Here is a 144,179-nt window from a genome sequence, read left to right as displayed (position 1 = left end):
AAGGACATTGGGGACTTTCATGTAGCATCTGGACACATTGCAAAAAGTAGGAAAGCCAGTGTTCGGGGACCAAATGTAATGATATTTAATTAGCTAACACAACAAGGAAAATGGAACCCAGTTATCTTTACAGGGATTCTCCACTGGGGTAAATTCATGTTGTTTGTGGTTTCACCCATAAAATATGGATTTCCTAAAATGTGAAACAGCAAATCCAGTAAAGTAACACAGACTTCTTCATACAAGGCTGAAAAAGTCAGGGCAGGTTTGTGAAAGTGCCTAGATATGCAAGAAATGAATGTTGTTTGCACCTACAGCAGTGGGGTGTTTTTTTTGTTGTTTTTTTGTTGTTTTTTTTTTCTCCCCGCTTTTAAGTAACTCCAATTAACATCTCCAGACAGTATGGCAGCAGAACTTACATTTCCTAGTCATTATAATTCTACACAAAGGTGAAGTAATAAGAGAGGAAAAAAGTTACTCTTTTTTTTAAATATAAAATGCTGTGTATTTTTGAACTACTGGCAGAGTATCCAGTCATGAGACATTCTCCTCCTCCATCCCTCACAGAAAGCATTGTGAGGGGCCAAAAAGCTGTTACAAAGATACAGATAGGGAATCCCCAGCAGTACTAGGGACAGAACAAACTGCTCTATAGCATCATCCATGTATTTATTGTTTCAGGGGCAGATGGAGTACAGCCAGAGTACATCCAGAAATCAAACAGCTTGGATCTGAAAGTGCAAAATCTACTTCCGGTCAGTGTACTGCAGTGAGACACTGTGTCCAAACACACTCTTGACTCTTTGGGTGCAGAACCTTGGAAGGCCAAGCCAAGAGCTTTCAAAGGGTATTATTTGATACAATGATAAGATTTGCCGTTCTTCCAGTTTATAAGCTGAAATTTTCGTGTGGAAGGGCCAAGGAGGAGAGAGTACAAAGCGGTAAGAGAGACATGAGGAGAGGAGCACTGCTCATTATCAAGTGTGGATATTAAGTGATGTATATATGAAGATCTATGCTGCATCTAAGAGCAAATAGCATTACTAATCCTTATAGAACAAAACTGGATGCCCTTTTCCAGACAGAAATGTCTTTGTGAGTGAAAGCTGTGCATCATTAAGAACTCAGTGAAAACATGGAAGAAAACTTAGCATTTGTCACTGATACTTAGTAATTATGGATAAAAACATACTAGTGTAGAGCAAAGAGGGTTAGGCCAATTCTGCTAGGCCTTTGGATGTTTGGGGGAAGGGTTGTTAATTCTTAACTCTGGCTGTGCTGTAGATTTAACATGAAATCCTCCATTATCTTACAGTAACATTGAGTAATATACATCATAAATATGTATTGCACACTACTGTCCTTAGATTTTTTTTTTTTGGGGGGGGGGGGGGGGGGGCAGGGGGGATTGGTATTTTTAGTTTGCTTTTTAAAGGTGATTTAATTGTAGCAGTGCTGAGACCAGATCCCAGATATGGAAGGTACACAGATTAGAGTCTGTATTTTCCTTTATTCTATTTTTTAACTCCTGGTCCCAGACACACACCACATTACTAGAGTCCAGCAAGTTCCTGTGTGTCACCTGAACTACAGTAACTGATTGCTACTCAACTGATGCTCAGTAATCTATTACACAAAGGAACTGGCATGCAAGTTTTGAGTATATAATGAACTACTTCACGGTATGTTCCAGAACGGCTGTTGTTTCTTCTCTTGATTTTCTGAAAAAAATGTTATTGAGAAAATATCTTTTAAGATGTGCATGTCTGACTATAGAAAGGGCAAATATTTTGATAAATATTAATATTATGACTTTTTAATAGTTTGTGATAGCCTAAAGAGAGAAACATGCACCAGAGCTAGTTGAAATTAAGAAATCCAAAATCAGGCTTTTGCTATTAGGAGCTGAAATTTGTGAATTCTTAATCATTAGACTTAGGAGCCTTCAAATTCCTGAATTTATTTTTCATCTTCATAAAAAAACCATAACTATAACCTTGGATTTTTATGACTTGAACCTTGCAGTTATTTATGGCTGTACTGCAGATCTCATTAATACTTCACTGAAAGTCAAACAGACAAATGCACAGAGTCACATTATTACAGTGGTCTGTTCACTTATTTCCAGTGCAAGCCTGTGTACTACAAACACTGCAGGAACAGGAGACTGATAAAACTGAGTAAGTTGAAAGTTCTACACAAACCTGCATGCCCAAAATCTGATGAAGATCATTTTGGGTGCAAATGCACCAAAACTTAGCTGAAGTTACAAAGCTGATCCATTGCCTGGAAAGCTTCAGTTCTAAGGCTCATTTCCATTGCTAGCTGTTAAGTGTGGGATATGAATCAGGTGATCTTCCATTTGCAAGAAGAACAGAGTTGGAGTTGCCAACTCCAAAATCTCTGCAGACAGCTAATTTCATTATTCAGATAGTAGTGTTACTCTGTTCACTACTTCTGTAGAGAGCATTTCAGATTTGAGTGTTTCATACATCCCTCTTCCCATCATCAGCCTCACAAAACTCTGTCCATCTCTAAAAAGGCCCTTATCTTCCAATATTGTAAATGTAACTGAAGCCAGTAATTTGCCTCACCAAGGAAATAGTCATGTTCCTAACCCCCTTATGGAGACAGAGTGCATACTCCACCTGCAAATATGGCTTGCATTTTTTCTACAGGGTGTCTAAGCTTAGAGATATTATCTATGGTCAACATTTATGTTGACTGGATCTAAACATTGCCTGTGCTGATGACAGGTGTATTCACCAGTAAATAGCAGGTATGTTAGATGACTTGTTGGGTAGTGCCTGCATGCATCTGCTGATGTGCCAGTGTCTTGGGAGAGCGCCCCATTCGCACCAGCAGTAGAGACTTTCCACCTCAATTTTATTCTACATATGCATCATTTGGATTTAAGTCAGCACGGATATTCCAGGAGCACTACCCATAGCCTTTCAGGTCAAAGTCAGAATGAAGGAAGATAATTTCTGAGTATACGTCCTCAGATATACTGCATTCACTACCAGCCTTCAATGTCATGTAGACCTGTCTGCACATGCTTCCAGATACCAACTTTGAAAGTTGGTATCAATCAATGAAAAACCCACCCAAAAACAGTCAATACTTGAGCAGCAGTTCCAAACCTGAAGTCATATTATTTTTCCTCCTTTTTTTTTTCTCTCCTTTTCTGATATGACATCTCTAAGTTGAAAGGAAAAAAAATACAAATTGTTGCTGTGGTAAATGTAAATCAAGTCTGAGACCCAGCCACCTAATCATCCATTAGGATATCAAAAAACAGATTCTTCTTTTAATTTAATAGTGTTCTCAAAGAGAACCCAAGAAAATGCTAAGCATTACTCATGGTGGAACTACAAAACAAGAGCTTTCAACTCATGACTCATCCAATAAAAGTGAAAGCAGTTCATAAGCAGAATCTGAAGAGTTTCAAAGCACAAGATGAATTTACCTTTAAAAACCCCATTTCAGTAAGGAGAAGATCAGTTACAGGAAACACAGAACAGTGCTTACAGATAGGGAATGAAAATAAGGAATCACTGTGCTTTCTACAACAAATTTCTCACCAACTTTCTCCAGGCTGCACAGCAACTTATTTAATCTGCACCTCTGAAGTGATGGTTTATCCAATTATTTTATATTCCTCAATGCCCAAGTGACAGAATAAATTTGCAATGAAACAACTAGAAATTCATGCATGGCATTGTTACTTCTTTTACTTACAGCCCTTGAACCTCACAACTTGATTTAAAAGATCTGATCATGTTATTTCAAGAATTAAACTGAGTTCATATCCCTGAAAGTAAAATGCTTACTGCACAAAAAAACCCTATGAGAGGATTGACTACTGCCAAGAGATGTCTAAAAGTGAAATTGAACAATGGATTACTATTGGAAAGATAGATCAGGAACTTTATTCTTCTAATCTTCTAAAGGTTCTATGAAATGCAGAAAAGTCAAAACTGAGGAAGCCATTTTCAGAGGATGAGGCACTTGTTTCCAGGAAGGCACTATGACCCAAAACCAAGTAAATTTCAAAAAGGAACATTGTTATAGATAATACAAGTTATCAGGGCTTAAGTTAATTAAAATAGTTTTAAATTAAGTAAAATGTAATGACAGTTGCTGTCTGTCTTGCTTCCACTGCTTTAGACATCACTGAATGTCTGGATTCTGAACCTAACTGAAGAAAAACCTATTGCATGATAATAGGGACCTTAGCTGAGAAACTAGAGGCAGTGTTGGGATGGGGAAGTGAATAGATGCACACACACTATATATAACATTATATATAATATATATTATAATAATATTGGATGCATTAAAGCACCCAGCCATCTTACCACTGAGTTTGGTGGTGAAATGGACCCAAAATATGTTGTACGTTTTAGAAGTTAAGATTAACTGGAACTTTTCTAAAAATTACATCGACAAAACACAAATTTCCGCAAGTAATTATCAGGTCATATACCTATAAAAGTCAAAATAAGATATTTTATTACCTGCTCATCTTGTTTATGGAATAGAGCCAATATTAGTCAGCACAAGTGGTTGCTTCCAAGCAGGAATGCTTCAATCAGTAAGGGAGGTAATTAAAATGAGGGAAATCCAAAACAGTTACAGCTACCAATCATGTCATCTAAATTGTACTATTTTATTCATTAAAAATAAAGCATTGAAACAAAGATGGCATATTTTATGCAAGTTCTTGATTACCTTTCTGCGGAGGGAGCGTGTAATTTACAAGAAAGAGGACTTAAAGCTTTAAGTGCCTCTGACTTAATTCAGCATGCTGTATTGATGGTCCCATTTAGATGATTCCATTTTAGGCCCCTCTAACGCATTAAAGGCATGACTTACTCACATCCATTTGGCTAATGATCCCCTACTGCTCTAAAGTAAATGACAGCTATTTACAGTAAATTATTCAATTAGATGGAGGGAAGTGCAGTATTCATTTTATATTGTTTGACATGGCAAAACAGAAGTGTGCAAGAAGGCAGGTGGGGCATTTTAATCTTTCAGAATCAATTGTTTAATCCACAACAAAAGACCAAATATACTCCACAATACTTGTCAGCATCAGGTTTTTATTGTAAACATTCTAGGAGACACTGAAATGTTGCAAATCTAGATAATATGATTCTACCCACTTCTGAAATAAGTCATCATAGAAACAATACAAAGAATGCTAGTAGCCACTATCTTATAGAACTGCTTGATTTTAGGCATAATTTAATACACAAACCAATTTTTCCCACATGCCTGTAGGTATTTAAGGCCTAAATTTATATTTTAAGAAGGATTTTAGGTACAAGCAAGCCAGAATCACACTTATTTGTAATGGGATTTGTACTACAAAGTGCTTCCTCACTTTTAAAACAGGCCTGACTCTCCCAAGACATTTGGGCTCTGGGGTATTTCTTCTTCATGTAATCTAAGAAATGACAGCTTTTTCACTCTCATAAATTAAAGGGAAAGATGCAGAAAAACAGCAAATAAAGTACAAGCAAGAGATAATAATTTGTGGCCAGAAAAAGGCCTAGAAAAAAAGAGAGGGAGAATGACCACACTGCATTAACTCACAAATAGCCTTAGACAAATTCAAAGATCTTTTTCTCCATATTTCTGTTCTTTTCCAGTCACTGAAGGACACACATTCACACACAAGCTTGTTCACAAATAGGTTACAATCCCTGCTGTATGTATATATGCTGACTGCAGTCTCTGGCCACCAAACCTGGAGGAGAGGCAGAAGCTATGGTCCTGATTGCCCCCCGTCAAATAAAGGAGGAACTCTCATAACTATAGCTGTGGATAAGAGAAAAAAAAAAAAAAGCTACACACAAAGCTGTGGGCAGGAATGTTAGCTATCTTGAGAGTGCCAGTGACCGTGCTTTACACGGTTGCCAGGATTTGGAAGATTTAATACAGAGGGAAAGAAGTAACAGGCAACGTGTTCTCACTGGTGAGCTCTCTTTCCAGAGCATCTCCCTTTTGTGAGCTGGAGCATGCGGAAGAAGTATGAGGCACCCCACGCTTTATTCTGACTAACTTGCCAATGCATTTAATTTTCTGTAGGCATAGGGCCCAGTTCAGCAGGCACAGCGCTTGCTCATTTTAGTGGGAGTTACACTCATCTGTGCCAGCAACAGATGCCCGCCCCCCCCCCCCCCAAAAAAAAGAAAAAAGAAAACTGTATCTTCTTTATTCAAAGGATGCATGTGAAAAGCTACAGACTGGACTGTTTTAATTTCTGTTTCACCTTTTTTAAAGCTTCTAGAACAGTGGAACACTTCCCACTTGTAGCAGGTATTTACTCACTTTTGCTCACCAGTGTGAGTAATGATTCCAGACTGTTTGTTCATATCGAGGGTGTTAACCAAAAGACTGGCTTAGTGCAATAAGACTTAGACTACTATGAATTTACCTGACATTTTGTGGCTACAAATCCCAAAGTGCCAATCAAATCATTCAAACCTCCTGTTCATACAGCTCCTAAGTTCCTCAGAAAAGGTTTGCATTTCAGTGTCTCTAAAGTCTGCTTTCTGTAATTTGATACTTCCTGCTTATTCTGTTAGCTCTGTTCTTATTTTTTGAAGGATTTGTCTTGTGCCTGAGCTCTACCCAAACCGAATACATCAGCCAAATTTTGCCCTATATTCTGAGTGGCTCCAGGCTGTCATGGATGCTATGTCAGTTTTCACCAGGCAGAAGTTTCTTCATTATGTGCAGAAACTCGAAAATACTGTCAATTTGAAATACCTTCTAAAGGATGTAATAATACAAATAATACTACTAACAATACAAGACCTTGACAAGCAGTACTCCAGTCCTTCAGCCTGTAAAGTAACTATTTCTGCTTTCACCTCCACCTCTTCAGGCAATGTCTTCATTGTTCTCCCTCCTGCTCTCAGACAAAACATATCTGCTGACATTCCCTCTGGCTTTCTGAGAGAAATTCTTCAAATATGAAATGATCCTCTGAAGTATTCTACACTTACTTTCTGCTGAAAAATTATCTGCCTGAAAGGCAATGAAGTTAAAGCAGATTGTAACCCAATGCTTCACCTAGTAACAAGTTCATAATGATGAAAAAACTTGTAGCATTGCATGTGAATTTAGTTCCACATTTCTGAGAAATTAATTCACTAAAATAAAGTTGACTGCTCTTCACCAGATTGCTAACATTTTTGTTTCTCTAGTTTTGAAATCCCCTAGATAGCCAAACAGGAAAGCTCAGAGCAACCTTCAAACTACATTGCCAGTGAAACAGCTATACATAGTAGCTAAGCTGAGAAGTACTGAGAATGCAGTATTGAGAGTGTACAAAATAGTACATATGTTTTTGATTACTTGCTCAGAACAGCCTGCTTGGAGTTATAGAAACTAGAAGACACTGGAGTGGAGGAGGCAGGCGGCGTCAGTGTTGCACTTCAGTGTTTCCCAATGTCTTTACTGTACTACAGCCCATGTAGCAGGGAGGAGTGGGCTTGGGCACCAAGGTGCTGCAGCGCCCAGAGCTGAGAGTGAAGGTGCTGTCCCCTGTGAGGATGGCTCAGGGGGCTGGTTACACCAGCAATGCCATGGCTGCAAAGTTGGCCCAAGAACATGGCCAATGCTATTGCCAATAAATGCAAAAACACTATTTGAAGTAATTACTTGGCTTAGGATGATTTACATGACATCATCTCTGCTCTAATGGTATGGGGAGGAATTCTGAGGTTCAGGGACTAACTGCAGCTGTGTCCTCTTCTCACTTTACTGCAAATCCCTGCTGTCCAGAGCAAGAGAAAGCTTTGGGACAGCTGTCCCTAACCCTGTCATGCATAAGTTTCTCTAAAACAGGAGTGTTAACTGCTCCAAATGGACTTGATTCACAAGTAGTATTTACAAAGCACTCTAGCGTCCCTCTTGAGAGGCAGAACACAGTAAAATTATACCAAAATACAGTACAATTTTCTTCCACCTTAGGCAGGTGCACTACGTTCTCATTCATTTTACAATTAACAGACATTAAGGATCAGGCACACACATTAGCTAGAAAATAGCAAGATGATTACTTAGCCTAACCCTGCTCACTCAGCATCAGGCTTTGCTCTTTTTTTTTTTTTTCTTTTTTTTTTCCTCCGCTTCCCCTCAAAACCCTTGACACTTTTTTTAAGCTATGGTAATAAGTAAAGGAACAGGGAACACTTCTGTGTGAGCTCAGTGTGCTGACCTATAATGGGCCCTCTCCCTAATGCTGTAATTCATACAAGTTTAGATAAAAAGTACATAAGAAATGTTTTTAATAGAACCAGAGTAGAACCATTCCCTGAGGTTTTACAGGTCTCCCACAATGTCAGAAGCTAATACATCCCTGTAGGAATGGCCAGTGATTTTTACATTTTCTTTCTCAGCAACCAGTCCTAAAGTCCGAAAAATGCTTTCTGAAGTCCTAATATTTAGGAGCTAGAAATGGAAAGAGAGAAACAGGACATTGAAACACACAAAGAATGTGAAAAAAGAAATGAAAGAAACTTGCTGCAGGGAGGCAGACAGTTACATGGAAAATGACTGATTTGGTCTAGAAAAAACACAGCAAAAGACCCAATATGTAAAAAATTCTTCTTGCACCCTGTGCTTCTAGCTTAGCACTTCAACCAGTGATGTAGACAGTAAGTCTCAATCTAATATGAGGCATTGCTTCAGCAATGGGAACACACTTCAGACACAGTAGTGTATATATAATTTTAATCTACACATGCTTCAACTAAATAAGACTGACACTATAATTAGGCTCTTTATAATTACAGTATCTTTAAAATGACAAAACAGCTTCTTTTTAACTTAATGATTTACTCTAAAAGTGCTTGAAATCTCAAGGATATTCAAGAACTAAATTACAAAATCTGGCACAAGACTCATACATGCAAATGTAAGAATAATCCTTCTGGAATTCGAATTCTCTCTGCCAATTTCACCACAATATACCACAAATAACAATCTCCAAAGCATTTCTGTGATCGCTACATATTAATTCCTGCTTTTTCCTTTAAAGGAAACCTACTGATTGATTGATTTTGTAACTTGCATCCTAGTGCTGGTCCCAGCAGAAAAAATACAGGGGACGTAAAGGTACAAAGGTTCCTATCTTATAAGGAAGGTTACTGGCAAATTGCTTTCTAGTTCAAAAATCAACCAAAGCACAAAGAAACATTTATTCCAAAAACCATCTACAGGTAAGGCTCTGTTGAACAGTGTTATGCGTGCGAGTACTCCAAACTGGCAGCTTCCAAACCGTTGTCAGCTTGGCACAGATCATGTGGGTCCTCAGTTTATGTGAGAAGCAAGATTAAATGACAAGGTGCTTTAGTCAGTGGATCTCTAGTAATTGAAGGAAAGACATGCAACTCATTGTACTTTGACAGTGCTGTGTAGCATGGCCATACTCTAGCATTTCTACAGAAATCTAGCTCTAACTAGGTGCCTATCTAATTTTTACTGATGGCCTAGCATTTTCTCAGCATAGGAACCAACATCACAATTTTATTAAATTGTTTTCTTAATTCAGGCTTAACAGGAAGCTAGGTACCCTTAGTTAGGGTACCCCAAGTACCCTTGCCCTTGTTAGCATGGCTACTTTCAGAAAGTATGTTGTCCTTGTAGTACCTGAGAGAGTACTCTTCCTGTTTAGAAGGAAATTAGCTGCCAGCTTCACCAGAACTGATGAGCTGCCATTTAAAGTGATTCATAACAAAGAAAGAAATTGAAATCCACTTCAGTGTTAATGACTGTGGGCAAAAGAAAAATATCCCCAGACTTCCCCGAGGCAAAAGTATTTGAAGGTAGTCAGGGTAACAAAGGAGGCTGAGGGAGGCTACGAGAGGTATTTGGAGGAATCAGGGATGCGGGACAGTGGGGAAGGGAAATTGATGAGTAAAAGGAAGCAGGATGGAAAGTTGTTCTGATGAGTGGTCAGGAAAGTCTGGCTAAGCACTGCCAAGAGGAAGTTGTTGTGGCACAAGAGCTGAGAGAGGTGGACATTACTCACCGCTGTTGTAGTAAGGGCTTGCAGTTCAGGGGTTGGTGGCCAGAAGCAGCATGCACTTGGAGTTCAAGAGTAGACCAAGGTGAATCCTCTGCTGACCTCACAGCCTACTTTGCAAGACAGAGCAGGCTCTGTGGCTAGCTACTTTCTGGTTCAACAGTTTGTCTCCCACACTGTTCCTCTTCCTGTGACCTCTTCCAGTTATCAAGCTGACATCTCAGTGCTGTAAGGGATCCAGGAACAACAGTGCCCATCTAGTGCGTACCCAGACCCGCAGCAGCCATAATAGGTGCTACTATGCTGCCCTGCAGCCAAGCACCAGGAGCTGGAAGCTGCAGAGTGGCTTCCCATGTGTCACAGGGAGTCCTGCCCAATCTGTGGACTCAAAGCTATGTTTTCAAAGGATATACCTACCCTGTCTGCTGAGTCCATGAAAATATGAAATTAGATCAGGGCAGTGTATGTGCTCAGGCTTTTCTTTGTTCATAGGTGGATTCCTATGAGCACCTTACAGAGAAGGCAAGAGGGGAAAAAATGGCACATGACACATACCTAAAGAAATCTTACTCAGCTGTACTTTGGCAAAAAGCCTAGGCAGCAACAAGATTTTCCCTTTAGCTAGCAAACATATCCCATTTCCCTTTTCTCAGGGCCCACATCCGTATACTCAAATACAGTTTTGGTATCAGCATTTAAAGGTTTCATATGGCTACCATTTCTGAGGAAACCACTTCCTCAGTGTAGACACACTTAGTGTATTTTCTCATTTTCATTTTGTTCTTAAGTTGGCAAAGTGCGTGTAGAGCAGGGAAAGAGGGGGGAAGAGAGTGCAAGGGATAGAAATAAACCTAGAAAAAAAAAAGTCACAGAGATAAGTGTTTCTTAAGATCAAATATGCAAAAATCTCTGTGGAGTTAATTTTTAAGCTCATTTTCTGTCTCTTAACACAGCTATCTCAACTGATTTGATCTTTCCTTGGGATTTTCTGTAAAAATTATTTATGTAAACATTGTCTATACAGGGACTGAAGTAGCAAGATGACCACTTTCAGAACCAGTGTTTGCCTAGGTGGAGCTTACTGCTTTCTGGAGGAGCAAAGTGCACTGGAGCCAAGAGCAATTTTGCTTGTCTGCGCTGTCTGGGATATGACACAAGCATCATGGTGGCATTAGAAAATTCTGAGCACTTACATAAGGAAGTGTAGTCTCTAGCACAATGGGATCACAGAGGATAGAAAAAAAAGTGGTAGCAGCAAAGGTAATTAAACAGCTTAGAATAAAGCAAAAATAAAGTCTGTTCCAATAGGCAAAGAGTAATTCTGTAATCCAGTATAATGTAAACTCTTCAGATTTTGAGATACAAAAAACGCTATTAAATATTTTGGTTCTTTAAGAAAAATATAGCTCCAGTCTTCAGCCTGCCTGGTACCCGAGGTTACAATCTATGATAAATGGGCCTATGTCTACTTTAACAATTCACAGTTCAAAGCATTAAACTGATCCTGACGAAGATACAAGCCTAAGAAATACAGGAGCATCTACTCCACTGCAGAGACTGATGCAAAACCTTGCAATTGCTTGCTCTGTCACACCATAATGGACATATTTGAAATAATGCCTTCAACAGATCACCTGGCCAATAAACAAATGAGTCTGCAAAGAAGAGAGAAAAAAAGAAAAGTCCATTCTTTTAAAACAAGTGAATGCATTCAAACTCCCTTGCACTCAATCTGAATAGCCATGCTTAAACCCCCTATGCAGTATGTGTTTGGCAATATAGTTCCTTTATATGAAGAAAGTTGAGATTTGCAAATTACTCAGATCTTGATCTTTTAGAACAAGTTGACCTATGTTTAATTCTTCCTGAGCTTGCCTTTTTGAATAGGTGTGCTTTGCCAAATGCAGTGCCTGGGAAAGCCAAGCCTGGAAGATTGCTCTGTATGAGCTCTATTTTTTTTTCTCTTCGCTCCGAAGTATTGAAGATACATGGGATATGGACAGGAGTTGAGGTTTTCATTGTGTATGTCATAGTTCAATTATGGTCAAATACATGGTATAATGGGTAATTTTTTTTCCAACTTCCAATTGCTCCTTGCTGACAACTGCAGAGGTGCCTATAGGTATATTTTCTGCTTTTTTCATTACTGTGACTCCAACTGTCTTCTGAAGAGAGTTAAAGAGCAACAGACCATTTGATTACAGTGAACAACTTTTCAAATGCTTTTTCTCCAAAGAAAAGTAGATCTCAGGAAGCAGATCTTGAAAAAAAAATCTTTCAAGAAACAAAGATTTGTTTTTCAAAGAAAAGAAAATGGCCAAAAGCATCAGAAATCTTATCAAAATTTGATAAACACTGCTCTTCTGTGTCAAGTATATGGCTTCCAGCATAACACAAAACACATATCTGACATCTGAAGTGGAAATGTCTTTTCTGAAGCCAAATCTAATGTTATAATGTAGATCCATTAAGAACATAATCCATGTCAAAAGAACAACTCCTGCTTTACTGAAGGACAGCATGGATGCCAGCAACAGATCACAGTCAAGGGGCAGTACCAGTTTACCACCTGAAAATATGTCTCATTCTTCTTGCCATAGTGAGCTATAATCTAGGAAGACTGTAAAATGGCCTAGATTTATTAGTGTAAATTTCCAGCTATCATATTTTCTCTGACATGTTTACAGTCCATCTTAACGAAACTGGCAAACTGGAATTTAACATGTGTGATAAAATGTGTCATCTCCAGAGAAATAAAGGATCTCTGGGCATAACTTTCGTATACATAAAACTTTTTTTTTTAATTTTGTAAATGATGGGGATTGTTTTTTCCTATATACTATACTGTTACCTTGCTGCACAGAGCCTGTAAGCAAAAAAGAGAAGCTGCTTCACTGTAGTATCAGTGCACAGACTGAAACTATTATCATTTAGAGTTCTCTTCAGGACAGAAATAATATTAACAGTTAACTAAAGACCATCAGCACCAGCTGAAAAATAAGTCATTTTTATTGTCACTGTACCCTAGATTACATGATGAGTAAATTTGAAAATTTCCAAAATGTGTTAAAATTTCATATAAAGCAGAAGAATATTTAGCTGCTCTCCCTAAAATACATACAGGTGTTCAATTTGCTTTTTCATAGTACAGTAGCACAATTTAGCACTTAGACATGGCATTTATCTTTCTGCCTTTCAGGTTATCCTAACAGACAAACTCACTTTATGTTATGAGCCAGTTTTTCCAAGGCAACTGTACGGCTGTGTTGTGTGTATTTCTACCCACCGTAGGCCTGCATAGTGGAGCACAAGAGAGGAGTAATACCATAGTCCAGCTTGCTTTAGCTTTATATAGATATGTTAAATCTCTGTACTACACTGAGCACAGTCATACATCTGTAAAACAAAACAAAACAACCCACAGACCCCTCAAAACATGCCCAGGAGACCTGCGTATCCCACATGCTAGTTTCAATAGCCAGTACAGAGACTAACTAGGAAAGGAAGAGGTACCATGCAGCCCTCGCACCAGCGTGGCAGTTTTCCAAACAAGTAGTTCTCCTTGGACACTGTCTGTACAAGCTTTACAGTCTCAGCCATTTACTCAATAATTACATATTCAATAATTGGCTTGGAATAAAATATAGTTTTCATACATACAAGACTCTGCTTACTTATTTTACAGTTATTCTGAACACTACCTATTACTTTGGGTACTGTTGGAATATCAGATAACATTAAACCAAAGCCAAGGCCAGTGGTTGATAATATAATGCTAAAAAGGTCCTCAATTCCTTTTACCTTAGCTGAAACAAAGATTGAAGTTGAACTCATAAATTTTTTAGAAGAGAAGGGGCCAATTCAGTGCTTTTAAAGAACTATGTAACCTCAAAATAATGGTCAGGTCTGTAATGTAACTAAGACAAATAATATCATATTCTGGGGGTTGACATACTAGGCATGTTTTGGGAAACAGGAACTTAGATACGTCTAGCTAGAAAACAGCTCCAGAAGACCAGCATTTAATTGCTAGACGCTTTTTTTCTTTCTCTCTTTTTTTAATAAATACAAGAAACATTCTGCTGGAAACTCTATTCTCTTTGGTTCTTCTTTTTTTTTTTTTTTCTTCTTCTTCCCTAAACTGGAAACTGCTGAAGCCCTTCAAACACAGACAGATAGAGTACCCAAAGTTGGAACAAAATCCCTTTGCCTGAACAGTCTTCCTCTGCCATTGGATAATTACTGCGTCCCAGGCCAAAGGAGATCCTCAATTAATTTGTAAATATCTGTTCTAGAATTAAAATAATAGGAAGCCTGGAAGCTATACCATAGCAAACTATTCCTAGCTGTAGGAACTAGTCCAGTTTCTGCGGCCTGAATTATTACAGCTCTCCTTACCTCCATTCAGCTTTCTTCTCACCTTCCAAAAGAACATAGGGAGCTTTATGCTGACATGCTATTTGGTAGCCTTATTGACCCCTAATCCAGCAAGTTGACGCTAACAACACCTTTTGAAAAATTCACTATTTGACATCCAACCTCCAAATACTTCGTAATAATATGCAGATACACAATGAAGAAACTTTACAGAAGGGAGGGCTATCATTCTAAGTGGCACAGAAGGTTGTGTAATGTAGTCATGAAACGTAAGCAGAATCAAGCTCAATAGCACTTTTTTTTCTAGTATAACTAATATATCATTTATGAAGGTTTGCTGCAAATTCCTACATAGACATCTTTTGTTTTAAAGAAAAAGCACCCTGATCAGCTGTTGCTTGATTTGTTTTTATCTTTGGTTTCGTGGTAAATGCAAATACAGAAGCATAACAACTCTCAAGCTCAAATCCCTCTCACAGACCAGCGTCCAAATAGTTCCTTCTGTATACCAATTTATTTCACAAGATTGCAGTTCTCTTTCTATAAAGTCTTTAAGCCCTGAAAAGGAAATGTTTTCTTCTTCTTTTATTTTTCTCTCTCTCCTGCCCACCAAGTCCTTTAAGTACATATCTAATAGCAAGAGGATGCCGACTTTAGTATTATGGAAAAACAGTACTCTTTTTCAAGCTCAAAAAGAAATGAGGAGCAATAAGAAAAATAGCATACCTATCTTATGTAGCATAAGGAAAAACTACAAATTCAAACACACTTTAACTTGCACTGCTTAATGTGCAGAAATATCGAGGTTTCAATCCTGCCAGGACCCCAGTCCAGCAAAGTACTTAAGGAGGCTGATAGAAACCAAAATTAAAAATCCAACATGTTTAAAACTTGACATGTGCTTAAATGCTCTGCTACATCAAGGCCAGCAACCTCAGCACTTACAGTGAAGCTGCTGTGAATCTTCAGTGAAATGAGTTGCATTGTCCTTGCTCTGCTTGCCTTTAGCTCTCAAACCTTACCTCAGTTCAGAGTTTGAGCTGCCCGAGGTTTGATTCCATACAGCTCCTGTTTCTCCATCACAATGCACAGAATAAAAATGGATTCTAAATGATCTTAAGATCATTGATCTTAAGGACATGAAAGAGAAGCCAAGTAAACACTCTTTTTTTTCTCTCTCTCTCTCTCATTGTGAACCACACTGAAAAGAACACAACCCCACATACATTTGCTTAGACTCTAAGCCTTTACCATGCCTTTTATACCTTGTGAACAACAGTTACACAGCACATCTCCCTTACGTGCCAATCGGAACCAGCTGTTCCAAATATTTCATTAGTTAAGTGACCTACTTTTCCGCATAGAAGTGATTTTTCTGGTTAGAACACTGATTTTGATTCTGTCGCTGGTTCTTGCATGGCAAATGAGTCACTCGCTTATGCTCTGATTCAGCAAAATACATGCTCAGTCAGGAGATTAGAGAAGTATATGCTGAAGATCTAGTCATGTTCTTTGTTAAATAAAGGGCTGCTTTGGTGAACTAGAGTCTTATGTACCTCTATACAAAAGAAAGGTGGGGGAGTTGTAAAACAATAAAGTGCTATTCTGTTCCACTAACCTTTCTGTCCTGCGGTTAACTGTGAACCGTGGGCGGGGGGAATAAGTAATTGGATAGTTGGATAGGGCATTTGTATTTAGCACAGTGGAATAGATTTCAATACAGGTATCTCAGTGTTATGTGGTCAGTTTTCAGAAAGAGTGTATGCATTAGATTTATTAGTGCTTAGTTCAGAGGTATATCCATGAATACATGGTTTTCTATGTAAAAAACATGAAATAAACATCTGAAATTTTGTATCTCTTGAAGTGCTAACAAATAATCAGCAGTGCATTATCTAGCAGGTGACATATTTACTGTTCCTGAGCAGATGCAAAAGTCTGTGTTCCCCTGATTGCGTCAGCATGGTTAAGATTTTGATGTGATATCACATTGACATGTTCCTCATTATTTTTTGCTTTTTACTGTTTCTTCATCTTCTAGTAGCCATAACAAATCTAATTCCTGGTTGTCAAATCTGGCAAGTATATGGAACACATTCAAAAACGTGTGTTTTCCTCACTGGATGGGAACTCACCAGGTTCAAAAAATTTATAGCTCTGAGAAAAACTTTTAGTCTATTTTATCCTCCATTGTGTGAACATAACTCTCAATTAAAGGCCATTACAGTAGATTGAATAACTTTAAAAATGTGAAAAGATGGCCAAAAGCATTTTTAAACAAATTAAATATACAGAGATTGTAGTTGGGAATGTATTTCAAATTACAGAACATGAGACATAGAAATATGTTGCACATACTTCCACTGCTTTTGTGCTAAAAATACCATGTATAACTACCAAGTCTTTAGATGTATCAAAATAAAAATAGTAAAAATCACATAGCTGAAGGCAACTGACAGTCTTAAGAATGATGGATTTATATCTATATTGTCAAAAACTGCTGGAAAATACAGCAGACAAGTTTGGGACACTTGGGAATAAGAATTTGTGCACAGGACAATGATAACACAACTCAAACTGTCAGATAAAGTCAGTTTATTTTTTAGAAAAAAAAAAAGGAATGAAATATGGGATGGGAAATTCAGGCTGCTTTTGGTAATATGCTGTCTCATTCTTTACCTGTAGCCCAAAAAATCTCTTTGGACATTTTGTCCTTTTCCCTAACAAAGATACATGTGCCACGTGTCTGTCATGAGGCAGTCTCTGAGGGGACAGTATTCTAATACATGAACGAAACGTCACAAGCCCGATGACTCACAAGCACCTGCCTGTGCATTATTCAGAATTTTGATCCCCTGAAATACTGTACGATGAGGGAATTACTTACACAGACTTGCATTATTTGAACATCACAAAAATGAAATTCACACTTTCAGTAGGAAACTATGTTATGAGGAAAAGAAGTACAGAAGTTTAAGACTGTCTCCTCTCCTTATTAAAAAATATATATATATTTTGGAGCCTATTAACACATGCAACATCCCAGTTTTGTTGCTTATGTGCTAACTTTGATTATCACTTGCATGGTTAATCGAGGTTTTAGCTCTGTCATGTATACAGTTGCTCTGACACTTTAGAAATGCATGAAGTACAGTAGCTTAGTACTTCCTGGGAGCTTTACAGTCACTGCATGTGCATAGAACAGCATGATTAGGTGCCATGAAATCCATGATTGGCCTCTGTTAATTGTGTATTTGTCTATTCACCAGCAAATGTCTTCTTTCATATGTCTTCTTTCATATCACTAGGAAACACAGATACTACAAATGAGTTGCTGAGTTTACACTGCACCAGTTGGTAGTGCAGCGCTCACAGAACTGCATCCCATGCTCGCATCCCCGTGAAATGGTAAGGTCTCTCTGCTATTGCAAACATGGTTTCCTAAGTGAATCCACTGACTCCTAGTGAGTACAAGCACTTTCATGATTAAATGTTTGTAGGATCATCAAATAATATTTCAGTATTGCAGCATGAAAACACAATTTGCATTTGATCTAATTATACTATTGCCTGTGATTTCTGGTAGCACATTTAAAACACTTTAAAGACTGTATTTTATGTTGTATAGTAGAGCTATAATAAAATAACTTGCATAGCATTAGGTCTAGTAGATTTTATAGCAGTATCTTAGTGTCTTCTTTGGGAATACATTTATCTTTATGTTATAAACACAGACTACAGAATACCGGTGTAGATTCCCTCTTTGAGGGCTAGAAATATTTTGATCAGCAATTACAAAATTATGAAGGAGTCCTATCAGCCAAGCGGACTTGCCTTAGGTTAGGTCAGCTGCTCAGTACTCAGTTTTACTGATGTCCTTTTCCAAGATTTGTCACTGTTTCATTATTTCAGAAGAGTATAAACATAAATATTTCTCCAAAGTTCTTTAATTGTCTTTCATTTCTCCATAAACATTTCTCCAAAGTTCTTTAATTGCTTGCTTGTATTTTAGTTTATTTTTGTACTGGTTTTGAGGCATTTGCACAGCATATTGCACATAGCAATCATGGAACTGTGAATTATAACCATGACTTAGTGTTGCTTCCAAGAAGTTTAAGCTTCAGCAAAGCTAGTCCTTTGTCTAAAAGAAAGGTAATACCACTTCTTTTTCAGCAGAAATCATAAGGAAAAAGTAGGAGGCAGAGGGGAGCTTTGTTCCTCTCATACACTGTATTCTTGTATACATGGAGAGACAGGAATAAATTATATTAGTAGTGACCTGGATGTTTCTGTACTCCCTGGTACTGCTGTCTGGATAAGCAAGCCAGCCACTAAAAGTGATGCACCAGCCACTCTCATGCTAAGTTTATTGAGCATAAAACTTCCAAAAGGAAGTTAACGGACTAACGGACCTCTTAAACACCCAAGATATTATTAAAAGGAGCATACATTTCTATGGAAGTAAATCATCCTTCAGTCACAGTTAAAAACAGATTTTTACTATGCAGCATTTTTCGTTGTTTTATCAATATTTTATCTATTATAGCCCATTCACTGATTTTTTAAATAAACTTATTAACAAAGCATTTCTAGTTTAACCATTTTTCACATAAACATAAATGTAATCAATGGTATAACTGAATTTGCAGAGCAGTTCATTTGAATCTCACATCTCAAAAGAGCACTAAAGCAACTATAAAATAAAAGCTTTAAATTGTGTTCAGTTTTTTTCTTCTTAATATTAAAAGGACATAGAGTACTAATGCACCGTTAACAGTGCCATCAAGGCAAAATATTTTGTTAACTATTATGATTTCTTTTGCTAGTTCCTGTGAGTTACATTTAATTTCTTATAGTGGAAGCCACGTAAAACAACATGTGTGGTTTTCAGAAGAGAGAGCCCTCGGCAGTATTGCTGATGAGGGAAGGGACTACAGTCTCTTCACCAAACAAGCTGAGCACTCAGCAAAGCCATGGAATAGGCAAAGGCAAACCTAAATAGATAATTAAAATGTTTCAGACATGGACATGCAGACTGAATATGAGACAGGCAAGTCATGAACTCCAAAAGGCTTAGAAGGAGGAAAGAGGACTTCCTGTATTAGATTAGTAATCTTGTAATGACCAACAAATCAACACAGCTATGCAAATCTCAGCTCAGAAGGAAAAAGCACCAAAAAATTTGACAGACTGGCTCTAGAAGAGTAGAAAGCTGTCTAACTAACAAGGTTTTAGTGTAGTTTTTCCCTACAGCTTTTGGCAAACTAGAGATTGGCATAACTCTTCAACATCTCTAGTTAATTCACTGGCAAAAAGCTAAAGAATTCATAAATCTCTTGTGCAAAGTTATATTAAAATTGCATCTATTTTTGCAGCAGATCTTATACATCCAAATCCATCTGTAAATATCCCTCAGATTCCACAGCACCAAAACCACTAAGAACCCAGTATCTCAGAGACTATGCAATGACGAAATCTGTCTCTTCCACCTTGCAATGTGTCATATGCAGGTTGTACATTGCCTGAAAAAATAAATAGAAAACTCATGACATCCAGGCAAGATAGGGATTTATTCCCATTTTGCTTTCAGGTGCCACATATTTGTGTTTAAACTCTGCAAATTCTAGAAGGCCAAAGAACAACTCCGAACAAACAAAAAACCAACACAGCACAATTTTTACTTGAAAAGCCTACCTGCTGTTTTTTTTGTTTGTTTGTTTTTAAACAGTTCTTGTAGGAAGTGGTCTCATTGCACATCTGCTTTAACATACATGTTTGAGACAATGGTCTAGTTAGAATCAGACAATGTCCTTCCACACTCGTGCATGCTATTCTCACATGTGCTTCAGACTAAAATACAATTTAGGCATGTCGTTAACTTCTTTTGGAACAATTCATGTGATATCTAGCTTCTCATACGTATCTATCCATCAGTTAAAAAATAACTGAACTAAAGTCTCCACTGGAAAGGCGTTACAGTATTTTCTCCTCAGAAACTCAGGAAAATTTGGCTCCATACAAACTAATCACAGAAACCCCAATACATTTTGGTGCACTCACCACATCGCACTACGTGATGTGCCACAGCTATTTCCCCTTTCTGGGTAAGGGCATAATTGTGGTATCTCAGGTATTTTATTTAGCATTGGGAAAGCATGGCTTTTTAAAAGGGGAAAATGATAGCCTGTACTGTGATTGGAAACTACTACTAGCATTACGTAAGTGCAAAAGTGAACAAAACTTGGCCCCAGTTTGAGGCCATTACATTCCATAGTAATCAAAGTTTAAGAATTCTTTGTCACAAATACACTTTTCCTTTCACTGGGAAAAAAAAAAAAAAGTGAAATAGTTTAGTCTCAATCATTCAAAGAGATGGAAACAAAATGCAAGATTCTTCTCTATGAAGACCCTGGTCTGTGTCCTTTGTGCTTTCTCAGGGCAGCTGATCCTTACTGAGAAGAAAGTAGGGAAAAATGCATTGAGCTGAAATTCTTTTAGAAAGCAGCCAGGTCAGAGAGAGGCAGGTATTGTTTTAGGGAGAGCTGGACCAAATACAGAGTTTGTTTGGATTTTAAGATATGATCTCATATCCATTGTTAGGCACTTGGTTTATGGAGTCAAATCTATAATAAGTAATAAACAGATTAATTTGGCACAGAAGTTTGCTCTTCATTATTTCTCCAACATCTAGAGTTACAGCTGCTTATTTAGTATATTTAATAGCTACTAAAGCCTGTGAGTTAATACAGCAGAACACTTAGTACAGTGAAGGATCAATTTCAGCCTTCAAGTAACCTTATTTCCTCTTTAGCATCCTCATCTCATTTTCTTCAGACCAATTACCTGTATGTCTGTTCCCTCAGTGTTAGTTTGGAGGAGCCGGAGCAGGTGGGCTGACAGAGAGAACAACTAGTAGTTTAAACTGAAAAAAAAAAGCTCTAGACTACTTGAATATATTTTTAACAGAAAAAAACTTCAGGCTGTGTGAAAAACTCTTTACATATTTCCTTTTGTAAGATTTTTCTCCCCCAGATAGTTCACTGTTCTTATTATTCATTGAAAGTAATGAGTTCTAGCTCTTTAGTGTCTACCTTCCTTCCTTCTCTGCTTTCTGATACACTACACTTGCTTTCAAAAGGAATTGGGAATTTTGAGCTTTTTCCATACTCAGTGTATGCTGGCTGTTACAGAGTCCTTTCATTAGGAGATTACATAAATGGGTACTTGAAGCAATAATGGTGCAAAACAATATTTGAAGGAACAATTTATTCAGGCGATAAGAATTGCCTCATTTATTTTCCATGGAAATAGATCTGATTAATTTAATGTTTCTATTTTCAAAGCCCATTAGGCTGTAGTATGCCTTTGGCAAATGGTAGATGAATTTGCAGTGCTAAACAATGTTTTTGGTTTGTTGTTAATACATTTTTATTTACTATTATGTTGTGACATAGCTTTTTGTGCTCGGGTTTTGACAATGACAAAAAAATGAGCTGAAAATAGAAACAAATAAGAAGATCAACACAAATAGTTTCATATCCCTAACTATGAACAAAAGATGCTAGAGAAGAAAAAAGGAAAAGAAAAGAAAGGAGAGGAGAGGAGGGGAGGGGAGAGGAGAGGAGAGGAAAAAGGAAAGAAAAGGGAAAAGGAAAAGGAAAAGGAAAATGAAAGGAGAAAAGAGAAGAGGAGAGGAGAGGAGAGGAGAGGAGAGGAGAGGAGAGGAGAGGAGAGGAGAGGAGAGGAGAGGAGAGGAGAGGAGAGGAGAAGAGAAGAGAAGAGAAGAGAAGAGAAGAGAAGAGAAGAGAAGAGAAGAGAAGAGAAGAGAAGAGAAGAGAAGAAGGAGGAAGGAAGGAAAGAAGGAAGGAAGGGGTGAGAATGTCGGGAGATGTATCTGTAGGAGCAAATATTTTCTTCCATCTCTAAAACAGTTTTCTTTCTAATAATTTCTATAGACAGTTGAATTAGGCTCCTTTTTACAAATTCCTCTATTCTGTCTAACAACGTTTTAAGAACATAAACATTTCTTAGCACCTAGAGGACATCCTTCTGCCTTTGGACAAAAAAACTACAACCAGCTACGATCAGCTTGGTATCATAATAAAGGTGGTAGGTAGTTTTCCACTCATCATCGTGAAGAATGTATGGAAAATCCAGATCCACTAGAAATTTAATATTCATATTGAGAGAAGAGTGACATATATCTTCCCTCCTCCTTACATAGAGGTGACAAGTTCATAACTGAAACGAAATAGCATCAGTGCTGCAGGTGTTTTGTACTTTATTTTGAACAAGTAACACTAACACGTTGGCAAAGGGCTCCATAGTAGTTCTGGCAACTTATAGTGTATCCTGTCTTTGCTTTCACATCTGCGCAAAACAATCACTATGACACTCAAACCAAAACAAAGAACCTATTTTTGTCATATTACAGCTCTTCAACACCAATACACTTATAGCAGCTACAACCTACTGTTATATCAGCTTGAACCAGTACATAGTACACAATCCTATTTCATTGTTGACCTTTCTGCAATGTGCATCAGGTCTCATAGATTATTTTGCAAGTAATTATGTAAATTCTTACTTTTGCAGGAGTGGAATAAATGCAATATGAGAGAGTCTTAGCAGTATACAGTTACTCTGGAGATCTTGATAAAAGCTTTACGCTTTTTTAATTGCCAGATGATGGAAGCTTGGGCAGTGTTTAAGGGACAGGGAAGGAAAGGAAAAATAGTTTGGGAGGCCTAGAGAAAGGAAATAGGAGAGAGGATAGATTTATAAATTCAGAAAAAGAGTAACAATCCCAAAGTATTTATTATGGAATTTACAGAATCTGCTGTCGGACTGAAAACAGTGCAAGGTCTCACGGGTGTGGGCTGTATTAATCCCAGAAACACTTGGCAAGCATTCCAGTCATGTGGCCGTTGAGAGCACAGCTCTCACAGTCCATCTGTATCTGTGAGGAATTTTTTTAAAAAAATATATCTTAGACCTGAACAAAAATTACAAAGGGTCCTCCATTTTCTAAAGCATAGCAAATAAATCTATAAATGTGAATCAGAATACAAATTTGCATCCTTAATTGCTGTAAAATCACAATTGAAGTTTCTAAGTGCACATGAAGATTCACATGAATAGTATATAATCACAACCACTGTCAGTGGTCTGCCGTTGAAAGATCAACAGGTTCAGGAGATTGAGAATTTTCCCTCCAGATTCTATGTTTCAGAGCTGTTTATTTGCTCCTACATTTGCGGACATCAGCAAAGCAGCAGTGATAGATCAGTGAGCCATTTACCAGGAAATATATTTAAAATTTATTCCAGTCTAAGAGACAATATTAATTTCAAGATTATATTTTTGATTAAATAAGCAGTAGTTTACATTTCTTGGCCAAACCACCCAATGTTGACTGTCCAAAAGTTTTTTATTATGTGGTAACTCATTCCTCAGCAGTCCTACTCCTGTGTAGGAGATTTCTGTAGGAAAGGCACAAGAAAATATTCCCCTGAAAACCCGTTCCCAGAGACCTTCTGAGCTTATCAGCAGAAAGCTAACTCACCAGTGCAAGGTAGTAGAGAAACACAGGCTGTGCTTGTCAGCACTAAACAGAAGTGAAAGGGGAGCATAAATAAATGCAACAGAAGCTGCAACAGAGAAAAGCTATCCTGCTAGCAGGCAAGTCAATGGCAAAACTACCAACAACAAGCAGAGGAGTGTTGGACCCTACGTGAGCAAGCAAAAGCTCAGTGTGTTAATCTTACTTTCTCCATGGCTTCCTATGCAGCTTTCTAACAAAGAGAAATTCACAGTGTATTCCTTATATTGTGTATCCCTTATCTTACTACTGGTAACACAAGAAACTTCACTGCCGTCAGCCTTTGTGCTGTTACTCTGATCATGTTTCTATACAACTGGTAAATAGAAAAGAGAAAAATCTTACATAACATTCTTCATTCCAGACACTTAAATCTCCAGCTTCAAAACCATTTCATGCACTTCCAGTCACATAAAACAAAACACTTTCACCTACAAGAAAAACGAAGAAGGTAAAAAAAGGCAATGTTTTCTACTGACCCATTTAACAAATGAAACACTTTCTGCTTGGTGTAAAGTGACAGCTAGCTTATTAGAATTGACAGTGATCCTCCCTAGAGAATTTCAGTGAGCAAATAATACAGGTGAAGGTCAAAGTAGCAAAGGAATTAAATGAAGAGAGGAAGGAAACTGCTCTATCCTAAAGACAGAAATTAGCTAACAAAAACTATTCCTAATGCAATTCTCATTGCTTGGAAATACAGCACTTGCAAAAATTTCTATTGCTCTAGAAATGCCTCCAAGACACTTGGGAACTATGGATATGAATCTGAAGATTTTTAGAGCTGGCTTCTTTTTGTGCACAAGCTCAATGCACTGCAATCCTAATGCAACTTGCACTTGCAGTAAGGACTCCCACGAATGCTGTTTTGTGCCACTGCTTGACTTGCATAAAGTCAAAGGCGATGCATCTAATATTCTTACTTATGAATCATACATCTGTTAGCCATATATGCAAAGGAAAAGTAATATGGCATAATCCACTTTTTTTAAAGTAAGTAATAGAATAAAAGCTGTACGTGCTCAGTGAGTTTTAACTACCCTATAAGACATGCACAGCTGGGGACCGTGCAGCTGGGGACAGCTCTCTTATTTGTTGAATGCTGTCGTCTAACTGCCCTCAGCAGACCTTGAACTCCCCAAAAGAATTAAAGGTTTGGCTAAGAGGTGATTGGTTTTGGCCAAGGTTTGTTTGGCACTCATACTTTTGTCTGTTTGCTGCTGCCAGTTTGCTGCAGTTAACTAACTCGGGCAGAATTCCTGGCATCCAGGCGCTGTCCCAGGCACGCTGTGCAGGAAACACCCCCAGGGCCCTTGTGAGGCTTCTCACAGCTCAGCACCACAGCTCAGTTCTCCCAGGAACACTACGCACAAAAAAAAAAAAAAAAAATGGAGTTTGTGGGGAGATTCAGGTACTGGATTTCCTCGGAATGTCAGAGAAGGGAAAACTTGAAAAGCAACCAGGAAGTTGTAGAGCCTGTGGTACCCACAGGGTCCAATTTGTGTTCCTTTTCGTGTTTATTCAGATAAAATTAAAGCAGTGAAAACAAACTTTTTTATTAAGCCTGACTCCATCACTTTTAGAAGGGCAGAATATCGGCATACATACTATGTACTATGTACTAGCACGCATAATCAAGATGAGGATGTAGATGTTCATGTATATGTGCCTGACCTTCTTAGGCAGCCTGGCATGGGCAATACAGAGCAACTCACACCACTCACTGTCTTTTGGCAGATAAATGCAGAGTGCTACAAAGGAGCTACATTATCCTTGTGTGTCATAAATGTGTCATCAAAATAAGAATCAGGAACCCAACTTTCTGAGTCCTCGAGACCATTCCTCCCAATTTGAGTTGGTTTGCCAGATTATTCCTCTTTAGATCAGCAGCACCACTATACTATGCAGAAAAAGTTCGATACAAAAGTATCTGGATTTCAAATGTACACTCAAAAATATGCACATAAGGAAGATGAACAGTTTGGCTTAGCCATCATGTTTTAGAGAGTCCCAAATAATCTCATCTCATCTACTCCAGTTTCAGTCTTGACACTCTGAATAATATACTGAGCTCATGTAGATCTCTATTGAAAACTTTGAGAATAGATATGTGGAATGAAACACATTACTTGGCTCTAAACAATTTATATGAAATACTGAAAAAGAAAGTGATTTGAGTACTATTCACACTTCAGTCTAAATATTTAAACAAACATGCTGAGGTAGAAATGAACTAATAAGAGGCTGCAACCTCTTTAAAAATTTTTGAACATTTTGAACACGAGATCTGCAGATCTCGCTTTCCTTCTGCCAGGTACCACTGCGAGACGCATCTGCTCTGGCAGAGCTTTGACTGCCAGGTCGGTGCATCCCAGAACTACTTCTTTCCACTCTGACATCTGCAGTTAGCATCTTTCATCAGACCATCCACCTCATGCTTCCTTCCCATCCCATGGGCCTCTCCTGACCGTTAAAGTCCAGAAAACACAGAGAGGACAGTATAGAAATATCTGAAACACTTTGTAGGTAAATACATCCACTTAGGAGTCCATTTAGAATTAATTACTTTTACCAAGGGTTTTCAGAGTCTCCCAGCTATCAGGAGGAGAGCATAGATGCTCACTAGCTACTTTTTCTTTTCAGATAGCAGTTGCCACAATGGCCTATCAAGGACCTTTATGCAGAAGTACACAAACCTTCCTACACTTCAAGGTATTTCCAGATTCCTGCCACTAGGTTCCACTTATTTTGTGGCTCATTTAGACCAGACAGACACCTGCAGAGATGACTGAAGAATTGAGTTAATTGGGCCTTGTGCGCAGGAGGCTAAAGAAAGTTGGCACGGAATCACTCACACTACTCTAGCTGATTACACCACTAGTAAACCTTGCTCTCCAAGACCACATTTGCTTTCAAGGCCCAAGAAATATATGTTTCCTCTCGTATTAATTGAGGCAGCATGAAGAATGGTACTCAGCTCTTGCAAAAAGAAAGAACTCTCTACAGCTGTGTAATCGTGTATGTGCTGCTCAAGCAACTTTTTTTCAACTCCATTTTATTTCCTCTTTCATCACCAGGACTATCTGCCAGAAATGACACATTAAGTATTTGGCATTCCAAAATCCCAAAAAGGTGAATGGAGAAAAAACATCGGAACATCTGTACACAGAGAGAAGGCTGTAAGGAGAGTAAGAGACATGTAGGTAAACTTCGGAAAAAATGCATAAGCCAAAACCAGACTGCCAATAAATACTAATATCTCTTTATTAGAGATTGCACATCTTAATCCCATTTCCATTAAAGCTTTAATGCACATTTTACCTCATACAACACTGAAGGAGTTCTAAAGACATCTCAAAAAGTAAAAGGATGTATAAAAGAAAAAACAACATTTTTTATTTCCTCTTTAACAAAACGAAGGAAACAAGCTTATAGAGATAGCAAGGTATTAAAAATGTGTGATTTGTTTCACAGTGTTCCAAAGTATTTCATTTTGGTGTTCTCCTACAGGTGCAACACAATTCCAACATCCAATACAGTGCACAGGTTTCTTGATCAGTTTTTCAGTAAAAAAAAATACACTAAACTGGCAGAGGACTAGATATACAGCATGAGCTTGCAAAGAGTTCTCATGTGAATATTATGCTCATGCCTCTGCCAGTTCCAGTGGGACTGGTCACACATACTTACCCATGCACCTAAATCTTCAAAATATCAGATTCCAGATGTATTTATTTCTATCCAAAGTATTTTATTTGTATTGTGAAAATTAAAATAGATTTAATCTAATTGAAGCATCTATCAGCCTTGACTCTAAACCACATGCTTTGTTTTCTCAAAGGGAAGAAAAAAAGCAGTCAATAAAAAGTTTTTCATGAAAATAGCCCCATCTTAGGAGGAAACTGATACAAATGTCTTCATACTGCCAACAAACTTCCACACTCCATCTGTATGTAAACATTTTAAACATCAACCAACAAATATATATATATATATAATTACAGCTTGTTTCAATCAGCCTGTAGAAACTGCCACATGTACAATTGAGAAAGGATATCTACCCTAGGAATAGCTTTCCCTTTCCAAGAGGGAGTATTTGCATCAAGGTAAGCAAGTTTTAGAGATTCAGAAATTCAGAAATAAGTACCTAGGAGCTGAGCTATATTCACTTTCCACTGGTGTCAGAGATTTTACATAAGAAGAGAAAGTTTACATAAGACGAACATATGGTTTAAAATAATGATATAGAAAGATAAAATACAGAAACGTGTCTTGAACAACAAAAGAAGGAAGTATTCTGAAAGAATACATTATCAAATATACATTCAATGTCCTTATTTATATTGAAAGCATACTAAAATTCCAGTACTAAATGCATTGATAGAAAAAATAGGTGAACTGTCTAAACATTATATTTAACAGACCCATTGCTGTTATGTAGTGTGGCTATAGGTTGAATCTCAAAGATTCTGAAGATTATGCACAAATATTAGCACAGCATAATAATTACCATTTGTCCCCATCTTCTTTCTGTATATAACAACAAAACCTTTTTTTTTCTGCTTTTTCAACTCAAGCAGCCAATTACCTGCTCTGCTTTGCAAGCTCCCATGCAAGCTCACCAGGAAATGGATAATGTGCCATGCAGCACAGTGGGGAAAACTCTGATGCAGAATAATCCTGAACTTACTCAAGAAAGTCTCTCCGCTGCATTCTCAGACTGAGCTATGTGTTAACCGTATTTATTCACCACTGAAAGACTATACAGTTATAACCCTGGCAAATACTGTGCATTTAAATAATTCTACTTCTGCGTAGCCACACAAAAGGGGTTTTATTCTTTTACCACAGCTGTACACAAAAGACTAGAGTGCCATTTCAAATCAAAACTCCTGAAGTTACTACTTACCCGCTTGTGACTATATATTCAGCAAACCCGAGGAGCTGAAAAGATTTCGCTGTGGAAGACAAAAGTTACAAGAAAAGCAGACAAAGCTAATAAAAATGAAGGGAAAGTAGCGTAAATCCTTTCTTCATTCATCTGCTTAAAAATTCCTGAAGACTAAGAAGGACCTTAAAGAAAGTGCTCTCAGCAAAGGCTACATCCTCTTGTCAGTCAAACGCTGCATAGTTTCAGCTAGGCATCCGTCCAAAAAGACATGGAATTATTCTATTTTTGTCTCCCAATGCAACTGGAAACATTTTTACAGATTTGTGGTCAGGACTTCAAATTTTATAGTGGTCAGCTAGTAGAGGAATATAATTAAAGACTCTGTTAAACATAAGACTGTCCACAAAGAAAAAACTGAATACATTTGGAGATAAATAACAATTCTATTACATTACAGTGTGATATAGAAGCACAAACCAAAATTCAGTGAGGCTAGAAATCCAGATGTGATTTACTGGAGAAAAAATGAAAAAAAAAGGAAAGAAATGTAAAAGACTTTTTAAAAACAGCAATGGTGCAATAAGCAGTGGGACAATGGCATATTTTCAACAAATATGGGCGTATTTTTTTCAGATAAAATAAATTGGATAAAACGTTTTCAATGATTTTACAGAGAAAGCCAAACAGTTGTTTTACCACCCATGTGATGTCTGGTATGTTACTGTTTTTATTCAACACAGGTGTTTCCTTTAGAAGTACCACTGACTTAGAAACTAAACCTTCTAAACCGCTGACTTTGTGAAGTATGGAAATATTTTGGAAATTGTATATTTCACTTCTGTTGCATTTAACTTGTACTCTTGTTGCATTTAATTCGTACTCCTACTTCACAAGTAAGAGAGCATAGTTTTTCCTCTGTACACTCTGGCAGCTGACACTGAATGTACAGTGTCTTTATTAATCCCTTGAGTGCTCAAAATCAAGACTTTCCTCACTAGGGAAACATTTTATATCCAGTTCAATTCCCCAGTACTCTGTCAGCATGTTGTGGGTTGAACTTTTGTCCCTGCCACATTCTCCTCTCTGCTCTCTAACTTCCTCACTGACTGCCGCTTTCTCCCTTGCTTGTTTTCCTGGTTGTGCCGGTCCTCTTTTGATTTCCTCCATTGCTGCCCTTTTGCACTGTACATTGATAACTCTTTTTATTCTTCTTCATAACTTTATGAAGTCCCGTCTTTTATGGATTACCGAGTTAGCGTCCTACCCTGATGGTCAGTCTCAGAGGTTTTGCCAGCCACTGCTATTTGCTGGGCTGCGTTCCAAGCTACTTCTTTAGCGCAGAATGCTCTTTCCTCTATTAGTGCATTGATTAAGCTGGTCCTGACTGTCATCATCCCTTAGGTCAGGCCCTTCAACCAGATGCACCAGAAGATATTAGTCAACTGCAATAGTAAATCAGATGGTTGTGAGGAACAAACGGTGCCTTTTTTAACCAAGAAGAAAAGAAGCACTGCCTGTCCCCTTCTTCCCCTTTTCTCCATACTTCCATGCTGCTTTTCGCTCTCTCATGTTTCAAGTTTCCTTACAGTGTGAATGCCTTGGGGAAGGAAATAACTCTTGCTACATTTTAAAGATAGTCTCTAGTATAATGGGATCCAGTCTTTTTAGGCTACTAGGCATTATTGCAAAGCAAGTGAGAAATGTTATTTCTTGAACATCTTTCTACTTATTATTATCCTCCTCAAATCAAAGCTCTTATGAGATAGAGCCTCAGTTGAATGAAGAAACTCATTTTAATTTTAGGCGTGGAATGGAGAAAGAAAGTGTGTAGCTGAATGCACCATAGTCCTGCACACATATGAAAAAGACAACAGGCTATTAAAGCTTCAGAAGGGGAAGAAGAGGTCGGGCACTCAGATGCCTGTCCTTCTGAAACACCCTAGGCATGGCACCATGCATGTTTCCCTAAGCGGACACGCTAGGATCCCATTCTCACTTTTGTTAAGAGTGAGCCGAGAAAATGTGAAGGAGGAGCATAATTGGGGGTGGCTAGGAAGGGATGCAGAAGGGCAAATGGTCTCCCTAAATACCAAGTTGTCACTCTGCTTAGATTACATTTGGGGAGACAGGGGTAAGAATAAGGTCAGCATTACCTTTATTCAACTATTTAACCCTTTTATTTCTGATTTAAGAGTTGAATTTCTCCATATAACCCTCAGTTAAAAGGATCTCTGGTACTCTATCACCCCAAGATCTTGCAATAAATAGAGAAGCATTTTATCTTACCTACTACAACAGGGGTTCCCAGGAAACCATAATCTTTTCTCCAAAATCATTTTTCACACAGTTTCTGAATAAGAATAGGTTCATGCCCTTCCAGGCCCACCAGGTTGCCTCTTTCTCCCCTGCATGATGTCTACTGATGGGCTATTCCTTTTAATCTTGTACTGAGGAGCTGTTTCAGTTCAACCTTAAGTACAACCTCTCCCACAGTAAAACAGGCTGTTTTTCCACGTGACCCTTCCCAGCAGACACCCCCAAAGCTCAGCAGCCCTTCTGGGAGCGCGGTGCAGGGAAGAGCCTTGTCCCAGCACCAGCCATTGCCCCGGGGGGCGGACGTGCTGGTGAGAGGACAGCACCTTCGGAGCCCGGCCAGCAGCGGTTACTTTATTTTTCTTGTGCTTGCCAAAATACAGTGCCACTTCTAAAAAGATGAACAGTGCTTTCAGGATGAACAAAATACTATCATTTAGGGAGTTTGTCATTTACCAAAAGACCTATATATATATGTATGCACTCAGTGTAGCTCCCAAGTAATAAAAGGCTCAGGGTGACATAATCTGGAAACCAAAGGTCTTAAACCCTATTTTCTTCACAAAAGTGAATATCATGCCAGCCCTGCTAATTCCACTGAAATGGCACTCTGTGCCTTCTCTCTGCAGTGGACAATCCAAAACAGCAGGCACTGCAACTGTGACTAAATTATAGTTCAGTAAAGCACCATCTCCAGCATCTAACTTCCAAAATTTGGTAAAATAGTCAAGGCTTCGCACATACGCCATTTTTAATGTCCAGTTAATAACTGATTTCTTGCTGGCTGCATAAAATTTCTTGCTGGCTTGTTACACAAGCATAACACTGACTCTTGAAATGGAGATTCTTTATAGCACCTTTTGCTTAAATATCTTATTTTAAAATTGCTTGGTCTCTAACATGCATCCATTTTAAGGAGCTCCTGAGAAACAAAAAAAAAAAAAAAAAAAAACAACCCTCTGGATTAAGATTACTATTCCATTATTGCTCAGAATGTATTATCTTTCCTGAGATTCCAGGCTGCTTATCATTTTTGACAACACATTTAATTGCTGTTGCAACCCTCACAGCTTTTTCATAGGTGTTGTCAAGATTACTTTTATTAAAATAATATATATGCTGAGGTTAATGAAAATCGGGAAAAAAATCCATGGAGAGTTTGCCACGAACTGCTCTGCTTAATGAGTTCATAAGAAACTGATTCCCCCGTCCCGCTCCTTGATTAGCAGAGACCAGGAGGAACAGGGAAGGTGAGCACAGAGCTCCCACTCCATCCAGGACACTTGCCCATGCGACTCCCAGGCTCACCCTCACACGAAGTGCTTGGGATTCAGCCCCTTCTCCTTATTCTTCTCAGCCAGACAATCAATCAAGTGGCATATCAAAGCTCATGTTAAGTCAAATGCTGCTTTGATATCACCATGGACATAACCTAGGATCACCAGGGCTTTAGTAAAGAGAAGATTTGTTTGTACCAAGAAATGCATTCATTTTTTATTTTAGAAAAAACTAAATGATACCACATGTGGAAATCTAATGTTTCTAGCAGTAAATGCACTCAGACCCACTATGATTTTTTTAAAAGCAGACTAGTGTCCACTTTAAATGAATCCCACATATAATTAAACAAATCAATATCTACTGAACAAAATTTTTTTCTTTTCAGCTAGCAACCCTCACTTAGTACTAAACCATATCTCTGCAAACTGTTCATCTAGTAAATTATAGTCTTTCATACAGGCCATCTCAGTTTGTTTTCTTGTGTAGTTGCAATCCTCAAACTTTGCACACAGTTTCATGCAGTTTTCGTAGTAAATTTTCTTACAGTAACACTTCTATAGCATGTAACTTTTTCACTACAAATTCCTCCTCCATTTTAAATTCTGTTTCCTTGAACCTTTTCTTTCTTTCCGTGTAGTTAAAATAGACAGATCAGTCACCTTTCTTAAGCTAGGCTGGGCTGCACAAAGAATTAAGACATTGCTTTGGCAGCCAGTTAGCTGTAACTTTCGGCTTCTCTTCGAGTTCAGTTACTTGGTTCTTTCCTGTGCTCTCCCTTTCTGTTCTGGGATCAGATCACTGCTATGCACTGCATTTTATTTGAAGAACCAGTCATCTGCATAGGTGACCCTACTCTGTGTGGTGAACACACACCCAAACCCATTGAAGACAAAAACTGCAAATTCCAGTCTCTTATAAACAGTTAGGAGATTAACAGGGCTTAGTCTCCTATAGAAGTACATGCTATGTTTATTATACCTCCTGCAGCAGGAGGTTCTTGTACCTTCTGCAGCAGTTAATGTTGTTTCTTTAATATAGCCCAGATTACATCTACTATGGCCTCCTTGCTTCTTGCCAGCAGATCCCACAAGTCCATCCCGGCATCACAGTGACTTGGCAGTTTCTGAGAAAAAGAAGAGCTAATTCCTCACATTCCTCTTAGTATGAAGCTACCTGAAACAGTGGGTTTCACTCCACTGTTGATTTTGCTAAAACTTGTGTGAATTTAGTATCTGCAAGATACCAGGATTTTACAGTCTTTGCTAGTGATGTAGCACTTGGGCCTCTCTTGCCTTTGGGGAGTGACCTTAGCAATATAACGACAAGGCTTGGGGACAAAAAATCCTGCTCCATTTTGGAAGCAGTGAATATATTGACATAATAAAGTATGTCTGGCTGAAACTTTCTGCCAGCTTTCTGTTGTGTTATATACTGCTCATGCAAAACAAGAAAAACAAACAGAAAACAACAAAAAAATGCAGTAAGCTATGAATTAGTAAGAAAAAATAACACAATAATTGGAAAACAAAGTGAAAGAAAAAATCCCTTTTGAGGTCTCAGTATTTCAACTCTTGAGCAAAGGCAGAGACAGAAAATGGAAGTCATATAGCCAACAAGAAAAATAGTAGTCACAGACTCATGGGCAATGTGGTTGAACAGCCGCTTCATATTGTGTGCAGACATGTTGTTTTCCCTTGGTCCTGTCTGCAAACATGAGAGTTGTTCTTGCTTCACATTTTCAGTTCATTTAGTGGGAATAGTGGGAACTTTTTTTAAAAAAATTAAAGTTGTCAAACATAAATCAGCTTGGATAGGAATAATTAGAGCAAGCCAAAGAATAAAGACATGGGAACAAATTGAAATATACAGCAGCTTTTCTGTATGTGAGGTAGAAAAACTCAGATGCAGGGGATGCAGGAGATTCTTGCTCTCTTCTGCTCTCTCTCCATCTGCATTTTTTCTAGTAAAGAGACAGCATTGTAGCTGTCTGTCTAATACAAATTTGCTCATGCTTTTTTTGTGACTGTAGTGATGCCTCAAAGCCTTTTCTATTAGTCTGGCCCATTATAAACCTTCTTTAGCTTATAACAGTTCAGATACTTTCTGCTTTAAGGATAAAAGAGCTCTTCACTCCTGACACACTGCAGTGATTCTGTGATTACAGGGAGGATAGTTGAAATGTGATACTGGGAGGAGAGGTGTAATTATGTCTATATTTGAATGGAACTATTCTAAGAGCCTTTATTAAGGCAGAATTTTATGGCTGCTATAGGCCTTTGGGGTCAAGCAATTCATTAGGAAATAATTAGGACCTGAAAATGGTGTCATTGTCTTTTGGATGCTTGGCAAATTTCACCACCTCCCCAGGAATTTGGTTTAAATTGTTCTTATTGTAAGTTCTCAGGCTGGTCAGTATGGGTTGGCATCTACCCCAGCACTCCCTAGTACTTCTCGTGGTCCCCCCAGTATGCTTTCTCTCCTGTGTACTCAATGTGGTTGCATCCTACATCTTTCACACAGCAAAAACTTTCTCATTTTCCTGTGCCTGTATTTCCCTTTTTTTCCCCTCCTTTCTCTCATTTCATCCAACTCTTATCATAAATCTGCAATTTATTTTAAGTAAAGTCCCAATTCTGTTAAGATTAGGGCACATTTCTTGCTCTGTGCAGCTCATAGCGAGAACAGGCCTCCCAAAAACTGGAAGGAAGAATAAGCAGAATAATCTTCCCTCTTTCAGTTTAGCATTTGGATTTTAGCCTTTTCCAATTTGCCTTTTCTTATTTTTGATATACCCTCATTTATGTATGTTCTCAATCCTGGTTTAGCCTTGCTCTGTTCTATCCCCAAAACAACAGGACTAAGGTAAAGCGTATGTGGGAATCTTGCAGGATGGCAGCTTTACCTTGCTCTTCACCTCCCGATGTGGTGAAGGCATTAGCTTCCTTTCTTCTTTTCTCTGTTCTGCACGCACTCATTCCTGCAGCTTAATAATGGAAAGCGTGCTGGACAAGCACTGGAGAAAGTCACCAGTGTCAGAGGAAAACCAGCCCTTCACTTCCTCAGTGCTGTTCTTAAGAGAGCCTGACCTACACTATTAGCACTGCATAGGAGGCCAGGTTTCTGCATGCTCTCCCGGCCTATAAAAGCACTCTAGCCCAAAGAAAGGAGTTTAACAGGGGGTTGTGCCAAAATACTTGAAGTCAGATTTTCCAAAGAATCTTCCCATTTTGTCATCTGTTTATGTCTGCAGCACTCAGCCTGGATTCTCCCTTCTCAGTGAGACCTGGTGGGCGCAGAGTTTGTCTGGGAATCCAAGAGCAATCAATCAGTTTTGAAAATCTTTTCCTTAGGAAATACCATCAGTTGTACTTAAGCAGAACCCCTTTGTCCCAAAGGGATGGACTTCCCAAGACACTTTTCAGATCGGAATTTGGTCTTAAAGTGTCCAGGTCTCTTCAGGGCACAGGGCAGATGCTGCAAGAGAGCCTCTTTCATGTCCTGGTGAGGGGAGTGCCACGAGTCTCGAGGCTCTTCTGGCGGGACTTCTGTGAGCCTGAGCTACAATTGCTCACGATCCCCTAGCAGTGCACCCAAAGTGGACCAGAGAGATGCTGCAGGAATCACCTAGCCTCTACGGAGGGCGGTTGTAATGCAGCAGTTGATTGTAGTGGAGCTCAGTAACCACAGCCAATCACGCAGGAGTGCCAAAGCCCCTGGAATCCTTCCACAAAAGAAAGAGAGAAAGAAAAAGAGAGAGAGAGAGAAAGAGAGGAACAGAGAAAGAGAGAAAGGAAGAAGTCGCCTCTACATTTAAATGTCCGCCATCAGAAGACAAAATTAATGCTTTATCTTCCACCCCCACTCCATCTCTCTCTCCCCACTCCCCTCCACAAAAAAAAAAAAAAAAAAAAAAGCTGAATGACCGACCTGTTCATCTGCAGAAACATATGGACTGCATAGGGAGTAACATGTTGAAAATACTGCAGCTATGGATCGTTCTATTTAAGCCCTAGAGACAGAGACGCCACAGAAAATCAAGTGTTGATCAAGAATCGCTAGCCTGTTAACTCAGGAGAAACCATAAGTATGCAGCTTTTGAAAACAACTGATTTTCAATTACACTCCTTCAGTGAACTCCCTATAAAATATGATCCTTTAGAAGTCAAAATTAGAGAATAAGTTCCATAACCTAGTTATTGCAGGGATGTCCAGGCAGGAGGAGGCCTGTGACGGCAGCAAGACAGAGATATACGGTCTCAAGAAAACAACACTGGAACTTTTCCATGCCTCTCTCTAGCAAGACAGCCTCACAGAAAGCAGTTAGCAAAGCTGGAATGCACATCTGCTGCAGAAAATTCAGAGCCAGCAGTCTTATACCACATGGGCCTAATAGTACTGTCTTAAAACTTGCATTTTTAGGACTGATCATCAGTCTTCTGCAAATGACTAACAGGAAAAAAAACACTGTTAAACAGCCAAATATTCCAGCAGACACATTCTTTGAAATCCAGTAGCAAGCCACAGAAACTTTCAGATTATTATGCCAAAGTATCATGGATTATTTTACTAAATTTTACTCCAGGTTACTAAGGATCATAATAAGCATTGTTTCCTCTTTGAAGGACAAGAAGAAAACATTGTAATAAATTGTTAATGATATTAAACAAACAAACGTTCAATAGAAGGATAAGAAATGAACTATTCTGTGACATTTCATGGTCAAGTAACATCTGTACCTTGTTCTTGGTGTATTTCAAATATTACGGCAGCTCTTAGCAGTGATCACCACCAGAAGAAAACCAGACATCTAAAATGGATGTCAGTTGAGTTAATTAATCTAAATATTACTATAAACTTGCATTTTTTACTAGTACAGTGCTAAGAGGACATTATTAGAGATAGGAGGCCTCATGTGCAGGGACACCAAGCTACTCAAGCTTTTTTCTTACTTGCTATCATGTATTTAAAACACTGTCTTGACCTGTACGCTTATATTCTGTATACAAGATTTTGCCTTACTCAGTGCGCAGTGTCGGTGTTACCCTGTGAACTGTATTCTGTAACTCCTCAGACCTCCTGGACTGCATGTTTCTCACACCCTGTGGCATCACACACCATTTTCTTCTTGGATTTTCTTTGGTGCTCATCACTATCATAATTCAAGCCTAGCACAAATCCACCCCACCTGTGCCTCTCTGCCACAAGTGGATGTCAGCAATCATATCACTAGGAGGTTTCTGAAGATTTCATTGCTTCCACTGAAGTTTGCATTGGGCTTTTAAGCACGGGAGGGTGGCAAGGTTTGACTTCAACTTCATTCTGTAGTGTAGATTCTGTTTTTTTTTTTTTTTTCCCTTGCTACAAAGTTTCCTCCAGAACTGTAGGCAGAATTGCCAGTTTGCTCATCAGCATTATCAGCAGGCTTCAGCATTAGCTCTCATCCAGCACTGTTTATTTCTCCAAATATTTTTTTTTATTTGAAAGGTGATTTCAGCTTTATGGACACAGCTGTCCTCCCCCTCAGGACATTCTGCACCCCAGTTCCTCTGTCTGTTTAGCACTAAACATGCTACTAGTAATAGTTAAACCTTAATAGCAGCAGGAGTACTATACTTTGAGATACCTACCTTTCTGAAGAGGTGGTACAGTTCCTTGATTTCCATAGGTCCGCAGGGAAAATACTTCATAGGTTAAAGTTATTTATTAGTATGCAGTGGTTTTTGGAATCAGCTCTGTGTTGATGTATTCTGTTTTCCTGTACTCATCTGTGACATTTATTAGGAAGCATCATCAGGTCTGAGCCAGCAAGCCTGAAGATGTACTTCACTTTAGAGATATGTTCAAGTCCATTGCTTTTCAGCAAAGCACTTCAGCATGCATTAATTTGATGCCTGTGGCACTGGAGCATGCACTTAACTACTTTTTGGAATTATATCTACAATTTCTAGGTAAGTAAGGGACAGCTACGAAACGCAGTTGTTCCAGTTCATTTACACGAGGTACTCATTTTTGCAAATGCCTACCTGGGAAAACAGGTCAGGTAAACAGCACGGGCAGCGCTGCCCCTGTGGTGCTGCTCTCGTCTTCAGGGGTGTTCACTGTAATAATCGTCTCTGCATCACTCAGAATTCAATGAATAATTCAGTGGAGTTTCATTACTCCACCAGTTGTTTTGTTTACTGGAATATCATCCTTGTGGTTCAATGTCTGTCTGGCTTCAGGCATAAAACCTGTGGAAAATGCAGCAGTTCACAGTGGCCAGAGAGGATCTTTTCCTTGGTGTCAGAGTCCTATAAACTAATGGTACTTTTGATTTTCCATTTGAAAGTCAACCAACCTAAGAAATGCAACATAAACTAATCAATACTTGATTCCTTTACTTGACTCCTTTACAGGACAGGGTAAAGCACAGTAAACTCAGGAAGTTCTTCCTATTGGATTACCTCGAATTGGAATTTGGGGAAGCCAATTTGGGGAGGCGACTTAGAGCAATTTAAGCTGATCTGTTTGTAATACCATTCAGGGTAAACCCTGTGAGCTCTGCTGTCAAAATGCAAAGTAAAGTTTAGCTGTACTGTAAAGTGTCTGCCAGTATCCCCACACACAAATACTGATGTAACATGAAACACAGCAGGGTTTTCACTAGCACAGAAATACTGGTGAAGGGGTGAAAACAGGTTACCAAATATTTTGACCGGAACAGCTGCATGAATAAAAATCTGAAGGCTGTGGTTATTCTGCATGATAGCAGTGCCTCTAGGCCCATTAACTTACCTTTCACTTTTTATTTCAAAAGAATTATTAGTAGCAGACTGCTTCATGGTTAAGAGTACGAGGTCATGTAGAGCATAAACTTACTCCTGAACTGCTTTGAGTTAAAAACTGGAAGCACCATCTTCATTTAGATCACTAGCTCTACAAATAATAGCTTTTTTTTTCCTCCCGATTAGCTGCAAAACTAATCAAAATTTAAGTATTTCAATTTTTTTCAACCACTGCTCTTCAGAAGGAGAACAAAATTAGTTTCAACTCGAATGGCAGTTGATGTTTTGTGTAAAAACAACAGAAAATTACTCTAAATGACTGACTCGTACATCTTGATAACTGAGTTCCACCCGTAGACTTTCTATGTCTCCTATGCCCTCTAGCTTCTAGAAGATGTATTTACTAACTGCTCCTTTTCTTAATTTGAATATATCTATATAACTTTAATTTGTAAGCAGTAACAAAAAGTAATGAAAGCAGAAAAGTAAAATACCTTCCCCTCTTTTCTTCCAATACACAGTTTTTACCTGAAACTGAAACAAAGACATGAAAATGTTATTCTGAATTCTCATTTAGTTTAAAGGCACTTTACATTTCTGTGACAATATAAATGGGTTTTAAAGGCACATCAATTTAGGGTCCTCTGTGACTGCTGTTAAGTGTCTGTAGCATACTTGAGAAATGCCACCTGAATTACACGAATGGGATATATCTATCTTGAGAGAAAAGTGAGATGTAAGACATATAGTCTATTATTTCTTAGTCTGATGTAATTACAAAGGGCACTACAGTTAAGGAAGGTCATTAGATGGTATACAGCAAAAAGCACCTACTTAAATAATAATGTTTGCTGGTCAGTGTGTTGGAGGCTGCACTGTGTCCATTGGGTTTAAAGCCTGATTGAAGGAGAGTAAAACCTGGGTGGAGGGAAATGTCCATGAAGAAGATAAGCTTGGTGTCCAGATATGCAGGCAACAACTTCGTATGTTAAACAAATGTGTAACTTTACCAATAATGTGGTATGAAAATTGGGCTGTGCTTAAAATATACGAAAAATACTTTGGCAATATTTGAAAAATGTTTCCAATAATTTGGTATTTACCTGATTATGTGTAGGCCTTGCATGCTTTTCTTTCAAAGTCTTCGATTCCAGCATTTGTGGGTAGGATTTTTTTTTCTTTTTCCATTAATTTTCTTCATTATATTAAAATAACAAATTGTCACAAATTTTTATAACTATTTTAACACTTACCTTTAATTATAAAAGAGTAAAGAAGGAATTTCTAGCCTAAGAGGAGATGATCTTAGAGAGACTCTGGTTGTGAAATATTTGTGTATGTGCACACACAAATATCCATTGCAGCATTATATAATTAAGTCTTTCTTGGAGAACTGATTTGCTGAGAAGCATTTCGAAACTACTAGGAATTCTTCCATAGATAAAATTTACATATCCACCGGAAAATCACTGCGCTGGTACTGCACTGGTCAATGCTTCCCATGATACACTTGCTTCACTTTGCTTCAAATTCTTTTACGATAACAGGCTATTCCTACCTACTACTAATAATAACAATGATTTTTTTTCAATTCAAATATGGTTATATTATGAGCTGAAAATGAAATTATAATCTATCTGTGGAACTATTTTAGGAATACGTGCTAATTAGCATAATTGGCTCGCTGCACAACAGGAGACGGCGGAAACCTATAATAGCGTTTCAAACATGTCAGCAGAATAATGGGCAAATGAATATGGCTTAGGTAATTGCTTTGGACTTTCAAAGTGTTTGCAAAGCTACTACGAAGCTTTAGAGACTCTAAAGAGCCATAGGATGAAAGTTCTGTCATGGAGCAGAAATGGCCTGAGAGCAAGACAAGAAATAAGACTTTCTGGTCTTCCGTACAGCGAAGTGTTGCTTACGACACGATTAGCGATGTGCAAGAAAGCTGGAGAGGAAGGCGGCAGAGGTCAGTGGGACCCACGGGCTGGGGACAGACGGGGTCCGGCCTGAGGGAGGGGTGCAGAGGAGGCACCTCCTGGCCCGTGCATTTACAAAAACTGTTCAGTGTTTAAAGTCCTCATTTCTTCCCCTCCTTCTCTGTTTGAATCCAAGGCAGTTCCCTCTTTCTACTTAAATTTGGTGTCAATCCTGGCAGCAGTTATGCAAGAGCGTTGCCCCTGTTTCTACCATACGTGATTCTCGCCGAGGGATGACTGTACTCCTTGCGACGTGCTTTGCTCATAGAAGATTGACTTGCAAACCCTCAAGGAGCAATGGGGAAATCAAATGAATTTCTTGTGTGCATGATATATACTGTAGTTCATGGATATCGAGTAGATGAATGCAATGCCAGATTGCCTCATGTGCTAATGTGACAGGGTACTATTAGGAAAAGACATTGAAAAGAAGAAATATGACATAACAGCAGTAAATAGAAAAGTGGCCTAGAACCAGTGTAATCACCTCTGTGGAAAACTAATCTGAGTGTAATGAAGTAATAAGTAGGACTGAAGAGTGTTTGCTCACATATTACAGAGAAAAAGGCTGCCAGAGGGATGCATTCAGATTTGTAAATGCCACATTTGCCTTTGTGGAAGTGAAACTAATAAATTAGCAGGGATCACACCTCAACCCCAGCCAAAGGAGTAATGGGTGCATAGCACAAAGTGTGATAAAGCCAAGAACAGAAATAAAAAAGAAACATTGCAATGGTTCTTACTACTCCTGGGACGGTTCAGAAAGCTCCTACAGAAGCTATTGCGATGCTTGGCATAAATTACTTCCTGAGATTCTTTGGACACGTTCTGCAAAAGAGGAGAAATGTAAAAGGTATAAGGAGCATGCAAAGCAACAGTTCTGTGCAGAGCTCAGGAAGGATGTTATATATTTTAGAACAGTAAAAGGACAGAAGATATATGTGCCTCATGTCCCCCTTCCAGCACCATCAGCAGCATGCACCTGGCTATCCAAAGGAATAAATGTGACCAGCTAGGACAGAAATTGTCAGCGCTCAACACTGCTGAAATCAGTCTTAAAATGCCCAAATCCATCTATAACAGGAATACTCCTTTTCAGCAATAGCTCAATACATCCATATAGAAAGGAAAATAGAAATCCACAGTCCTAAATTACCCAGAAGGGTTTAGAAACTATCCAACATTCAATCTGCTAATTATACATGACAATGCTGGATTAGATAACCAATACTAAAATTTACTGCTGCCTGCTAAAAGTTGCTTTTGGCAGTGCTCAGTGTCAGAAGCAATAGCATTAGCTCTGCTCTTTTCTTACACGGCAGATGATGGAAGCTTTCAGGAAGATGAATTAAATTCCACTAGCAGAAGAGGCAAAAAGGAATCAAACCAGCAGAAGAGCAGCACAGTGAAAATCCGCTTAGGTCGCTTCAAAATGATGCTCTATCACTACCGACCACAGTGTCCTGGTTCACGATCCTGAACCAAAGCATCATTTGGATCTAGGAGCAGGAGGCCATTTGTGCCCTAGAAGAAGTGCACGGGTGAAGTGCTCTCACCCCTCTGTTCAGACTGGTGGCAGGCACAGGGCCCTGCTGTTAGCTCCTCTGCGGCACCTCTGTCTCCAGCCTCCGCACCCGCCTGCCGCGCAGAAGCGGGGCAGGCACGGGAGTGTTTTGGCGGACGAGGGTCCCTGCACACCCCTACGGTGCCTCTGCGGTGGCCACAAGGTGGTGCCTTTTACTGCCTGTCCCTGGGAAGGGGCCGGCCCGCGGGACAGCGGAGGACAGGGCTAAATCCATCACCTTCCCTGCGCCCGCGTGATCCTGCTGCTCGTGTCTGTGCTGGAAAACAAAACCGCTACGAAATCACAGGCAAAATAAGAGCCCCCGGACTCTGCAGGGGCATGAAGAGAGTCAACAGGAAGTTACCTTCACGTATTTGTTTCTCCGAAATTTCTTACCCCTTTGCCTTTGCTCACTAAGTTCTCTTCCCAAAACCTTCAACTTAAAAAAAAAAAAAAAAAAAAAAAAACCACAAAATTGAAGAAAATTCAGACCGACAACACATAAAAATATTAGAAACAAAATATAGGCATGACTAATACAACTTTAATCAAGATTGCAAACACATATATGACTATTCTGTATTATCTTGGCTGCTGCTAGCAAATACTGAATAACTTGTGTTTAAAATTCTCACACATACAGCATTAGCATTTTATTTTCTATCACTTAATATGTTTAGCATAGCAATGAAATTAAAGTAGGAAGGTAAGTACATTGGAAACTTTCCATATCACATGCTAATTCTCAGATTTTTTTCCTGAAGTTCAGGGGGTTTTGTTTGTTTGTTTGTTTGTTTTAGGAACTAACAAATTTGGGAAATTTTATTAAGAATAGGACTTTGAAAAATGGAAGCAATTTCTCAATTTCTTCCAGTTGTTCACAAAGTCAGACAAAACAATCAACAGCTTCTTATGGGTTTTGAATTCCTTTTGCCATATCCACAACTTTAATGTTAAAAAAAGGCTGTCTACCTCTAACTTTGTCTTCTTCGAGTAATAACCTGCTATTCCCTAAAGCTCTGAGCAACTGAGTTTTGCTGTAAAGGATCTTTATGTCTTCGCATCACAGAAAAAGACAGAAGAGTCCTCACTAAATTCCCCCTTGCCCTTACTTCTGTAGTGCTATGACTCTCTGTGGACCTGGAACTTATTTGATGCAGTGCCATGCTGATAGGGAAGTTACTATAGGAGAAGATTTTGAGATATGAAAGGAAATATTTCTCACCAAGAAGAAAAAACAAAGTACTAAAAGTTTGATAATTTTTTTCTCCAAAAAGGTCACTAAAAGAACCAATACCCAAAGGTACTAGAATCTCCATTTTCTGTACTGAAATACTTTCTGACATAGAGAGCTTATTAATGAGCAGGATGAATCTTGGCAGAAGTTGCTACCACCTGGAAGCTCCCTTGTCAAGAACTCCTACAGGACTAGAAGACCTCTTTGACTCTTTCTGCTTGCACGCAGGAGCTGTAGGCTCTTAATTTTGCAGTTGGCACAGAATATTAGTCTGAGGAAATCCTTGTGACTAATTGAAAATTTTCATAAGTTTGTTAAACTGTATAGAAGGCTTGATAGTTTTAGAAGAAAAGAAGACTCTAGTTGCTATAGAAGTACATGAAAGAGCCTCACATGCCTCATCAAATGATGACTGTAAATAGGAACAACAAGCTGCTTAGTTTTAGATATTAAGGAGCAAAAAAGCCTTGGCTGGCTTCTTACTGCACAAACCATTTCATATATGTACTCCTCCCAAAACGCATGCAGGCGTTTTAACTGCAAGCAGATTAAGCTGTTACCTGGTGCAGTTGGGAACAAGAGTGCCCACACCTGGAGACTCTGCAGTGACAGGGCATCAGCGAGGTGAGCGTTCCTGCCTGACTTGGACGTGACCCACAGCGCGTGCAGAGGAAAATAAATAGACACCTGGAACCTAGGGAGAAATACTTCCTGCCTCCAAATTTCACTACTGGACTTTCTGCAGGCAGAGCAAATCCCAAATGCAGAGCAGTGACTCACCATACTAGTAACACCATGCCAAGCTATTGCCAATTTCAGATAGTTCCAAGAAAAATGGGAAGCAGCACTAGACTATATCTGGCAACAAAATTTGAAGCTGAGAGAAGATCCCCTTATCTTTATGCATTTAGAAATTGAAATTTCTTAAAAATTGTGTTATTTTCCTGCAAGCTCTGCTTTGTGCACTGACTTACCAGGGTTGAGACGCTCCCAAAGGTGTAAAATCATAGCCACAAGTGAACAAGTGGGAAGTATCATCAGGGGACCGTGTTACTGCTATGGCTACGTCTGCTTGACTGGACTTCTCTTCCCGCTATTACACCTGCAGCAAAGACAGACAGAAATATCATGAGAGCCTTAACCTCTACTTTGCACAGTAAGGTGATCTTCATCTGAACTGATGAAGCAGGTCCAGCTGTGGAACACAACCCACATCCAAACAAATATCTGACTCAGCTCCTAAACTGAAAAAGCAGCAGCTTTGAGGAGGAAGTTGGCAACACCACTTAGAAAGCCATGGATTTGTTCCAGCTACCCTCTTCTCCACTCACTCTAATCATTTAGTCCTGATCCCCAAATAGAATCTGTCTCATGAAAAGAAAAATGGACTTTGCTGTAGCTCCTTTTTCTTTCCCATTCACCTTTTCAAATGTAGAAACACCACAACCCACCTCCCCACATTGCTAAACACCTTAGGCTGTTTCATCTTGTGTATATCACCTGTTAAGGCCTTTCGTCTTTACCTGTATGTAAGGCAGCTTGTCTCCCCCAGTTTACTGAATGGAGCCGCAGCTTTTTTTTTTTTTTTTCTTATTTTTCTAGTCAAAGTCTACCATGGTGGTATCTGTGATTTACAACTCTGAGCTATTCATTTATAAAAAGGAGGCAGCTAGTGTTTTTCCTGTTCTGAATTTCTAACTTAAATGATAGAGTTTGTAGGTAATAAGGCTCTAGCAGACCTATACGCCATCTGAAATGGAATGAGGCTAGATTAGCATCAAGTGTTTTAGTAAGAGTGTTCAAATGAAAAGTCAGTTTCTCAGCCCAAGTGTATCTAAAATACTTTTTTAATGTCTGCTTAAATTCACAAGTGATACAATAGTGACTTTTGTTTTTTTTAAACATACTTTACAATCAGGTTAGGTGTTTTACATCAAGGCACAGCACACCATATTATACACCTATGCCTTGCCAGGCAGCAATTTAGTACAATCCCCGAGTTTTGGCAGTAATGCCAGAATAAATAGCATGAATCACATATTTGCTACGAGATAAATAAATAATAGATGCTGTCACATTTTATTTGAAATAGAATTGCATATAAAAAGAATATACAATAATTTAACTTGAATAACTATAATCTCTTTTACTGTACATTAACAGAAGAATTTTCCTTTGTATTAAACAAAACATTTTCAATATTAGGATGCAAAATTAATCTTCTTTTTGGCTGTCTTGATTTATGGAGAAGAGTTTCATTTGTTAGAAATGAAAGTTGGATTTTCAGTTTCATGACAATCTGAAAGACACAAATCCAGAGTTACAGGAATGTTGATAATGAATGCTATGGATAAAAATGAATAAATATTTTCAAATTGTTCTGCTTAGTTAGGACCCTGTGAAGCTAGTTATTTCAATGGTACATCTATGAAAGCTCTTTTTCACAGATTAAGCAAGCTAGATTTTTAGCACTTTATTGTTAATTGCCTAGTTTTTAATGAGATGGTCACCATAAGCCTGCAACTCAGCCAGCAGAACTAAAACACTACCAACTCTAAAGACTGCAGACTCTATGCGTATTATTGCAACATATTTACCAGCTTCACCTTAGCATTCAGCTGTTCAGATTTGAGTGCTTCTTCTTCGCCTGCCAAAGGCCTTGGAGCCCACGTTGGTTGGCACAAAGTTGTTCTTGCCGACTCCCCCCGAGCGGCTCAGGAAGTCGGCCAGGCGGTGGGTTACGCAGGTGGCCGTGTTGCATGCCCTCTTCTGGGCCGTCACGCTGCTTCAGAAGGAAAACAAGTTAGGTCCCAAATACCTCTACTGAATGCAGGAGAACTTCAGTAAGGACTGTAGGCTGGGAAAGATTGTTCTGTAAGAGTAAGCAGGCTTACTGTGCGGTGGGCTTTGCCAGCCTCAGCCTGCCCAGCTCACAAGCTCTGTTTTTTGTTTGTGTTTTATCCCTCTCTCCCCTTCTTCCCCATCAGTTTAGGAAAGGTAGCTGAGCCCTCTTTCTTGAGCAATTAGACTGAAGTCTTAAATCAGCTAGGCCTTCAGCAACCCAAGCTGTACCCTGCCACCAACAAGAAGGTATGGCTGACAGTGGTGCCAAGGATGTCCAGCTCCAAGGCTCTAACCCATGCCCCCTTCCTCTGGGGTTTAGATCTTTGCTTTCCTCCAGCAGCAGGGCAAGCACCAACAGCTGGGTTTGACATATCAGGTCAGGACCTGAGTCCCATAATAGCAGCACTTTAGCACACAGGTTCTGTGCCTATAGCTCAGGTGTAACTATTTTGTTAGATGGGGGACTCCATGACATATGTGTTCATACTATCCCTGCTTGACAGGGTTTTCTACTAAAGATTTTTCTTGGGTGGTAGGGTGGAAGGATTTGGTTTAAACGCACATTAGAGAACATCATAGCCATTTTGGAACAGGCCTCTGATTACAAGAGACGTGCTGCAAAAGAACAGTAAAGTAATAATCTCAAGGAACAGCAATGAAAGTGCCATTTCTAGATACAAGCTAATACATTACACAAGTATTACAAGAAAAGTTTTCTCCCCCAAGCTCTGGTTTACCCATGTGGTATTTTAAAGATATTTGGACCTAGAATGTACTAGTATAAAGACCTGTCATAGAATGAGAATGAAAAAAAAAAAAATAGTTACTAAATTCTTACCTGGAGGTGTTCAGTACTCAGTTTTGAATAGGATTATATTTCAAGATTTTTTTGAACTGAGCCTCTTCCAATTCCTTTGCTTCTCAAAAGCTCTGCTAACAGCGTTATATGCTTGCCCAATTACACCAATGCATATGAATGCATGTATGCATATGAATGCATGTATGCATATGAATGCATGTATGCATCTACATACAGTTTTAAATTCTTTGTACTTTATTGCCTATTGCAGCTATTCTCGAGTTACTGGTATTGCACTGTCTCTCTGTAGCTTTAAGACAACTTGTAAAGTTTTCTAGCCTTATCTAGAAATCTCATGATCTAGAGCAAGTAATTAAAACAAAGAGATCTAATCCTTATAGAAAAATAGGTTTATTGAGTAAGTGCATGGGCAGGTATGAAAGAAAAGTCTACTTGTACATTTAGTAGCCAGAAATGAAAAGCCTCATCTAGTTTTTTGTTTGTTTAAATGAATGTCTAAGAAAAATCATTTGAGATCTCAAGGCAATGCTGTTCATTCTTATTTATTTTCCCCCTAGTCTGATAGGCATGTTTTCTACTCTGGCTTCCTAACATTTGGTCCACCTCAAACATTCTCTGTCGAAACCAGAACCAAAAGAAAATAGCAAAGTTAACAATCAAAGTTAGATCCACATGCATCGAGTTAAAAAAGGGGAGAGGGCAGAATTAAGGGTGTCTAGTTGTCTCCCAGGGGCTCCCCATAGTTTGCATAGCGGTCATGGTCCAGGTCACTCAGCACACTCCGTTTCTTTCCAGGAGTTCCAGCCCCGACGTCAGTGCGAGGGTAAGTTTGCAATTTGTGCAATTCTTGAGACAGTTTGCCCAGCACACAAGTACTCAGACTGGCACAGCGCTTGGAAATGGGTCTATCCAGGCTGCAGGGGGAAAGAAAACATGCCCAAAAGAATAGTCTCAAACATGCATGATCATGCATTTCTTCCCTAGACGATTAACTACAGTTAGGAGACAAACAAAACTGAAAGAAAATAACCCCTCCACATCACATTCCATGCAAGGAAGGTCCATACAAATGCAGTCTGAAGGAATACACTGTTTTTCCATCAATTCAATAAGACTTCCATTCCAAAAGCAGGTTAATTAGCTTTTCAGTTGCTAGCAGTTAGGGCACAGGCTTTTTTTAGTTTCAATGTACTCAGCATGCTGTTCAGTCAGGGGTTGAGTTTAAGGGTGCTCAGCATGCTGTTCAGCCTCGTCACCGCCAGCATGCTCCGCGGCACGCGCCCTGCGAGGGCCACGCGAGCGCTCCACATGCTGTCGCCCTGCGTGCACGGGGAGGAGCAGCACCCGCTCCTGCTCCGGGCTCTCTGTGCCCAACCACGGCATGCACTTGCACGACAGAGAATCCAAGGGTGGCTCAACAGCCACTAGCGCTCCCGCTAGGGAAACGTACCTTTTGCTGTCCTATCTTAACACAACCCCCTCATTCGAGCTCAAATCGCCCTGCACTTTCAGTTGTGAGACAGACAGAAGCAGGTTAATTGTTGGAAGCCTTTCCCCTGACACCAGCAGGGAGGGTGTCTCTGCAGCAGCTTTCTTTGCAGAGTCAGTGAGCAGAGCTGCCCATGACCCCAGAGACAGGGAAGTCTCAGCCTGCAGAGGGTCTTGTACAGATCAGACATGTGGTCCCCTGCCCTCCTCCCAGCCCTGGGACCACCGTCCTTACCTATTCCCCTCAGAGGCTTGCTCCAGCTCTTCTGCCGTCATCTGTATGAACTCTTTCACCAGGGCATTTAATAATCTCCGAGCTTCGTAATCGCTTAGCGTCACTCGGTCCGTTACAGACTCCAAGCCAGGTCTAGGCAGAGAGAAGCAAAACAGGGTGAACGTGACAAGTACCACTGCAGAGCGCGGGAGCTGAGAAGTGGTATCACGTGTACTGTTAACAGCATCTTTCATCGATGTGAATACACACGTCATACTCATGCACAGCCGTAAGTGTTTTATATGTCATTAAAAAACATAGTATCACAAATAGTATTAAAATAACTCAGCTTTCTCATTTACTATAGTCTGTTTCTTTACATCTCTACAGAATACAAGTATTTCCATCGCATTCAGATGAAGCACTCAGCAACAGCACCACATCTTTACTTCTTACCTGACTGGGACTGCCTGGAAGCTGTCCATCTGGCACACAACCAAGGCGTAGACAGCAAGGAAAGATGAAATCTTCAGCATAACCATGATTCCTCTCTACAACAAAGAGGTATATCAAGCGATTACCATTTTCCAGCCTTCTCCCTCCTGTAAGATCTGCTAGAGAGGTCATTTTTGCTGACACACAAGTAGCGCAGACGCCCATAGCCTTTTCCTGTATTACTTTCAATTTCTTTTGATTCCTGCTATTTTACTTCAATTTTCCCAGAATTTCAAAATAACTTAGAGTTGTTAGGTGATTAAAAAGACCACTTTGCCAAGCTACAGCTCTGTAGTACTTAGATTTACCCACAAGTTGATGTAAAAGGTTTCTCTGACTGTGCACACAGTGTCAAGTCCAATGCGTCAGACAGACAGGCGCAGTTTCAGGGGAAGAGGCGCACAAGCGAGCAGCATCTACTGTTCTGTGAGAATTAAACGCTGTTTGTAGCACTTCACCTGACACTACTTGTTGCTCAGTACCTTTAGCACACCAATATCCCACCCAAATTACACCATAAACGTTAAATAGCCTCAGTTTTAAAAAGCATCCCTACTCCGAGACCAGTAAAAGAAGAAGTTTGGAGAATTTGCTCACGAAAACAAAAAGTTCCGAGGCCCTGCACGGCCGCGGTGCTGCGCAGGTTCCCGTTGCGAGCCACGAACGGCCACTAACTTAGCTCTCCCCTCGCTCCTCTCGCAGAGCACCTAGCGCGCACGGCGGGCGGGAGCAGCGGGGCGCGGAGCACGGAGGAAGCCGGCCGCGACGGCGAGGCACGCGCTGCTTACCGGTGCGGTGCGGTGCGGTGCGGTGCGGTGCGGTGCGGTGCGGTGCGGTGCGGTGCGGTGCGGTGCGGTGCGGTGCGGTGCGGTGCGGTGCGGTGCGTCCGTGCGCGCCGCCGACCCGCGGTGCCGCGCGCTGCCCGCCGGCTCCCCTTTATACCTGCCGCCCGGGCAGCGCGCGTGGGCGCCCGCGCGGCCGCCGCCAGCCAATGGGCAGCCCCGCCGCCCGCCGGGACCCCCCGCCATTGGGCCCCCGACCTGGGCTCCGCGGTTACGTCATCGCCCAGTCCGCGAGCATCCCATTCACAAAATCCGCTCGGGCCGCGGCTCCATTTGCATTGAGGTCACCGCGCGGGAGGGGGCCGGGCTGGCCCATTAGCGCCCGGGCCGGGCGGGCCGGGCCGGGCCGGTTCGGGCCATTGAGCGCCGCGCCTGGCACCGCCGCCCGGCACCGGCAGGTGCTCGTCAGAAGCGACATCTACTGCGGAAGCTGCTGCATCGCAGACAGTGCCGGTGGCCGCGCTCCCTGCGGCGCCGCCGAGCACGCGGGGGGCGACCTCGGCCCTCACGTCGCACAGTTTAGTAATGCGGGTTCATGTTTCCTGGCGGGTCCCCTTGCTTCGCTGGCCCTTCGCTCCGGAGCCTTCCTGTCGCTAAATGCACCTGCTCGCAAACTGCTTTGCAGGAGTGCGAAGGCCGAGGGAACGCCCCGTGCCTCGGGCTCCCCTCGGCCAAGCCGCGCTCCCCGCGCCGCGGCCCCGCTCCGCCCGGCCCGGGCGAGGGGCTGCGCGGCCCCGCCAGCTCGCCCAGGCCACGGGGCCGGCCGGGGCGCGCTCCGCGTGAAGCGCCTTCCCCGAGGACGCTCTACGAGGAGTAGCGGAAAGAACATAAACGTCCTTGAGGGCAGGTGCAGCGCCTTTCCGCAGCGCACGCCGCGCACCGCGTGGCTCACGGAAGAGACACGGGGGGGAGATGTGGGTCCGGCCGCCTCAGCGCCGCGCAGCCCGCCCCGGAGGCAGCCCCGGCGGGGATTAGCGGCAGCCGCCCGCGGCCCATGCATCACCCGCCGAGGGCCCTCTGTCACGGGCACCTGCCGTGCAGGATGTTTGCTGCCCCGGCTGTGTTTGCTAAGGGGCGCGCGCGGGGGCGGCCGCTCCGCGCGTGGATGCGGCCCCTGGGAGCGCCCGGCGCTATCCCGCTGCAACGGGAGCCGCGGGACGGGCGCCGAGCGCGGCGGTGCTGAGACCTCCCGCTCAGCAGCTTAAAACGGATTTTCCCGTTGACTTCGCGGCTTGTCTTCGTTTGTTTTTTTAACAGATCCTGAAGATCGGGCTCACTCTTGATGGTGAAGGTAGCGTATTTCACCTGGAGGTGAATAAAGCCCGAGATAAGTGCAGGCTGTTCTTATGTTAAGGCGATTTTAGCTTTGAGGCGCATAAAGAGGATCGCGACCGTACTGTAACACTGGCCCTTCGGGGGAGGTTTCTGCTTTCCGCGGTGGGCGCCCTCCGCGAGCCCCTGCTGTGTCCCCCTCGGGGCGCCCGCGGGGCAGCCCTGCTCAGGCCAGGATGGGCTTTTCCAATGGCGGTGGATTTATCTCGTCCGAGGTTTTGCCGCGTTGCGCTCCCGGGAGGGGAGAAGCGGCGGGGGATCTCCGCGCTGTGTGACTTGCGCGGCGCAGCTCCGCGCACCCGCAGCAGCGAGAGCGAAGGCAGCGCGGAGCCGCGGAGCAGCAGGCGCTGCGGGGAGGACCTGGGCCGAGCTCGGGCTTTGGGGGCTCCCGCCCGGCCCCCGCGCCCGGCCCGTTCCCTCGCTGCATCCGCGATACTCGCAGTGGGGGCTCCCTCTCCCCCTCCCCCTTTTTTTTTTCGTTTTAAATAACGGTGCTATCACACTCATTCCCATCAGAGTAATCTTTAGAAGTCGCCTGGAAGAGGGAGCTGAAGTATTTGATTTTAAATTGCTTGCTTTTTCACAAGTCTTATTGTTTAAGCCGTCTCTCTGAGTTTGCTGTTCATCCCTAGTTTACAAACATGTAGCATCCAAAAGTAGTATATAAAGAAACAATTCAGCATTGCTTTCACTGCTTAAAACACCACTGTTCTTTTCCCTTCCTTTTGGTAATAGCTAATTGCTCACATGTCTTGGGGGAATTTACACCTTATCTGCATAGAATATCCCTGTTTTAGCTTTAAGCATTGCAGACGACTGTGTAAGAATAGTATTTTTTAATTCTTGTGGGGAGAGAGGATGGATGTCTATCTCATTTCATCTTGCAGCCGATTCAAGTACTTTTCTTGCCAGTGCAACTCAGCCTGGAACTGGAGCCTGTGGGATGCAGTGATTACAAGATCTGAGATGCCAGCATTTCCACTAAGCTTTCACAGGAAGAAACGTAAATTTAAAGCAACAGGTATTAAACGCAATAGGCATACTTTCATGTACACGTGCACATAGGGATGAAATAGTACTTGCAGGTTGGCAAGCGCTCTGGCTGCTTCTTGCCAGAGCTAATGCAGGGACTCTCAGCTGGAGCGCTTGTCCTTTTCCCCTCTACTGTGTGTCGGTTAGTCCCCCCGACACATTTCCTCCTTGCAAAACCCTCTTCTCTTGGATCTGGTTTGTCTATATTTGGAAGTTGTGAAAGAGATTCAGTGCAAGGTTGTCACAGGATAATGGTCTCCTGTAGGTAGATAAATCCAAAACTAAAGGTTGTCTGCTCTGTCTCTGCTCTCTATAAGCTTAATCTTCATAGTAACTAATTAAATCTTTTGTAGATGAGGAAAGTTCATTAAAAATAGAGCAGTAGAAATCAAAATATTTTTCTACAGAGCGCAGCCTGAGAATTACTTACCTGTGTTTTGCACAGTGCCACAGGCTGTTGAATTCGGCATTGTGTCTCCAAACTCGTCGTGCTGTTCTGCATGAGACGACTGTGCAACACCCGCAGCGGGAGGTGAGCACTGATGAACCCCGTAAAAGCACCATTCTAATACTGGGGAACAGCCAGCTCCATTGCAGGGGATGTAAACTGAGCCAAAAGTAATAATGGCATGCTGTTTGTAAAAGCACATTAACAGGAATATCATGTTTAAGACATAAGAGGTAATCCCTACACTCCACCTGTCGTTGGTGAGGCCCCAGATTTATAAAATGTAGTTTCTTGAGAGCCACAGTACAGATCAAGATCTCAACACTGCAGGGTTCCTTTTTTAACAGAGACAAAACCTGGATTTAGGCCGCTTTAGTGGTGGCCACTTTCTCAAGAGTGGAACTGCTACTGGAGTTAATTACTGGCAAATCTATGAATTGCTCTGGAATCAAGCTACGTTCTTTCAAACTGCCTTAGAAAAGCTTCAAGGCTGACCATCAAAAGACATTTTAAACAGAAGTTCAATGCTAGATTGCTCCAGTTCCATAGAAACATTCCTACGGCGCTTGGTTTTGCAGAAGTTTTTCTGTATATATTCAAAATCTGGTGCAGAATAACGAGACGCCCCGGGTCCCATCCTGTCCTGCGTGGAGGCTCGCTTGGCCAGGGAAGAGGGACAGACTGCAGGAAGCCAGGTGGGGCTGCATCCTCCTCCGTCCCGTGTGGCCATAGCCCAGCTCACAATGCAGTAGCAGAGGCTCCTGCCCTGCCTCCTGCGGCCGGGCAGCCTGCGGCACCCTCTGAGAACTGGCACAACTCAGCAGTGCTGCAGCCAGAGCTGCTGCGGTCTCGGCTGGCGAGGGGACCCCCCAGCCTGCAGTGTGGCCAGGGCAGCGCAGCAGCAATGGGCTGCCGAGGACGATCCACGTCTCCTCCAAGTGCAGCACCTATTTCTGCTTCAGTTTGACACACTGTCCGGTTAGGCTAAGAGATGAACAAACTCCTTATCTGGAAGTGACCTCAGAACATAAAACTAACCTTGTTAAACAATAGCATGGTTATAAACCTTTGATTTGATTGCTTGCACAAGCGTGCCATTAATATCCTACATGTCATAAGACCAAGTCAGCAAAATATGGCAAGAGATATATGCTAAATCCTCAAGTTCATCCAAAATTTGTTCGTGACAGGATATAGGATAGTGGAAGATCTCATGTCATCATTTTATTCTTACTCTTAAGAGTAGTGAAAACTGATTAAGTCACTTAATGTTTTTATCAGTCCTTTCCAGGACTATTCAGTTGCTCCAGCATTACAAGGCCTTACAGCTATAGATCCCTGCCGGTTCCAGTAAGGCCGGCTGTGTGAGGGGGACTGGGTGAGGTGAGGTTATTTCTCAGCTGACTTCAACAGTCAAGATGAGTCTCAAAATGATAAATTGCTGGTCACTTGAAAAAAAGGAACTTGTGCAAGGGCAACGATAGGGTCTACCCCGCATGGCTGCATGAGGCAGAGGAAGAGCTCTCTCCTAACGGAGCTGATAAATAGTACATAAAGGCAAAGGCTACTACCATGATATTTGCTCCTGTGCTTACAGCACAGTTTCTGGGAACCAATAGTCCTATGAGGCTATCAATTCAAAAAATAAATTCCTAAGTGTATGCTTGACGTTGACCCAAGGGTACCCTGAAAGTTCAAAAACCAAACAGCAAATAAAATACACCAGAAACATTTTTGAAATTAAAATCTTGAAGTCAGCATCATAGTTTTCTGAGTTTGTTTGGCAATGCTAGCTGTTTTTCTCTAGAAATGCAGTATAAAATATCAGTGTGAAAGAAAACAAAAGCCTGTTCAGACAGCGATGGGTATTGTGGCTATTTAATGGGCTTTGGAAACTATTTCATTTTTTCACCAAGACTGTAACAGAGGCATCATCAAGGTCTTACTGTTGTTACTGAAAGAACAGCCATATCTATCAACATATTTCTTCCAATTCCCCTGAAGTGCGAAGCTGCCTGGAGCTGTGCAGCCTCCTCCTGCTGGCAGATCCCTGTCTGCTTCCTTGGCAAGACTTCGGAGCGTGGTCATTTCCGGTGACTCGATTGTCTCCAGCTTCTCCCTACGGAATTTATAATGCAGAGGAACTGTGAATCGTGATGACTAGACTCTTTCAGAAGAATTTAATAAAGCAACCCGTTTTAATTGGTTGCTTTATTCAGCTATCATTTTTATAGTTAAAATTAAGAAAACCTATTACTCATCCAATGAGTTTGCTCAGTTCATTGTCAATGATTAAGATGAGTAAAACCCTCTGAACAGCAATTCAGCACAAATTCTTCACCCCCCTCCAGCAAAGAAAGAAAATAAAAGGAGCAGACTGGCAAGGAATCCTGCCCTTTGGAGGTTCAGCTACGCATGAGGGTTTATATGTCACATTTCTGACAGCTTTCAGTTGCGTTGATCCGGGCTAGTCCATTCTGCCCTCCATTTAATCATGGATCCTTTAGAGGTCCTCAGATCTTTAATCTTGGCAGACTGAGCGGCCCTTTGCGTTCGGCTTGGCCAGACCTGGCTTCCCTGCTCCGCAGCAGCGCTCTGCGTTTTCTCTGCCGTGCTGCGGTGGTGAACAGCCCGCTCCCCTGCATCACCAAGGCGCAAGTGCTGAGGTCAGCCTTGGTTGTGCTCTCTCCTGCTTAAAGATAGCAGTCAAAGCTTGTCTGCTTTCCTCTCCATAAAAGCCTATGCCTTCCTTCTCAGTCAAACATTTAGATGTTATTTTCCTGTCCTTGGGTCTTTCCTGTGCTGAATTTGGTTGTGGTTTTCTCTTCAAAAGGCTTACTGCCAAAATGGTCCCTCTCCTTACCTTTGTTTTCTCATAGAGGCACAGGGGCATTAAAACTTTGGGTGCGTATCAAATACTACACCGTTAGACAATAGAATATTGAAGATAAAACGTAAAAAGCAATAGCACTTCTTCCTATGTTCCCACAGGCATTCGGAGAACTAGTCAAGCCTCTTATCCGCGCGAGCCAAGCAGGAAGAAAATGATTTTCTCCGAAGAGCGGCTCGCGCCGGTAAGTGGTTCGGAGCCGTGAGCAGTGCGGGTGGTGGCTGCGCGCCCCGCGGCCGCACGCGTGTCCGTGCCCAGGGCGCGCTGTGTGCCGCCGCTGCGGGGCCCGGCGCCGGGAGCGCCTCAGCGGCCGGGCGGAAGCGCCGTGTCCGGCGCGGGACCAATGGGCGCGGGGGCGGGGCGGCGCGGGGCCAATGGGCGCGGGGCCCGCCGGGCCGGCGGCCAATGAGCGCGGCGGGGCGGGGCGGCGCGGCGGCGGCCGGAGGAAGCGGCGCGGGCTGCGCCGGGGCGATGGAGGAGGGCGGTGACGGCGGGAGGCGCCTCCCGCTGCTGGCGGCGGCGGCCGCGGCGCTGCTGCTGCTGGCGCTGCTCGCGCGGCAGCTGCTGAAGCAGCGGCGCCCGCCCGGCTTCCCGCCCGGCCCCGCGGGGCTGCCGCTCATCGGCAACATCCACGCGCTGGGCGCCGAGCAGCCGCACGTCTACCTGCGGCGGCAGGGCCAGCTGCACGGGCAGGTACCGCGGCGGGGCCGGGCGCGAGCGGGGCGGGGAGCTGCTGCCGGCCCCGGGCAGGGGCTTCTTCCTCCCCCTTTTGTCCTTTCTCCTGCATCGGAGGTTTCGTTCCGTACAGCTGCTTTCGGTCTGCGCTGGAGAAGAGCCCGAAACAACAACTCTGCTGTCTGTGAGCCTTCCCAAACTCCTGCCTAGCCCCGAGTCACAGATGTGTCCTACCTTTTTAATTCCTTTCCTTTCGGTAGCAGAAAAACATGCAAGAAGCGTTTCAAGCAAAATAATAGGCTGGATAGTCAGGAAAGAGGAAGGAAAATACATCATCAAGGAAATGAAGTTTTTCTGCCCGCGGGGGATGCTGTGAGCAGCTCTGTCCATCTCCTGTCAGAAAGGATCCTGTGGAGTTTCAGGAAACTTGAAGGATATGTTGGGGGCTCTGGAAAAATACAACAAAGAAGTTTTTAAAAGTAGCATTGTATAATGTAGGACGAAGGATAAGTAAGCTAAATCAAGGTATACACTTTTCCAGATCACTGGTGATTTTTGTATCAGAAGTTTGTCCTTGTTGCTTAGGGAATAGAATAATGATAATAGGGGAAAAACCCAAACTTGCTAAAAGGAAATAGTTTTCACAGAATGCATAATTAGACCAAAAAAAAAAAATAGTAAACAGCTCTGAGAACAAGGAAAACTGTAGATCTGTATAAAGGAAGAAAAGAGATGTAAAATTTAAATCCTTTTAAATCCTTAGAGTTTTGGCTAATTTTTAATTTTTAGAACTTAGAATAAGATTTTTATTTTGTTTGTCCTGCATGTGCCTTCCGCAGGATTTACTGCATCTTTCTGCAAAGCACCTACCACAGCCGACGGCTGCTGGAAACAGGGCTAGGTGGGACTAGGGGCTGTGCTGGCGTTTGCTGGCCGTCACCGTGGCTCTTGGGTCTGTTTTCTGGTGATTCTGTCCAGTTTTAGGGACCAGATGGAGCCTGTTTTCATAACTGACACCACTTCCGTGTCTGCCATTACGACATGACTTTTGGAAATCTTCACAATCGGAGCATGTCGCTTCTAAGGTCACGGTGCCCCTAATGGAATGAAACCTTTGGAATTCACATTTTCCAAGGGAGGGAGGAGGAGCAGGTAGGGCAGTGAAACTTGCCTTCCTGCTGCAGGGATGGTCCCTGCAAATTCGAAAAGTAGACAGTATTTTGTGTCAAGCTTTTCCACACATATACACACACATATATGAAGTTATATAGCATATCTATTAATGTTGGGGGGTAAATAATTTTTCAGATACATGTGCATTGTGGTAGTAAATAACCTTTTTTTTAGTGACTGTGTGAAGCATCCCCATTCCCTACTTTGGAGAGCTGGCCCCTTAGTTGCATTGCAAAGCACAGGATGCCGCATGGGCAAATTTCTGTGTGTTTTGATAGATTTGACAAATTATCTCACAGCAAACTCCACGACGCCCCTCATGGAGGCTCCGGGTCTGCTTGCCAAATTTGCATTTTGCCCTGATGTTTAGTGTTGTTCCACCCTGCCACTATTTGCTTTCATTGTTTGGTCTTGAGACTTGTAATAACATTTTACAATATATTTTTTCCCCCAAAGATTTTCAGTCTTGATCTTGGAGGTATATCTGCGATTGTCCTGAATGGCTACGATGCAGTGAAAGAATGCCTTGTCCATCAAAGTGAGGTTTTTGCAGACAGACCATCTCTTCCTTTGTTCAAGAAGCTGACAAACATGGGAGGTATGTGATACTGTCTTTAACATAAAAATGTATTTTTTGCTCCATAGATGAGTTTATGGTCACATGAAACATTTGCTTTAGGTATTTGCTTTACTTCCTTATGTCCTTGTGTAAAATACTGAATGTTTCTTTAAAGATATTAAATATTCTTTTTGATTCTGGAAAGAATTGTCACGCTTGGCCTGTGGAAGAGAGTAAAAATGTGTAATTCTTTGCCTCTAAATTTCCCCTCCCTACAAGTTAGTGACAGGTGATGGGCTGCTTTGTCTCTGTCATCATTGAACTTTGAAGCATCTGCTAGTTTCTTTAGGTATGATCAGTGAAAGCATGTTCGGAAGTAGCTACACTTACCACCTCCTACTAGAATTCTTCCAGTTGTTCAGTGTCGAGCTTGAGTTTCATTTTGTTTTGCTACTGATTGTTCTTTCTTTGTAGATTTAGTCCTCATGAGGTGCCAGATTTGCTTTCTATAGCCTTCTTAAGAATCCCTGCATTAGATGGGCCTTTAACATACAAAGTCATTTGGATGAGAAATTGTCAGGAACTGGAGAAATTTCAGAGGCTACAACACAAACTAAATTTTAATAGTTTAATAGTTTAGGACTTCCCCATGGCAATTTTTGCTCTTTGTTTTCTATCTTTTAAGCTTGGCTTTATAGCATCTCTGTTGCACTACTTGTTTTACTTTGTGCTATACAGCTTTTAGCTCAAACCCCAAAGTTGCACGTCTCTGCTTGGAATGCGTTTTGTAACAGTTTTCCTTCTTATGCTGTATATTCACTGTCTTTTCTTAAGCTGCTGTATTTATCTACTTTCAACACAGACCGACTCTTAGCAGGGTGCTTCAGGAGCTGCACTCCCTTGAGAGGCGCTTGGTAAAGGCAACCTGCTGCCGCCCCGTCCTGCTGCTCTGGGGCAGGATCCTTGGCCACTGCTCTGCCTTGCAGCTAGTTCTCATGGGTATGAAACGTGTCCCAACTGATCTGATATTTCTTTATACAAAGGTGCAAATTCTGTTACTCTAGGAAGGTAGGTATGTCAGGAGTAGTATAGAAAAAACTAATTCAACTTCGAGGCAGAGAGGTCATTTATATAATCAATTACCTAATGCTTCTTCCAGTCATTGTTTATATATCAATTTACAATTTAGAGTGAACTGATGCTTCAAATAATTTTTATCTTGTGGGAGAAAATAAAGAGCTGTATAAAATACCGTGTCAAAATATTTTTTCAGGCTTACTGAACAGTAAATATGGCAGAGGATGGACAGAACACCGCAAATTAGCTGTAAATTCCTTCCGAATTTTTGGATACGATCAAAGGTCCTTTGAACACAAAATCTCAGAAGAAGCTATGTTTTTTCTTGATGCCATTGATACATACAAAGGCAAACCATTTGATCTCAAGCACTTGATAACAAATGCAGTTTCAAATATTACTAACTTGATAATTTTTGGAGAACGTTTTACATATGAAGACACTGAATTCCAGCACATGATTGAGATTTTTAGTGAAAATGTTGAATTAGCTGCTAGTGCTTCTGTATTTTTATATAATGCTTTTCCTTGGATTGGTATCTTGCCATTTGGGAAACACCAGCAGCTGTTTAAAAATGCAGCAGAAGTCTATGACTTTCTTCATAAGCTTATTGAGCGTGTCTCTGAAAATAGGAAGCCTCAGTCACCTCGACATTTTGTAGATGCGTATTTAGATGAGATGGATTGCAATGAAAATGATCCAGAATCTACATATTCAAGAGAAAACTTAATTTTCTCTGTTGGAGAACTCATCATAGCTGGGACAGAAACCACCACAAATGTTTTAAGATGGGCAGTGTTATTTATGGCTCTGTATCCAAATATTCAAGGTAAGATTTTGGAGATTCTGAGGAAGTGATACACATTCCTTCTGCAATTTTAAAATGTTTTATCAAAGTAGTTGAAGTTGAAATTTGAAGTGCTATCCATAGCCCTAACCAAAAAAGGTTTGTACATATTACTGCATTTAGATTATTTTCTAAATATATTATGGGCATATGTGCAGTAAGTGCCATAATTAGTCAAAACATATACACATATTTCAGTTTAAGAATGCATGATTCTATGCTGTAAAATTCTAAGGAATCATGGCAGAATTGAACAAGGGAATGTTTAAGTGACTCATTTCAGAATTATCTATGTCCACTTGCATATTTGATGTACTTTGTCTTTGCAGTCTCTTGTTTGTTCCCTTAGTTTTGAAGAGCTCAAGAAATAAAAATGCACTGAGCAAAGAAAAGCATATTAAGGCACATCATATCAAAAGTAGTTACATGTGAAATGAAGATTACTAGTGTATATGCTAGTAGGAATTCCTAGTAGCAGGATGAGGAAAACAGATTCTGAATTTAAGAGCTTATAAAGTACTATATTGTTGTATAAGTCATTTTATGTTCCAGCATTCTTTTAAAAGAATATATTCTATGTACTTTATCTTTTTATTCAAGCTACTACACAATGAACAAAAAGGTGGGGCTTTTTTTTTCCCTTTTTCCAAACAGGACAAGTTCAAAAAGAAATCGATTTAGTCATTGGCCCAAACAAAATGCCTACCCTGGAAGAGAAATGCCAAATGCCGTACACCGAGGCAGTTCTGCACGAGGTTCTGAGGTTCTGCAATATTGTTCCACTGGGGATTTTTCATGCAACTTCTAAAGATACTGTTGTGCGGGGTTATTCTATTCCCGAGGGCACTACAGTCATTACAAACCTCTACTCTGTTCACTTTGATGAAAAATACTGGAGCAACCCAGAAGTGTTTTCTCCTGAGCGGTTTTTGGACAGCAGTGGGCAGTTTATCAAGAAAGAGGCGTTTGTTCCTTTTTCACTAGGTAAGAGTGATTTCTCTCATTCTCCCTTTTGAGATGTACAATATGCAAGTGATGGTAATAAATCAGGAATGGGCAACATGATGTAGAATATCCACAGTTCTGGTGAAATAGATATTTCAAAATCATATTCAATATTAAAGCTTACTATCTTTTATATAGATGAGCAGAAGTAATAAAGACAATACTATCTTTTTATCTGAGCGTTCTATACATTTCATGTTACTGTGGTAAATAAGTGGTCTTGTTTTGCAATTAACGTGCATAGTCCTTTGCTGCCGAGGTTGTTACGCAGGGGCAGTGAACGCAACCACCTTTCACATTTCGGCATTTGGACCAGCACCAGAAACTGCAGGTATTATGCAGAACTTGTCGGGGAGTCCATATGCATCGCTGCCTTGTCTTGAGGAAGTATTCTGAGGCTCCTACATCATCTTTGTGGCCTTGTCTTTTGATGCCTATGAAAGGGGACAACTTGTTTCACATATCTTTAGTCACCTAATAATTAGGCTTTGGGCTACCCCTGCAATCAGTGAAAAGACACTGCTTTGTCTATAGGATGACTTAGTTCACCTATCAGGGATATTCTTTCTTCAAAAATTTTAAGAGCAGCCAAAGCAATTCCCTTACACCTTCCAAAAGGCCTGAGTGGGAGGTGATAGATTCCTTGTATTTTAGTGAGGTGCCTTTTACTTTTTCTGTTCCAGATAGTTATCCTCCATTAATCTGTTTTTTTTTTTTCCACAAATAACCTTTACCTTCTGCAACTAGTCACACCTGAAAAGGGAGGTGACATTTGAAGGCATTATCCAGACCTGCTTCTGCTCCTTTTACTTACTGTTATATCAAGTAATAGTGATTGACCACAGCTGTAGTTAAGAAAACAGTGGGATAACAAAGGCTGAGATTCAGTATCATTTGTGTAAAACATTCTCTCTCCAGTGTGGCTCTTCAAGATGGGATAAAATGGCTAATGAATTATCTAAATACATTTCACAGGATTAGTTTCAATAGCTAGTAGTGAAATTTTCTAAAACACTTTTCTCACCACAAATTGTCATCTCTCCTTTCCTACCAAGGAATACCAGCATCAAATTCAGGGAGTTCCTCTTAAAACCAGAAATTACTATTTTCATTCATTATATGAGTGAAAATAATTAAATATTTTTAAAACCATATATATATATTTTTTTCCCTTTTTTCAATCCAGGAAGACGCCACTGTCTCGGAGAGCAGCTAGCCCGGATGGAAATGTTCTTGTTTTTCACTTCCTTACTGCAGCGGTTTCACCTGCGTTTTCCTCAGGGTTTGGTTCCCGACCTGAAGCCGCGGCTGGGCATGACCTTGCAGCCCCAGCCCTACCTGGTCTGTGCCGAGAGGCGCTGAGGAGCCTCCAGGGCCTGTCTTGTCAGAAGAGCAGGATTCCCAAGGACTTCCGTCGATTTGTGCATAAGTTTCATGGTTTGTATTTATTTGGTTTTCACAAACACACACATACACTTCAACCAAAAATGTAAAATGTGTCCTGTACTTAATGTTTTCACTCTGTCTCGCTATTTTGAATTTAACTTCTGATTCTGATTTTAAACATGTAATTACTTAGCAAGCCATTTTTACTTTGGATGCATATTTTTATAAATAGGGAGCATATGACAATTTTTATACTTATACTTGCCTCATCTGTGAAAAAACATATATTATTCGGGTTTTTTACATTAAATGTATATAGCAAAAAGATATTAAAGAGACCTATTTAAAATTCTGTGATTAAGAATTATCCAATTGTATCTTTTCCAGTCTTGACAAATGAATTGCAAGTCTAACATTTTAATCCTTCCCCTGTCTTGCCCCATCTTCCCCCATGGTCTTCATTTTCTCCATTTTTCTTTCCCCGTCAGTCTTCTGTTTTTTTAACGTACCAGTTCATTTTCTTTCTTACAAGTTCAGTCCAACTTGGCAGTTTTCACCCTCCCCTTGGTCATTCTGATTCTCAGCAGCAGCTCTTGCACTCCCTGCCCAGGGAGGGCAGCGGGACCTCAGCACGTGGCTCGGAGCAAAAGCCCCGCTGAGCAAACAGTTACTTAAGGCCAGGGCCAGAGATCAGGCCTTGCTGTTTACACAGTCTGTGCTTAGACTGGGAGCTGCAAAGAAAAAATATCCACGCACTCGGGGCCCGGAGCCTTTTTCTGAAGGCAGAAATGTGACACTGAGCAGAAATACTACTTTTGTTTTGGAAGAGCAGAAAAGGAGGATCAAACGCAGCTAATTCCATCCCACTTCTCTAACAGCCTACTGGGAAACCCTGCTGCAGCTCCACTGTAAACTCCCTCCTTGTAAGCTTCGATTGGACAGCCTGAACTTTGTAGGTATCCAGGTTTTCCACCTGGGTAACAAGAACTCTGGGGTATCCTTTAGTTAAAACATGCTTGAAATAAATCTTAATTAAAGGAAAGAGAGAAAAATACAGAAAAAGTCAAGAACCAGTTTTCATAGGGCTACACGCAAAAATACCTGACTGGTGATAATTCCATTTTGCTGATGTATAGGGAAATATAACTCTTCCCGATCTTTAATTCTTCTAATGAGAACTATATTGATTATATGTCATTCTGGTTTCTAAATCAAAATGCCTTGTAAAAGCGTTAGCACATCAATCCAAACTTGTGCTATCACGTGCCAACTTAAGGCCTCATGAAGCCAGCAGATAAACTTGACAAGCTGTCTTTTCCGTGAACCTGTATCAACCCAAGTTGCATTATACACATTCGTTTTGCCAGTTTTCCTCATTATTTTTCCGAAGGTGTGAGTGACTTCAGATTATCCTAATGATCCCTTTGACGTATGGACGTATTAGCTTTTTCCAGCACTCTGGAGTTTCTCCATGAGATCAGGCTGTATTGGCGCAGTGGTAGCCTGGAGCTAGCCTCAGCCAGGCAGCGCTTCCCAAGTTCCTGGTGAAAGTCGTTCCTGATCCGAAATATCTGGCATAACTGACTGCTCTCGAGCATCGCTTTGTGATTAAAGCATTCACTGTGTGAAGAAATTCACTGGACTGGAATTATGCCCAAATACAGAACAAGGCCGCATTGAACAGTTCATATTTTCAGCATTTTTGCCAGCAATATTGAATTCTAAAAATTCCTGCGATACCCATTATGTACGGATTACTATCATTGAAAAGGGGAGATTTGTGTTGTATTTTTGTTTGTTGTTTTCATAAGAAGCTTAAATGTTCATGTTTTAAGAACTTGAAATTAAGTTGGAACCGCGTCCCCCTTTTTTTTCCTCCTCCTTTTCTTTTCACCCTTCTACACACCCATCTTCAGAGCCACTAGATGTTGGAGGGTTCGTTGTTGTTTTTTGAGCTGGGTCTCAGGATTCAAATACCTAGCAAGATCAAATCAAACTTTTGCTCTAGAAATACCCCTCTGACCTTCATGCAACACAAGCTGACAATCAGCAGCTTCTTTCATTTCTAGATCCCTGAGGTATTTTTGAAGGCAGGTCAGCTTCCTTGACGCCGACCGCATTACCGTAGGGCAGGACACACGCGGAGCGGTCACTTTTGGGAAAGCTGCCAGGCTCCCGGAGACATTAGGCTTGGGACATTATTCTGAGCCTTCCAAATAGATTCCAAATCCATTAAAATAATGGATCGAATCAGGGATGTGCAATCTAATCCGATAGTTTGGAATGGCCGCAGCAAAGCAGGTGGCTGCTTGCCCAGAATTTTGCGTGCAAAATATAACAGCCCATAGTAGAAAACAGAATAAACTTACTGCTTATTCCCTGGCTGTTTTCAAACATAGGCTTCCCTTGAGTGGGCTGGTAATAAAAATCTTTAAATAAGGTAGGGGTCTCATGATCCTCTAAATTATTGGAGGGTTTGCAGTGTTCAGCCTGCATCTCCCTTCCTGCAATCTCCATCTGCTTCCTCTTGTTTCACCCACTCTGGACACTGGAAACATTGAGTATTTCGCGTAAGTATTTAAAGCTTTAGCACATCCCACTTAAGTCTCATGTTCTCTAGAGTCAAAGAAATCCCCTTGAATTAATTTAATCTTTCTCCTTGTCTCTAGGCCACATCTCCTGCATTTCCAATCAGTCTCACTGACTCGTACAGGGATTCTGCCATCCCACTGGCAGATATTTTTCCTGGGGTGTAACATCTGAAACTAGGAACTGCTTTGCTTTACGCTGACTTTATTTATGCTGCTTTATTTGTGCTGACTAATAACAATGTGATTACAGACTCATTCTCAAAAACAGGTAAGATGGCTCCTTAGCTGGCTTATCTGATAGGGAGGAAGCTGAGTTAATGTACACATCAGATCGACGTGTAGAGATGAGTCAATGCCAGCAAGATCAATGTCACGATAAAACAAAGCGCAACAGACCAGGTCCGTTTCAATGAGCAAGTTTTCATGTCTGGCTGGCAGGGCTGACACACAAGCCAGAAAGCAATCTGCATTACGCAAGGAGAAGGTCAGGTCAAGCTCACCTTTTCTGATTTTTGGTATAATACGATGCAAATTAAGTCAAACATTATAGTCTTTGTTTTATAAAGTAAAACTGGTAGACTTTGATCTCATCCAAGTGCAAAGGATTTTGCTGATCTGGAGAGATGACTCAGAAGTGAATCATTACCTGTTTTTTGGCAATATCTTTGTGACATGGACAAGCCACAAGGTGAATAGTAGGGATCATTCGAAACACTACACCATCGTACCGTTACTTAAAGGCTCTATAGGTTTAATGTTACACATTTCTCCCTCAGTAAAACCTCTTAGGAAAGAAAGCAAGCCGGACAGGAGATTGCTGCTCTTTACAAGCTTTTCCTCTCCTCACTCCAGTTTCCTGGACAGGGACGTCCTGCCGGGCCGCCCAGCGCGGAGCGGAGGCCGTCGCAGCCGCCGGCAGCGCGGAGCAAACGGCACCTCGCGGGCTCCGGCGCTGCCGCCGGCGGCGCTGCCGCCGGGTCGGGCCCTTCTCAGCGGGTTTCCCTAGCGCGGCGCAGGGCCAGGCCCGCGGGTGCGTCCCTGTCTGTCGCTCAGCGCTACGGACGTGTCGCAGCGCTGACAGTGTTCAAGGCCAGCCAATTTCTGGTCAGACGTTTTAATCTCAGTACCAAAGGAAAACTCTCTTTTTTTTTTTTTTTTCTTCTGGGACCATTTTCTTTAGCTGAATGCTATTAGTAAGAATACAAATAATTGCTAGTTACTCTAGAGCATTAAAGACAACAGAAGCAGGACTAACCAGAATATTAGTTCAAACTTAAGATTGAAATGTTCTAGAGAAATAAGAGCAACAGGGGAGAACAAAAACACTGAGAGAGATTGCTCTGCTAGAACTGTGTCCCTGTCATCTTTGCAAGACAATCCATTATGCTTTCTCATTTAGCAGAAGACATGAGACATAATTGCCCACGGCTCCATTAAATTAAGATTAAATAGAAAAGAGGTGATAGCTGTGCTATTTGCCTTGAGAAGTCTCGCCATGATCCTTAAAGCGAGGGCTCACTTCAGGAGAGAGCAAGAGCAAAACTCTGCACTGCAAACAACACCGAGTGCCTCACTTGGCTTAACACAGACAAGAAGCAAGCTGTTCAGAGACATCCCGAAGAAAGGCACAGGAGAAAGGGCACTGCCTTAATTATGCTGTTTATAACTCATTTAATCAACTTTCTTTACATTTAGTAAATGCATGATCTTCTCATTTTTCCTGACCACACGGATCTATTTTCTCAAACTTAGCCCACAACTTGTTACTACCACTGTAAAACTTCATTTTCTAAAACCATCCATGAAACGAGTTTGATAGAAGCAGATCAATTTGAATTATATTCATTATTCTCATCATATTTATAAATTCCTTGAGAGCTTTAATGGGGAAGCCTTTTTTTTTTTCTCAGAATATCTTGTAGTTTAGAATTATTTTCTCTAACTTCTTTGCTGTAAAGCAAGGATTAACACAAGCAGTTTCAGCTTCCCTTTATTTTCCTTACTCGGCAGCAGTCTTCCCGCCCACACCAACACCAAGGAAGACACCAAGGGAGGCGGCGCGGGCCGCGTCGTCGGGTGCTGTGTGTGGGGACACGGTGCCTCCTCCTCCCGCCCAGCTCTCACCCGCCGCACTCAAATCCCTCCTCTTCCCCCCAGGCCAGTTTCCTCCGTGAGCAGTAAATCCTCCCCACGGGTTCCTGGCAGAGACACCCTTTGGGCTTTCCATGAGTTTTTGGGCCAGTCCTGCCCGCAGGCCCTGGTGCCAGGCCAGGCTACATCTCGCGTGGGCTGGGCAGAGCCGCTTGCCAACCCCGCAGCCACGGGGAGCGCGTGGCGGCCGGCGGCCACAGGCGCATGGGGACACGCTGCTCGCCTGTCCCTGGAGGAGGGAGGGGACGCTGGAAGAGCGTGAGGAACTCTCAAGTACTGGTTATAACTGTCACCTCATGGAACTCTCCAAAAACAGTGATTCCTTTTGCTAGAAGACTAAAAATTCAGTGCAAGGAGCTGAGAGACAAATTGGTTCTACGTATACAGCAAATCATAGAAGGCTTCTTATTGAAACCTTGTTAATTTGGACTTATCTCAAGTAATGTTGCATCAGCCCGTCCACTTTGAACCTTAGGCTCACCATCCGGCTTGGCTGAGCGGGAAGGACCCACGTGAAGAGGATCCAGGTGACTCCTCCTGACTGTGCAGAGCAGCACCGTCGCATTCAGAAGCCTGCAGAAGGCACAGAGAATACGAGGCCCTTGCAGGAACCAAACTTGGCAGCGCGCAGGAAGGCGGTGAGGAGAGAGAGCTGCCTCGCGAGGCAGGGGCTGAGGACATCGCTTCAAACAGCCGATGTCACCCCAAGAAGGCACCTCTGCCGGAGCGGCACCAACTTCAGTGCAGGCTGATCAGCCCTCATCTCAACAAAGCAAGTGGCTTTGGGAAGGACTTTAAAGGCTTAAAGGTGTTCTCCAGGGTGCTTTTCCTTGTTCCACAGCATCCTTCGGTAGCTGCGAATCAAGGTGAGAGGATGAATGCAAGTTTGCTGTAGTTACCGTTAGCAGAAGTGAGGATATGGATGGAGGCCTTACCTGGGGCCACGCTCTCCTGGTCAGCAGCCCCGTCACCCTCGCTGGGAGCCTCCTCGAGTGACCGAGACGCCTTCAGTTGGAGGCACCGCTGCTGCTGCAAGCGGGTCCCGAGCTGCCCTTTGAGGATGTTTATACCCTTTTTTCCCCCCTTGCTCCAAGAATAATAGTCACATATTATGTATACATAAACAACAAGGTGTATTTTGGATTGATTCACTGTTAAACAGATCTTCAAAGTAATTACATCTTGAAAACATCTCACTGGAATTACATCCTAGTAGCATGGCTTATTAAACACTGAGGTTAGCTCCTTGTTTTACCATTTAAATATTGTTTCTGTATGTCTAGAGTATAAGGGAAACATGAAATCAGAGAGTTGCTGGCAATGCTGTCGCCAGATATAAATGTTGCTAATGCTTTAGTAACAGATATATTGCTATTTATACCTTTTTTTCTTATTATAATACTTTTTAATAACCATTCTTTTAAACAGAGAAGAATGGAAATTGTCATTAAAACATTATCACAGTAAGTTTAGGCAAGAGCACTTGCATCCTTTTATCGGTCCAAGCAGGAACGCAACTAAATGGTATTAAAAGTGTGTTCTCACATACGAGCAGGTAAGCTAAACATGAAATGCTGAGAAAAGAGTGTATTCAAATGAGCATAATCTCTGCTGTCTTCGAGCAATCCAGCAGCTAAATGAAATGTAAGTACAAGTGACTGATTGATAGGTGCCAGTTTCAGGATTTTATTAGCAAGAGAAATGCCTGGTTTTAACACTAGTTGTGTGTTACAAAAAAGGCAGTGATAGCAATAAGGGCAGCAAAAGGGGATTTCTCACCGATCGTATAAAATAGCAAGGCCTCTCTCAGGGATCTTCTAAGTGGATCCAAGAGGAGCAGCTGATTAGTGGAAAATAAAATAATTCCTTCTCGGTGATTAAACTGGCCAATGAAGAGCAGAATAAAATGTGAATGATGCAAGCCAGTGCAATACAATATGCACAGAGTTATCTTCAGCATGTTACCCCTTTTTCAAGTCAACTGACATAAATGTAAACACAAATATGCTAACATATATTTAGCAACTTGCACACGTGTGCATTGGTTTTTATTTACATCAACTGCACAGCATATAAATGTTCACTATTAAAAAGTGCACTTTTAAAAACAGTTCTATTTGCAGCTTGTATACGCTGACTACATACTTGCAGCTTAATTTATGCACTTTTATTTTTTATTTTTGCAATTAGCCTTACAGTGGTAGTATTCCTAAAATACCTTTTTGTGGGTTGTCTAAGTTACTTACAAACTCAGCAATGTTTATGCTAGCCCTAGGCCTTGCACGCAGCTGTGGCATCCTGCTCGCCCTGCATGTATTTTGGCATGTCCATCTACCTCGAAGGCAACACACGCTACGTCTGTGACGGAAGAAAAGAGGTGGGACGCAAAATACACTAGTCATCTGGAAACAGGAATTTGTCTCTTTGTTTAAAAAACAACTCTTTAATACTCCTAAAGTTTTACATAGAAAGAATAAATGAAATATGATCTTATTCCGTCAAAAATTAACACCTAAAATTGATGTAAAATGAGATCTATTATGTGGTTGTCTTGCTTTTAAACAGGAACCTGAGTAAGGGCAAAAATTATAGCATTAAGACTAAAAGACTAAAATCCCTTAATTTAAGTAGCTGAACAAATTCTTAATGTTCTACCACAGAACAGCAAGGCAACAGCTCCTAATGGCCTTGTATTCAATGATTTATGAACACCCACTGCAAACCTGAATATTTTCTGCAAAAATAAAACATCAGATTATGCGCAATAATAAAAAGCATCAGAATAGATGCACCTGGACTTTTTCCTTTCCAAACACAAATACCAGAACTGAGCATTCACGTCGCAGTCCTTGCGCAGCAGCCCCGAGGCGGCTACGTTAAGCACCCGGCTGCGCTACGTAGACACCCCACAGCAGAGCGACACTGCAACGGCAACGCGCCTTCCAGACATGCACCGACTTCTTATTCATGTTCAAAAACAACATGAAACGCACAACTCAACACATTGTGAGGATTCACCCAACATTTCCATGTTAGCAAAGAGTTCTTGCCACTTTGGTAACTGAAGTCACTGAATGTTTTTAAAAATTGCAGGTACCTCAAGGAAAATGAGAGTTCCGTATTCATCAAGGCAGCATTATACAGGATATTTTATACCAGTAAGGCATAAAGGACTTTGCATCATGGTATACAATACTCAAAACCTTAGAATAAAGTTTCATATTCTGTGTGGTGAAAGTGCATAGGAGGGGGATTCCACTGCAGTAGGGGGAATCCTCTCACAGTATTAAGGCCTTTCAGCGTTATGCAAACTGTCAGTCCAAAGTCAGCACAGTGAAAAAAAAGAGTAGAGGCTTCCTATGGTCATACTGAACAACACTCCAGTTCGCTCAACCTGTCTTTTCTTCTCCTAACTGTCGCTCTTCTTCCTCATCTGCTTCCTCAATAACCTGAATTTCATCTGCTTGAGGTAAGGATGTGATCTCGGGAAGCAGTTTAGCTCCTTCGGCTTTATTTTTTTCCTCCTCTTCAATTATTTTCTTCCATATTTTGTGGTTTTCACTTAGATGGTGCATTAGCTGGCAAAATATTCGTCGTCTGCCCTTTTTCCTTTCGGCTTCTGTAAAATTGTAAACATTATATTTGTCAGCCTGAGTTGCAAAATGGAGCAATTACATTTCAGACATAAAAAGGCCAAGGCTACTCTGTGAAAGAGACAGCTTTGAGCGAAAAACAGCCAATAAAAGACGGATTCTCCATCACAGTATTTAAATGTTGACATGATAAAGTACAAGTTTCTACCTTAAATTGCAAGTCTCCTGTTATTAACAAAAATCTGGTAAGTGTAATTTGTTTATGAAGAAGCCTAATCTCAAAACAAACAATATTTAAACTTTACAATTTCAACCATTGTTTCAATGTCTGGATCTATTATAGGAAGCCCATAGACTCTTACTTAAAATGAGATCATCTTCTATTTCTTCCTCATCACTCTCCAACTGTGCTCCATCCTCGTCCTCAGCACTTTCTGCATCCTCCGCTTCATCGATCCACTGGCCTGGAAGCAACCCGGCTGCATTATAGGAATTACAAAGGGGACCAACTATGTGAGTAATAAAAGATTCTTGCAGTTTTGCAAGTTGTGGAGAAGAGCGATCCATGAAGGGACTTATAGGCAGTCCAAGACTTGCTTCTTCATCTCCCTGCAGAAGAGAAAAAATAAAGTACAGAGCTTTCCACAAAATTAACTTAAATTTCTAATTTTTGAAATAATTTTAAGGACCAACTATCACGTAGATTGTATCTTTTTTAACAGAGGCAGTAATAGCCGGACTAAATGACAGATGCAGTTGAGCTTGCACCTCTTCAAGTACTAAGGTCTTGCACTTCAGATTATTTCACCTGTTTAAATCCCCAAGGATTTTTGTATTTTTTGTATTTTTCTAGTTTGAAGAACATTTTTCAACCCAATCCCAACTTATTGCATCTAGCAGTTAATTCTTCAAAGTTGACCAAATACAGAAAAATAACACCGATAGTAAAAGTGTTCTGATACACATTTTGGAATGGTTACAGAAATTGCAGATGTAAAAATGGACAATTCTTCACACCTTTTCCCATTAATGGTGATAAGAGATAATTATTTACCAAAGTTCCACCAGAAAAAAAATTTACAGGTATATATTTTTAATATTTGTTTTTGAAAATTCCGTATCTGCTTTGTTCTAAGGGTTAGTTAAGTACATGTTCCCAGTGGTTTCCATACACGTTCCTTAACCTAGGATGATTCTAGCGAAAACATCTTCCCAAAGAAGGCTTTTCCCAGTATCAGGCCAAATGGGAAAACAAAGAAAAACAAACTAATATCTGAAAAATGGACAACGTTGGTGGCAACAAAAATACTTGACCTGAAGACAAGAGCAGAGGGAACAACACTGCAGTACTTAGCTACACGTTTGGTGAAGCAAGGAGGGAGCAGCTGCCTCCCGGGGAGGAGAGGCAGCGCGGCGGGCGCCCCGGAGCTACCTGCTCGTAGAACTCACTGACGATGCCGTCCGTCCAGCCGAGGTGCAGCTCCCGCGCCTTGGCCGGGCCGTTGATGTCTGCCAGCTTGATGCAGATTTGACACACCAGCAGGCGGTCGTTTTCGTTGCTCCATTCTATACCGGGACTATTGATATCGTTGGCCTGGTTTGGACACATACGTTTTAAAAATTAAATTCAAGCTATTCATCTGCACCAACAGACCTCACATTCATCTTTTTTTTCCATATCATTTTCTGATTTACATATTTTAAAAAGCCATTTTTGATCTTTCAGGGTACGGAAACACGAGATATTATTAAGATCAGATAATCTCACTGGAGTTTCTAAGGATTTAAGGAAACTGACATTTATGGATCAGGAAATGAGCCAACTTTCTCCTCCCTACAGAAGTAGGTGCTACAGTTTCCTGTCACATCTACCAGCCCCATGGGAATGCCTCTGGTTCAGCAACTGAATTCAACTGATTAAGTATGACCACAAATATCTCTGATGACTTTTTTTTTTTTTTTTTTTTTTTTTTTTTTTAGAAATTAAGTATATTAGAATTAAAGGCATTAAGAATCAAGGTCTAAGTCTATGCCAGTACTTTAGAGCACATTAGTTATCTTGCACAAGCTAATTACATCAATTTTAATTAAAAACACAATTTACTTGTGTGGGGGGGAGATGAGTTACAGTAAGTTTAAATAATCTAAAATTTCAAATGCCAATTATCAATAGCAACAACTGTTAAGCAGCAATACTAACATCAATATAGCATGACCAGCTCAGTGAAGATACTAAAAAGTAACAAACCTTGGCATTAAATTCAGCAAGGAAATCAAAATGCTTCTTGAGATCTGTGGCAAGGATTGCCTCAATCACTAAAAACCGGAATCGCTTGAATTCTACGTGATCAAGATTTGATAAGAAGTTGTATTCTGGTCGTGATAAGAAAAGATTCCAGGCAGAAGCAGCGTGATGATTTTCTAAGACTGATCTGTCATTGTATAGAACGGCCTACAAAAGGAGAGAATCCAAAGTATCAAAGTTAAGCTTTGAAATTGTAATTAAATATTCTGAAGCATAAGGGCTAGTCAGCAGTATGACTATTTATTTATTTTTAATGAGGCTGTACCAGGAATGATGTTTTGCCTTCTAGTTTTAAGCACTAAAATGAACCAAAAATGGTAGATAGGAGGAAATGGTAAAAGGCAGTAAGCAAAGGTATTTTTCTTTTTTCCTTAAAAGGAATTTATTGTAAAATAGCTCCACATTATCCACTTAGTCCTAAAGCCAACTCTCCTTGAAATATTTACTTGCATTGATATATGTTATTGTTCTCAATTTTGTAAAACTGAAAATGATTTCTATGCCTCTACACAACCAAAACACACAGACACTTCAAAATTTGTCAGGACGAAAAGTATTATACAAGTAAATGCAAATTATTTTCCCCGTGTCTTAAATTGGGCAAATGTTCCCTAAGCAGGGAAAAGCAGGGACAGGGAAGAAAAGAATCTTCACTACTTCCTGATTCTAGATAGAGGCAATTTCCTGTTTAAAACAGTTTATTACCTGAGGTGCATTTGTAGCCACTAGAAAAGCATTTGTACGACCGGGGTGATCATAGTCATGCATGGCAGCTGCTACATATAAAGCCATGAGCTCCAAGGCAGGAATGCTCGACGCCAGGCACCCATAGCTGCCATCCGGAGTAGGGCAGCTTTTTGAAGAAATATAGCTGACTCGGAGCGGGGACACGCCACTAGCTTCGTCTAGGAGATTGAAAGGATAAAAATAAAAACATATAGAACATTCCTTCATTTATATTTTAGACATATTTACAATGCAGTCTGATATATCTCCTCCTCAGCTAGCTGCCAGCTTTTCCCATTATTCTTTACTCACCTAAGACGGGTTGATAACACTAGTAATATTTTAGAGAAGTTCTTTGTAAGGCAGAAACATCAAATGGAAGGATTGTTTAGCTAGAGGCCCTAGTTGGTAGATAAATTATGGCATTTTTATCCTGATGGTCTTTTTATGCATCTTGAGAGCTGGCAAAAATAAAGGAGTTGTCATCTTAAACGGCTGAAATCCCACTGGCTGGAGCGACCTCTTCAAAGTTGAGCTGCAGCTGAAGCACTGTGTCCAAATGTAGCTCCAGGATGAGCTATTGCTCTCTTCTCTAGCATGAGAAAATCCTCTGCAAAATCCCTTGCACCAATACTACCGTGGAAGTGTCTCCACAGGGAGCCAGTTGCTGTCAATACAAATTTGTTTGGGCAGAGTCTTAGGAGAAGATTCCTTGAAAAGCAACCCAAGGTAGAGAGGGAGGACAGGGCACAATGAAGGATTGCAGCACAGGCTGGGGAAGCAGGCTGCTCTCCAGCCCGACATCCGAGTATTTTGTTTTTGCCATCCTGAGTATCTGACTGCAAAGCAGAGGACACAAAAGATGACAGAGTGAATGGATGGAATAGGGAACAGAGCTGGTCACGGTGCCTGGCATTCCTTTAGGAAACACCTTGCTGCTGGAGGAGATAGAATGAAAGACATTCCTCCGTACAGGTGGTATCTAGAAGTGAGAAAGACGGGGGCTGCCTTTGGCCATTGCAAAAGGACTTCAGAATTGAAGAGATTCCTCCTAACGTGCAGAGATGGAAAATGCTGGAGAACCAAAGAATTATCTGCCAACATTTAAAGCAATGTGGGACATCCGCAGACTAAGGATCGAGTGGAAGAGGCTCACAGAGCCTTAAAGACACTTGTATGTCATTTGACATGCCTGAGCCTCGCAGCAAGGATGGCACATGGTAACTCCAGCACTAACACGATACATGGCATGTCTCTGCAAGAATGCTGGATCCACACTTACCAGCCTCCTCTGGGAGGAGAGGGAAGAGATTTGCTTTAGTACCTGAAACCATATGGTAGAGGCCATAAACCCTAGGCACTGGGCGCAGTTCACTGGGGAACTGCAGAGAAACGTGGCTTAGAGAACTGTTTCAGCAAGCACAGAAAGGCAGCCTAGGGGAGCCAGGGGCATCGTCTGGCCATCCACTCTGCCTCTTGATGTCTGACTGCAGCAGAGGTCATTAAGATAAGAAAACATCCATAGTAATCTACGCTTTTGATCACTGAAATGTACTGGTAGGTATGTGTTCCATGGAAGGGAATACAGAGAAGGGAGAACAGGGAGAGATATATCTCAGAGTCCAAACCACAGATTTGAGAAAATCCAGAGATACCAATGGTTACTCATTACCCTTAACGTCTCTTACTTCTTTGCTTTCCCCTTGCTGTCATGTTGCTAAAGTACTCAGGCTGTTATGCAACACATTTGGCATTGGAAAAGCTTCAAAGCGGTAAGACTATAATTTCATATATTTAATTTTTAGAGAGGGAAGAATGAAAAAAAAAAGGCAATTTTAATCATGTTTAATTCCTACAATAAGTCTTCAGTTCCAACCTGGCATAAGAAGAAAATACAGTGGGCTATAACCCATGAATGCAGACAAATTTGGAGAAAAAAGCAATACAGTAGCAGAGATAGAAAGAAATTAGGAAAAATATTAAGGAAGAAATAACATATACAATATGATCTACTTCAGAGTTTACAAATTACTTAAGAAATTTAAAAAATTACAGCCTTCTAAAAGCCCCTTGACTTGCACATTGTCTTTCTTATTGCACTGAAGAAACAGAGTTCTTCATGACTGATGAATTTCCCCCACTGTTTTTAATATACATATACCTTAGCACGGAAGTCTACACTTGGAAGTGTATTTATTTTATATATTATATATATATATATATATGTGTGTGTGTGTGTCTATAGATATATTCATGTTCATATGTATGTATATACACACTCATACATTAATATGCATTATATATGTTAGAACTACAAGGAGTTAATTCAGTAAGGACTAACAACAAAAAATAAAACTTAATCAAAATTAACATCATTCCAATTTTGAAATGCCTTTTTTTTTTTTTAAAAAAAAGGAATTACATATTCAGTTGTTATTGGTAGGGTCGTCATATCAATATCTGAATGCCTGTATGTGATTTACAATACAGGACTCTCAGATACTCATTTACACGCTAAAATCATTAAGGCAAACTTGAATTAAGTGAAACACTTTGCTATTTTTACTTTGGACAACTTAATTTCCTAATAAAGCTAAGAAATATTAGTCTAATGCATTTCAAATGCTGGCAATTTGCTGACTGCAGCAGTATACAGAGGTTTCTCTGGGCAAAGAAACTTCAGTGAAACCTTAGCCCTGCCTAATAAAGCAAGCGCTTCCACAACTACTCATGATTATAAAAATCAACTGCATGATGCTTATGAGTGACATGTCTTATCTCTTACTGCCTTATTTGAAAATATTAAAAATATTTGTGAGATAAGAACAATGAGAGTTTTTTTACCCCCCCGAGCACTTTTCAATCCATACATTTTACCTATTGCAGTTTCCTCCAGGCATTCTTACCAGAACAAGAACCACCTAAGAGCAGACGTACCCATGTCCCGTTCCAGGATGTGCCCATCGCGCGTTTGCTGGAAGCCAGGAATAGGCCGTGTGGTGAGATACCAGACTGCATGCAGAACATCTGTGGCGTGGACACGATTGTGATCTGCAAATAAGCAAAGTACTAGCTGAGCTGCTTTCTTTAAACTCTTTGGCTCCAGACTTTGTGTTTAAATTTCCTAATAAATTCCACACTAAATTTTAGAAATTATTTTTCTAAAAAAAAATTTTGTAATATTTTTCAAATTTGGTCTAAACATAATACTTCACATTTGCCTTTTGCTTCTCAGTAACTTTTATTTGACATGATGTAATTCTTATTCTCTTCTTTTTCCTATTTGTTTTACAAAACTTACTAAGAACATTTTGAAGTCTTTCCAGAAGGAAATGTCATCTAACACACATCTATATTAACTGTCTATATATTTTTTAAAACAAGAAAGTTAATTTTTAAATGTAGTAACACACACACAAAAAAAAAAAAAAATCAGAAACAATGGTCTTGGTCTAACAGTGCAAAGAAACAGGACCAGAAAAATAAAGCAAGACAGAAACATCAGAATGGGCTTGGGGCTTCCACAGCACTTCATGTGAAGTTAACTTTATTCATCTAAAAATCATGCCTATTGCTCTAATTTATCAAATATTTAATTACTTGCTTTGGTGTGCTCTATTTTCATAGAAGTACCAGGGCAACAAACACTGTACAAGAGTCAGTAAAATGGTAAGTTATTTCCAGATTAATAAGATTTCCCAGTTAATTGAACTTGTCCATTTATGATACGAAATTAAAATAAATACAGTTAAAATAATATTTCTAATAGTCTCGAGGGGTAATATTGTCAACATTTTTCCTTGTAAAAAACAAACAAAACAAAAAAGCAAAAAACAAAAAAGCAAAAAAACAAACAAAAACTCCCACACCTTTTGTGATACATAAGCATGAGTATAGAAACCGGATACCGAAAGACCATATGGAACAGCCAAAAAAATAGTGTAAAAAGATGTGTACATTTATGCCATACAAGAACGACCAGTCTCATTAGGACTTAACTTTTTAAAAATTCGGAATGAGACAACCAAAGCATCCCGAAAAAAATAAGCTTAATTCTTGTCAAAGTGCACATAGATAATTCTCCTTGTGTGCAATGTTCCCTCGCGCTGAGAAGGTGGCTCCTGCAGTGGCCGCGGTCAGAGCCAGCCTGCTCTCTGCCAGCAGAGCCTACTTGAGCGGCTGCACTGGACAAAAGGCTTCCACGAGTGCCTGCACTTCTTCCTTTGTCTGTTTTTAATGCAAGTCAAACACTCATATATGTCTAGATTTCAGTATGTGTAAGATCCAACCTTCAAAACCTTAAGTGTTGCTAGTGGGTGCAAAAAAATCTGATATTTGGACAGATCAAGTGATTATCTACAGGAGAGGCATAAGGAAGATGTGTACATGAAGGAGGGAGGCAGAGAGGGAGGGGGTTGTTTGCTTTCCATTTTCACCCAGCCTTGTTACTGGGTTCTAAAAAAAAAGGAAAATGGTAACGGGTTGAAAATATGACATCAATTACTGCAGGTTTTCCCCAAGTTCAGGGCCTGGGTCTGTAAGGCCCTACTCGGGATGCTGGTCTTGTCTTGCACTGAGTGGGAACTCCATGTCTCTTCTGAAAAAGCTAGAAATGGGAACGGGAACTTATGTATGAGGGGAAAGGTATTTACTTGCGCAGGTCCTCCACAAACAGCTAAGTGGGAGGCACAAAAAAAGTTTAGTCACCCGTGAAACAGCTATTTAACTGATACGATGAACACTAAATACATTTTGAAGGACAGATGTAAAATCCAAAAGATGTTACTAATTTGGAACAGTAATCCAAATTTGACTAGAGGCCAGTCAGTAAAGGCAGCAGAAAAGGGCTGCACTAGAGGACATCGAACAAGCGAATATGAAAGGGATAATAACCAGCCAGGAAAGGGGCTGCGGAAGGGGCTAGGGAGAGGGATCACAGACTGACCAGAGAACTAAGCATGCTATAAAAGAGGTGGCAAGGGTGCAAACCTGAAAGCAACTGTTCTGGTGCTTTTCGATATGGAAAGCCAGAGAAGATCTAGAAACATGGTAAGTGTAATACAAGCACAAGGAAAATTAATTGATTTTGTTTAGAAAGAGGGACTTGGCAAAAAAAAGTAAAAAAACTTCAAAATAGAAGAAAATTCATTTTAAAAGTTTGGACAACTGTTCAGTCTATTCACCAGAGAATATCAACAGAAAAAAAAATCTAAAAGGGCAAATATTCTATAAGGGACACTTGAATGAAATATAATAGAAAAAATGAATTTAAATGGGTAATAGAGGCTGTATCACTGACTGCTTTCAAGAAACAAGTTTGCTAAACACCAAGCATCTACCTGGCATAATTCATCATACTTGTCAGTTGGGAGGGAATTTAGTGATGCTTTAAAATCAGTGCTGGTGAGCTGCTCACACTGCAAGTGATCTGACACCTACGGGAATTTGAGTTGGCTCAAACTTTTTTCTTCAGTAAGTTTGATTTATCTACTCATACAAATTCTGAAAGATCATATTGAACTTATATGTTAACAAATTAAGTTTTTCAGTCCACCAATTTTTCTGTAGTACATCAAATAATTTCAAAATATATGAATTTAAAATATATTAAACTTGGACATCATATATATCTATATTAAACATTAAACTAAAATACATACTAAAGGGCATATGCTACTATAAAAAAAATATTTAATTGGACATTACTTACAGGGAATATCTCGGTAGCCATTTTCAAGTGCACAGAAGTAATTCATGAATTCTTGAGTTGGGATTTGGAAAATTTCAAACAAACCAGTATCTTGAAACAAGGTATAAGTTACCTAAATACATATTAAAATCAACTTTAGTCTGAAAAGTCACAACATCTAAGCCTACTTTGCTTTCGAACTTTAAAAATATTTCTGATTATTAAATGTTGCTTGCTGATAGAGATGGAAATTAGTGACATTCCATTAAAGAGTATTTAAAAGCTAATAAAGCTTAATTTTTTTAAGCTTTTCTTGGTGCTAAAAACATTTACTATTCTCTCGGGTACAAAATGGTAAGTTTTTACTTTTCTACTGATAAATCCTATGTGTAACTGATTACTTTTAATAATAATCTCCAAGCCTTTGTCATGTTAGAAAACGTATGCTTTGTCCCATTATTTACCTAAAAAGAAATCTAAATTCTTCTATTACTCAAAATTCATAGAACCATAGAACGCTTAAGGTTGGAAGGGACCTCTAGAGATCATCTAGTCCAATCCCCCTGCACACGCAGGGTCACCTAGAGCACGTGGCACAGGACTGCGTCCAAGCGGGTTTTTAAGCTCTCCAGAGAAGGAGGCTCCACAACCTCAATTCAGATCACCTTAGTACAGAAAACAATAAAGAAATGAATTTTCTGTCTATTTTTCAGCCTTTGGCAAAGAAATGCTATATTTTATTCATTACTGCTTATCTAAGCTTTTAAAAAAAAGGTAGCTAACATTTTTAAAATGTATGCAGACCATACACGTGTGTATATTGTGCAAATGTATTTAATTTGCAAGTAGAACATAGTGACAGCCAAGCACTTAAAAACTTTAAAGAGACTGCAAAAAATAAGGAAGCCTTTCAAAACAAGACACCACTTCTCCTTTTGTCATGTCTTTCACACACTTGAGAGAAAAAAGTTGAGAGTTCAGAGTTTAGAGTACGGGAAGTCTCAAAAGTTCATGAGCACCAAGCGAAGAGAGGTTCCTCCTTCAACCCATCTCATCCGCCCTCCTTACCCAACCAGAAGTAAAAATGCTCCCCTTGAGTGCATATAGGTGTTATTGATAGAGCATGCTGCTTCTTCCACTTGAATGCAAGAGGAAGGAAATAGAAGAAAGGATGGGGAAGGGGAGAGGAGGAAACGCAAGCAGGGGCGGCGTGCGCAGGGTGCTGCGCGCTGAGCTCCTGCAGCCGGCGCCTATGGGGAGCCCCAGATACCGCCGCAGAGGCACCTCAAAAACTACCGAGGTGACCAAGGACCTGGAATGAACTGGCAAGGTTTACTTAGGAAGCTCCAAGAGCTCTGAAAAACACTTTTAAAATACTGCCAGCTTTTGCTGAACAAGACTAACTGAAGATTTAAAGCAATACCCAGAATATCTTGTATTATAGGTGCGGGTACCAAATGATGCACCTTGGGATGCAGGTTGGGAACCAAACTGCATCTAATGACAAAAATGAGATTACCCCCATTGCTTTTTCTTCTCTTCAATACAGGTGCAGATCTACATTTTGGCCTGCACCTGAGTGCTTCCAACCTTTTTTCTTGGCTGCTTGTTGCTCTCACCTCCCTTGGACTAGCAGCAATTCTAATTCAGGAGGGAAAGTTAAATTGCTAGGGAAAAAAAAAAACAAAAAACAAAAAAAACCCACACACACTTCGTTGTCAGATCAGAGCCAAATTCAACCTATACTATAGACCTATGGTTGCTAGATCCAGCATAAGGACAGAGGCAAAAACTTCCCAGTGACAGTGATGGGTAAGAGAAGCTGGGGGAGAGCAAACAGGATCAGGGAGCACTTTGTGGCAGCTCAGGACAAGAGAAAAGGGGTACTGCATGCAGGAAGCAGCAGGGAAAATGTCCCATTCTTTGTGGGATCAAGAGGCAATGGGCTGCCTAAAAGATCATTCTGCTTCTCCCACAAGCATAGCTCTGGTAGAAATATTTTAAGGAAATAAAGGAAAAAGAAACATTTGACAAACATGGTAGAAATTCTGAAAGCAAGAGACAACTTTTCATAGGAAATGGAACATCAATACAAAACCTATTCCAATAAGAATGAGTCTAATCTACTTGAGATTGAGAATAAAAAGCAGATTTAGTGGAAGCACTCTGTAAACAAAACACTTTGTGGTGTACAAAAAGATGGAGTACATGAGAAATGATATTTTTACTTTTCAAGCTAGCATTAACATGAACTTGACTGAAAAGCTTCTCTAGAGTTTAAATAAAATACATAAGCATGACAGCTTTATACACCCTCCCCCATACAATGAAATACCACAAACCTGGCTAAGGATCCTTCCAGACTGGTCTCCCAATTTCTGCACAAGGTCAAAAATTTGGAAATTCCAATTGTTCATCTTCTCCATTAGTGAATCATGATCTATTGACACCATCTCTAATGAAGGGCTCTGCTCCATCTGTATGAGAGGAAGACACTTCATCTCTAAAGGAAGACTGGAAACTAATCTCTGAATTACACTGACCAATAAACCTATGAAAATGATAAAGCATTATTGAACTAACTGTATGCTGCAGTAACTGTGGCTATAAGAAAATCCTAAATCAATGATACGAATAGCCCAGTTAAAAGCTTGGCTTTTCACACTCTTGGGCAGCAGGTTCCAGGCTTTCTGTGGATGGTGCTAAATTTTCACTCCTAAAAAAAAAAGTCAATAAAGCAGAGCAAAATTTGTGCAGGCCAACGAAACTTATTTGCTGAGTTTAAACAGTTTGTTAATTGAAGTAGCTTTAAAAAAGTGATGTCTTAAACCTCGAACATTAGCAGAGCTTATTACGCAGTCTCCTTTCCCCCACTTTCAATTTAGTGCACTGTACAACTATTCAGCCAGTCTCGCTTAACCTGATACTTTTTTCTTTTGGTAAACTTTCAATAGAAAATACTGGTCAATCAGCGTGTGAGCATACTTACGTACATTAAATGTGCACAATTTATTTTTGCTTAAAAAAAATGTAATACAAATGAGCATCTTTTCACTTCCTAGTGAAATTTATCCAAGGTAGAAGCACACCATTATTAAATGAAATTTTGAACTCCAACAATGCACCATTTTCCTTCAGATATTACAATTCTTAGAAATGCAGGAACCTCTTTACAGCATATTAGAAATCCTAAAGAAATTCTGTATAAACTACTGCAAATATTTTTGTTATTACATGCTTACAAGTTGATTTGGTGTTTGATGACTCTCTTCCTCCCTTTCATCTTGTTTCCTCTCTGTGTGGTGGAAAGATTCTTTTGAAATACCAGGACTTCCAATTTCACCTGAAATAGGTCCATAAACACTATCAATAGTTTGTAAATAGCTGCTGTGCAGCAATTCCTTAAACTGCATATATCAGATTAATAGCTTGTTTCATAACCATTTTTCCTTGAGAGCGTCACAATAAGTTGTATAGGAAAAAAAGTTAGGAAAAAAAAAAAAAAGAAAAAAAGGAATCTATTTAGAGTGTTAGAAAAGCCAGAAGCATCACTAAGATAAAACATATGTATATAAATTACCTGAAAATATTTTAAAGTAAAAGTTATGCAGAAATATAAAAATATTAATTGGTTATCAAGAAAATATAGCAAGATTTGCATATTTGGAACTCCTACCTGATTTTCCTCCCTTGTATTCTGCAGATTCTGCTTCTGGTGTTGGAATAGGCTTGAGTATCTGACGTCCACAGCTTACAGAATATAGGGAAATATTTAAAACATTCAGTAATTTTCTTCTTTTGCTACTGCTGTATTGAAAAAGTATCTGCAAATTGCTCTAAGTTATGATTTTTAAGGTTCCTGCTTAGAAAACCACCATCCTCCAGCCAACCTCCCCCAGACACACTGCCATGCATTCATACAGTAGGGACAATTAATTAGATGATATCCCTTATTTTCAGTACTATTAGATACAGATGTTACATATTTTAATTTGAAACATATATGAAGTAACCAAATTTATACTTGACACTTTACAGTACCTGTTACACACATAACCTGCAGGTGTTCTAACTTGCTGAAGATCTGGAAAATTAAATGTGGATCCCAGAGGCTTATGTATATTAATGCTTGGTTTTGTAAGAAAGTCAGCAGTATCAGGAAATTCTACAGGGGACCAACTGGAGACAGATCCATGACCAGGTGAACCCAGAGGATTCAGGCCAGGAGAAGCACCTTCAAAACAAACGTTACATTAGGTTCAGGTACTTTTTTCTTTGTGTGTGTGTGTGTGTGTGTGTGTATATGTCTATATATGCATGTATATACACACACATTATATATATATATACAGATTTCATTATTTTGATGACATATATTAAGTCAACATGCAAGCTTTCAAAATCTTGTGGATATCTCACGCAGTTAAACATATATTAAGTAGCAAGACTGATTCCAAGTTTTGAGATCTACAAACATGAAGCCCAGTAGAGGCTACACATCGGAATGGCAGGCTATATAATCCAAATCTTTTTTTTTTTAAAAAAAAACTTTGGCAAAAAGCTGAAACTTCCTATATTCTTTGTCTGATTCAGGATTTTTTTTGCCTAGAAAATTTCATGAAAAATAACTCCATATTGATAACTAACTTCAAAATATTTTTCCTCATGGCTTTGCAATTGAAGGAAAATATACTTGATGCATTTAAAAAAAATGAAAAAAGTTGTAACCATATTTTTGAAGAGACTAAAGCTGGAAGGTACTGGCCTTTTTGAGTGATGTGTCTTATCATTGTGAAAACGTGCTCCATTCTTGTCTAACAAGCCCCCCCACGCCCCAATTAGATCCCTAAAATTCCCTATCTCTGTTCAAACAGCATTCAGCAGAGTTCACTTCAAGCTCATGTCTGTGAAACACAGGAAAGCAAACGAGTAAATCCGAACAAGGGCTAGTACGAATCTGACATTAAATTTACAACAAAATTATAGATTACGCCCAAAGGTTTTTATTTTCATCTGTAATTTATGCAAATGATAAGTAATGCCCGAATGCTCAAGGGAAGTTACACCCATTATAAAAATACTTTCATCAAACAGAAGGTGCCCTTTCTCAAAGGTTCAAAAAACAACGTAAGAAGGTTATTTTATTGACATCCCATAACTGAACCAGTGGTTCTACTACATACTACAAAACAATAATTTCATTAAAAGTTACCTCAAGTTTCTATCGGATATTTTAGGTGCATCTAAATGACACCGCTCCAATATAAAAAACTGCAGTGCTAAAACGTCACATATGTTAAACGAACATGGCAACTTTCAGCTGGTATCAACCACTGAACATAATATTTGGCAGAGCCAAAATGAGGAATTTATTTGAGATTTGTGCAAAGTTGACAGTGTTGACTATAATTTTGAGTAGCCTTAGAAAGGGATTAAAAAGAAAAACTTTAAAAATATATGCTACATGCTGATGTTATGTTAGTAGCATATTGATATGAAAGAAATGATGATAACACATGATATACTGTAAGCAGTTTGATTTAAATCTTCATATGGTATCAGTCTTGACACCCTGCCATTAACCTATAGAAATTATATCCCCTTACCTCCTCGCCTGGGACCTATATGGTGAGCCAATGTTAAAGATGACGATCTTGGTTTTGGTGCTGCCGGTAGGTTTGCCCCAAAAGATCCATTTGAATGAGATCCTTGGCTAAAAATAAAACAATAATACCTTTTCTTTATTGTCTTTATTCAATGAAAAACAGCACTACAATGAAGCCAAGTTCAAGATGAGCTAAACAACAGCTATCAGCCATGCAGAACAGAAAGCAATACAGAACCATACACAGCCCTAGAAAGACACAATGGAAGCCTTCAAACGACTTTTCACTTTCTAAAATGGCTTTTCCTTTTCCTGCATGTTGCCTAGAAAGCATACATTATCTTCCTAAGTAATTCCCCTAACTATTTATTTACTAGCTAGCCCTTTTCACAGAATATTAACAATTTATTTGTTGCCAACGTTTTTAAATGAACACTATGGATAGACAAGCTTTCAAGATAATTTAAGGAATTTGAATTTGCTGAAGCATTGTGTGCATAATTGCTTAAAATACTACTGCTAAATATTACACAAAACTACACAAATTTATTCTTTTGTGATTTATCTATCTTAAACTTAAAATCATTTCTGAAGCTAATGAAGTTGCACTGTACTTCAGTAGCTGCAGCACAGTGACCTCAGTTGTTACGTTCTGCCATCTGCTGCTACAGGCAGGGAATTGCACTCCAAAATTCCAATTAAGTTTCCTTTTTATAAACAAAAATGTGAAATGTAATCAAAAGTAACTACGTAAATGTACCTGAAAGGGAAAATCCTTAAGGTAAAAGTGATTATTACACTTCACTATAGAAAAAGCTGTAGTTACCCACACGGATCTGACTTTGGTTAGTCAGATATCAAACAATTTTTTTCAAACTCAAACTTGACCTACCACTATTGGCTTACATTTACAAAGTTAAATATGTGAACTAGAGAATAAAAATGGATGTATTACTCCGAAGTTTGATGTCTGCATGTTAAGGAACTTTGAACAACGTTTGGGGGTTAATGACTTTGATGAATCAAATCTTTCACTACTTGCACATTGTTTAGTCTTCCTAACTTTGGTGTACTCACTCAAAGCACAGAAAAATTCTGCACTGCTATCTGTGGTGCAAGATGACAAGCCAAATCAGTAATTCACAGGCAAATAAAAGAGTTGCATTGGAAAACTGCCTGGACAGAAAGAAAAGCTTCTGGAACATTAAATTATTTTTATAGCAATATTTATTTATTATACCACCATGTAATATCAGCCCATCTTCCTCCACTCAGCTGGGCTCCAGCTGCCAGGCGGGACTGGGGCAGTCCAAGAGTTGGCCGGGACCTTGTAGGGAGCGCAGCAGAAGGGACCAAGAGTGCAGCCCATTCAAGGGTGGTGGGTGAGGGAGGGCAGGGGCTGGTGCAGAGCTGAGGAGGGGGAAGGACACCCTGACAGGGTCTGGGAGGCACCTGGGGACAGGGGATTATCTAGCGATCACGCACTGAGATCGTGGGCGTCTTCTGCTTGAGCAGTTTCTTTGGTGTGCAGAGGGTGCAAGGAAACCTCCCTTCTCTCATAAATCTACAAAGTGTCAGCACCGGAGGTGCAAAACCTCAACCTGAAGTCCCGCAGCCTGCAAGTTTAAAGGCTGTTTTCTAGTTGTTTCCAGTGGATATCACAGTGAAGACTCTTTCAAACACTGAATAAATTGCCAATGTGAATTTGTGAAGCACATTCAGGCAGATTTCACATGACCAACAGAATCGTTGCCCATAGATCAGCCGTTGAGAAAATACAGCAGTTGATGTCAAAAAACAAGCAAAAACAAACAAAAACAAAAAATCCTGCTGCTCATAATAGTGACAGCTATGGAAAATTATCTATAACAATTTAATTAGAACTTAGTAGCTTCAATTATATTTTATACATAAGCCACAATTAAGTTTTATTATGTTAAAACTTGAATAGTCTATTTTATTCAAATGAAAAAAATGTCACTGGCAGCTGCCAATTGAAATGATCTGCTTTAAATATAATCTTGATAAATAAATTCTTGCTCATTTGTCGCACATAAACTTTCCTCCATTACTAGTAATTATCAAATATCAGAATAACTCTTTCTCTTTTAAATAATGGTTTATGTAAGGAACAATGACAGAAACAAAAGCACACAAATGTTCACTGTTTTAAACTGTAACAAAATTCCAAACACGTTTCGTACTTTTCTTACAAGCCATTACGCAAATTAAAACAGTGTGTGAAGTTTTGCTCTGAAAGACATCATTACACATTAGAAAAGTATGTTAATTTAAATCATAACTCAAGATATAATCTTAATTGCAGAAATAAAACCTTTGTTTACATCATATTGACTGACAAGAAAAGAGGAGGTGACTCTCTTCATCTACCTCACTGCTTAATGACTGTACTGATAAGCATTGCAATACACAATAGTAGCTACCAAATGGAAAAAATATATATAATTTTTAATTAAGAAAAATATTGGATATGTGAAAGTTCAAAAATGATACATGTTTAAATAAAAAGGAGGAGGAAAAGGAAGTCAGTAATAGTTTAGAGGTTACATGATTGCATAACAAACTAATTTATTTTGGACGTTTCTCTCATTTCCTACTAAACCTTGTGCAGGCAGTGCTATTTATTACGACGGAGCATGCCTTTCAACCTCAGAATGACCTGATTTCTCATTGAGATCAAACCCAGCTACAGGAGTATACTCTGTTATTAACTTGAAATATTTTCTAATTTATGCTGGCAGAATTCAGTGGCAAGATTTAACATTAAATACTTCCCCGGCCAAGTTCCAACATTATAAACACAAACATTTTAGACAGACTACATTTACTGTTCTACCACTAAAAAACAGCTAGGTGCTTACCTTGGTGTGTTATATTCCTGATGAGATCTCTTGCTGTTACTCCGTTCCCACCTAGAAGATGGCAATTCTACAGGCGGAATACCAGAAACTCCTGATGCTCTTCTCAGCTGTGGAGTTGGCAGGCTACTCCTGCTATTGAGTCCCTGTTGAGCAATTTAATTATGTTTAAAATTTACATAACTGAAAACAGACACTGACCTTTTATTTATGGCTTCTGAAGATAGGATGCAACACTATTAACTGCTTTTGGTAAAACGTGAAGGATGGTATCTCAGGTAGACTCTTACAGCTTAAGAAAATTAAAAAGGTGTATTTTAAAATATTTTGCTTATTAGCAAGAGCTTCCAAAGGAAGTAGGAATCCAGAAAAATGCATTCAAAGCAAACAATATAAACCATATTTGTAGCATTGAGTAAGGTTGGCACGTCATGAGTGAAGACTGGAGACCCCTGGATAACAGTGCTTCTAAAGGTCTGACAGAAGCAGTGCCATTGCAGTTCTGCAATAGCTTATAATACTTACTAATTTTAAAATAACAATTAGTTTTGCACAAATGCAGCAAAGAATATGCAGACAGAAGGCAAGGAAGGTGTCAGCTAAGCAAAGTACTCTTCAGAGTAATTTGCTACACGGGAATTAAGAAATTAAAATCCAAGATCTGAAATCAAAGGTACCAAATGGTATGCAGGAAGCAGCCTAGCAAGTACCAAAGGCAAGCAGGAGTCATAAATTGTATGACAGAGGATATTTGGACTGGTGCCCTGAGACAACTTCCAGGGAAGGAGAGGAAACAGACAGCTATAAATGTAAAGTTAGAGTCCAACTCCTCCAGACTGGACATTTAGGAGGCAGGGGGAAGCGGGGCGGGTGTTAGGGTTATCCATACAATGGATATTCTTCCCAAAAGAATTTCTCTTTGATAAATTGTTCAAAAACAGCAACACACTTTTAAATTAAATTAGTTTGACCTTGAGCAGTTTTCGATCTCCTTTTTCAGCAGGATCCTCTATTTCAGAGCAGGGGAAGAACCCAGGAAATGGTGTGAATGGATGAGCCTTTGGTTTGCATGTGCCCAAGAAAGCACCCATCAAGCTATTAATGCTTCGAAGTGAAGAAATCACTTGTGCTGGAAGGGATGGGTCACTCAGGAGGTCTGCTAGCATAGCCCGAGCCTCATTCAGTACTGAAAGGTCAACTCCATTTCCACTGCCGGCATTCTAGAACAGATGGAAGTATTGCAAACAATTAACATTTCGCTTTTATGCAAGCTTCAAATGAGCATCTTATCCATTACTAAAATCTAGTTTATTTTTCTTCTAAAAAAAAAAAAAAAAAAAAACAGGTACATTCACACTTGCATACCATTGAGCAAAATTTTATGTTCTGAGAATTTTTATAAGTAATTTTGTCAGAACTAGATCTAAAAGTCTACATATTTTCAATACTGAGTCTATAAATAAAATGGCCACGTTTTCTCATATCAAAAAAAAAAATCTTTGTAGTGATGATTATAAGGTGATTTTTAACAAGTCGGAAATGGGTCACTTCTTTAGGGAAAAATGAACAGTGCTAACTAATTTCTGCAAAGTATTTCTTAAAGTAATAAACACTTATTTCAGCTCCAGTAAAATCAACAGAAATTTGGGGATGCCAAACCGTTATAAACATATAAGTATACAATATTGTTATAAGTACACAATGTCCACAGCAATTTAAGCCTAAGTTAGAATTGCCTCAGCTTCACTATTTTAATTATCCCCGATACTGCTGAAACAAATCCTAATAATTCTGTGAAAATGTGATTAGATGTTATTTAGCACAAGCCCCTGTACAGAAACAGGGCTGGCTGATTAGACACTAATGGTGACACAAGAAATGGTGGGGAGAAACAAGGTGTTAGGAAAACAGTGAGATCCTGCTAAGCCCCGAGTTTGTGGCACTGCTGGGGAAATCACTCTCTGCCATTATGCTGAGGGACATTTAAGTCAGCACTCCTTTCCTAGCTGGCCTTGAGACTAGTTGTCACGTAATGTTCCTCACTGAGAAAGTGCATCGCCATCAGCTTGATGAGAACTGCTAAATTTCAAGTCTCAGCTACACAGAAGGAGAGTGCACTGTGACAACCCAGATAATTGAGTTCTCAACAGAAAACCTGAAATCTGACAGTTCACTGTGAACTCTCTACTAGATCACGTTATATTAAAGAATTCATAATAGACTGACCTGGTAATAGGGTTTGTACCATTGCTTCAAATCCCAATCCCAAAGAATCATCTGTGAAAAATGAAGAGTAAAACCAGGATATGTTAGCACTGCTAGCACTAAAAAACACAACAGTGTAGTAACTCATGTGATGCAATATAAAATACTTCTCCCAAAATGTCTTCATAGGGTGAAACTTATGTCATTGCCTCAGTTACCGTTATCAGAGCAAAAGCCCTGAGGTGCTGAATCTGCATGGAGATATCTTGATGACAGAATAATTATATGATCTTATTCTAATATTTCTGGATGATGGATAAATCATCTAATGTGTACACTAGGTTAGCTGGTGACAGTGCTTTTCTACTTGTAGTCACCTAGATTATAAAAGCAAACCTATTCTAAAATCTCCAATATCTTTTAAAAGAACCACTAAACTACCAAGAAAGAGTTTTTTTTTTTTTTTTTTTTTTTTTTTTTTTAAAAAGGGGGATGAGATAAGGGGAAAATAATGCTCCCACAAACATGTCTGGAATTTCAAAACATCGTTAAAAAACGCTGAGATTTTCACAAGTCTGCATATATAGGATTACCAAGAAAGCGCTGTAGGACCGAGCCTACAATTTTCAGTTATGTTCACTGACTACACAAGTGCTGGAATCACTGTTTAGGACATTTAGGGAGCTCTGGCCAGGAAGGTTGAGTGTGTGCCCTTGAGCAAGGGCCCCACAAAAGCTGATGCAGGTCTCGCACGTGGTTAGACAGCTTTACTAAGGAAAGGAAGCCTGTACGAGTGAATGATGAGCGTCTCGCTCCAGTTCTTCCTCTTTCTCTTTTCCACATAAGCTTCTGAAGTTACTAAATCCACCAAATTTGGGAGACAAACAGAACTTAGAAAATTATCACTGTACAGTTTGTGACTCAGGAAGGTGATAGGGGCAGAAGAGAGAATCATGTTCATTTCCCCTCTAAAGGAAAAGCTGGAGTCAGAGTTCAGTATTTACCTTTCATTTAGCTACAAACTCAAACTAATCAATCTCATTCTGACTATAAGCTATTTCTGTCCTGGCTGAAAGTTCCAAAAAATCTGAAGAAAAGAAGACATACTTGAAAATATTTCAGTGAAAAAAGGAAGGACAAAATAAGTACTGAAGTTAAAGAAGATGGAGTACTTTGACAGAGGTATAGAATGAAAGGTGGATCAGAAGAGTTAGAAACTAAAATTTATTATTTCTGCTGCTCACAGAACAAAATTGTTTTTCAAGAGGACAAGCTTAGACAATCTATTGTTTCTTTTAGATCCTAAACAGAGAAGCTGAGGGAAGACAGTCGCTTCAAACATGCATAAGTATAGATGAATCCATAAACAGGAAGGAAATACGGCATATAGACAATTATATTGGTTTCTCTGCTAGTATCACTGCATTTTTGCCATGTTGCCCGAATACTTTCCCAATATATAACTCTTATTACTGAGACCGAGTCTTGGGTCATCTTTTTAATATGCCTTTATATCTCCATCACTAATTAAGATACTAAATAGCAGTTGCACGCAACAGAAGAGGCAAATAAATACTTCCATTGACTGTACTGTCAGTACATACACTCCCCTACATATACTTTCCACATATGCGTTCCACATTCTACACACAGACCCTGATAAAATTAGCACTCTGAATGATATTGCCTTTACCTAAACGGACTTTATGAGTATTTCTAGTTTGTTTTTTTTGCTAAAATATAACTGCTTGTCTTTTGGTAAAAATCCACTGCACTGCATGACCTGTTTGCTCACCATTCAGTAATCCTGCAGCAGCTCCCCGAGAAGCCTCGTGTTACACACATCCAGCATCACTAATTATGCTCAGTAACAGACAACCTGTTATGCATACACAGCCAGGCTACATGCGACTATTATTTTTCCCTGCTCTGTCAGTCCAATGAAATATAGTACCTATAGTATCGGGTCCTAAAAGTTAAGTGAACGTAATGGCTTTCTACAGGACATCTAAACAAACAAAAAAGAAAAAGTTAATTCAGTGATTTGTATCTAAGTTATTGTTACTGCATGAACTTCACGGATTTGTGGCTCTTTATATTAGCTGCATGAATAGTAACCTCCTCTTAACAATAAGATAGAGGATGTAATTTTTTCTTTACTATTTCTCAATTATTCTACATTATTTTTCAGCGCTACCCAAACAGTAGCAATATTGTAAATATGGCACAGAAAACACATACATTAACATAATTAGAAAACAAAAAGCCTTCCCAACGGTTCAGGTTAAAGATCTGCTGTATATTTTTAAAAGTATTTTCTTGCAGAAGAATTTTTTAGTCTCCTTTTGAATATGGTTACAAATCTACGTGTCCTGAATAGCTTCATAAAAACCACCAGAGCCACAGAAGAACGTCAGCAACACAAGCTGAAGATACTATCAGCTTCAAATACGTCAGCTACACTCACTTCATTTTTTTCTACACTGACTGAAAATAAAAACAACATAGAAAGAAAAGAAGAAATTTACATGTCTGAAGTGTTCAGATTTTATGACTTTTTGTTAACCACTAAAAACACCATCATTGAGAAAGGTCTACTTTTTCTTTGATAAATGCATGCCATGCAAATAACTGCATTTACAAATTAAACAAACATAAATATAACCCAATAAGCTACAGATAAGGTACCCATACCCTTGCTTGGTTGTTCATATTCAGCAGCCTTTGAAGTAATTCTGCTTATTTTAATGGGTGAAAGCTGTATTTGTTTCTGTTTTTCTATGTCTAACACCTCTCTTGTGGAGAAAATAAAGTTCTGGTCTGGAACTTGCCCAGGAGAAAGTATAGAAAGTGTCAAAAAGGAAAGCCAGGGTGCCCTGTCATCAGTAGCCAGGCAAGAGCAACATTTTCTCTTCTGTTTTCTCCAAACAGCCGCCGTAAACACTGTGTTTTTCAAGGTAACAGTTGTAACATCCAACTGTTATGTAAACTTAGTAGTTAAAATCATTAAGTATGCCCTTAAATTGGCACTAAGCTATGCTCTAGCAGAGGTCATATTACATAAAGTGAGAAGATCTAAATCTAAGAATTTAGAATTTAAGAATTTATAGCTATAGTTTATAAAACTACCTCCTCCTTGTTTTTTTTTTTTGTTTTTTTTTTGTTTTTTTAACTTGAAGCTACGAAGTGAAGGCCCAATCCATACTGAATGACGCATTTGGTTTTAAAAAGATCATTGTAAAAGTGAAAGCTTCATCCTCCCTAAAGTGAGTTACCCAGCTTAATGATTTTGAAACCTAGTTTAAAAAAAAAAACCACCAGCTTCTTCATTTCCAAGTTTCCCTCTCCCAACTGACAGTTTGCTACTGCAAAAAGGCAAATCTTTTGGTTTCCGTCTGTCCTCCAAAGCACAGCGTGAGGACTACGTTAATCTGGTTCATTGACTATTGACTCAGAAAGCAGCAAAGCTCAGACACCCACGTGAGCCTTAGACTTTTGTTAGTTGTAACAGCAACCTTTGGTACTAATGGCCCACAGTTGCATGACCTTGCTTGCAACCACCACTGAGGGACACTGAAAGGTTTCTCCTCCTCCAGCTCTACCAGTATTTTTGTTCTTTAACCTGTGGTTCATTAGCGGATTTGCTGTAAAGGAGATGTTAATACTCATACCCTTGCAAACTCCAGAATTTTTCTGAACCAAACCTGAAACTACAGCTACTTTAAATGGCACCACCTCTTTTGTTCAGCATTTTAGCTGTATATATACACACGCAGTCTACCCTGTTATAATTTGGAGACCAATCTGTAAGACTAAAAAGGTCCAGTCCTAGACTCCTGAGTGACAGCCCCTTTACTTCAGCATTGGTGTAGTATAGAAAAAGGCTTGAAATTGCAGAGGGAAAAAAGTACTCACTGGCAGGCATCATGAGTTGATAAAAGCTGTGGGATGAAAGTTACAATCTCTTCTACCAGGCAAAAAATGAAGATCACTACACAGGGAATATTTTTCCACAGTAAATATGAGTTGGTAATTATCTTCAGTAATTAAAGCTTTATACGGTAATAATTAAAGGGGGTTTATTACCTTTTCTTGGATGTTTATATTAGACCACAAGATGGCACTCAAATCCAGAAAGCATCCCCCAAGCCCCCCCAGATCAATAACCATTCCTCACCATGAAAGCAGCAGAGACCAGCAGTATATTCCTTAAAACACCTACTGCAGAACAGGATTGCTCCAAGGGACAAAGGTGGGAGACGGTTGGAGATACATCAGCTGACCAATTCTGCTTCTTCATAAAAACGTTTCTGTTTAAAGAATTGACTCTATAACACGGAATTCTACTCAAAAACTACCTGCAAGGAACTGCACTTAGCTTTTCAATACCTACTAGACTTGGCTTAGCTCAGCTGCATGCCTTATAACCTCACTCAGGAATATTCAATAGGGAGTATTCCTGGCATTATCCTTTGCGGAGTCAGAACTGTATTTACTATGAACCACCAACAAAAGTTACAAAATATTCCCAAAGCCGCACTGATATTACAGCAGTAAAGGAGTAAAAAGGAATACAATTTATTTTAAAGTGAACTGACCTTAAAATAGGTCTTAGGCCAAGCCTCAGCAATCCTTGATTTTGCAAGCACGAGATATGTTGCAGAAAGAGCTGTCCTCTGTAAGAGCAGGGTTTTGTAACCCACTTGCACGTTAACAGGCTTCCTCACCTCCTCCAAGAGGGGCACCTGAGCTAGGAGGGACAGGACTCACAAAACAAGCAAAGCTGGAGCGGGCTCTGACACTGCAGATGAACTGCTGCCGAGGCGAGGAACCCAGCCCTCCCCAGCCAAAGCACCCATTAGCCTAGAGGAGCAGTTCTCATGTCAGCCTCACTTTAATCCTAGAGTCCTCCAGTCCAATTCACTTTGGGCAATCCAAAGATCAATGAACACACTTTCCTATTTTTTTAAAAATTGCTTGACCTGCTTTGAACCTGGCTGTATGCCTTGCTCATTATCAGGCAAACAAATTAAAACACTTCAAGAAAATTGAACATGTACTTTGCTTAATAAACAAACACAAGTAAGATGAGCCGCCTTACAAAAACTCCTGAAATACAAACGATCTTTTCTGACTCAGCCTCCAAAATTTGGTAATACGTTTAGGTCAAACTGAGACGTGTCACTCAAAACAGGCTAAAAAGGTGGCTAAAATCCCATGCAGGGAGTTTCCTTCACTGCATAAAGGGGGGCCGGGGGGGGGGGGGGAATGAAAAAAGCGCAATATCTTTTCACAGCCATAATTGAGAAGAATTACTATATTCAGTTCAATAGATGCTTAGTCAAACCTAATTTTACCAAATTTCAGTCTGGCTGTTTTAGAAAGCACGTGTTGCTAGCAACATTGGAAAACACCTGCTAAAAATGTTTGCCGTGATATGGACCTTTCCTAATATGGTTTACAGTTCAACCAAAGGGTACAAGCAATGTTAATTGTTACAGCGAAAAAGGAAATAAGCCCTCTGATTTGTCTGTACTCTAACTAAACTGAAAAGAGATTAAGAGAGAGGCAAAATAGCATACTGCTAGAAAAAAAAAATTCTAAAGAGAATTTTCTTAACTAAAACTAATAAGCTACACAGCTTAAGCTGAAATGTGTGATCCATATGAAGGCACATACAACATAAGGATTACCTAAACTAGGTAGCTGCACAGCTTTTTTATTCAGGAAATCCAGCATGCTTTTTACACAAGAAAAATTGATCTGCTTGACATCACCCATTAGCAGTCCATGATCCAAAATTTTAATGGAGAAAAAATGAATACATAAAATTAGTTTCTACTTTTGACCGAGTCCTTCACTGGTCAAACAGAAAAGATTCCTCGCTGCTAGTAGCATCTGTTCAACACCATTAGGCATTAGCTCCTTAAATAAGTATTTCCATAGCAACCAAGCACAGAATTAGCTAAACAATGAAACCAACACCATAGCAACTTGATTCAGAAACTCTGTAAGAAACCACCTCATTCAAAACCAAAATTCTACAACCAGATGAGAAACTAATCTCTTAAAATATGAAAAAGGCTTTACTACATATTGATTTCTTTTCATGACTGTCTTTCAGGCAGGACCGATTCTAGATTTATTGCTTTTATTTTCAGTCTGGTGTAACAGTTGACAATCAATTAGCTTCTTCAACAAATATAATTTAATGATACAGAAACAAACACTGCAACCTGTAAATCCTATTTCAGTATTTTTAAAAGATCTCTCTCTCCCTGCATAGAGGCCAGATTTTAAGAAACAGTATGCTATTCAGTATTTCAGATATAGTCAGTACTATGCTGAAAGTGATGTATCCGCATGTAACTCTGGCAAGGCAGAAATGGCATTACTTTGATAAAGTTCAGTTGTGAAACTTTGTGAACCAAGCAGCAGCCATTTCAGTAGATAGATCATCATAATCAAAATAAATTATGATACTAAGAAAATAATGAATATGATATTTAGGCAGCCTAGAATCAAGATGATAAGCAACCACCCACAAAAATTCTTGTAAAAGTGGTGCTGGAGAAAAATAACCAGCATACTCTTCAGATTCTAACACTTATCCAGTTCTGGAGCCTATATAATTTATTAATGCAAGGAGATAAAATGGCCAGGAGGTTGTGAAGTAGACACAGTCTTTCATGCTTGTAAAGTCTGAGCACTCTCCACTGAAATTAAACATTTACCTCCCCTATCCTGGACTCATTCATGGGCTCTTACACTCTCTCATAAAAAGCACTGTCTTCATATAAAATTAAGCACTCACTTTTGTATGAAATCTAAAATCTTATCCCACCAGAGACTTGCTTCCCCTTAACAGCGTTAGCAACATGCATTCTGAACATTACAGCACCTACAGCATCTTCGGCTGCACATTTAAGAGCCATGCGTGAACATGGAGGTGTCCAACCACTACAGTTTTCGCCAGATTTCACAGTAACCTTAAACACACACCATCCAGAACTGCAGCTAAGAAAATTTTAATAAGCCAGCTTTAGAGTCCGAAGATGTTTACGTATTGTTTTTAATAAGCCTGTTCACAGCATAGTTATGAAAACACAGCAAAGACATTCCACTTGCACTAAAGATTCAAATAAGCCTTCAGGATGCTTATTCTTAAAATCAGTGTTTAAACCCTGAAAGTAGAAAAATATTATTTTTAGAAGACATTTTACTTCTGCCTTTTAAAAATAGGGCAATCAGCAGGTCATCTTCCACTTTATCTACCTTAGAAAAATTTCTGTATTCTGGCTGCTTGTTATGTTTACTTGGCCTTCCTTTTTCTATTTTATGAGATCTTCCAAAATTTCTAAAATGTTATAAAAGGTGTTTTGTCTATTAAGCGAAAGTAGCTTTTTCTTAGGTAGGTAATGAGAGAGAAAAAAAAAAAGGCTAAACCCACACTTAGGTCATTTCCTGTTCCTTCTAGGTTTTGTCAGATTTGCACTTCAGAGTAAAGGCCAACCAGTAATTTATGGCAGCTAGGGGAGGGAGGGTGGAGCTAAAAAGCCTGCTATGTGCAGATCCTTTACTTGGACATTATAAGCTTTTTCTTCAGAGCATATGGTTCTAATCACCATTAAAGGGAAAAAATAGTGTTAGGTGGATTACTCGTCTGGTCCAGTATAGCTGCTGTGGTGTTCCGGTATTCTGCACTCATTCTAGTGTCACCTGAAACCTAAAACCCTTTTTTAAAGTTGTTTCTAGCAAAATCTAGAAATTGTTCCTAAAACATCCTTTTCACATTTACAATTTGACATTGCTTTAAAGCAATACATAGTAAAAGCTAGAACATTTACTGGTGTGTTGACACAGTTAATTTACCATATTGGAATAAAACAGAGCAACTTTAAATATCACCTTTCCAATATAGACTTATGCACAGATCTTACCTACTTTGAAGGTATGGTCAAGAGATTGTACTTCCAAATCCCCCAGCAATGACTTGCCCTTAATTAGGTGATTCAAAGACTTAGTGCTTTAATAGGAACAGAGCTTCTAATTTGCTAACCACCACCACTTTTTAAATAATTGTATTAATTCTATTTTTATTTTCAAAATTGACACAAGGTGCAAGCTTTACACATTTTTTTTTCAATAACTCATTCTATTAAGGAAGAAGATGACCCAATGAGTGACATTACAGAGATTCAAGTAAGCTGGAAGAAAATGGCCAAGGAGACTAAAAAGAAGATGCTACATCATGAAGGACAAATAAATCTCGTGGCAGTGCTATAGTTGGAAGCTATACACAGGAATTTAACTATATTCTTAATTACCCATATTAACAAACTATAAGCAATAATTTTAAAGCAGAAGAAAGACTAATTATGAGTCTGATTACATGAACAATTGTGTTAGCACAAGTTAAATATTAAAAAAAGTCTTAATGGACCAGTTTCTGATTAAAGTGTCAGGAAGCTAGGAAAAAAAGATTCCTCTTGGAGAAGAAAAAATACATATTGAAATTCTAAAGAATGTATTACATACAGATAGACTGCTTTCAGAAACAGAGAATTAAAAGGGAATGCAAGTTGCTGTATGCTACAGAGAGCTAATTCACTTCTCACGCAGTCATGATAAATAGTCCTTCCATATTTCCTTCCACACGGTAGTGCTTTGATGTTGTTTCAAAAAAAAAAAAAAAAAAAAAAAAAAAAAAAAAAAAAGCACAATGATGCCTACTTGCTAATGAAGTCTAGATTAAATAAAATTACTTGGACTAGGCATGCTTTGTCCCCTCAACCATGAGTCTTGCACAGATAGCCATTTATGTTATGTTTACCTGGCACCTGCAAAGTTCACGAAAGATTCCCCACGCAGTACAAGGAGACTAGAAACATAATTACACCTTGCCTCATAGTAAACTCATCAATCTAGGGAAAGAGTTTGCAGTCAGATGTCTCTGTCAGCTCTTAATAATCAACTAATTGCTAATCAACTAATTGCAACAAAGCACTTGATCAAAAGACTGAGGGCTGAACAAGCTATAGTTCAGATTTTGGCTAGAAGAAAAAAAAAAAAAAAACACCACCTCCCCTCAAACTCCACAAGCTTTTCTGAAATGTTTTGTTTTTATGTAATACGTATTAGTATATTCTTCTGAAAATAATTCACTTTACACGGATCTAAGTTGAATTTCACTCTTGCTAATATGGTAACTCAGGGTACAGTTCCAGAAAAGAAAAATCATCTCCTCCCATATCTAACACTTCCCATTTCTTTTCTTCAGTGGCTTATTTTATACAAATTATATTCTATTCTCCTATTCAAACTATCACAGGTAACTTTTTTCAGCATATATGTCACAAGTTGCATCTTTTCCTGTAACTTACACAGTCATTTACAAAATACTCTCATCTTTTCTGTTTTAAAGCAAAACATCCCAAGAATTTAAATACTTCATACAGAATATCCATCAATGGCAGGACTCCCAGCAATTTCTGACTAAAAAAAAGTTACCCCAATAAGAAATTAAGAATTTATAAACAAACAAGAATTAAAAAAATCCCCAAAACAAAAGCACACGCCTATCAGGCCATTTCAATTTTCCACTACATTATAAAAAGACCCAGGACCTTCTTGAAAGAGGCAAACAGTTGTGCAATTTTTGCGGATTCTTTTTTTTTTTTTTTTTTTTTTTTTTAAACGGAAAGCCATGTAGTTCATTCATTAAAAAGGAACATGTTTTTTATTACAGGAAGAACTACAGGTTTAATTCTAAAATAAATACCTATAAAAAATATCTTCCACAGCATCTTAATTCCTTTTTTTATTCTGAAATAGGCCACTTAGCTTTTTTTTTCTCCTCTCTATTACAGGATACTAATGGTGTCAATTAACTTATGACATTCAAAATGCCTATGTTAATCAAATATTCTTCTAAAGCACACACAAACTAAACGAGTAAGAAAACTGGCCAAAATAAATAATCAAATATTTAATCAATCCTGATTCAACACATGCAAGATAAGATTTTCCTGTAGTAACCTTCAAAAGAGTAAGTTCTATACAGTGCAGTATAACCAATCATAACCTTCATTTTATACCATGGGAACAGAAAAAGTAGCAACTGAACACCAATCTTGAAAGGATCCAGAAGAACATGTGGGTCCGAGGGAATCAACAAAAGCTGCAAGACACTCTGAAACACTGTGAACACTGATAAAAGTGAACCAGCCCACTGATGTACTTTGATGTACTTTGTACACGTTTCAACAAGATCTCTCATTAGCGCTCTCAGAAAAAAAGCCACATCTATATAGGATGAAAAGGATGGTTTCTTCTGGATTAGGAATTTGTTAAAACAAAGAATAACAGGGAATAGCTCTCACAAAAGCAAAAATTTACCAAGAAAGTCTTCCTCAGAGATTTAAGGCTGAGATCTATACTCACTCAAAGTGATCTGAAGAGGCAATAGAAGACTGATGTGACAGCTTTTACTGATAAGTTTATGAGTATAGTCAGATGTCAAGGTGATTGTGAAGAGAAAAAAAAAAAAAGGATATCATAGTAAGTAAACAGACAATAAAAACGTTGATAAACTTCAGTCTTAACTAATGAATAAATGTCAAAACCAAAATCCTCTCTATGTATACAGAAAGTTGGACTCGTACTTCATCAGTATCATCAAGGACAGAGATCTTGATGAAGTAATTTGTCCTAAAAAAAGCATCAGCCCAATGCTTAAAGATGTTAAATATGAGAAATATCAAACAACAGAAAGAAAAAAACACTGTAAATTGCATAAATAAATTCTACACCCACAGTTTGAGTGCTGCAAGTAGATACAAAAGTATAGAAGAATTTTAAAATATAGAAGTTAAGAGAAATCAGAGAGATAGAACAGCTTCTACTGGGTGGAGCAACAGACTGGGGACCTTCAGGGCAATGACAAGGGGGACATGACAAAATCCACAAAGTTATCAAGGTTATGCAGAAAGTCTAAAAGGAAAAGTTTTTCAGTATTGTTCATGAGCACGTAAATGAAGGTTATCTAATTAAATTATCAGGCTGCAGCTTAAAAAGAGACAATGAGGCGTTTCTCACATACTACATAATTAAATCCTGCAGTTACTGCTGCAGGATGCTACAGAAACCAAGTATAACCAAAGATGTTAAAAATTTACAACCTGATTAAGTCATGGCTACTGACTATAGTCTGAACATAACTTTGGGGTAAGGATGGCCAAACTGTAAACTGGTAGACCTCAGCAAGGAACTTCAGGGGGAAAAACATCTACCTGAACTATTTGCTACTACTGACTATTTACCAAAGATAAAAAGCCTGGGCTGGGTGGACCAGGTGATATCATCTCCAATTAATGAAAGACAATTATCAAAATGGATGAGGGCTCATGAGAAACAGAAGCTCAATATTGAACTTACTTATTGAATTTGTAAAACCACAGAGATGGCTCGGAAGAGCTGAGTCAGTGAAAGTTTCCTTTGCAAGGCAGCTACAGCTGGCTAGCATCTTCCTAGAGCACCTACTGAAAAGCATACCAGTTAGTCTCACTTTCTAGAAAGCTATAAAATGTAAAGTGACAAAGCACCACATTGGCCAGAGCCTTGAGGTTCCTTCCCCATCATGTGCAATAAAACCCTTTTTGACTTGAGACATGTTCCCTTAAATTGGGAGGTAATATAGCAGGAAAACTGAGGAACTGCCTATCTTCAAACAATGGATATACATTCCTCTGAATCATGCAAGTTTTAATCATGTTTAGCACTCCAATATCTTCTATGCAAATATCATAATTTAAATTATTTTCAAGAAGGAACAGTTTGAAGTGAGGATAACCAAAGTAATTGATATCTTAATTTCCATTCAAAAATGGTGACCACTCTTTTCTTCCTTCAGAGCCCAAACTGATTTCCTACTTCCTAAATACTTGCACTGTGATACACAGCTGCCAAAACACGCAGGGAGTGGCTATAAAATGCATTTTAATTTGGCAGTACTTGGTCCTCTCTTTCAGGATCTGAAACTCACGTTTTTCAAAAAAGAAAATAAGTTAATCAAAATTCCTATAGCTCTCTACAAATACATGTATTTGGGGAAAACAGTAATGACTTAATACATGAAAGTGCTTCTTGAATATGACACAGAAAGAACAAATTAAATCACCCATACCACTGACATGAAAAATTAGATACAGAACACTATTCCAATGATCTAGTTGGAGTACTCCAACCTGATTTCAATACAGAAGGAAACATATTATATATATATTTATAGGAAAATATATATAGGAAAAAGTTGAATTTAAGCTACTTAAATTTTCCAAAGGAGCTAGAAATAAAACTGTTGACATACAAGCTTACATCACAGATGCTGTTCAAAATAAAGATAAATTACATACAAAATGTTTCAGACAAAAGAACAGAATCAAAATTAGATAGCCATAAGCTCAAAAATGCTCAATAGGTTGACAGAACTTTGTCTGAAATATATGGAAATAAATAATAATCTCTTCTACATTATCTTTCCTTGCCCTTCTCATTTTTTCCCTTTTTTTTTCCCCCTCCTTTTCATTCTGTCTGTTCATACTGTCCAACTTTTTAGGGTTTGTTTCTACAGGAAGGTCTGCTGATCTATTAGGGCAATAAGCCAGACATAGACTAACTGTGGTAAATATAACCAGAGATTTTGGTCCAGAAATTAATCAGGAGGGAACGTAGAAAAAATAGGAAAAAAAAAATCCATCAAAATTTGGAGGAGACAACAGTCTTGAGTAAAAGTGAAAATTCCTAAAAGCTTTTGCTGTTGTTTCTTTTCCTGACTTTGCATTTAAAAAGCAAAAACATGCAATTTTAACCCTTCTCCTTCGGAGTTTTGATTTGTACTTTTGCACTTCACTGTGGTGGTTCTTTCTTGCTCAGAGAAGAAAGCTAGGCAGGTAGCAGCCATCAAGAGTAACATTGTTAAAGACCCCTTACTAACTGCAGCTTAACACACACAGGCAGGCTTCTCCTTTTCTTATTCCAGAGCTCTGTGATGACAAGGTTTCCTGTGTTTCCTGTGGTGCAATTATGCCACTAACTGCTGAAAGTTTCTTTTAGCAGTGAAGAAGGAAGAATAGTCAGGCTAAGCTTTAAAGGCAGAAGATGAAAAGGGAGGCACACTCGAAATCATGGAATATTAGGCCCGAAGGGACCTTTTTTACTCTTTATATGCAGAAGACATAAAGCCTAATGTAATAAATTTCTGCACCCAGCCCATAACTACCGATTTATCTACTTTAGTGACTACCATTTTGCCCTCCCCCTCCCCCCCCTTTTTTTTTAAGGAGAGAATAAACTGGAAATTTTCATAGAAGGTAATTTTAGTTGAAAGAGAGTGTTCATCTGTGAATTTTTTAAATATTTGCTCTTACATCATATATAGCCTAACTCAGGTGCTCTAAATCACCTCATCTCTATAGCCTACAGAAAATGCACAGAAAAATACTTCTGTCCAAAATCAACGTTATTACTAAAAATCCTTATTTCAAAACCTACAGAGGACAGCTTATATTACAGATACTCAACATCTTCTCTCCTTGACAAGGATATGCACAGTATTTTACACAAACTGAGAGGAAATATATAATGAGGTTAGCAGAGAAAGAAGACAACCATACTTTTCAACGTTTCCTCTCGCTAGTGAAACAAGAAAATCCAGCATTTAGATAATCATCAAAAAAAAAGAAAAATAAACAAAAATAAACAGATGCCTCTCATTACCCCCAAAGCTAAATCACTTAGGCTTATTAATAAACTGGAAATCTATCTATGAACATATATACATATGTATATATATATGACCAAGACAGATAAACTTGACTTCTGTAGCCAGTTTGTGAGAGTTTAGATGTTAGCAAGGACTTCTTTGAAATAAGAGAAGGAGGCAACGATTTAATAATATCTCAAATATGAAAGTAGCCTGGACCAATGAGACGTAAACCTCTGACATACCTCTACCAAAGAGGTTTACTTCCCCAGGGAAGACAGGAAAACTGTCGTGTAATAAATTTTTTTTAGAGATCAATTCTCCGTCAGAGCTCATTTCTCTCTCCCTGAGTAATCTGAGCCCTCGCTGGGCCAAAGGTAGACTTAGAAACCTTTCCAAATACTTTAGAAACTTGCCATCAAGTCTAAACACTTAGGACTTCCGCAATAGGAAATTATTGATGTTTCCTCTTTGCAATCCTCGAGTGTGAATTCAATTCAAATATAATTCGCCGACACATGCAAAGACATACTTAAGAGATATGAATTTCAGAAGCAGTCTATAGTAAAGGTAGCTCTTGAAGCCCACTGGAGGAGTGGAAGGCATGATCACCTGTAAATGAGACTCCTTGAGGCAGAAACTAGAAAAGGCTAAGTAATGGTTCTTAATATAACTGAACTAATATAACTGAATTAATAAAATCAGCCTGATTTTATTATAGTGTTTAAACTTCTCTAGAATTCTTTTTAAAAAGACTAGTGTAAAAGTTATTATTTTGACACAGTTTGGTAGCGTGTACAAAACGGCACTTCAAAATGTCATCTCATCAGGTTCTCCCTCTCACAAAATGATTTAAGAAAAGGAGCAAAGCCATAATTTATGGGTGCCTCTCTCCCAAGCCATCTGCCTCAAGCAAAACAGCTGCTAGTGATGCAAGATGGGAAAGCTGCCAATCTGGCTTACATGCAACTATATCCCCAAGAAAGCAATAAGTCACAAACCAGTACCCAATTATGCAAGCATTTTTGGATGTGGGGGCTCAAAACAAGGCCAACGCAGCATGACACAGGCTGCAGGAACTCTCGGTGTTCACATCCAGCACTTCAGTGCCACTCCGCCACCTGATCCTTAGCAGCTTTTACATAGAAACAAGGTGGCACATTCCATTTTACCTAAAAGCCAGCAAGACTTCTTAAAAATATAGTAACCAAATTATAATATTTGGTTTTATATTGCAGGAAAATAGCTTAAATAACTAAAATCCCAAGACTCATGCAACACTACTTTTCATTCCAAAAGCACAAGGTACTTGATCATTCAAGAAAGAAATAGACACAATAAATATTTAGGCAAGTGACATTTTGCCCCACAAGTCAAAATTAAATCAAACATTATTTCTATTGTCATCTTCCAAATATTACCCTTTGAGTTTCACATATTCTGTTTTACAAAAAAAAAAAAACAGAAGAAATTAAGAATGTGATGAAGAAATTCTCTGCAGACAAACAGAAGGCCTGGGCTGGGGTTTGGGCTTGTTTGTTTGTTTTTCTCCTTTTCTTCCCCCCTCCTGCCAGATGGCCTGTAAGAGTCAAGTCGGGCACATCTGAGTAAAATTTGACAGTTGTAGTATACCAAATTATTTGTTTCAATGCCCTTTTGTACACAACAAAGTTTTCACTAATTGCCAAAATACATGAAAATTAAAATCTGCACGTGTTTCAAGTCTTTGGGGAGATTCTCTTTTCTAGGAAAAAGGTAGACTATGGTAGAGCTAAAATACCAATCCACATCATGTTTTGACATATTAACTAGAAAAATCGACAGTTAGTAGACAATTTCAAATAACCTTAATCTGCATATGACAAGAAAAATCAAAACAGAATCGTTCTTAAATATGCAAATACACCTTGTTTGCAGGTGCTGCCTTCTGTTCTGTTTCCTAACATAGCAAGAATAGTTGTTGCCCAGAAAAAAACCTCCCAGCAGTAAGAGATATTCAGAAATTAAGAACAGAGCTCTACTTCTGCTATAAACTCCTTAATTTACCCCATCCCTACTAGATTAAAAAGTCAAATTTTGCCTTCAATGCTAGTAAATTTGAAGAGATCTCTAAAGCAGTCATCTCTACTCCCTTCTTGCTCCTCCTCCAAAATAGAGAATTAATTATTGATAAAAGCCTTCTGATTTGTTGGCACAATTTCATTCTGTAAAGTTCACTATGAAATACTTTATACAGTATAGTAGTTTTCATAAAATGGAAACTAATTTGATAAAGTTTGATCCTAGAAACAGCGATCAACTCTAAAGCGGTTAGTAACTGTCCCGCATCTACTGCCACAAGCTACTCAGTACAGCAAGATACCCATAGAGCAGACGTGGAATTGGAGGATGGACTTGCGGCCCAAGGAAGACTACATCTCCAGAAACATTAGCAGACCAAGGGAGAATGGAAACGTGGGCTTCACCAGCTGTCACTTGCAACAAAGGAACATTTAAGGAGACAGGGGAGCTACTCTCCTGCCAGGGCATACTGCTGGCATTCCCATATCACACAGAATGCGAACAAGGCCTTTCCCCTCTCATCCACATCAGGACAAGAGCTATCCCTGACCTCAACTACAATGTAACTTTGTCACCTCTACTTTACATTTAGCTTTGCAAGGTTCACTGAGACAAGGTTCACTGAGACATTTCAAATGCTGAAGAGCCCTAAGAACATTATTTTCGGTCAGTCTTACTAGCCTCACATGTATGGGCTTCCCCTTGCCACTTTGCAGTACTTCAGCTAAACACATTGCCCAACATTAGCAGCAATCTAACTCTCTTACTATACATTCTATATAGTAAACAAAAGAGAACACATATTTTGTGCACAATGAGAGTGTTCTGTATTCTATGTAAAAAATGTTAATTTTGACAGTTTTTAATGATACCCATTTCAGCAAGGATCCTACAAGGAAATCATGTTTCACCTACAGAAAAGAAAGTTACAGGATTCAAATATAACAATTGAACTCAACTGTATAAAATAATTGAAAAATACTTTGCCTATATTTCTTATCCATAACACCAAGCTCCTCTTTGAACAAGGTTTCCCCTTTTTCCCACCACCACCTTTGATAGGCACTTGTACATTTAAAGGAGTTAAAACAATGGCAAGCATATTTACAGGAAAATCAAAGTGCTACAAACTGAGGAAGGTCAAAAGTATTTACATAGGAAGTGAACTTTATTCCACAATGGCACATTTAAGCGTCTGTGTCACATTTCAATAGAAAACAGTTAAGTAGGTTTTATCAGTTATTCAGTGTTAATTGCCAATATATAAAGAAAATTCTTTAAGTTTTGCTATGTCTTTTCTATATTTTGAGTTACACAATATTCCTAAAATATAAATAATGCTGTTTTAATATTAAAATAAAAATTGAAAATAGTAACTCTACCAGTTTTTTCTAGCAATGTTATGTTCGCTCTTCATAACAACTCATGAGCAGAATAAAATCCATTATAGAAAACACCACTACAGAAATATCCTTAATGTTATTATGCTTGCTATAATAGATAAATAAATAATGTTCACTTCAAGCAACTGCAGAATTAAGATTAGTGCACAACATGTCTGTAGCCCCAGATTAGGCAACAAGTGTTTTTTAAACTCCTGGCAAGCTCCTATTTTTTTTTTCCTTCATCATATCATTTTGTGCAAAATTTATAATAATGTGTGTGTCAAAACTGTATTTCCATACCTGAACCTGCTGAACATCTTTAAAATTAAAATGATGCTCTTTTTTTTTTTTTTTGGGGGGGGGGGGCGGGGGAAAGGGAGAGGAGGGCACAGATAGCATCAACATCACTGAAGAGTGGTGTCACCATCAAGACATATAGCCATTACTTCATTAGTGGCTTATACCTTTAGCTTTTTGTGTGTGTGTTTTTTTTTTTTTTTTTTAAATCATTACTCTTGGTTGTTAGTTTTTAGGACAGGCATTACATCCTGAAATAAAAAGAGAATATATAAATATTAACTGTTAAATACAAAACATATTAATTGAATAATATTTCCAGTGGTACAAAAATATGCAGAGAAAGACTAGAGGCTAATTTCTCCATCTTCCCAATACCTTCTCCCATAATTCTTCTTTCACTATTACTTGAAGGGATCCAAAATATTTTTTGAAAAAAATACTTGATGATTCACAGCTATAAGATCCACATTGCTCACACTAAATCTTTTCATCACTGAATAAACTTTCTTGCAAAGAGGCTATTAATGCCCTTCCCAAAGAAGTTCCTGGAAAACTTTCCTCTTAAAAGGATTGCAGCTTCTAACATTATTGTGACTAGTGCCATGCTGTGATATTCATGCTGCTCATAAGTATATATACAACTACTGAAACTTAAATTCAAACAGAATTATCATTTGAAATTTAGAATGGTCTAGGGGAGGATCAAGCCATACAGATAAAGTAACTAAGGTGACTTACCATTCTTCCGGGCTAATGAGTAATTTAGTAAAGCCACTGCAGTGTACAAGTGATGCCCACAGTAACCTAATACTGCTCCTGCCTCCACACCATCTCAGATAAGGATTGATTCATAATCTGCTCTCTTATCTGCTGTAGCAGAAGTTGGACAAGTTTAAGTCTTTTTAACAGAATCCTGCCGTGTTTAGTCACATATAAACTTGTCCATTATCTCTCTAACCTACAACAATTTATCTGAATCAGATGCATAACCTCTATAGAAAGAGACAAATGCAGTTTGCCAAAAGATAACTTAAAAATATTCTTAAAAATTTCCCAAGTCTATATGGCAATACCCTATTAGTCTGAACTTTTATATTAAAGGTCTTGAATTTGGTAAGTGGATAAGTTCTGCATTCAACACTGTGGAGATACTCCAGGGGGTAAGGCTTGATTTAATATCAGCTTTGATAGCTAACGGCCCATCTCGAGCATATATTCAGAAATTCCCCTTTTGTTGTTATTCTAGACTGCGTATGTATTGACAGTAATGACTGTCAGAAGTAAAATATTTGTTCAATGAACTACCAGATTGATCAGCAATAATTGAAAAAAGTTAATGCACTCCAGCAGTTTAACATGCTGAATATGAAAGGTAAAGGAAGAGAAAGGGAAGTACTGGGTTCTTTCAGAAAGTGCTCACCACCATGTTCCCTGACTGAGATGCATTCCTTGCAGCAAAAAACACAGCTGCATCCTCTGAGTTGCCTTTCCCCCCATGTTCCCCTGAGACTGTTTGAAGTCCAGTATAAACTAAGAAACTGTAAAAATAATCACATTAGCACTATGCCTTTTGGAGATTATAAACACTTACTTTTCACTTAGATGCAACTTGAGTTGCGTGTTATAAAATGATGATGACACAGGCTACCTGAGATTGGCAGAAAAGATGAAACAAAAATATTTTTCTTTCAGAAGACAGCAGCCCACATTTGGACAATAGAAAAAGCCACTGCCAGGCAGAAACAAGTTTAGAGGTCAAAAGCAAGTGCCAGAAGTGCTATCTTGAACAACCACTCTATCCAAGAATGCTTCTCCTGATATATTAATATCACTTCTGTGAAGAGGAAAAATACAGAACGAACCTCATAAGATCGCCAGACATCCTGTGTAATTAAGATGCCATATTTTATTGGTCAGATCTCTGCTTTATGAAACTCATCGGATATGGCTTTTCCTGTATTTCTGTGGTAACACTTGTTTTTCCAAACATGCAGATATGAGAGTTAGGGAGCATTCAGAAAAGTGGTTATTACGCTGACAAACTGTACTTTCCACGCACAGTTCAATGTATGCACAATTTAGTTCTCTGCCATTGTCCAGGATTTTAGCATCTAAACTCTGGCAAGCTTCGAACACTGTCAAAATCCTACACACAAAGAGTGAGCTTGTTTCTGCTCCAGATGTGATTGTGACTAAGGAGCTACTTTTGACCTTCCGCCCTCCTCCTGCTGACCTTGGCAAAAGACTTGTAAAAAGGGACTATTTATATTTGTGAGTTCCCCTCTCATAAGTGGTTCATTACTGCATCATCAATCTGTGTAAAAAGTAATTGCTGGGGCTTTATGGATGGTAAAAGATGCATGTTTGACTTTTTTTATATTAACATGCAAATGAATCAGACTGCTAGGAGCTGGCAGGAAATGAAGAGACTGCTGAGAAATCAACACACTGTATAGCAAGCAGACAAAATACATCATTCTAAACATCATATTTTTACTGATACAGACATTGAAAGGTCAGAAGATGTCTTCCCCCCACAATTTAAAACAAAACTTGGAAGCCCACAGATAACAAAGTCACCTGCTGCTACACTGAAGACTGCTCTCCAACCAGCGATTAGTTGGACTTTAGCATTTTCACTAAGTATCTCTAAATCTCACTAAAATAGATGAATGAATGCTAGAGAGACATTCATCATCAGTTTAAATCTGTTTATCAGCATGTCAGAATGAAAGGTCAAATCAAGTGGGTAGTTATTATGGGAACTGAACCTGTACTCAGACCAAAGACAGACGCTGAGATGTAATACTAGTTTTGTGATTTAAATGTGATCCACTTATGTAAATCCATTTAACACTCTTGTATGTGTGCAAGCAATAGCCCAGATTGTTTTACATTTTCTTTACAATACTATTAAAGAAAATCTCTTAGGAAAAAAAAAATATCAGAACTACCACTCTATTCTTCTGAAGCCGTCTGAGAAATCTTAATCTCTGAATATTTACATGATCTATAAACTTTATAATTTCAGGAAGTGCAAATAATACTGTTTCTCAACTAGTAAAAGTTTGTGATGTAGCACTACAACCCAAAGGTTCATACTAGGTTGATACCACATGACTCAAGCAAGCAGCTGCATTTCCCCAGGAAGCTGAATCTACCCTAGGGTAGGGTGTTTTTTTTTTTTTTTTGGGCAATCATTAGACCATTTCAGACTCCTTCATTAGCAGTTACTGTGTGATACAACCTGCCACTTGTCAGCTTCTTTAGCTGAAGCCTCTTATTGCTTTTAAGAAAGAAGATACTTAATGTTATCACCCCTCAAAGAGCACACACTAGGAATATATTATTACACTGGAAATAAAAGCAAGCCCATAGGCAATTATTACAGAATATCTGCTGTATAGAGATCCAAACACCCCATAGCAACATACTCATTTAGGTGTTTGGGTATGGGATAAAAGATTAACCTAGACCATACTAAAAGCAGGGAAACAGTTTGATATTTTTTTCTATTCTGATCACTAGATTGATTTTCCTAAAACAATAGCATTTTACTGCACCTAGGGCTCCAATATTTAAACTGAAATACATGAAAAGCTGGTGGATGATAATGGATGATATACATATATTTATAAAATATATGCATATATAGCACATAAATATAGCACATACACAGCACATAAACAACACACTTCTAGAAATCAAAAATTATTTTGGTTAGGATTTTAGAATCACAGCATCACTGTCACATGCTGACATATTATAAACAACGATTTTAATTCATGAGTGACAGAACTTGTTCCACTGCAGAAAAACAATTGTTTAATTAGCTGTGACATTCCTTTTCAGTGATGCTTGTAAGGAGTTATTCATCACGGAACGAAGATAACGGAATACATTTTTCCGTGAAGTGGGAAGGGATGCGTAGGGAGAGGTATAAAGCTAGCGACCACCTAGGAAAAGTTAGATTCTAGTGGCTTACCCAGAAACACAAAAGAGTCAATGACAAAGTAAGAATAGATTCCACCTCTCCAGTGCAGTGTGCCACTGCCCCGGCACAAGCCCATCTCGTCTTGTTCTTTTGACCTCTGGCTCATTCTTTACACCCTTCCTAACCTGGTGTTTGGTTGGCAAACTAAAACTCTCAAATTCCATCATAAGTCATCAGTCTGCTGGAGTGACAAGTTATCAGCAGATCTGTCCCCTCAGAATAAACAATAGTAAGTCAGGCTCTGTCTACCACGTCCATCTCATCACTCCAGACAAAATGATCCCATTCTCAGTACAGTTCCAACCACCACATGAACCTCCTCTCCTGCAGCTTCTTTTCTGCTTACTAATATTTTTCAACTTATTTTCTACTCCACACCCACATCCACTTCTTATCCCTGCTGTAATCAAATTGGGCAAGCCAAGACATGAGAGAGAAGGCACAGAAGAAACCATCTGGGGCAGAGCCCAAGCCCAGAGCTGAAATTATAGGCAAAGATCATTTCAGATAGGATCGTGCACAGAACGGTACAATCTTCAGATACTTGGGTATAAAGGAATCATTCAGGCACATACCTACAATACATTTTAAAAAAAATCTCTCTGATTCGAGAGCAGACATTTGCAAAGATAGTATACATCTCTGGCATAAAGGATCTCTCTCTCTACTTTCAAGTCTTGCAGCTTAAGAGTTCAAATGTTTTATGGTTACAATAAATGAAAGAAAATGAAGGAAAAAAAGCTTCTAGGAAGATTTGCCAGGGACCAAAGAGTCTCCAGTTTCCCACAATCCTGCTTTCTCCAGAAGACAAAAAAAAAAAAAAAAAAAAGGAGTACTTTTCGTAAAGAAAAGAAAGCAAATTAACACACACTTGGTAGAGCCAACTGCAACACCCAGAGTTAAAACTTAAACAAAAATAAAAAGGAAAAAGGAAAAAAAATGCCAAAAACTTAGTCTGGAGTTCAAGCACACCCTGAAGTAAAAGCAGTGTTGTATTTAATAGCTCTCAATTAATTCTTCTTCCTTAAATTTCTGGCATCTGCAGCATCTTATAGTGAGAAGTTCCTTAGCTTAAAACACACAGCATGTAAAGGCAGCTCAGAGCCCCTCAGTCAGAAAAGGGCATCTCTGTCACTCACGCTTTTACCCTCTGCCACCTACTCCACAGCTCTCTCCTTCCACCTTGCAGAGCTACGTTACCTTCCCCAGTTTTGCCTTCCAGCAATGCAAGCACACTGTCAGATGGATCTTTTACCTGCAGATTTATTGACTCCTCTAAAGAACTCACACAGGTTTGTGAAGTATGTCTTTCATTAATAAAAGCTGGTTGACTTTGGCTTGAAATACTGTATTTCTTCTGAAACCAGGAATTCTAATGTTTATTATGACTCCTACCAATTGCCTGCTACAAAGATGATGATTACTGACCAGCAGGTTTTCTTTGTTTTTCCAGCCAAGTCCTCCAATGGCAAATTTATAAAAAGAATTTTATCTTCCTGCAGTGGCCTTATCTTATATAGGCATTCTTACATCTTCAGAACTTCTCAGAGCATCTTACCAGCACAGAACTGGTGCTTCAACCTTATAATGTATTTGAAAATAAATTACAATTTTTATACATAAAAGCTGCATAAAAAAAAAAATCTGCTTTGGACTCTACAGGTAACCTGTCTATTCTAGACTCAACTTACAATTACTTAAAAATGTTTTCTTCTTTCTAAGCCTCCTTCACCATCTTGCTTAACCACAGCACCTTTCTTTTTACCTTCACCTCATCTTTTGGTAAATGGTATGCATTTGTCTTGAGTTTCTGCTATGATGTCTTTGAATAGGTTTAGAACTTTTACTTTACTCACCTCCCCTTTCAGTTTAACAAACTTTCCGACTGATATAATTGGCCTTTAAGTACAAGTGTAATGTATGTTTTGGTTAGCTTAAGCTCCAGTATGAATGCTGAATGCAAGTACATTGCAATCATTCTTACAGAAATGTTCTTTGATTGCTCTTTTGATGCAGATCCTAAATATTGATGAGGAAGAAGCTGATATTTGTTTCTTCTGGATGCCCAGATCAGCCATTTCAATAAACGATCACTGCTTACATCTAAAGATTTAATCTAAACATCCCACACATATAAAATATCACTAATTTGTATACAGGTAAGTTTCATTAATGTAGTTTTAAAATTAAGGTGCCACTAGGACTAAGTTTCCAGAATTATCCATATGCATACTCCGTTGAAGACATTCATATTAGCTGTACAAAGTATTTGTTATTTGAACTCACACAGACTGTCTAATATTCAGTAATAACTTTTGACACTGCATAATACAGTTTCACAAAGAGATGGTCATTCTAGCTTCCAAGATTTTTGTACTTACAAGCTTTATATGTAACACAGTTCATACATCTTTATACAGTCTTTATCTAATTATTAAAATGATACCAAGTCTAACTACATCTAATTCACTATAGTATCATCTAACATCATACAGCTAATTCTCTAGATTCCTTATATCTCTAAGTCTTTCACTAATCTTAAATGCATAGATGACAACCTGTAAAAACAGCAGTATTTTTGTTCAGAATATATTAACAGTAAGCAGAAGTCCTAACAAAATTTAATGAAGCATTTCTTTATTGAATGGTTTCAATGGTGGCTTCTGCAGAATTTGCTAATGTGTTACCTCCATCCATACTGTCACTATTAATTTGTAGCTTTCATGACAAAGCCTGTAAGGGACCAAAGGTGTAAGGGATTACCCAATTTTTACCCTGTCTTAAATTAATATCTAGTATACTATTTATACTATGGAGAATTACTGTAGATCTTAGAATAACTTTTTTTTTCTCCCCACCACAAAATGTTTAGTGGTGTTTTCCTTGTGGTCTAGTCCATGAAACTGCTGCTTCAACACATCAAATGGTTACTGAAGTTATTAACAAGCTTTAAAAACAAAGACTGAAAGGAGACTCCAGCATCTGAATCCAGTTGAAGAGAGTGACTTGTAGCAACAGACTACTAGCAGCAATGTCGTTTGTCCTGCCAAATATTAACCTGTTTAAGCACCGACAGCTCAACTTGTTGTGTGAACCAGCACTGTGCCTGCCCTGTTTTCTTCTGTCACAAATTTCTTTACTCACAGAAAAAGAAGATTCAGTAGTTAACTGGGAAACCACGAAAAAGAAAGAAGGGACACGTGAAGATGTCTGGCCCATTTTGGCAGTGCTCATTAAGACCTATAAAGACAAAAAAATATGGGCAGCACCTGCATTCGAGTATACTTGTAACTTTATAAAAGTACTTTATCACTCATATCTCCTATTATTTGCTATACAACATATAAAAATCAAAATTAAGTACTATTTAAAAAATCCTGGCCCTTCAGAATATTTCTGAAGATATTAGCTTCATCTTTGCCTGACTGTACACCTAGAATAAAATCAGTCACAGGAAAAGTGGGGAGGAGAAATCTACACAAGGACTATTAGATCAAAGTTATATTTTTATAATCTTTGTACAAATAATGAGCAAAACAACAAAAGTCTATCATTAGCCAATCATCAATACAGTATTACTCTTTCTAGGATGTCACATCTAGTATATTATTGGAAAACTACAAAAATATATGTATGACAAAATAATGCAGCATTAATATTTCAGAATGCTACACTAAAATTACATTTTTTCAAAATTAACACCAGACTGCTGGTAATAATCCATGAAATAACATACTAAATTTTTTTAAAGAATTAGTACTAGTATTTCTGTTCTATCTAGTGAGAATGTTTTCTTAGTTTGTCTATTATAAATTCACTAAGGGAAAATTAGAGCCCTTTGAGCCCTGTTATAGCTTCACAGAATGACAGCACAGAGGATGGCAATGATCAGAACAGTTACTGTTCTTTGTACTGCAGTTTGGAAATGCAGTAAAAGTCTGGTGCTTTGCCCCACGTTAAGGCTATTATGGTTAAACTACAGGTGTTTTTAACAATTTAATTTAAATATTTTACTCTCTTAAGTCATGGAGAGATTTAGTACTCAGTATAGTACTAAATGACAGATTTAGTTAAAGAGCAGTGTTTAAACTATTAAACAAATTAGGTTCATTTTTAGAAAATTCATTATAGAAATTAGATCCACTGTCTAATAGCATCTCATAGCAACAGCTTATAAAAATTAGAATGGGATTGTTATAGGATCATAAGTCACAAAAGACAGCTTGGTTCTTTGGGTACACTGCTAACACTAAGGAGTTGCTATTGTTTTCATATTGTCTAAGTTATGTTCGATTGGAGGAACTATTCTCAATTTTTATTTAGTTCTGAAAGTTGCTGCTTCTACTTCCAACCTGGAGAGTTTTATATGCCCACAAAATTTTTTTTGCAATTGCATCCTAATAAATCATCCAATACTACTATTCCCTACAAACTTTCTAGTGTCTCTCTTTGAATCACCATGAGAACAACCCCACTACTATTTCCTTTATACTCATAAAAAGTTTTTTTTTTTCTAAATGTAATTTTATTCAGTGTAAATATGTTGCAAATATACTCCAGGACCAAGAAAAAATGTATAAAGTTCATTAAACCAGCTATATTCAAATGTTAGTTAGTATAAAAGCATACAGTAATTAAATATTCTGCAAGCACAATTCCAAATTTCCCAAATCTATGTGCTCAAACCAAAACAATAAACTGTTAGGTAAATATGTTTCACTTGATTTGAAAACTGTATCTCTTCATTTCTAGTCATCCTATTTCTAACCTTCAAAACTTACCAGGCACGTACAAGCTATATGCTGTGACATTTAAGCACCTTTAATATAGTGTACTTAACATAGTAATTTAAGAGAAAAAGGCTCTAAAGCAGAAGTGAAGAGTATATATACCCTTTCCTAAGGTCTCCTGCAAACTAGACTCTATAACATATGCAATAGAGGATACAACTGCTAATCAAATTAAAATATAGGAAAAGTATGACACTGCAAACAGTATGCATGCTTATTTAAAGAACAAATGTCTTCGGCCTAATCTAAGTACATACTTTAGTCTTTTCTAGGAGTCTGCCCACAGCAGATAAACACACAAACCTTCTTGTACTGCACCAACTGACGTCAGCAGTCGCTTAGAAACAGCATTTGGTGCAAAAGTGGTAGTACCGAAACTATATTTACAATTGAAAAAGAATGACAGCATGCAGGGTTCACCATAGCTTCAGGAAAAGATTTACAAAATTACAAATAAAAACTGCAAAGTGTCTTTTCTAAAAGCTTCATCGGATTTTCAAAGAATGTTGATCTGCTTAAATATCTTGCAGTGACTGCTGCAAGAGTAATGGCAATTTATTTTTCCATATTTTTAATGGCACAATTTCTCCCCTCTTGTCCGCCTCCCCCCCCCCACCAAGGCATCAGCTCTGGTATGCAAACTTAGAGCTTCTTTCACTTCTGTTTAATCTGTAAACAAAAATTCAAATCCAGTAACAACTTCACTGGGTAACTGTTTACAAGGACAAAGCCCTGTTGTTCCCACAGCAGGAAACAAAAGATCTCACAAAACAACCTGTGGCTGTAGAAATAATAATCTCACCATTAATTTCCAAATGGTCACATGTTAAAATGTCTACCATTTAAGGAACTTTAAAATGTTCTAGCTTAACAAATCTTAGATTAAAGAATGAAGAACAGCAAAGTAGGTCCTGAAACTTGACAAGAAATACCCTGTCACGATGCACTACATAGAAACTCATCTTTCCGAAATATGAATAAAAGCACCTCAGTGGGGCATACCAAAAGAGCAAATGTGGGTTTTTTCCTCCAAAAAGTGGGGTGAATATCTCTCCAAGAAGCACAACCGAAGAAATCTTCGTAACTTTTGTCTTATGACTAGATTCCCTGGCAGCTTAGAGGTGTAAACTGTAATTGCCCATATGAGAGAGTGCTCATTCCTCTCTTCTTGTGTGGCTTCTTCTGCCTCTCTCAATGATGCTCTCCTCTCTACCTGACTTCAGATTTTTGTGAAATTTACAGAAAAAATATTCAAGATAACTACTCTGTCCAACTTCATCAAAACAGCTTCAAAATATACTAGGGAGGGATGATTACCTGACAAAAAGCTATCTTGAAAGAAACTGTATATATGATAGTATGCACATATTTACGTGTAGACATCCATATATCGGTTCGTACAGTGACAAAGCTCTCGTGAAGGTACCTATAAATATTTACAAAGTTTTAGGCCATAAATACAGGTTTATATTGTCAGTAAACTAACCTATAGAGGTATCTCCAATACAAAAAGAAAGAACAAACAGCTTAAAGGTTCCAGGGGAAATGCTAGATTTCTGTGGTAAGGATATAAAAGTTCCTTTCAAATTATAAATATTTGACAGCATGGTACAATGCCTTTTATTTGTATTTAACAGGAAGATAAAATAGAAGACAAAATCATCTCTTAAAACCTTTTTGTGCAATCATTTACATAGCTATAAGATGTTTTATCTTCTTGAAGTAACTGCATTTTCAGAAAGATTCAAATTCAGCTCTGAAGAGAAATATATATCTAAAAGGAAGCTCAGCTTAGAGTTTACTAAAATGAACCAGTTAAGACCAGAAAAAGAAATGCTCGCTCATTTACAGAAGGGAAGAGTTAAAATAAAATGATTTTCTCTTCAATCAACAATAATTCATAGCAGTGCTTGAAAAAAGTGAGGCTGCAATATTATAAACACTAGAACTGACTCACACTATTACAATTCTAACACTCACTATCACACTTAAGCAGTCTTAATTGCCTCAGGCCACACAAAATAAGCTCCTACATTTGCAAACTAGAAAATGCAGTTTCTCAGTTGTATAAATGGTTATTAAAATGGCTGCAATGGATTTAAGTGTATGGTATGCTCCTTTGTTTAAACTGATTGTGAAACTAATCACAGTATTAGGCAACACACTTTAGAGGCTGAAAAAAAAGTTGTAAGTTAGGGTGCTGAGCTGTCCATTTCAAAGATTTCGGCAGATATTTTTGACACTGATGATAGCTTTGATAATTTTAGAAAGGCTATGTAGTTGGTTTGAAGCTATGAGATTTCAGTGTGAGTACAAACGGCATTTTATAATATTCGAACACAACATAACATGTCTGATTAGATACATAGATAAAGAATAGGGTGGATGAAAACATTCTACAAGCAAACAAAAAAAAAGGTAATCTTTACATTCTCCCAAACCACACAGGACTACCTGGGCAAAATAAATAAATGAGTGCATAGCACATTTGCATGGCGAACAAACCTTTAACATACAAAGAGGAATTTTTTTTGATTGGAGACCACCAAATAGTGCTGCATACACAGCAATGCAGGAGAGCTCAGATTAAGGTTACCTAGTCTGGGCTTGATTCGATTCTCTGCTAACACTGAGCATTTAAAGAAAACAAACTACATTTCACAGAACAAAAAACTTCTGACAGTTCACTTGCCACAACAGAGTTCTGGCAATATATCTAAGCATTATAAGCTACTTCTCCAAAAGTTTAATTAATCAAAAAGATTAATAGCAGACCAAAAATCAACATATACTCTCCACTCATATTCACCCAATTTCCTGAGTGGATTGTACAGAATGCTACTGTTGCTAGTTATTTTGTTAACAGTATTACATACAGCTTCTTTAAAACTATCACAAACCATAGTCATTATACCTCTTTTCTAAAAATGCCATAGAACCATTACACCCTTGACAGTCATTACAAGGGACGACTGCTAAGGGCCACTCTTACAGTCCTAAGAAATGGTTCACAAAATTCCTTGGTCAATTAAGAATTGCCCTCTACCACTTCTAAAAATGGTTTCAATTAAAAAGGTCTTTTTGTTTTGTTTTTAGATTTTTCAGTACATGTCTGAAAATAAAAACTTTACAGGGGAAAGGTTAGGATGTCCAGTGATAGAAGTCCCTGCACATTCCTAATTCACACAGTATTGTGAAGAATAGATTATCTTGTACTGCCACAAATCAATAAGGCCTTAAGAAGCATTCTGACTCCATCTTCTGGTTAGGCATAATTGGTATGTAAGACCAAAAAAATTACTGATTAGTTGAGCCTGATGATTCAACTTATACTAAACCAAAACTTGATTCAACTGAAATAACACTTCAGTTTCAAGCTTTAGTCTTGCTTTTTTGTTATCCAAGCTTGTTTATTCATGATCTAATTAAACCTCTCTGTCAGCTTATCTTTCCTTTTGCTTTCGTCCTACATCTCCTGTGTAGGAGTTTAATCTTTGACACATTCCTAAAACCAGTACTTTTGTTAATATTTTGGTTTAAAAATGCAAACTTAATGAAAGGCAAATTTCTGCTTCATCTTTCTGAACTTCACATAAAAAAGTGATTATAAACTCTCCTTTGGATCATCTCTCCAGGACAGAACACACGAGTAAACACCTCTACACAATAAAAACATCATAAACTGACTATAAAAGGAATAACACATATTTGGATTGCGCAATTCCATATTAGCAGACAAATACAAATGTACTTGAAGCTGGCAGGATCAAATCATGGGACCCATTTGCCTCAAAGTTTACTCCAAGCTTGAAGTATTAACATGAAACAGTGTTTTTGGACACATTTTCCTTTTTCTTGCTGCAATATGCCTGAGTTTTTACAAGAAACTTAAGAGCCCAGGAAGATTACTTCAAACAGCTAGAAACTTCCTTGCTATAACTTACGTTACTGGAAACTTCAAATACCTGCAAAAACAGGCAGAAAAATATATCAAAATACCTAAAAGCATCAACAATGAGCTGCTATCCTCCCTGACTTGACACAAGAGGACCTCTGCTTTACATTTTAGTAGAATAGCTTTTTTTTCCATTACCATTTCCATTACCTACTTAGCTCTGTAAATTGAAGCACGATGGATTGCTGAGAGTACCAGACTCATAACATGACTCACAATAGTGTTGTTACAATTTTACAGTGTTCCCATTTTACTGTCTTGAAAATAATTAAGACTTTTCAAATGTAACAGTATTACACTATTTTTGTCAAAAACCCAATACTCTGTTATTGGTAAATATCTGAATTACATGTGTTCTTTACCAGTTCATTCCATTCCCACACATGATTATGGTATGATTCTTTTACCATATAATCTTAAATTAGTTTTCAAAAGAGTTCTCTGCCCCCATTTACTGCACAAATCTTTACTTCAGATAAAAATCAAAATTAGGGTTTCAATTGGGCCTTTCAAATAAAAAACTTTGTATGCTATATGACGTTGCATATTTGGTATCTCATTTGACAAAGTGCTTAAACTACTTAATACTTTAGATTTTAAGTACTTGCTTGCTATATGGCAGCGAAGCAATATTGAAGCATTGTTGGGTTTTTCTTCCTCTTTTATGCTGGTAAACACAGAATATATAGTTTACTCAAGACACAAAAAATACTAAAAACAAAAATCGGAATAAGTTCCCCAAATAATTCACTGCATACCATCGCGAATGCCTGGATCATCACAAAAGGGGATGAGGCCAGGGCAGGAATTAACAGAGAAGTGGTAAGGAGGACCACTCCTTTCATGTAAAGGCCATAAAGTGCTCAGCAAATTGCAGTATTTGAGTAGAGATATTAAGATTAGAAAGGATACATCCACGGATCAAAGAAATATTCTCCTTTTGTGACTACATAAAAATTAATCTAAATTTAGCATAGTTCTTAGCACCAAAAAGTTAATACTAAGCATACTCCAACTGAAAACTTGCACTATAACTGTACCACCTAGCTAACAAAAGCTACTGTTGCACCACAAATCTGAGTCAATTTTGCCATGGGTGCAATCAGCAAAACAGAAATAAAGGAAACAGATTGAGATATTAAGGAAGAATAGAGAAAGCTGAGAAAAGAATTGAATATATCAGATACTAATATGGAAGAATCTGAATATTCACATCTTCTAAATTCTTTTCCAATTTCGAATTCTTATTTTCAGCTTTCCTTCAATAGGCGAGAGTGGAGCCCTCTGTTGAAGTGTTTCTTTCATGCTCTGCTTTCTACTGACAGATCTATACATGTATTATATTGAATTTTACTAATTTACTCTATTAGCTCAAAAATTTGAGAGTCTATTCCTTCGATCAAAAGGCTATGTCTGACAATGAATATTTAGGTTACAATGTTCAGCATTCCAAAATTTAAAAAATGAAAGGTGTGGAAAAGGTACTGATATCACTTGAGCTTAAAAATCCATGGAAGTCCTCATTTCCAGTGCTTATCTGAGCAAAAAACATTCCTCTAAAACATTCCTGCTGTATGCAGAGGACCACCTTTGAAAATGACAATTTTTATACAGTTATACCAAAAGAAAATACGCAGTGGGATCTGAAGATGTGCAGGATGATCTGCAACTGTCAACAGCAATGAGGAGAAATGAGCTATTCCACAGAATTTTAATGAACTGCTAAAACTCTATTGATGAATTAAGAAGTCTAAAATTCTGTGTAGATTCCAAACAGCCTGAATGAAGGCTGACACTGAAACAAATGGGAACAAGCTACTTGGACACATAAGCTGCAAAAATCATAAAATAAGAAAGAGACTTGTGACATGCCAACAAATTTTTAGGGATGGCCATGGCACGTGATTCCCTCTAGCTTTTATCCTCTAAAAATCCAAAATCCTCTAAACCAAAAAGTCCACTGACAGGTTTACTGTTGGCTGAAATTGTAATTTCCCAGGGGTAGATGTAGAGAGAAACTTAATATGCCAAGAAAACCAGCAGATTTTAATAGTAGGAGAAAAGGTCTAGCAAATAGAAATAAATCTGCTTTCTTTATTTCTTTTAATAATTACTTGGAAATAAAATAAAAGTTGCTGGCAAGCACACAAAAAAGAAAAAAAAAAAGGCCTTGAAGAAAATCATTCAAATTAGACAATAGGAATTAAGTTCCATCTTAAATGATGCTAATGATCATTTAAGAAATAACAATGCAATCAGAAAACAGAACAAAATATTTGCATTGCTCAAAAGCATGAAAATATTTCTGACACACAAGACGCATCAGAAACTGTCATCTTGTGTTACTATCAACATAAGACGAACTGACTGCTGACCATTTTAGCTATATATATAAAGAAACAATGAGCTGTCAGTCACTTTTAGTACTTTCAGCTGTATTTTGTTTAAAAAAAAAAAAAGGCATTATACAAGAGTTACAAAGACCAATTAACTGACTGACTTACCCTGGTAAGAATCATAATCACAAGATATGAGACTTTTCTCCCTTTTCTCTTTCTTTGTGCCCACCTACCTAAAAATACAGTATTAGAGAAACTGACTTATGACAAATATAAAACAAAGACCCAGAAATCTCATGGGACTTCATGAGACACCAAACTTACCTACACCAAATCTGTTTGAGAATATGAAATTCAGGAAACAAATGAACATCGTCTGTTCATGAAAATTTTCTGAAAAATGTTAACAAGTGCCAATTACTAAATTCAGCTAATTTGGGCCTCCAAGGTAAGAACAAATTAATTGGAGAATGCTGCAAGATGGACAGAAAATAGGAATGTGATCCTCCAATCCATTCCTATTTTCCCCATTTCTTGATGGAAAAAGACAGACAAATTACAGTGATAAATAACAATAAAATATTAAATGTTTCAATGTTACCTTTAGGCATTGTCCTACATAAATGGCAAATTACTGGACACAGATTCATGAAACACTTGATCTGAGGACACCATAATCTCCACTTTACTGCTAGGAATTGAAAGAGGATTAAAGACAAAACTCGCACTGATTTGAGATTTCCGTGTCCCATTTTCTAATACTTAGGCTAGCTGTTTATCAGCCTTACAAATTTAAACCCCAATATTCATTGGCATCAACAGTAAAACTTCATAGATTGCAACTGAACTGAATATGAATGTATAACGAACAAAGCACATACCAAATGGTGGCCGCATGACATGCATTAATGAGCTAATACTCAAGCAAAGTATGAAAAAAAGCTCCCTAAAATACTGGTTGCTACATATAAACTTTAGATACTGACACAACTCTAGATTTTGATTTTTTTAAGGAAGGAAAATGAAATTTTATATGGAAAAAATCCAAAATAATTTGATAATCCTAATATTTAAATACTTAGGAAAAAACAAAACTAACTTTTTAAGCTTCATACAAGCACAGGAATATGCATGTATTCTACATTAATCTGGACACTTGAAGAAGCTTAGCTTGTAACCATGTACTATAAAACTAGTTGGTTAAGCTCTAAGTTCATCTGTTTTCCTGTGTTATTTTATTTTTTAAGTTAAAATGCAAAACATTCTTGGTTTTATCTATTGGTCACTGCATGATTTTTCCCTAAAAAAACAATCTAGTTAGCTAAAAAGCGACACTCATCAACAACATATTAAACCAGTTACTGTGAACTTCTTTATAGTTTTGAAGTTAAATGGAGAAGAATTCATGATTTTCTAAGACAAAACACATACTGCTTTCAACACTAGCTAGTTTATATTGGTGGTTAGGAAACCACGGGAAGTTACTGAATTTTAATCAACATATAAAAGAAGTCTTTAGAAAAAGAATCTGTTATTTTTGAGCTTACCCCTTAGGTAACATTCATTTTGAAAATTATGTTTTTCTATAACACTTGAGACCATGCAAGAATACTTTGGCGTAATTGCTAAAAAGGTGGTAACCTATGAAGTGATGTTGAAACTTACTTATTCTGGTAAACAGGACTGAGCACTTTTGCCCAGATACGAAAAAAAAAAAAAAATCTATTTTAAATCTTTCAGAATCAAGCACAACTGCAAAATTCTTTGGAAAGGTAGGCTAGAGCGTTTAAATATTTTCAGTTTATGCAAAGTAATATTTTGCAAATTCTCAGGATCGCCGTAGCTACAGTCACAACACACTAGTTTGAGAAGAAGCCAGACGTTTCCTTTGTAACAGTCAAGTTCAGCTTGCAACACTATCAAAAATAAAAGAACTGTAAGCTAATTGCTAGCACGTATGACGCAAGCCGTTGCCTCAGTAACGGCCCAAGTTGCTGAAGTGCCTGATCCAGCATTTCCTCATCTGTTTGCACTCACACCAGCAGTCTGACAATGTAGTCACTGCATCCTGTTTCACTCAGCAGCCAGCGAAAACACACTACAGTTAACCCTTGACTAGCATCTTTACAGTTAACCTATCTAGCTATACACCAACATTTATAGCAAAATTGGATGCAGGCACTTTTTAATTCTTACACGCTTGCAATAGCTGCATACACTATAGTTCTTTTAATCAGAAAGCATGTGAAAGAACATCTAGAAGATAACATTTTTTGAAAACATGAAATATAAAAATTCCACATAAACTGTGGAAAGTATTTGCCATAAATGAAACTAAAAAACTTTAGTCACCTGCAGATTCTATATAAACAGCTAAATTGTAGCACCTTTGTAATTTTATAATTGAAGAATTTTCCTTATTTTATACAATATTAAAATTTGTTAGATACAAACATCAAGAGAATTTATGAAACTCATTCACATAAAATAAATTTGTTCATAAATAAAATCAAGAGCACATATTAAGACATTAAAACAAAACAGTTACTGTATACATTGCGGGGGGAGGAGGGGAACCACATATTTTGACCTAAGTAAGACAAAAAATACACAAGTCATACACAGAAAGCCTGAGTGGATCTCAACATCGATGAATTGTCTTTCACAGCAAGTGCTGATTCCAGAACAGTATCAGCAACAAAATCACACATGTTAATCAAAACATTCATGTGCCAGTCTAACTTACATTAAACAAAAAAAGTTTTAAATGATTTGGAGGAGGAGTATATTTAAGTGTTAATTTTAGCCATTTCAGGACATGAATAAAAATGAAAAACTACTTACAGCACAGACCTTTTACATGTTGACATCAACGCTCATCTAATGTAAAACAATTGCTTTTTGCACAATGGGATAATCATGGAGCAAAAAGAAACAAAAATGCAAGATAAAAATTCACATTCTTAAAAGAATAAATAAAAGCATAAAAGCTCCAGGTATGGCGTCACCAAGGAAAAATGCACACAGTTCAGTAATGAAAATGTCTCCCATCTAATTTATCTCTGCAGTGCAACTGTAAGTGGGAAATCCCTAAACATTCTAGAGCAGACAAGATGACTGACGGCCAGCCAAGCATACGGACTTGTCATAGCCATTTCCTGACCACTAAAGAGAAGCAGATACCAAAAGGTGACGATACAGGGAGGAGATTAATTTTTTTACTATTTCTTTCACAAAGTCTTACTCATTCAGGAACCTTACGTTATATCAAGTTCATACCAAGTTAAAACTGCTCTAAAAGGAGGTCTAAAACCATCCTAATTCTCCAATAACAAGAAGTCTCCTTCTTTCAAATACATGACTGATTATACAATTTATTCAGACACTTCTGTGCTCAAATTTAGTATCTTTCTTTACCCACATTCTAAAGAAACAAAACAACCGCCAGGCCAAAAAGCTCAAGAGTATAAATGAATGGTGTGAAATAAAACTCCTAAGAAGAGTATGCAAGTATGCAATGGCAACTATACTTACCTAGAAAACAAGAAACAAAAAGAGATACCATGTTTACATGATAAAATCAATGCTCCAGTTTAGTTAGCAATTAACTACTTGTTAGCATTTCAGAATTTTTTCCTCTAAATGGAGGTATTTCAACCAGCAAACTTGCAACAACAGAAGGAAATTATCTATTGGGGAAGAAACATTTCTGCATTTGAACATAAAAACAGCTTGAAAAATATATAGGATGTAGTTTGGTACCTCTTTACTGAAATCCCAAGGAGACCAAGGAGATGGAGGAACGAAGAGGCATCGCTAGGCAGAGAAGCTGAGACAATAAAAGATATGTTGAGTAAGCTGCCGGGAGGAAGCAGGCCAGCAGAGACTGATGAGACTTATGTTTTTGGGTTGCCCTAAGATCCAAACTCTTCCCACTCTACTCACTGCTGGATCACGAAGTCTCAAGCAAACCCTTTCTCCAGTCTGTGAATTGTTGATAGGAACTTCCCTCTCTTGGCTAAGGTATGGGTTTTGTGGTGCATAGCCATGTGATGACTTCTAGTATGCAATTCAAGGTTCAGGTAGATTATGTGAAACTAGAATAGATGATTGTTGCTGAGAGGGTCTTTGATAAAAACACATTCTACATTTCTGGATTAGAACCAAGAAGTAGTTGAACATCCACAGACAAGTTCTATCAGAAGGCACAAAAATCGCTGACACCTAAATATGAACACAGGTATCAAATGACTTAAAATTTGAACTATAACTGATGCACAGTAAGATTAACTTGTATAGAGAGATGGCCTCTATGCAAGGCTTGGAAGTCTACCCAAATAACAGTGATTAAATGTCCTTTCCCAATAGCCAAAATTGTCTGCTTTATAAAAATCAACTAACCATGGAATCCACAAGAAGCACACTTTTTCCTCCAGCTCTACCTCTTGGTGTATCTGACTAGGATGTGAAAAGGAACTTTAGCTCTGTGAACAGAGCCAAACTCCTGGTGAAGTGCATGTCCAGACAAAGAAAAGAAACACCTCTGGTCTCTGGCTTTTCTTGGCTTACCGCTCTTCATGAAATCTGCAGAGCTACCATTGTAGAACATCAAGGGGCTTCACAGAGCTAATAGAAAGGAAGCAACATGCCTGGGAGACAGCTGGGAAGCTAACAGAGATGCTCAGTCAAAGACCTACTCAAAATGGAAATAAAGTTCGGAATTTTCCTCGAAAGCTCTGCGAAAGTCTAGTTTAACTCATCTGCCATATGGAGATAAATAAAACTCAAGAGAGCAGAATGCTGTAAGCAGAATGAAATGTTTCAATTAATTTCATATACAAACTTCAGTAATACAAAGAGCAGGCAAAGCTTTTTTTTTTTTTTTTTCCTCCTCTCTTTTTTTTTTAAATAAGATTCTAATAAACCGGGAAGGTACTTTGCAGGATACAAAATCTTTGGTGCTTTCTATTGCTTTAAGTATGGAGGAGAAATTCAAAGCAACTTCCTCTATTTATTTTAATGCAGTTTACTCTCCATTATCATTAGCTACCTACTTTTGCTAATAAATACAGCACTGGAGCTGATCTCACTTCTCCCTCCCTACTTGCTTACAACTGGAAACTGTTATGCCAAATAACCAAGATGGCTAAAAGCCTTAGTTTCCTCCAAACAAAATACGATATAACTAGAAAACCTTTGCCCCCTCTGTCCAAGAAACAAACAGAATTGTTTTTAGCTTTTATAGATTCTCTGTAGATAGCAAAGAATACTCTCCTAGTTAGAAAAGTCTCCACACCAAGAGACCATACTTTACAAATAAGTTTGCACAGATAACAGGTGTATGCCTGGATAACAAAGCAGGTGAGCAAATGCCTTGCATCCAACCAAAAAACAACATGGAAAAAAAATAGTATTATACGCACACACCAAGATAATTAATTTTGAGTATATCAACAATAAATGTACTATGCAGTCTAATTGTGTGCCATTTCCCAGTAATGAACATTTATTTAATATTTAAGCATAAAATTCTAGAAACAGTATTGTATTATAAATGCTAAAGGTCTTCTACTTTATAGATTATATTCTTACAGGAGTGGATTTAAAATACTAAATTAGTTGACATGCATTAAAAAAAATTTCATTGCATTTGTATCATCTTTGGTAAAAGTCGCTCATAATTTTGAATCCAATTACATTACTGATCTTCTCATTCATAGAAAGACAAAGATTACTCTGGCAAAAAGAGATATTAAAAAATATTAAGTTAGAAACATCTAAGGGCAGAAAAGGAGAAAGAAAAATGACATTTCAAAAGAGACAAGAAAAAAGCAATTTACTATTTAGTATTAATTTTCTGGAAAATTCTTTATCCTGCATTCTTAAGACCAAACTAGTGCCTAATAAGGCACTAATCCTGTCCACCAATACCCAGGAGGAAGGAGCATAGCTTTAAGAATGTAGTCCTTTGAGACTGTTAACACCTGCTCTAGAGAGCTACGGTTATAAATTACACTAAGCCCTGTGAATTTTTGACAAGTGGGACTATAATCTCGTTCGTTAAACACTGTAAAACACATGTTCTTTTCCACTTGAAAGCTAAAATGCTGCGCTGACTCTAGGTAGCTTCCTACCCCAGGATACATGTGAAGGCAAGTATTGCAGATTTACTAATCTTCAGCAATGAGATTTTAACAGCAGTTAGTCTTATACAAGAAACAAAATGACATAACTGTATGCCTTTCCTACTTAGGTGAGAAGTGTTATAGGCCAATTGTTATTCTGAAGTAAAACTTAATACCAAGATTATATCTCTATTTTATAGAAATACAGCATAAAACACTTCCAAAGTTCTAAACACAAATTAAAGCAAAAACAAGTGGTTTACCATGTAGATATATAACATCAGTTTCTCTTAAGGTTTGCCCTGAAGTTATTTTTAGTGATCTTAATAACGGGTTGCACAAATTTCTTATGTAAGCATGGAGTTTTATTCAGTTTTAACAAGACTTCACTTTGAAGTTGAGTCTAAATGATATGTGATTTTTGATCTTCATAACAACTTTTAATCCTTCACACAGAGACTGAAATACTAATTTAATCTTTCACATAAGACTTTGAAATAACTGACATTGTCTCAGAGAGTCTGAAAACACAGGCTGCCCATAAGAGCATTAACAAGCATCTATTGTTCATCTACACATCTAACAGGACCTCTGTTCATCTACTCATGCTTTCTTACCTCCATCTTGACATTACAAAGTCTCCTGCAAACTAATTCTTTTAAAGTTTATCTAAAAAAAATGTCCCTCAGCATTGAACAAACATCTAGCAGTTAGCAAAAATAAAGCCACAATGAAAAGTTGTCTTCTTTAGACAAGCTTGTTCAACTAAAAGTTCCAAAGCAACAAGTTAGATTTTCAAAATTACTGCAATCCTTCTGTGGAAGGAAAAAAAAAAAAAAAGACAAAAAATATCTAACCAAAGGTTTTCTATCAGTACACATAGTTAGTGTGCAAGTACAGATACTTGTAATCTAAGTATTTCGACTGTCCTGTAGCAGCACAAATGCTGTCATGTAGAGGATTTTAATCACTCATTTTATTTAGACATACCATATTTCTTTAATCGTAAGAACATACATAATACTATCTGGCTTTTTACTATTGAGAAGAAAACAGACAAGTGAGTGCCTAAATAAACATCTGTGTGCTTAGCTGAATGAAATTCTCTCAGTGCCAATTTCATCTGAAACTTCTTTTGCGAGTATATCTCAATGATCCCAGACAGATAGGCTGGCCTGCTCGCAGAGTGAGTTAGAGCAAGGACAGAAAGAGAATACACATGGGGTGGACAAAACAAATCTGTTTTTTTTTTTTTTCTCCTTGCAGTGTATTTCCTATCTTTACTATGTCCTATGCTGATCTGTTCGGAAGAAAAAAAGTTTCTCATGCAATTAATCCAGGTATTTATTTAACCCAGTCTATAAACAACAATACACAGTAGATAAGTCTGTGTGGTTCACTGCATTTTTGCACAGATTCTCTCAGTGGAAGCAGCATAACACAGATCAACATAGATCTCCTCATGGGCCAAGTAAAGCCCACTTTTCAGACAGTGCAACTAGTCAAGTGGAAAAACGGGCTAATGTGGCTTTACTTGTTCCAATCTAAGCTAATTCATTCAGTGCCAGAGTAGACGGCATTTCACAGACAGAACAGAATTTTCCATGTCCCAATCACACCTTCAAGTTTGATCAGATTTCTATCCCCTGCTACTCACACATAAGACTATATCTGCTTATAATTAAGAAAATGTACCTTAAATAAACTGAAACTGATGTCCAAATTATGCAGTGAAGATAATTCCATGGGCCTGAAAATGTGTAAGCCACTGTGGAATTGCAAGAAGGCATATCAAAGAACCTGTGAGTGTGCTTATGCATTATGCTGTACATCTATTATGGCAAACCAAATACAACTGAGGCTACTGCAACTATTAATGAAGAAAGCAATCACTTAAGACTTTTCTCAAATGCATTTTCTTTTTCAAGTTAGTACAACTGAAGCAGAAACATGACACTGAATTTTACTAAGTACTACTGATGTCCTATAAATACAAAGATCAACCTCTGGCTCAGAGGAAGTTCACAAAAAATAATTTCTTGTCTATTCCTTCCAAAAATAACAGGTTTGGCTTACAGGAGGACATCCACTTTTGTAAAACAAACACACCATAAGGTTCCTTAGCTACCATACATTTTGCACAAAGAAGATAACCACTGATCCTCAGGTATCTAATCATCAGCAATCAAATGCTGAAAAACTACCTGTATCAGTGCTTCGCTTGAAAGGATACTAGCTGTTAAAAAGAGTCAAAAGTATTAGAAAAATACATTTTAAAAATGTGTATCAATGTATTTCTTATCTAATACTTATAACAGAGTACCCAGAAATTTAGAATTCTTTTAAAAAAATCTGCCAAAGAACAAAACTACATTCCTAAAGTAGCAAATAGCTGTCACCTAACAGTGTTTAGGAAATAGAACTAATGTGAAAATAACCTGTAATTGAATTTGCGACACTATACTGACTTTAAAAAAAAAAAAAAAAAAAAAAAAAAAAAAAAAACTTTAGAAACACTAAATCTAATCCAATGTTTGGTCATACTGGAACAGAAATCACACCAAAGATGTGAACGATCTAGTGTAACTATAGAGTGCGGTTTAAGAATGTCCTTTTTAAACTTTTGCTTAGCTCCCATTGTGTTAGAAGTGTTCAATCATTTAAAAAGAAAATGTAATGCGACCATTAATTAAGTTTAAAAGAGACCCTCTAAAATAAGGATCGTAGTGCCTATGCAGGGAGTCATAGCTAACTGCTACCTCAGGAAAATTAAAAAAAAACAACAACAACAACAAAAAAAAACACGCACACACTTTAAAACACTTTCCTCTGAAAGCCTTAAGCCTTACTCTCTTCCAGAGACTTTAGTACATATTAAAATCTTCTGCTGATAAGACTACACTGACTGTAAATATAAATAGGCAGGTGTAACACTTGCTAGCAGAAATACCTACAAGTAGCATAATTGCTCTGCAGGGTAGAAGAGAAAGGGAAGAAGGTGAGGGATAATGAGGTTGTTTGGGCAAAATTAAAGCAATCTCCAAAAATTAAACCACATGGTCATTTCTCAGTTATTAGCAGCATGGATACTGTTAAACCAATGTACCTATACAGTAATTCTTAAGAGCCCTCCCCACCCCCAAAACATTCTTCACAGAAGTAGCATGAGCTCTCAAAAACAGATCCAAACTATCCAAATACAACTTAATGTGGTTCATCTTCTATAATGTCTTCAGTATATTATAGAAAAGGAAATTATCTAAGGAAAAGGTAATTTTCGTATCTCATAACATAATTTTTTATCAAGGGAACAACAAATGGAACATGTTCTCCAAATGTGCCTTTAAAATAGTGAAGATAATTTAAGTTTGCACAAAGCAGCAATAAGGCTGACAACCCAACATCAGTTACTACTCAACTAGTCATTCAATCAGAAGCAACGGTCAGCTCTTCTCATTTCTCTTGTACAAAATAAAAATAGCACTGGTAGTCAAAAGGTTGTGCAGGGCAGCATCAGACTTCATAAATACCAAAGCAGTTTTAAAATACCAAATAAGCAGACACATACAAAGATTAAACATCTGTGCCTTCATCTGTCCCTCCCCCAGTAATTTTACACTTGTTCCAAAGCAGCATGAGAAATTAAAAAGCTATGAAAATGTAGGGATGGCTCTGAGAAAATAAACACATCAAAGTATACCCCAGGTCAATAGCTGCCTTTATTTATATGATTTAGGTCCTTTTCCAAAGTTGTGTGACCCATCTTCGAGCATAAGACCGATCTGAAAACTATTCTTTCATTTTAACAATCATTTGCTCGCACAGTCTCAAGAGTTCTTGAACCACTCATCTTCCTCACACTCACCAAAAAGACCACACAGCTGATTAGGCCTTGCTTAAGGACAAATTTCTGATCTGCTTTTTTCACGTATTCCAAATACCACCATCCATTAGCTTATATCATGCTATCATGTAAGTTCTTAGCATTGAAGATTCCTGTCTGTTTGGAACACTCTAATTTTCTTTTGGTTCCATTGGATCCTTAGTTATTGATACCTTTTATGCTTTATACATTTCCAAGTCTGGCCTGCCCAATCCAAGCCCTTATCTTTTAGTCTTTCATTCCTGCTCTTAAGTTGCAGAAAAGTCTCTTTTTATTAAAATTTATTCTGTTGCATTGTTACATCTTGCTAAGCATTTCTGTTTCTCCCAGTAGAAAAAAAAAGAAGTCACACTAGAATTCAACTTCTCCTTTCCCTTTAACTCTCACCTTAAGCCACTTCTTCAGCCCTCTCTTCCCATAATTCTATTCCAGAAAAAAAACAAGTGTGAGATCCTAAGTTACCTTGGCCTCCTGTAGATTGCCTTCCTTTCTCATTTATAAGCCAGAAGCTTCTCGCCCGTTTTTCCCCACAGCTTTTTCTTTGTTTGTCATGGAAATATTACATTTTCCAATTTCCCTCTCTTATCCTTTTCTTTGCAGAGAAGCACAACTTTTACTTTTTTGCATCTTCAGCAAGTATTTTGTAAACACCAGACCCAACAGCTTTGAAGGACTAAATTCAGTGATTGGCTTAAAGGACAGCAAGGCTGCATATCTTTGCTTGTTAGGAGTCAAACAAAATAGGAGCAAGAAAACAAACAACAAAAGTTTAAAAAAATCAGTTCCTAACATAAGTCAAGTAAGGCACATGCTTTAACAGAAAATCTTGCGTACAGCTCTAGTATTCACTGACATATATGACAAAGACATCCATGTGGATCGTCAGGGCTTCAGCTCACACTGCAATCTTGCACTCTACAGCAACACCCTTTCTGGAGTCTCTCTTCTCTTTCTACTTTCTTCCCCTCACATGGAATTTGGTATCTTTTAAGCCTCTAATTCCCATTTGGAGCTAGTCAAGTTCCATTATTAGGATGATACCAACAGGTGAATACATACACGCACAAAGGTTATGTCAGCAGATGACCCTTTTCCTACTTGATCCCTTGTAGCTCTTGTCTCTTTCATATTTAATCTCACAGAACATACTGTTTACAAACCAGTCTGGATATATTGTCTTCCACTGTAATTCTAGACACTCTCCTATGAGATATTTTGTTCCTAATCTGTACAATTTCCTTGCGGGCATTTAAATTCTTCCTAGCCAAAGCTGAAAATTAGTACTTTATCCTGTTAGTTCCATTTGACACAGCTAATCACTCTGTCCTTGAAACCTTCTTCTCCATCAGCTTTTCCACTCCTTTCCATCTGTCCTGTAATAAAACATCCTCAGCCTCCCACCAGATTTCAAAACAAGTTTGAATAACTAAAAAATTAAAGTTTAGCTAAAGGAATTCTTAACTGTTCTCAGGCTCCCTAATAACATTTTTGTCATGTTCTGTGAACACATATATTGTAATAATACACAGTAACAGGTAGCTTTTGCACTATAAAGCTCACAGACAGAGTTCCTAAGAATAATGAAACATGATTTGCTTCACAAATAGGAAGCAGGAACAGATAGATAACATCTAAGCAAATGAAGAATTGCATTAATTTTAAGTTGTATAAATATTTTTGACTAACTGAGGTCTGATCTTTCTAAAGTAAACTACAAAAGGTACAAGATAGATATGAATTGAAATTGGGGAGATCTGCAATGAATCTAATAACTGATCGTGAGAATTCTTCCTGTAATTTAACAGGAGTGCAACATGAAGGTGTTATCCATGAAATATGCCAGCATTCCCACACATTCGAACAGCAAGTCAGGTAGCTCGGAAAAAGAAAAGGCATCTGTTTGCAGACTATTTTGGACACACATCTCACAAAAATCAGAAAGGCCTATTCCTTCCGCAAGGAAGAACACGCATTTTAGAAAACACTCTTTTTTTGTTGTTGACTTATATAAGTTCCTGTGTATGACTTCCTACCAGGTTCTCTTGCAGATACCTGTTCACTTGAATGTTAAAGGGAGACAAAAAAAAAAAAAAAAAAAAGTCTCCCTAGGCACAAGATGAACTTTGCAGTAAGGATGCAAAAAGCCTACTAAAATCATATAAATGTAAGCAGAAAGTGTTAAGAGAGTTGAGTTCATAAAAGAAATAGTAATTGTGTAATTTTGTGATTTAAGTTTAGCCATATCACATTCTGATCTATATGCATTTGTATTTACATATTTTCACACTGGTGTTTAGATATACGTACATAAAAACGTAAACCTATAATAGATAGGTTTATCTAACACACATAGCAAGAAGTTGTAGATGGATGGCTCAAGCAAGCGAAGATTTCATATAGTGGGTAAGAACAAAGGCAATTCAAGTTAGCAACTTTTCAGCATTGCAGTTGCCGTATCTGTCCAACTACGGAAACCAGTGATTCAAGCATTTAGCATATAGATGGCTCAAATCAGAAAGCATTTACAGGAACCTGCTCACAGGCCCCTGCCCCAGAAAACAGTAACAGCTTCAACCAGCTCCAGTGTGTCCACTACTGGTTGCATATACATGGAACTGCTCCCCCCTCACTCTCCATGCATGCAGATATCTTATAATTATTGGCTTAAGCTAATTAGTGAAAAAGACAGTTAACCCAATACAAATATTTTTTCACAGTATTTAACTAGACAGAACAAGACATATTTTCAAATCAATAACTGAAAAATTATGTAAAGTTCCCTATTTTGCCCTGAGAATAACTCAAAATTCTGCCTGTTTTTACTTGCTCCTGCTTGTAGAAGTTTAATCCACATTAGTAATTACACAAATTACATAAAGTATGAGCACTATAGTAATTTAGCTGTCATTTACTAACATATTCGTGCCCTAGTGGACTTATACCCCATTCCTTGTATTCTGCTAATCTTTCTTGTGATGCTCATTAAGCTTGCTATGTCTAAACATTAATACTAAATAAATCACTAGAGTATTGTATAAAGATCTGCAAAAGGTGTTTTTTTTTAATAGCATAACAGGTTGTCTGAAGAGCAAGCATTCCTTCTTTTTCAAGGAAATAACATAAAGAGCTTTTAATATTTATCCAAATAAAGTTGCACACTTCTCACACGCAATCAATTGACATTTTATCAGCTATACAATGTCTGATCTCTCTCCAAGACAGACAGGAAATCAGAGGATTTAAACTGTGTTATCTTTGCAAAATCACCCACAACCTATTGTATAGAACATACATCTGTGAAACTCTTTTAAGCTGTGCATAATAAAAGACAAATATTTACTCTAAAGCATAACAGACTGTTAGAAAAATATAGTAGAGAACTTAAGATCTCTTTCTTGTTTCCTTTTACTTCTAGGGATAACAAAAATACCCAATTCTGTGTGAACACCAAACAGTTACATTTTATTATGAACATGAATGATTTAAGTACACTCTGTAAAATCCATATTTATTATGGTTGACATTTATGATATTTTTTAAAGAATAGTCAATGCCTTAACTTGAAATATACACATGGTTTTAGAAAGTGAGTTGAATACAAAAAGAAACATTAAGTAACTTGCATAAGAACAAGTATCTTGTATCATGTAGAAAGGTTAATGAAAGGAGTTATTCCATTTGTTGATTTTTTTTATATGTATTGCTGATGACAGACAAAAAAAGAGATCATTCACTATCCGAAAGTGAACAGAGTAGAGAAGGCAAATTAGAATACTTTAATATCAATTAAGATATATTGAGAATATTGTATAATAATGTTTTTAAATTTTTTAGTATGTATTTAATAATTTTAAGTTATATTCAATGAGTGATTTCAGCACGCTTGCACTTTTAGGTTAAAAAAAAAAAAAAGAATTACTGGTGAATAAATGTAGAAATGCTGAGGAAGAAACTGCTCAAAAACTACTCCTCTGTTTCAGACTGACTTCGTATTTCCTCAGAGCTATTTCATGGCCCTCACAAGAGGCGTGCTATGGGACTTATGCTAAAGCCGAACTACAGAATTTCACTTAAGATCCATGAATTTCAGCCACAACAGAAGTAGACAGGGATTTGCTTCCCAGAAACAGTTCATTAAAAACTTTCCCCCTTCTCCTCCCGCTAAAACGGGCTCGTTACCCACTCCCAGCAGCCTCGGGCCAACCCCACCGGCAACACAACTTGGGGTTGCCGGAGTTCACGTGAGACTTCCCAAATATAAACAAGCTCAGCCCCACGCGGGGGTTGCACTACACAAAACAAGGCTCATTGAAAAGTTTTCCACGAGGTAGAAACCAACAGAGTTCCATTCAAGAAAACTGAGTGTTTCGGGCATCCTTCCAGACTCTACTGAGCAGTTCTTGCTCTTTGGTAAAAACAAGTTTCTTAAACCAAACCAAACACGACGTTAACTTATTTGAAGTGAGGAAGAGAAGGGCATGCGAGAATGAGAGAATCAGGAGACGGTAATCTGCAACACAGAAGGACAGCCACAACTCAAACAGCGAATGAGGTAAATAATATACTCAAAATATGATTTTTCTTTAGCACTTAGCAATCGCTTTGTCGGCAAAAAGCGAGGAGACCCTGAAGTGCCATACAGATGGAGAGCTGGGGTTTCCTTCTCCCTTAAAGTCTGCCAGAAGCGGAGGAGGTGGGCTTTGGAAAAGAATCAACCCAAATAATAAAGTAACTGATAGCCGAAGTGGGTTTTTTCTTTTCTCTCTTTCTCTCTTTAATGAGTTAAGACAACTTTTAAATACTAAAGATGGTGCAAATAGGGTGCCAGGAAGGAGTTTATCCTGCTGCAAGCGCCTTATTGCTATTTAGGTCTTACGCATACGCAAAGGGCATCACTGGTTCTGCAGCACCAGGCTGAGGAAGTAGCACACGCTGGGGAACCACCATATTCCTCTACTTCAACAGGAGCTGGACGGTTACCCGACACCCGGCACACAGAGAGAAGCTGGGAAAAGCAAGTGGCGCTCATCGTCCCTCAGAAAAAGTTCCTCCCTCCAGCTTTATAGCGACATACCTGCTCTCTGGAAATGCAGGGCAGCGAGGGTCTCCGGTACATCTTGCAGCTGCCGGCGTAGCCGGCCGGGCTCTCCCCCAGGGAGACGCAGCTGGACCTCCTCCGGGCTCTCAGCGCGGGCCCCCTCTCCTCCGCGCTGGGCAGCCGCGGGCGGTGAGGCTGCTGGGGCGCTTCCCGGCCGCGAGGCGCGAAGCCGCCGCGCTCGCCGCCGCACAGGGCGAGCGCGCAGCCGGCCGCGCCGACCGAGGCGGCCAACAGCGGCCTGAGCGCCGGCGGCAGCGGGCCGAGACTGGCGAAAGACACGAGCCACACGAGGCTGGAGAAGAGCAGCAGCAGGAGGCTCCGGCGCAGCGTCAGGGACCGCCGCAGCAGGCTGAGCGCAGTCACGGAGCCCAGCACGGTGAGGAGCCGGCCCGCGGCCGCCTGCAGCTCGCCGCCGGCCTGGGGCTCCTCGTCGCGCCCCTCCGCGGGCAGCAGCCACTGCAGCGCCACGAGGTCCCCCGAGAAGCAGCAGGCGGGCAGCGCCAGCAGCCACCAGCGCGCCGCGCCACCGCGTTCGTCCCGGGCCAGGTGGCCGGTGAGGAAGAAGAAGGCGCAGGCGATGCTGAACAGCGGGCTGAGGCAGCGCGAGACGCACAACAGGGCGCGTAGCGGCCGCGGGCTCCGCCAGCCGCTGCCGTCCTGCTGCCCGCCGGCGCTACCCCTGCCCTGCAGGGCCAGCAGCAGCGAGAGGGCGAGCGCGGCCAGCGCGCCCAGGCTGAGCAGCGCCCGCCACGAGCAGGGGCAGGCGGCGGCGGGCAGCAGCAGCAGCGAGAGGAAGCGCTTCGGGGGGTCCCGCCTCGGCAGCGGCGCGCAGCTCTTCACGTAGCCGTTCCGCAGGCTCTCGGTGGCGGCCGCGGGGGCGCCCGGCGGCTGGCAGTGCTGCGGGGCTCCGCAGGGGCAGGCGGCCGCGGTGGCGGCGTCTCTCTCTTCTCTCATGGTGGTCGGGCAGAGGCGAAGCGAGGAGAGGAGCGGCCGGCGCTAGCTCCCGCCCCGCCGCGCCTCCCTCATGGCCTCAAGAGCGAGGTGCCGCGCTGAGCCGCGGCTCCTTCCCCGCGGGCGGCAGCGTCCAGGCCATGGTGCGTAAAGTCGGCAAAAAGAGAAAAGGTAAAAGTCTCTCTCCTCCTCCTCCTCCTCTCCCCCTCCGCAAGCGGATCCAGCGAGGGGGACTCGCTGCCGCCTCCCAGCGCTCAGCGGCAGCAACCGCGGCTGGCAAGAGCCCCGGCGGGGAGGGAGCGCGCCAGGCACAGCCCCCCAGAGCCCGTCCCTCCGCCGTGCCGCCCGGCCGGGCCTCGCGCAGCTGCGCACGGCGCGCGCCGGGGCGACAGTTGCGCCCTAACGGCCGCCCGCTAACGGTCGCGCCGCGCGCGCCTGCGCCGCCCTCGCGCAGGGCTCCCCAACGGCCGCCAGGAGGGGGGCGGGAAGGGGGGTCCGGCGGCTGCTTCCCGCGCGCCACGCGCCGCCTCTCGCCCCGCCCCTGAGGCGGCCGTTGGGGAGGGTGCCCCCCGCGGCCACGCCCGTTTAACGGCCCGCGGGGAAACGCGGCGCGAGGAGCTGCTGCTGCGGCCGCGGAGGGGCAAAACTGCGTGTTTCTGTACGTGCTTGTAGCTCCCGGCCCCCTGCGCGGGCGCGGAGGTAGCAGCGCCCTCGAGCACCGTCGTGGCCCGCGCTGAAGTGGGTGAGAGCCGGGAGAGGTGCACGCGGCATTGCATACTTGTTTTTCTTTGGTTGTATCCATGCGGATACTATGGGCTGTAGTAGAGGGACCGTTGCCATGTGTTTTGTAAATTGCATATCAGTAGTACATTTGGATGAATTCCTATTGTACTGTAAATATAGTTTTGAAAGTGAAAATGTACATATATGTCACTAAGATGTTCCATTGTTTTCAAATATAATAGTTCCTTTTAGAAATTAATTAGTAAATTAATATAAAGACATGTAAGATTGTGCAGGCAGCAACAGATTATGTGTACTTCCAGCTTTGATATCAGTTTTACATCAGTTGTTTGAACAAATAAATTGCATTATTACAACAATAATCATTTAGTGAAGAAAACAAAAGAAATAAACAAACACACGTACACACACGTAAGTGTGGTTCACTCAGGGAAAACAGAAAGCTTAACCAAACTTGAATGAATACTTGGAAAAATGCCAGCATTATGTATTACCATTATACATTTGTACAGAGGCAAACGTTGTGGCTGCTCTAGAGAGCTGTGTGTGCTCTGTTGTGGTAAACTCTAGAAAAGTGTGTCCCATGGGCACTCGCAACTGGAAGCTCAGGCATGCCTAAATACAAGAATGTGTTTGGTTTGTGCTAATCTACCTTTCCATGGTCTATCTGTTGGTTGCCTAAAGGATATTCATACTGTAATTGGTGCTGTCTGGTGGATGATCTCAAATTTGTGTGTAATATGCTAACTTTTTAAAGCAGGAGGATCCTAGAGTATCTTATGTGGCTGATATCACTACTAGGGTATTTATGTCTTGAGCTCCCTAGAAAGTTGCAGTGGTTCATAGACAGCAAGACGTAAGGGAAGTAACTGACTTTAGGATACTGAGATGGATTCTTAGGTGAAGCTCTCCCCTGACTCAGAAAATGCACATCCACAAGAAGCCTCTTCTCCCTGTATTTACTATGCACGATCTCACTACGCCTCCAGGAGGGGATGTTGATACATTAGGTATGTTTGAGGGTGGAAAAAAGATGGGTCAAATTGCATTCCATAGTACGCAAAGCACCTGGTTTCAAAGGTAAACAATAATCAGTAAGTCATAAAATGATCATCTTTGTTACATGATAGAAAATACTAAGGTACAGCAAAATAACCTTTCTCTTTAATTTACCAAAAGAGGCACAAAGCTGGAAGGAAAGCAATAGTAAAAGAAAAAAAAAATTGAAAAAAAAAGTTAAAGACTTGTCTGTAGTGGATATAGCTGTTGTGAGTTTAAAAAGCATGAGTAAGAGCACTAGAAAACTGGAGATGGCGGAACATACCATTATTAGATGAGATTTCACACTTCTTGAGTCAGAACAAATAGAAGTTGTTTTAAACATTTAGAACAAGATTTAAATCAAACAGAAGTTGACTGATTTTTTTTCTCCTCATCTATCAGCAAATGTGGATACTTATTTTGTAAATAAAAATTAGAATTGGATATCAAAGTTCAATAGTTTTATACTCATAAACATTATGTCTTTAAGATACTAGAGAACTGCATAATTATCTATTATGCTGCTTTTTTGACATAAGCTTATCTGGAGAACATTGCTGTAGCATAATGTTTTGACAGTAAAAATGCAAGAATTTCAGCTACATTTTTTTTTTGCCAAATGTCACTGATTATTCAATTACAATTTATCTTATGAGCAAAATTGTAGAGTAATAAACCAAGTAAGAGACTTTCTTGATATGTATCGTCTCTATAAAATTTATTTTGTTATGCTGAAGTGTCTTTTATTATAAAACCAACCATCCTAGTGAAACAGCATTAAGTCTAAGACTATGTAGTCATATTTCAGTGGTAATTCATTCCTTAACTTGTTAATTAAAATTACTGTTTTGAATCATGGAATCTGCTCACTAAGAGTGCTAAAGATTAAATCTAACTAGCAAGCTAGGTCAGTTTTCCAAAGAATTCTGACTTAACATATTAGTATCAGATTCATAAATATATTCTCATAAAGATCAGAATCAATCCAAGTCAGTTCATTTACTGAAGGGAGAAGGAAACAAGTGAGCTGAATTATTAAATCACCTTCTCTTGTTTTCCTTGCCTTTCAGATATCCATTTTATTCACCCTAAATCATGAAGACATGTCCTTATTAATTAACATTAATTTTAATACAGCTAAGTACTGAAAATTACATTAGTCTGTCAGCAGGCATAAAACAACTTGGTAAAGAAATTGTGCTGAGTTATACCTCTCAGTCTGGCCTATGTTTCAACACATGCTTGGTTATAAATTCAACTTTTTTTTTTTTTTTTGGCCATATTATTTCATTCAGCTATGTGTATAAAACCCTTACAGTCCTTATTCAGAGGTACAGTACATACTATACTTACTGTAAGAAAGCATTAAGTAAAAGCTTGGTCCTGAAAGAAAAATGTAAGCATATTCACTATTTTGTTCATGATTAAATAAATATATAATCTTTGAAGTATCAGGCAGTAGATATCTGAATCACAGTCAATCAATAGTTAGTGTGTGAAACTAAGTACAGTATCTTATGTTTTGAATGCTAAAAATACAATCTGGATACTAAACATTCAGAGATTAGCATAAATTTTATGTTATCTTGAATTGTAAAATATTTGGAAATTAATTTTGGTATTTAAAATAATGTTAGTCTGGTAGAAAAGTCTATGTAAATGAATCTCTGGAAAAAATATCTAAGTGCAACATTTTCCTCATACAAGGAGGAGAAGTGTAACAAACAGATATGTCACTTGATCAGTAAGTTTAACTGTTTTGTGCTTTAAAACAGTGCTTACTACCTTTGGCAATTATGTGCGAGTAAGAGGAGAGAGAATAGTTGGATATGAAAATGTACTTAAAAATTTCCAGGATGTTCATTTTTCACAGGTGATACTCTTTATGACTAAGAGTAAATAAAAGCCTTTAGAAAATAGAGCTAATCACTTAGAGGCTTACCTAAATAGCAAAGATTAGTCAGTCATAGAAAGCTCTCCCTCCCCCATCTTTTAAGAATGTCTTAATTGGCTACATAAGTAAAAAGGAGGATATGCAAGGAGGATTGGATACAGCAATAGGATTTTTACCACAGTTGGTCAATGAAAACAGGAAGTTTACATTATTATATACCTGCATTTATGCTCAGGTAGCATCAACTAGGTAGCAATGACAGATTCTTAATGTACCTAGCTCAAACACTGTATCAGAGAAGAACTGATTTAAGATTCTTATTATACCATGGATATTATGTATACATGTATACATAACATGTATAAATAAATAACTCTGTTAAATAACTCTGTTCAAGCAGAATGGATGCAGTCCAGACAAAAGCAGCCTCCCATATCTGATCCTCCAGTTCCTGAGCAAGACCTCAGGAGTGGACCAGTTCCATGACCCCTGTAGCAAATGGAGAGGCTGGTGATACCTTCAGCATCATGCTGTCTCTGTTCCGCAGGGGCCTGACACAAGCTGTTGCAGTTTGGGCTTTCTCCTGGCGACACTGCTGGTAGGCCCAGGAGCCTTGTTTATGTTCTTTCAGGTCTTGATTTTATCCTGACAAAGTGCTGTTGCTTTCATCAGTACCTGCCAAAGCTGATTTTCTAAAGACCATTTAAAAAAAAAAAAAAAGAAAAGTTGACTCTTCAGTCTCAGTTCAGTTCAACGTTTGGGACTTCTTAGTGTTCTTCTCGAATAATATTCACAAGATCGTTGACCATCTGCTGACCTTTATCAGATTACTGCCTCCAGGTTTTGCCAGAAGTTTGACACTCTACTAATTAGGGTCATGTGTCATCTAGAATGATCCTGCGAGCCTCACTCCACACAGCAGAGATGG

At 39.0% G+C, this 144,179-nt stretch overlaps 3 protein-coding genes across 4 annotated transcripts; 1 reads left to right on the top strand and 2 right to left on the bottom strand.

Moving 5' to 3' along the window:
* Window positions 1–48,143: 48,143 nt before the first annotated feature.
* Window positions 48,144–49,966, bottom strand: LOC104578015 (calcitonin). The gene is made up of 3 exons (XM_010225547.2): window positions 49,881–49,966; window positions 49,446–49,577; window positions 48,144–48,636 (listed from the first exon to the last, which is right to left on the bottom strand). The coding sequence occupies exons 1-3, from the start codon at window positions 49,964–49,966 to the stop codon at window positions 48,438–48,440; spliced, it is 417 nt and encodes a 138-aa protein (XP_010223849.1). The 3' UTR covers window positions 48,144–48,437.
* Window positions 49,967–58,776: 8,810 nt separating this feature from the next.
* Window positions 58,777–63,161, top strand: CYP2R1 (cytochrome P450 family 2 subfamily R member 1). 2 transcript variants are annotated; one of them, XM_010225552.2, is made up of 4 exons: window positions 58,795–58,909; window positions 60,144–60,776; window positions 61,449–61,778; window positions 62,986–63,161. In XM_010225552.2, exons 1-4 carry the CDS (start codon window positions 58,903–58,905, stop codon window positions 63,159–63,161), a joined length of 1,146 nt encoding a protein of 381 aa, XP_010223854.2. In that variant the 5' UTR covers window positions 58,795–58,902. The 2 variants fall into 2 exon arrangements, with proteins under 2 accessions (XP_088382094.1, XP_010223854.2); XM_088525968.1 differs by lacking the exon at window positions 60,144–60,776 and having other exon boundaries at window positions 58,777–58,909.
* A 7,896-nt stretch (window positions 63,162–71,057) lies between these two features.
* Window positions 71,058–139,783, bottom strand: PDE3B (phosphodiesterase 3B). Its single transcript, XM_088525923.1, has 16 exons — window positions 138,598–139,783; window positions 90,951–91,001; window positions 89,696–89,944; window positions 88,728–88,870; window positions 85,847–85,953; window positions 84,282–84,474; window positions 83,917–83,990; window positions 83,483–83,583; window positions 82,583–82,717; window positions 80,262–80,373; window positions 77,489–77,602; window positions 74,531–74,730; window positions 73,769–73,972; window positions 72,953–73,114; window positions 71,883–72,129; window positions 71,058–71,546 (listed from the first exon to the last, which is right to left on the bottom strand). Exons 1-16 carry the CDS (start codon window positions 139,573–139,575, stop codon window positions 71,317–71,319), a joined length of 3,300 nt encoding a protein of 1,099 aa, XP_088382049.1. The 5' UTR covers window positions 139,576–139,783; the 3' UTR covers window positions 71,058–71,316.
* Between the last annotated feature and the right edge of the window lie 4,396 nt (window positions 139,784–144,179).

The sequence above is a fragment of the Tinamus guttatus genome, unplaced genomic scaffold (genome assembly GCF_059628265.1).
Source record: "Tinamus guttatus ecotype Peru unplaced genomic scaffold, ASM5962826v1 Tinamus_guttatus_pri_ptg000240l, whole genome shotgun sequence".
NCBI classification, from domain to species: domain Eukaryota; kingdom Metazoa; phylum Chordata; class Aves; order Tinamiformes; family Tinamidae; genus Tinamus; species Tinamus guttatus.
This window is presented reverse-complemented; position numbering and strand designations above follow the sequence as displayed.

Bases quoted from the DNA above. Each gene is read 5' to 3' on its own strand.
- LOC104578015 (XM_010225547.2), bottom strand. From the start codon at position 49,966: ATGGTTATGCTGAAGATTTCATCTTTCCTTGCTGTCTACGCCTTGGTT. The intron at 49,578-49,880 runs GTAAGAAGTAAA...CTCTCTGCCTAG, and splicing joins TTCCAGGCAGTCCCAGTCAG to ACCTGGCTTGGAGTCTGTAA. The intron at 48,637-49,445 runs GTAAGGACGGTG...TTCCCCCTGCAG, and splicing joins CAAGCCTCTGAGGGGAATAG to CCTGGATAGACCCATTTCCA.
- CYP2R1 (XM_010225552.2), top strand. The intron at 60,777-61,448 runs GTAAGATTTTGG...TTTTCCAAACAG, and splicing joins TCTGTATCCAAATATTCAAG to GACAAGTTCAAAAAGAAATC. The intron at 61,779-62,985 runs GTAAGAGTGATT...TTTTCAATCCAG, and splicing joins GTTTGTTCCTTTTTCACTAG to GAAGACGCCACTGTCTCGGA.
- PDE3B (XM_088525923.1), bottom strand. From the start codon at position 139,575: ATGAGAGAAGAGAGAGACGCCGCCACCGCGGCCGCCTGCCCCTGCGGA. The intron at 91,002-138,597 runs GTATGTCGCTAT...CATTTTTCACAG, and splicing joins CCTGCATTTCCAGAGAGCAG to ATGATTCTTTGGGATTGGGA. The intron at 71,547-71,882 runs GTAAGAGTCTAT...ACAATTTTACAG, and splicing joins AGAAGATGATCTCATTTTAA to AAGCCGAAAGGAAAAAGGGC.